The sequence below is a fragment of the Rhea pennata genome, chromosome 3 (assembly GCF_028389875.1).
Source record: "Rhea pennata isolate bPtePen1 chromosome 3, bPtePen1.pri, whole genome shotgun sequence".
NCBI classification, from domain to species: domain Eukaryota; kingdom Metazoa; phylum Chordata; class Aves; order Rheiformes; family Rheidae; genus Rhea; species Rhea pennata.
In genome coordinates this window covers 67,454,953-67,592,083 of record NC_084665.1, presented here as the reverse complement: position 1 = coordinate 67,592,083, position 137,131 = coordinate 67,454,953, and the positions used below count along the sequence as shown (strand labels likewise).

Here is a 137,131-nt window from a genome sequence, read left to right as displayed (position 1 = left end):
CCCCCCCTCCCCGGACGCCTGTCGGGGCAAGGAGCCGCGCTGCAGCCCCCTCTCCCCGGCCGCCCATCAGGGCAAGGCGCCGCCAGCACCTGCCGCGGGGGCGCTGCGCGGAACGCGGCGCGGCCGCGCAGGCTGAGCCGTGGTGCTCCTGCCCACAGGGGAAGCGCGGCCGCGGCTCTCCTGTTCGGACTACCCAGCCCCGTGGCATCCCCCGTGGGGGGGGGGGGGGGATGTGGGGAGCAGCCTGAAGGCAACGAGTGCGTGCTAGTTTTAAGCCCCTCTTAGAGTGAACCATAGTGCCAGGGAGGGGACAGCACGCAAATCTCAGCACGGTCTGAGAGCAGAGTTATTTTTACCCCACAAGTAGAGGACCTCCAAAGGGATTTGCACCGAGGCAGCACCTAAAGCACAACTGGAAACTGCATCCGCATCTCCTGACATCTCCTTATCCCCAGCCTCGGCGGCACCAGCACACCTCCAACCTAGTCGTGTGCTCCTGAGCACACTAGTAACGGAAGTTGCGTCCAGTTCTCGTTCATGCATTTAAAACTCCACTGTCTTTTCGAGCAGAAAGGAAAGAGCGGAAAAATTTATTTAGAGGAATATGCTCCCACCCTCTGCAAAGCTGAATGAAAAAAAAAAAATAGCATGGCACCAAAACTGGGAAAATCATGGTCAACAAGAAATTGTATCAGCCCTTGGAATCTCCAAGTAATCTGAAATTAATTTAAAGTAAATTTACTTTGCTTGTACTGTGTTTTATGCATGCTTAGATGAAAGAGCACTCAGTAGCCAAAAGAAATGAAACACTACTTCTGTGAAAACTGAACAAACTCGACCATAAAGGAAATTAGCAATGCTTCCTTTTTGAAATTAGCAATGCCTCCTTTTTTTAGTTTGTGTATGAAAATATTTCACAAATATTACTGGGGTTTTCAGAGTATCTCCACATACTGTGTTGTGAGGAATACATCAAACTACAGAATAATTTCTAAAATAGAAAATGCTAAAAAAATCAAAAGCCTCAAAAATTACTTTCACCTAAAACATCACAGAGAATGGAGGAAAAACAATAAATAATCGGACATTGGTCAAATAAAAGTATTTTTTAAAGTGAATAAATTGGTCTAACCTTTCTTCCAATTATAGCAATAACTTCAAAGGATGGCAGACAAAATAGACAGCAGTGAGATGAGGGCAATTTAGTTTTTTTCCAAAATATTGCTGAACACCTGCAAGTGCCATTAAGTTAAACAGAAGCTGGAAGCTCAGGGAACCTCTCAAGGTCTGAGGTGTGGCCCTAGTACTCAGCTGGGGGAACACTCCCTTTGCAAATCCATCTTAAAGAAATGATCCTAAAATAGTTAGAAAAAGGTATGTTTATGTTTCTAGGGGGCAGGAACAAAGAAGGAATGGAAAATATTTCTTAAAAAATGGCTTAATTTTTCTTTAAATCTGTATATTATATTCTTATATAACAGAAACCCCGTGATAAAGTTACAATCATGTGGCCTTCATAAGCTCATATACCAACTTCACTGCCAGAAAGAATGATTGAATTACACATCTGGCAGAAGAATCATTGTCATATAACCACGACAAGTTGCCAAAGTCTAGCTAGCACTTCCTAGCTAGCTAGTGCTATATTCTGCAAGTATTTGTACAAAATAATGAAAAATACTCATTTAAGAGTATTCCACAATGTTTCAGTTTAGCAAGTATGGTCCTGACAACATCTTAAAAGTGATACAAGATATTATTATAAAAAGAAGTATAATATGTCACTTAAGTGACTGGTGAGTTGCTAAGGCTCCTGTCTCACAAACCTTTGAGAGCTCACAGTCTCTGAACTGCCAGGCATGCAAGTGTCCTGTGAGTGCCAAGCCTGTGGCCAAAGCTTCCCTGTTCCATGGCTCTGGAGCTAACACCCAATTGCTCCTGGGATTTATTTTCTTTTGTGGAGAAAATGACATTTTGGAGACTGAGAACTGGAGACAATACTAGAGTCCTTGAAATCCCCTGTGGGGCGGAATGATCTTGTTTCCACATAGCTTGAGGGTCAGTCTGCTGCTTCTCAATGCTAGAGAGCCGTCGTTAAAGCCTTTATGCACAAAGTCTTTGTGACCCCTTATCCAAAAGGGGTGATGTGAACCTGTCCTTCTGTAATGGAACAGAATTCGGTGGCACTGCTCACCCCTTCACGCTGGCTGAATTTAGAATAGTAAAAATGCCAGAAGAGGAGTCCTATTGCTTTCAAAGCTCAAGCAGGTATTTTTCCATTAAAACAAACCATTCAAACAGTTTTACAGAAATGTACACTTGATCTACATATACAGTAACAAAAACCTTGTAAATTTGCTGCTATTTTTAATCTTAAAAACAATACTAATATAATAAACTTCCCTGGTAGTTAGAAGAGGCACTTTGTGGGTGGAGTAGTATAATTCCCAAAACTTATATTAGGAGATTTTGATGACTTCACCAAAAATTCTTGCATCATTAGAAGACTAAATTCATATGAAAACACACTCTAAATCTGATTCTTGGCTTTGAAATAATCCCACAAGCAGAAGTACATGTCGCCATCAAATTAACACTTTCTCCTGGTTGAACTCAATCCCATCTATTCCTTTTTTAAGGAAGATAGTCACCTAATTAAGCACAGAATGATTCAATAAGTGTTTGTCTCTTTTAAAAGTCTCAGTGTCATTATTCAAGATGATCTTGCCAATTTTTCTCTCCCACAATTAAATACTGTGGCTCATCTACTAAAATGCATGCAAAAAAATGGCACTTTCTTCTTCATATTACAAATATTTGCAGAAAAAATACAAGTTCTGTAAAGCCTAAAAAACCCACTAAAAATGTAGACATCTTTTGATACAAACCAGAGCACTTTGTTCTAGGAGGCATCGGTTCCCAAAACTGTGAGGAGAAAAAGAATGTGTTACAGCTGAAACAGCAAGCTGTGACTATCAGGAAGAAAGTTGTGCCTCAGCCAATGAACTAATTAAACTGTGGAAGAAATGAACCTTAAGGACCACGTGGTGCTAAAACTGACATTGCGTTCTGCCCGGAACATCAGTGTCTCCTTCAAACATACTAGTTACCTACAAAACACTCCTGCGCTGGACACCTCTCATCACAAGCATCTGTGTTAGTCCTTCTCAGGAAGGACTACACTGCAAGAAATGCAGCCGACATACAAATGTGGCACCATGTACCTGGAAAGAACCTTGTGAAGAGCAGTACATACCAATTACTGGAATACTTTTTGCTGCTAGCTGTGTGTAAAAAGTATTTCAAATCTGTGTGACAGTCAGATGGATAAACAGACAGCTAGAAATGTAATTACATGTGTGCCAATTTAGTAAACACACATATGAAGCACAGATAACCATTTTTTAAAATGCTTCAAATGCTTTATAAATCTTTATACTCAAAGGTACATATTTTAAAAGTATTCCAGTTCAGGGAGTATCATTACTAGTGTCAATTCAGTCTATAAAAATGTGAAAGAACTGAGGCTGAGAAAAATTCATATGAAAGGGAATTAATTCTTTCACACCCCTGAGGAGATATGATTGTATAGATTTGTCATTTCTGAAATATTCCCTTGTGGCACTTGCTGTGAATCAACTCCCAGAATTACGCTATATGAGTGACTGAAACTAAGGGCTTCCTTTCATCTTGGTACTCTTAACAAGAAGTGAAAAGACAACAGTCACAACCAGAAGAAATTAAACTCTTTGCTTTCAAGCTTGTATGCTTTTCCAGCTGATCTAAAAAAAAATATCTCTCTCCAAATTTCACTTCCAAGAGAAGTAAGAATACTTCAAGGTATTTGTAAATTTGGCAATGTCTGCAGATACCAGCCTGGAAGTGTGGAAAAGAAAGCTAAATAATTCTGCTAATGTCCCAAGCATAGGATTGGGAAAATACTTTTTTTCTAATACAGATTTTGTTTTTCTGTCCTCAGGCAAGTAACTTAAAACATCAACCAACATGAGCCTAAACTCATCATTAGAATAGCTGAAAACATACTGGTCCTTATTTATACTTGTTTGACATTAACAGCATTTAGAATATAGGTTGAAGGTAGCACAGATGATCTCCAAAACTATCCTAACCTGGGTCAATGTCAAAGCTGCTTCTAGAACACAAAGTTAGAAAGAATCACAGAATCATAGAATCAGTAAGGTTGGAAGGGACCTCTGGAGATCATCTAGTCTGACTTCCCTGCTCAGCAGGGTCACCTACAGCATGTTAGACAGGGTTGCATCCAGGCAGGCCTTGAAGATCTCCAGGGAAGGAGACTCCACAGCCTCTCTGGGCAACCTGTGCCGGTGCTCCATCACTCTCACAGGGAAGAAATTCCCCCTCACGGTCAGGAGGAACTTCCTGTGCTTCAGTTTCTGCCCATTGCCTCTTGTCCTGTCACACAGGACAACTGAAAAGAGTTTGTCCCCGTCCCCTTGACACCCTCCCTTCAGGTACTTGTACACATTGATAAGATCCCCCCTCAGTCTTCTCTTCCCCAGGCTGAAGAGGCCCAGCTCTCGCAGCCGTTCCTCATAGGGCAGATGCTCCAGCCCTCAGATCATCTTTGTAGCCCTACGCTGGACTCTCTCCAGTAGCTCCATGTCTCTCTTGTCCTGGGGAGCCCAGAACTGGATGCAGTACTTGAGATGAGGCCTCCCCAGGGCTGAGTAGAGGGGCAGAATCACTTCCGTCGACCTGCTGGCAACATTCTTCCTAATGCACCCCAGGAGACCATTGGCCTTCTCGGCCACAAGGGCACCTTGCTGGCTCATGGTCAATTTGTCATCCACCAGCACTCCCAGGTCCTCCTCTGCATAGCTGCTCTCCACAAGGTCAGCCCCCTGCTTGTACTGCTGCCTAGGGTTATTTCTCCCTAGGTGCAGGACTCTGCACTTGTCCCTGTTGAACCTCAGGAGGTTCCTCTCCACCCAGCTCTCCAGCCTGTCCAGGTCCCTCTGTATGGCAGCACAGCCCTCAGGTGTGTCAGCCACTCCTCCCAGCTTGGTATCATCTGCAAACTTGGTGAGGAGGCACTCTGTCCCTTCATCCAGATCATTGATGAAGAAGTTGAACAGGATGGGACCCAGTACTGAGCCCTGGGGGACACTACTAGCCACAGGCCCCCAACTAGACTCCACGCCACTGATGACGACCCTCTGAGCTCTGCCTTTCAGCCAGTTCTCAGTCCACCTCACTGTCCACTCGTCTAACCCACACTTCCTGAGCTTCTCTAGGAGGATGTTATAGGAGACAGTGTCAAAAGCCTTGCTGAAGTCAAGGTACACAACGTCCACTGCTTTCCCCTCATCTACCCAGCCAGTCATTCCATCAGAGAAGGCTATCAAATTGGTGAAGCAGGATTTCCCCTTGGTGAATCCATGCTGGCTACTCCTGATCACCTTCTTCTCTTCCATATGTCTGGAGATGACATCCAGAATGAGCTGTTCCATCACCTTTCCAGGGATGGAGGTGAGGCTGACTGGCCTATAGTTGTCTGGGTCCTCCTTCTTGCCCTTCTTGAAGACTGGAGTGACACTGGCTTTCTTCCAGTCCTCAAGGTTCTACTTGTGTACCCCGTGGTGCCAAATGTTTCCTCTAGCTTCAGTGATTAGTTTATGTTGCCTCATAGGAAGAATTTGTGGTTCATTGGTGTGCCAGAAATATCAGAATATATCAGAAAGTGAAAACAACTATTTCTTCTTCTTTACTCGCTCCCAGCAAAAGAAAAAAGAAAAACACAAAACAAATACATAAAATGCCTAGTAAGTGAATTAAAAAGATGTATAAAAGCCTTCATGCAGTTATTCTGCTTATAGAGATTGAATAAATTGTAAGAATTTTCCATTTTACAATGTAAAAATAATTTTCAGTGTCTGGGAAATAGGGTGGAAAAGGGACAGGGAAAGAAATAAAACCTTGAGGACTAAAAAATGAAGTAATAAAGCAAACTCCAGACAAAATATATACTGAAGTGCTGGAGAACTTGCATCCTCATTTTGGCTGATACTTTCCTTTAAGAGGGCTTCTATTTTCAGAAGACTAATTGGGCGCTATATTTCTCCACTCAAGAGCTAGTCAATGTTTTTGATGCCTCTTCAGCTAAAACGCAGTAGTACATAGGAATGGCATACACACGACTTCTGAGGTTTTACATGGCCACGTTGCTATTCTCCTAAGTGTAGCATCAATAAAGATCAATATAATTCACCACCATGCTCTTTTCTCCCACCCTAATCCAGTAGATTAAGAGAAAACAGTTGTTCAAACTTGAAGACTCTTTCTCTCCCCCCCGCTCCCTCCCCCAGATTAACCACTTTCAAATGTCTAACAGCAGCCAAATCATTGCATGTGCCTGAGGAAATGTTTGGCACTGCTAAAGACACAGGTGGAACATTTCCACCTTCCTTCTCTTGGAACAATTTTGGCTTTGGATCAAGACAGAATAGTTTTACATCTCCTCTTGTTTGTACTGGTAGTAATATTTGTCAGGAGCCTGTCCTGTTGGCTCTGCATTACAGAGAGAATATCAAGGCCAGTTCAGAAATCTTTCTGCTCCTGGCACCCTGTCTATGTTGAACACAAATAGAATTATGCACCTTAGAGTCACAGATGTTGGTTTTACTCCAGATGATAGATATTCTCCCACTATAATAAGCTAACAGGAAACCAAACCTGCCTAGGTCTCGGCCACCCTCTTTGACTACATATCGACAGATAGAATATACTGCCGTGCTGGGATGCTGCCTAGTGAGAATGCTTCTGTGCCACAGCATACCAGCACGGGGCGCATAACACGGCTAGATCATCGTCATCAATAAACTCATTAAGAATCAACAATGAGAAATCATTTCTTTTCCTTTTCTCCCCAGCTTGTATCAACATCTACACTTAGTAAGGTTGCACCAGGAGCAAAAGTGGATCTCTTATTTCCCAAATCTTGTTCCCATCTGCTAAATGGTAAATTCCCAACCTAACCTTTCAACACAGCACTAAAGCCTGCCACATTTAGTTTATGTATAGCTGTTACAGATGTGACATACAGGGTTGAATTAATGAGATTCATTACATGTGAAGAACAGGAAAATAGTATATAGTTTGGTGAAAAATCTCTCTAATTTTAAATGCACAAAAGCCATAGGTGAAAAATTAATTTACAGTCCTAGTATCTTTACTCTAAATTTAAAGTTACATGCTTTATTTTTTTCAAAACAAGAGAATGGTCTGAGGCTTCTGGTTCTGTCTGAGCAGTTTAGGGTACTCTAAAATATCTGAAACTCTGATACTGTAACTTAGTTTCCCATAATCATATTAAAAATTCAACCCATCTTTTAGAGTAATAATTCAATGATTTTTGGGAGTATGCTTAGCATCTGGATTTGATTGACCAAAGGCCAACACAGCTGCTCTTTCAGAACAGCTTTTACTCATCCCTAACCCTCACTGTCTCATTCTCTCTGTTGATATCGTACAGCAAACAACCAGTGTGTGTTTTGAACGTGTATGATTTTGTAAGAAGCTGAAGACCTCCCTCACATGTAGCCTCCACAAAGTTCAATAGTCATCTGTTCTTCTGAATCTAAACAGACAATCTCCACTTTTCTCATAATTTAAATATGGGCAGATGGATATAGAGGACATAACTTACCTCTGGATTCAATTTCCCTCTCTTATTTATACTGTCGGAATTAACAGAACAAATACAAAACAGAAGGACAATGGGAGGTTGGGCTTGGTGCCTCTATGGAAATACATCAGTCTGCAGAAATGGAGTGTGTGTCACTGCAAACAGACTGCAAAGCCAGTCAAAAGCTATAAATATGCACAAGAAGCAAAAATGTAGCAGAAGAGGATGCCAAACGTACTGCATCTTTTGGGCAACAGTGACAGCATCTGTCCTCCCAGCAAATTATGAAGATTAGCATGCAATTTCTCCATAACATAAAAGTTTCCAGAATTTTTCAACACAGCAAAGCATTGAACCCACTCCTGTTTCCACTGAAGTCAGTGGTAAATCTCCTAATGCAAACAGCAGAAGTAACCTTCCTTTTGAAAAAGAAAACATTCCTAGGAGGAAAAAATTTACCCATCTCTAAAACCTTCAAGCACTGTGTTGAATGGATTTTTTTTTTCCTCAGAACTGATGCAATATATTTTGCCCCTAGATATAACACTCCCAGTCTGAACACACACACACACACACAGAGAGAGAGATGACTTGTATTTATGCAAACAAGTAAGTTTTGGTGAAAGGTAGAGTTCATACATAAAGTATATACCTATAAAGTATACACGGGTTGAGGAAACAGATGGTTGCCTGCTGGTTTGCAGGTATTCTTACTATATGATTTCCAAAGCATAGCGTTTCACATGGTCGTCATTAAATTGTCTTCATGTTTTGACCTTTATTTTCTGAGTTGCTTGACATGGTGTAGGTGCTTTTGTCAAGATCCTGTTTCATTCCAGACTGATCACTTACTTCTGCAAGAAAAGTCCTATGAGTAAAATTGAGGAGAAACATCAGAAGCAACATGAGATTTCAAGAAGTTTGGAGTCTAGACTGGAAGTACATGGCTACAAAGGTAGATTGAGGAGATAGAGAAGACAATGTGAGCAAATGGCTGAGAAGTTACAGCTGTTAGAGAATTCTGATCCTGACACCGTTTTGATTATTCTCTTACTCTCTCAATTTTGCAGCCTGTACAACAGACCCAATATTATTAATTTCCTGATCTACTGAAAGATATCATTTAAATGATGGTTTCAAATACAGAGTGATAAGCACTATTACTACAAAGACGAAAGAAATATGACAAAGTGGTGAAACTAAAGTGCTTAAAATTAACAAATGATGGTACCCGTTGACATTAGTGGTGTTAACAATGAAATGCTAACTTCAGGGTACACAAAGCAGGCTTCAAGAAGGAACACAGAATCACAAGATTATAACATCAAGGGTAGAAAGAAAAAAAGTCACAGTTATATGATAGGAAAAGAACCTTGTATGCAGTGACTCTGAAAGGGACCATGGGATCATGCTAAATAATCTACTGAATATGAACTCCCAGTGTGAAACAATGACAGAGAACTTGGCTGTGCTGCCTGTAGAGGTAACAAGCATTTCTATCTTATGTCCCTTATACCAGGGTCCACATAATGAAAAGACAGTTGAGAAACTGCAAACATACAGTAAATGACTAAAAGACATACAGAAAGCCTGGAAAACCTGCCCCCATTTCTTAGCTCTAAGCCAAAGTTGAGAGATGATTCAAAATAAATAGTTACATAGGAGAAAACTACACTAAAAAAAAAAAAAAGACACTCCTTTAAAGATATAACCCAACTGCATTACCAAAATCCAAAGCTATGCAGATTCAAAATAAGAAGGGCTATTGTATGGAAAAGTTGAATGATAAATAAAACAAATGCCTGAGCAGCTTCCCAAAAGATGTGGTGGGTACTCTGTTATAGACATCTTCAAGGCAGGATCTCTGGTCCTACACACAAATATGTGCCAACTTAACACAGAGCTGCGGATTTGATGTAGCAATTTATCTGCTACTAACATAATTCAGGTCATCAGATTTTAGAATCATAGTAGCCATTCCAACTTTAACATCTACAGGAAAAGGCAGACTTGGACGTTAAGTGGAAAATTCTCACACGGAAGTTAAATGCTTGATATTGACTTATCATTGTAAGAGATTTTCGTAAGCAATTCAAACAGTGTATTTGGGCTGCTGCACATGTCCTGTTCTTGCTGCAGCTGATCTAGGTAAAAAGATTACTGGCCCAGTCAAGCTTCATATACCCAGCATCACCTTCCTAGCCAGTAGTTTCTCAACTTTTCTCCCATCTTCTCCTCTTCTTCCTTATACTGCTTCAATTTCTCAATTTACTGGACTAACTACTTCCTAACTCAATGCTTTCAAAATGAACTGGGCTAAAAAAATCTCACTTTAAAATCATTTAAACTAGCCTAGCTCAAGAGATTATTTTTTTTTCTTGCTTACTATACAGCCCTGCTTCATATTTCTACAGGTTGAAACACCATTTATGCTCTCATCAGTTGTTTACCTAGAGAGAGGTTTGCACTGGATTGCTTATGACTGTATGAGATTGTTGTATCTAGTAAAATATTTTCCCATGCTCAGTTTGGTCATTTCAGTGATACTTTAATGGAAATACTAATAACTTTACATTTTAATTCTTTTCTAAAATAGCTAGATTAGGTATACTGCATCATCAGTACCTATAATTTTATGAATCACTAACATTTTTTCAAAGATACTATGTAAATGTTGGAAAAGAAAGAATGATCTAGAATGACTTCTAGATTCCTTGATAATGTTTGAGTCCAGATCACAACAAAACTCAGTGATTTCTTCAAAATATCAGGAGAAAAACAGCTGTCAAATGTTCCCATATGAGCACTAACTGTAAAGATCTTCAGCTGCCTATGTTCACAGACACAAACATTTTCAAATTATGGCTCACTTCACCAAAGCTAGACTCTTCCAAACAAAACTGAACAAATCATTGCTTGTAGCACACAATACCAATCCAAAGCATGAATACATGTTATTTCAATTTTCAGCGATGACAAGTTTGCTAATATACCCACAAGACTGAAGTCTGAAACCCATACTTAGACAAGGAACCTTTCTACATGTGACTGTACCAGCTGAACTCAAAAGTATCCACAGACTATTTGCAGAGGTTCCTGGGTGGAGCTCTATTTAACACTTTGTACTGCTGATATGAATTTTGTCTGCTTTATAAAACATCAGATGATTCTAACTATGATAAACTGTGCATGTGTGTTGGGGGGGGGGATATAAATCATCTAGAAACAATTGCCAATTTGCTAGTTTTTGTTTTAACCAAGGCTTTAATTCCTTTTATATTAGTCATCAGTCATGATATTAACAAAATACATAGACAATCCCATTTTGCCAAAACATCACTGGGCTACGGGAAAAAGACACTACCCCTTCCCGTAACTGAGCTTCCATTGAACTTCCAGGAACTGCAGTTCTTTAATATAAGAAGCTGACAAGTTTTAAAAAAATAAAATAAAACAAAACCCTTAAATATTTATTTTATTTTAGGAAAACATTTACCTTTAAATATGAGGATCAAGCCCAATGACTTGATTCCTAAATTTACTTCAGGTTAGGCTGTGTGGTTGCTTCATGGTTAAGAGTGGAGGAAAGAAGGGAAAGGAATGAATGCAAAAGAGCACAGGAGCCCTCCCTACTCCTACTTTCCTACAGAAGGGCCAGAGCAGGAAATGCCCTTAGCCTGGTCTCGAAGGCTGCAAAAAAGGCATAAAGATAGGAAAATAGCTCTGATCTGCAGGCTTTGCCATTAACACTGCCCAGTCTACAAGCTTTAGATCAATGGGAATGCCCCCAGTGCAAATGCCTCTGTGAATCCAGGGGGCACTCTGTTAGTTGTGAAGAATTGTTTTTTTCCTTAAATGTCTGCCTGCTCTATTCTGGTGCACAGATTTCAAGCATCTGTCTTCTGTGCTGCTGTGTGATGATAAAGCCTGTGAAGCATCTTGCAAGCAAAAAACTCCTAGAAAGTGTTTTCAACAGACACTATATAGGGCATATTATTGCGCAGCCCAAGATTTCTCCATGATAAGGCATTTTAAAAAAGTGATGCTCTTCATCAGAGCAGGAAAAAACAAGGGTTTTTTTCTTCCTCCAATAAAAGAAAATGGCCATATTGAGATCAACTGGATACAAGAACAATTCAGCAAGGCAAATCCACAAGTAATTACAGTCTCTGCTGGGAGTGACAATTTATTAGACAGGATCTTCCATTTTTAATTTGGAAGGGATACAGAAGAAAGTAAGATAGGCCTCAGAGACGGCAGTGTTCAGGAATCACATTGGGCACAGAGAAGCTCTTCTCCTTCAGTGACCTGTTCCAGCGGCTCTGCCTAGGAGAGCTTGCTCTTCCACAGCCATTTCTCAGACTTCTTGTCTCTGAAGTTAAGCCCTTTAAAGACACCAATACCACATCTTTATTTCCCAGCCAACACATCACTACAAGTACTTATCAGAAAAACATACCAATGGTGTTTTTTTGTTTTATTTTTTTTTCTGATGGCCCCTTGCCCTGTTGCTAGAGCAATATCAATACCACTATTGCCAGCCGCAAATTGTTTGTTCTGGAAGCATATACTCCAGGGCTCACTCTTCTGAACTAGTAATATTTCTGCTTTTGAGGCAGAGCTTCTCAAGAAAACAATGAATTCAATGCTCTGCCCCCAAAACCCTTTGTGGAAGCTGAAGATGATGGTGATAGTACACACCCATTTGTGGTCATGACCTCAAAAGACTCATGTGATATCAGCGTTGTCAGCCATTTCTTTCCAATCTAAAAGCACAATGTTTCATTTTCAGTAAGTAGTGGCACGGACTTTAAATCACGATTACTTTTTTGTTTAGCTTCATTCAACTCTCACATTGCAACAGCTGAAGTCTCAAATTTCCACTAAATAGATGGTCTACAGGTAATGAATTTTGGTTGATTGGTACTGTACTGTTATTTTACCATACTAAGTATAGATCAATGTCTGACTCCTCAGCATTTTTTCAGTAACTTCTCTATTATTTTAACACCATATTATGGTTATGTGCAATCCCAGGCTGCGGTAGGATAAAAGGTTACACTCCAAACCCAAACTTCCCTGCAAATTGCTAGTTTACATTCACTAGACTGCAGCCTCTTGTCAGAGATTTCTCTGTGAATTACATCACCACCAGTCCCCCCTCCCCCCCCCCCAAAAAAAAAAAAAAAAGTCACCTGTTCATTCTTCTAGTAAATCACCAGGAAAGAGAACTAATAATCTAAAATAAATCTGGGGGTGGGGGGGTGTTCAGCCAGTGTCTGCAGATCTAAGCCTATGCTGTATTTTGGCAGAATCTTTTCTTCCTTGGTATCCTTAATATGGGCTCTTATAGTTGGCAGTACAAGAAGCAGAAAGGCATCATAAATAGGCTGATTGTTTTGGAAATTGTCCAGGGTTTTTTAACCCTTTTTTGAGAGAAGAGGCAGTCTAGATATTAACTCCACTGGTTTTAGGTTTCAGACTCTACCCCTAGGCTATTGTCTGAATTTCAAACAGACATTTAGGGTTTTGAAGTTTCTTTAATAAATGATTTCCCCATCACCACCTTGGAAGCAGCACTGTTTTAAGGTGTAGTTGTTACTGATTTGTTCTCAGCTGAAGTAGTCTGGACCACCAGTCCAGACTAGCTTGAGTCTTGTGCCATCCAGTTAAATCTATTTCATTCCATTGCTCACAGCATCTTTAGCAAAGTAAACACTTAAGGTACTTTGGCACCCATTAAAAGCAAATCAGTACTATTAGCACTGTAATGACTAATAGTCATTAAGTACTACTCAGCTCAGTGAGAAGTATTCTGTAATGCAAATCCACAGAAAATTTTACAACTCTGGATAAGTAGAAAGAAACAAAACAACAAACAGCTCCTGAAAACAATTCTCACTAGAGGCTTGGTTAAACCTTGTTAAATTTGCATTGTTCTTTCTCATTTTAATTTAAAACCCTTGTATACCTTTTTCTTTGGCATTCAGGAGTTCCTGACCAGACAGATGGTTTCTTGAAAAAGCATTTGCTAATGTTGTACTTTTACCTTCATTGAACAGTTCTGGCCTGAATCCGTTAAGGACCTCCTCAAAAGATCCTCTACACGTCTACATTGCAGAGCCTCCAAGTAAAGATAGGAACCCTGTCTGCTGCTTCCTGCTCTATTGCTCCCTGTACCTGAAGACTTTTTTGGAGTTGAAGGGCCCCAAAACAAGACAAAAAGACTTGAGAGCAGTCACTCTCCACAGGAGCCTCCAAATGGGTAGGGCAGGCAGGCCTCTCCATAACCTCTCCCATTGGCCCCCACTCTGTAGCTGCCTCGGGACTTTGCTGAGTGGTGGCTTCAAGTCCCATCAGAACAGAGCATGAACTAGACTCAGTCCTCACATCACTGTGGTATCAAGATTCATAGTAAAAGCGGTCACCATCTCTTCTTCCTATAGTCATATACAGAAAACATCATTGTTGCATTTCTGGGAAGGTCCCAAGCTGGACTGCACCATTCCCCCTCCCCTTCCTTCTCTCTGACTGATGGTCAGCCCAAATTTAGAGTTCCAAAAAAGGATTTAGATGTGAGACTGACACGAACCAAGACTTGAATACCTCTTAGAGCAGCATGTCAGGGATTTTAATACATCCTCTGTAGCTGAAATGGCATTTTGAACATTGAAAAAACGGTGTCTTGCTCATGCTCCTTTGGGGCAGTGAGGTGCTGCATCTGCATGGAAAACACAGCTTGGGGCAGGGTTCTTGCTAGAAACATCCCATTGGAATAGCACAGGGCCTATACCGACAGCTGGGCAGGAGCAGTATTTTGGCTATGATATTGGCACAGAGGAATCACAGAGAAAGCATAAATGAACAAAACATGCACTGGGAATAGCAAATTTCCTTCAGTAGCACAGTCCTGTTAGAACAATTCTTCATTAAGAAATAAAAGATGCATTAAAATAACAGCACACTTGGAGACTTTACAACCCTAAGGATGCTGCCATGCTGAGCATATTTATAGCAAGGCCTTCCTGATATTTTGAATCTGATTTAACAAAATATCAGACTTGTTAAGTGTCTAAGTTTTGTGATTGGAATGTATTTCATCTCAAAATAATGTATGCACACCCAGAGCAAGTTATGTCCGCATATCTCAGTTCTTTGATATTATTAAGAAGCTATTATCTTGATCCTCTTAATCGTTCTATAAGCCTTCCTAACACATTCTGCCTCTGCTCCAGTCCTTAGTACATTTTCACTTAGACTACATTCCTCTTAGAAAACAGGAGCATAATTGGAAAGTCAGGAAAAGTTTCATAAAACTCAGAAAAAGTGTCATAACAGAAATGATTCCAGCAGATTACTGAAGCCTTATGATATAAATGAAACACAACATGCAGAAAAGCTAGTGTTTTTTTCCTCCCAAAATTGTAAAACAGTAACACCACAGATAATTTTTCTAGGTGCAGAAAAGTACAATCTTAGAAGGTTATTCATAAAAGAGTAATTTTATATATTTGAGTCATCTATAATGGATGATAGTTGGCCATCATTTATTGCATAGAACATTGTTGCTTAGTGTTATTCAGTACAACTGTATGCAGTTACATGCAATTTCTCAGATCTATAGTTGTCACATTTCTTTCTGCTTTTCTCTACAGAACAAGTTATAGAAAGATTAGTTGCTATCTTCCCTTCCTCATCCCCTCAAATGTTTTTCTGACTTTTGTTTAGTCTTATGGTCTTTATGGAATATTTCTGTTTTTTTCAGAGCCTTCCTAGTCTGTGCATGTTTTTTTTTTTTTTTTTTTTTTTTTTTTAAAAAAAAAGCCTTTTAGTCTTTTTATCCAGAATTGTGTTTGTAAATGGATGAATCACAAATCTCATACCTTTTTCTTAAGAAATAAGTTCTATCTACTGAAAATACAGAGGTATTGCAGTTCAGCTAGAGATTTTATGGATGTCATACAGCTGAGAGAAAAGAGAAAGTTCAGATCAAACTTCCATTCTCCTGAGTATGTTCCTAAGTAAACCAAAAGGGAACAGAAGAGCTGACAGAAGGATTGGCTCCAAAGAAATTGCTTGACTCCCTGGGCACCTGCCTGTTTTCAGGTGCAATTCCAACATAAAATCAGAACTGATGGGGATTAAAAAAAATCTCACCCCTCTGCCTGCAGAAGTACAATAAAGTTTCCTCTTCAGTACCTACACTGAGATCAAGGCTGGTTAAGAAGTGCATGAAACTTACTGAATCGATTATGTGAAATTGCTCTACTACTAAATGCCTTCCGTGCCAACTGAATAAAATGCCTGTTCCCAGTCTAGAACTACTGACTTGCACAGCAATCATGTAGTCAACCTAAATGACCTCATTTTCAGGAGGAAAATTAGAATAGGATTGCCAGAACCTGAAAGACAAGCTGATTCCACCCATATGGGCTGCCAGACAAAAGCTGGAGCAGTGGAAAAGTTACTAGTAGAAAAGACAAGGAGAAATTGTGCGAGGAGTTGCTCTTAAAAAAATTGCCTACTGTCTGGGAAGGTGAGTTGGCACCGGGAGTGCAGCGAAGATGCTGAAGCAGGGGAGACTGAGCCTTTGAAAGAGATCTCAGATTCCTGAAGGCATCATGCCAAGAGCAGCAGAGCCTCAGGGACGGACTGCACACCGCTTTCTTCCTCTGCACAGATCTGTACGTCTCCTGCACTCCATTTACGAAACAGATAAAGCCACCCCTGCAAAAAACAGCATTTGCTTTGACTGTTAAGCCCCTACATGGACAAATCATAAGCAGTGTTTCATAGAGGCAGTTTCAAAGGGACAGGGGCTGTTACATGATTAAGCAGAATGACCCAGCAGCCAACTGACAGGGTCTCAGCCCACATAGTCCTGATTTGCCCAAAACCAAAGGTTTTCAAAATCTTAGCGAAACAGCCCATCTTTTCAGACATTTGCTTGCTTAGAGTTTAGCATAATTAGCAAGAAAGAAAATACCTTATATATTTTACAAAATCATATTGATATTTTCCTTGAATAAATCTCAAATAGCATATAATCGATAGTCCCCATTTATACACAACCGAAAGTAAATATGTATATTTCAAAATACATTTTATATTCCAAATATATTTAACAAAATCCATACTGCTGAAAACAGACTAGGAGAAGGTAATTTCAACACTTACCAAAACATCCAGATATCAAAGCTGTGAGGGAAACTTCTACAAAAGGATTAACAAATAAATTCTTAACTCATCTCAATGCACCTCAGCCTTTCACAAGAGCTATTCCAATGCTAATCTGCAAAGCAAATATTAAAAGATACCCTTTAGGGCTTTCACCAATAATCCATCTATGTTTTCACACTGTAATTTTAGATTTTTCAGATGTCACACACTCTTAAACGTATCCCTATCTGCAGTCATTAGAGCTTGACTGTCACACATAATGACAGCCTGCGCTGGCTGATCAGGCTGTAGAAAAGCCGTTTCCCTGGCTCCTAAACTCAGTCACACATCAAAGGCGGAGAGGCACATATCTATTCCTCTTGCACTGGCTGATATTTAGAAGTATTTCTTTCTTTAAAGGATGAAAATTGGCTTTTGCCTTAAGATTTGAGAATTACGTCCTGCGCTTTTGTCTGACTGACAGCTAAGGTGCCAGGCTGCCCTTTTCCAGGAACACCACTGTCCTGTCTAGTATGGGTCTGCAGTGGAGAAGCTTTTCCCATTTGTAAGGATAGTTGTTTATTGCTGCAGGGACGTTCCCCTCACAAATGTTCAAGGTTCACCTTTGCCCAAGCATATACCAATCTATAAGCTAATAGAAACGTTGCAGATCAGAGAATACTCTACTCTCCTTCTCCATTTAAAATTCTCTTTTGATTATTTTAAAGAGAGAATGATTTGCTGAAAACATCAAAACTAAGGATGACACAGAATGAGAAAGCTTCAGCTTGTTTTTGTCTCCTTACAAAGACAGTTTAAATCTACTTTTTAATAAGCATTTCTAATCCTCCTAGCTTCTTCAGTCTAATTCTCCCTGCCAACATAGTGGCTAGTCTCCAAGATTATATTTATTCTTTATCTAGTTGAAAAAGAGATGTCAGGGAATGGCATATTAGACAATGAGATTTTTTGCTATTTCAGTGATACTTTGTGACACAAGTTCTTGAAGAGTAAGATGCATGAAGGTCTAATTCTTCCCTTTTGCTAGCCTCTGGAAACTCAATTTTGGATTCTCAGTTCCTTCTCGGCAGAGGGAACATTCACACTTATGTAAGGGTGAGTGGGAGCAAACACAATGCAGATGGTTGGGAATATATTTAACAATTCTCTCCACAAGTTGTTGATTTATGTTCTCCTCTGCAGCAGAAAAGGGTCTATGCTTGTCCCCACTTATCTCCTTTAATTAAAGGTTAATACAGTTGACGGGAATCAGGAGTAGTTGAAGTTGCAGCTGAGACGTTTACTGTGGGTCTTAAGCGTAGGCAAATCTTCTCTTATAAGCTGCAAACTTGGGAATTACAGTAATAGCTACAGCAGATTTCCCTTTTTGCGCAAAGGCAAAAAGATATATTAACATTTGTACGTTCTGGATTATTCAGTTTCCCACAATTCATGACTACCATGTGAGTCTACAGATTTCTATGTGTACTGCCAAGGACCAAACATTTTCTGCTTAAATGTTAAAAAAGGAAAAGCATAATCATAAATCATTCCAAGACGAATCTTGAAGAACTGAAGGCAGCGGGGAAAGGAAACAATGCTGTTGGCAATTTCACTCCCCCCCCCCTTTTTTTTTTTTTTTACTTTTTGCAATATACTCTTTAAAATAGCTAACATTAACAAAAACAAAGCTGTGTTCTGTTTCACTTTCTTGTGCTAACAAACCTGTGAATCTAGGTTATTTTTTTCTTGAATCAGAAAAAAATATTTCATCATCATCATCAGAAACACGTAAGTGCTGCATTCAGGGACAGAGACGTGATTATTAGACAGTCATATTGAATATTCCTTCTTCAAAATACTCTTGCAAACATGAACTGAAACAAGTTTGAGGCATTCCATTATCTGTAGTACCTTTTTGATATTTGGAAAAGGATCAAAAAATATCATGGCAGCTATAGTCAAGCCTGGATATTCAAAATAACCAACAGGGAAAGTAAATGATCAATTGTATAAATAGCAAACTACACCACAATTTGGTGCTCTCATGATGATGATGTTTTACTTGAGGGAATACAATCTACCTTTTGGAGATCAACGCTTTTTCTAGTTATTTCTGGAGAGTTCCTTACTGCTGTGCAAACAGTTGGCTTCCTTTATTGTTGACTGTCTTCAGGACACATAAAGAACTAAATAAATGCCTTACTATCTGCATCCTTAAGCTATGGAAACTACTGCAGCTTTAGAGGTACCACTGGAGACATACACAAGGACAAAGATGCACAAAAGCTTATCAGTTTCAGATACTTATTCTTGAAACTCTTGGCTGCAATAGCATCTGGAATGGCTCTGTAGGTGGGCACCTCATCAGAGAATAATTACTCCTCATCCCACAACAGCTTTGGGTGAGAGATATTTGGACTTAATTTCAAACCTAAAAGCAAAGCTGTATGCTATGCATGTCAGCATCACTTAGCACTGTGGGTATCATAAGAAACAAAAAGTCATCAAAAGCTGATATACAGCAGCACTACTCTTTCCTCTCTCACTAACCTTCTGCTCCTGAAGGCATCAAATACGTGCAAACAGAACTAAACAAAAGCAAAGCAAGTCCTCTGTTCCAAGCATGACAGCCTGCAACACAAGGCAAACAGTCCTTGAAACAGCCCGCAAACCAAGATTAACAAGAAGGGTATTTGAACTTTCAAACTTTCCTAACAGGCTATGTCTTTATTTCACTTCCCCACCACCTTCTGATCCCTTGCTTCCCAAGTTTAATAACTGTTTCATGGTTTCAAAATATTTTTGATAGCCAAAATCCAGCCCATACCTGACATCCAATATATCTGCTGCCTTTATGCACACAGTGAGAGGTACCACTTAAGAAGGCTCCTAGATAGGAAGTTATTTTGGAGATATTGTATACATTGCTGATTATCATGAACAATTTCCAGGGGGGAGGTGTAGCAAAAAATATAAAAAATCCCTTTAAAAAGCTGTCTGCCCTTGTGATTTTCAGCTCTTTGAAAAAGCATGGAAGGACTGAAAAGCACCCCTGGTGTGTGGTTAAAATAACTACAAAAGGACCTATTCTTACCAGGTTTCTTCAGTAAAATGAGGGTGCTTTCACTGCATTTTTTAGCCTTGTTAATCTGACAGATATTGATGGATAATTTGGAACTGCCAAAATAATCTTTGTTCTGAAAACACTAACTCCTACACGTTATATCCAGATGTTTTACTCAATTCTTAATGGATATCAAAACTTTAAATACTTGGAAATTGCATTTTATACAGTTAACAGCACATGTATGCAGGGGAGGGATGAAGACAATAAGAGTTCCGTTAAGAACAGCCTAAAAAGTAGTATTTATGCCCTTCAAGAGGGACATTCTATATATGAAGAAATCCACCCCTCTCTGTTTCTGCCTAATCATGTTTGAAAACTAATAGTACCAAGATTCTTTATTAGCAATCAAGGCCTTGCAGGCAGGTCTTTCCAAAAGGTATAGGAATTTGCAAGTAAATACTCCAGTGTTGACTGCCCCCCACCCCTGCCATCAGGCTGGACCAGCATCTGGTCCCAGACCAGCATGCCAGGATAGGTTGGCCTCAAGCAGATTGCTGAGATGGAGACAGTTCCTTCACTCTGGACAGCTAGTCCTTAACCCCCTCCATAGGTTAAGGGCTACAGAGTGTTGCTCCTCCACTGAGATTTAAGGAGGAAATCTTTTGTCTTTGTGAGGACGATGCTCCAGCCCCGGAGTGCTCTTTATGAGTAGGAGGCAATAAATGTAAGTTAGGAATAAGACACCATGGTTCACATCAGCGCTGTCTGCTCCCTGACAGCGTCCAAGCCACAAACAGAACACTTGAACGGAGAATACACACAGCTGGCTGAAAGGTAAGAGCCACTTGCACATGGCAAATAAAGACATTCAGAGAAATCAGAAATAGACATAGAAGAACAAGCAGGGGCAGCAGGTTGGAGCATGTGTTTGGGAAATGTGATGCTGTGCAACTCAACTTCTCAGTCATTAAAAATTGTTGCCTCGGTTGGACTCTGACCAGTTCCTGATGGATGAAGCTTCATATCCTGGCTATTCTGCTTTGTGGTCACTACTGGATAAACTCACAAAGGAAGGTAATTCATCTCCTTATAAGACAAGTAGGCAATCATAAAATATATCACTTCTATCCTGAACAATAATCTTCAACTTGATAAGCCTTTTAGTAGAAAACTCTCCTAGTATAAAAACAAAGGCAACTTGCAATGCATACAAAATGTGACAAGTATCAAGCAAGAACTATTCTGCCAGGAGCTGCAGCTGAAGATCTGCTGCTGAACTGTTGTGTTTCCCTCCCAAGTACATCAACAAAATCAAACAGTTGCTGATAAAAGCAGATACTGAGAGAAGAATCTCCTGGGAATGCTGGACCAGGTTACTTGTGTTTGTGGCTGTGTGCAATAGTGCAAAATCTTGGGAAGCTACCAGGACATAATGTATTACAAAACCAGTTTCAGATGATTTACTAGCACAAAAAAAGCTACTGGACCGAAGTGCTGACTGCTCTTCTAGTTTTGCCTATTGTAATCCGGAAATGAAAAGGGCATTAGCACTACAAGCTTATATTCTGGCCAGCAGAGTCCAAAAGCATATCTGATTGTTATTTGGCAACTAAGGTTAAACAGAATCTCGGCATTCCTCTCAACATAAAAGCAGCCACTTGAATACAGTAGCTGGGATCTCCATACCCTGGCACCCTATTGGAAGTCATATGAAAATTAATTTCCCCCTTCAATCTCAGGGGTGTTCTCCATGTTACACAGACCACGGTTAAGCGGTTTTAATGAAAGATTCTTCCTCTATTGCTTTTGGAATCCAAATACGGCAACATAAGCCTTCTTCCTGCACTATAGATTCTATTCCACTAAAGATCCATGCAATAACAAGGGATAAGTACAATCAGCCGACCTCAACACCCGTCTGTCAGCAGCTGTAAAGAACAACGCAATCTTTCCTTCCAAGACTGGGCTCTAAAAGGTGGGAACACAAGATCCAGGAGAGTTTTCATTAACAATGTGAAGTGTAGCACAGGAACAGAGATCTTCCTGAGCTGATTAGACTGCAGACCTGGTGGTCTCTGGAGCCATTCAGGAAAGTTTCAATCATTTACATAAAAGTATAGGAGATAGTTGTGCTTGTAAAGACAGAATCTGAAAAAAAAAAGAGCCATTAGAAAAATGTACGCTTTAAAAGACCTTTATTTTGGTTGCACAGTTACAGTTCAGAAGTTCATTTATGTTTACAGTTAAATTGTTCCCAAATAAAATTTTATAGCTCCACCATATAGACAGTGCATTCTCTACCAATCTAGTGTACAAGAATTTTATAAAATACAGATTAAGTGCCTTTTTTACCTGTACACTTTTCAGCTTAGTGCACCAACATCAAATAAAAAGGCAGATAGATTAATTGGCAAAAATGTGTTCAGTTATATCTCTAATATATTAGTAAAAAATGGCACAAAATGGAAAAAGGTCATTTTAAAGGCTAAAGCATTATTAAACTTCAGTTCAACTGATTAAGAATTTATTATCATATATCACTGTTGAACTTGGAATTTAACTTGTAATCTTCTTTTCCCCAGATGTATAAAATACCTCACATACAACTTCAGGTCTGTTCACAAAAACCGAATCACAGCAGTTTCGGAACAGTGACATTCAAGTGTAGTTAGGAAGTTGGGAATTTCTATTCTTCCCAAAGATCTAACCTAATAATTCACAGACTGGAACTTATTTTCATCTAGCCAAGCTCATTGATGCACACATCAGATGTGAAGGTATCAGGTGCGCACACATTAAACACACTATTTCTTAATACAAGAACTGAAACAAGATATCCACGCTCACAAGTTACACCATCCACCCTACCTACCTTTGCAAGAGGCTTCCAGGCATAATGGCACTTAATGCCACATAAAGAAGCATCTGAAAGATGCAAACTGAAGGCTTAATTTAAGATCTTCAGTTTTTAAAGAGAGAAATCACACCAACTTCAGCAACCTACATTTTATTTTTGAATCACCCATAACAAATGGGCAGATGGGTGGGGTAGAAGGGAAGGGAAAGAGATAGAAAGGCATTACTAGCTTAAAAATAAAGTCCAAGATATTAATTTGTTGCCTCAAGCAACAATTTGGGAGTTTGTTTTGGCAGCAATATTTAGCAATACCCCAAAGATAACTACCCCTCCTTCAAAAGAAGTTACCAGGATTTTTGATTAGCCCCCTAAACCCTAAGAGGTTTTTATGTTTAAGTTAACAGAACATTTACGAAGTTGACTGATTTTACTGGTAAGAAGCACTCACATCCAAGAGGCAGGCAGTTATACCAACTGGTGCACTGAGAATGTTACTTCTTAGGTCAAAACAAAGTCTCATTAAAAAAAAGTTAAGTGTGATCAAGTACAGAACCATTATTTTACTCAGCTTCACAATGAGAAAACCATGACTGTAGGAATTGCCTTTCATAATTTAAATAACAATTATAATGCTTTTTCCAGAGACTTATTTTGTAGATACCCATATGATGATTCCGAGGATCAATGCTCCAATAGCAAGTATAAGAATGAGGATGCACATTTTCTTCCTGGACCTTTGCTGCCAATAGAGAGAAAAAAAAAAGTTGATTGAAAATAGTACTGTAAGATCAGAAGACTAGTCAAATACTTTTACGGTCCTATTGGTTGTGTAATCCAAATAAAACCTGTCTTTACAAACAACAATAAATCATATACAGTTGTTGGAGAGAAGAGTAATTCATTCATGAATTGGATTTAGCGCTACATTATTCAATGAAACAACTTCAGTAGTACTTTCAAGTATACATAATAAACTAAGGAAAGAGTGCAGGAGCTTGGACAATGAATGAAAATAATTAGAATATTGGGGGAAAGAAAATGTGTGAGAGCACATAGCCATGTACAGAGGAAAATGGACATGCAGTCTGCATTGCAGAGGAAGTAGGAATGGACTGGAAAAATTATTTCAAGACTATTAATATATAGACAGCACAGGACAAAGAACTGCCATTCTAGACTTCTGAAAGACTGACTTTGCATTCATTAATAGTGTTATTTAAAAGTTGTTTTTGTGCAGTTTGTTAGGGTTCAACTTAAAGAAAAATCTTAAAGAAAAAAAAAGGACCTGAATAGATACCCAGTTATATTGATGTCACTACAATATTGTGCAAGTCATGAGAATATCCAGAATTTCTAGATTGTCCACACAGGTCTATCCCTTGAGATACCAGAGCAACCAAGATGAGGAGATGCCATTTCTTATCTGAAGCAGCAGGAAAGGGAGTAATATGCTTTACTAGTAGGTTTTACAGGCTCTTGCTGATATCAAAAGAATGCTAACACTCAAATCTCGGGATTCTAGGCCACAGTTCCAGAAACAAAGCCACGCTTTGCTCTGTTTCGCAGAGGCTGTTCTTCTGGCTGTTTCTTCTCCAGTACAAATGGTCTGTTTGTTTTTCCTGCAGAACTTCATCTGTCTCTATTCTTCACTGGAACAGACTGTTCTCCATCCTGCTACCACCCAAGCTACTAAGCTTCTTGTTTTAGCACTTTTGTTCTAGTTTTGCTACGTCTCCATGTCAATTCTCTCTTACTACTGTCAGCCTAAACCTGTTTCATCATTTTACTTGCTAGAACTCAACCCTTTTGACAGAGCCTCTTCCATCTCTTATCTGTTGCCAGATTCTCTCCTTTCATCTCTTACACTCCCAGTCTCTCCCTTTCTCATCCTGCAGACCACCTCCTACCAACCCTGCACTGAAGTCAAATATTATCCCTGTAAAACTACCCAGGCAAGGTGCTGGACTAAGATGTGGAGCCGTTATTTCCTCCTACACTTGACTGTCATTCCTATGAGCACTAAAGCAACAGCAATAAAGTGGAAAGGAAAGAGAGGAGAAAAGCATGGCTTTGCACCTAGAGCTCTGTGAACACACTCCATGTGGCAAACTGGTGGCATAGGCCCCATCCAAGCACACTGCAGCTGTGAGGGTACCAAGCATGTGCAGCCTTGTCCCCACTAATATGCCCAGGTCTCTCCCTGTTCCTCAAGGGGTTCAGGGCATAAATAGATATTAGTTGCTGAAATTAAAATAAGTCTCATGAAAGTGCAGATGATTTTTCAGAGGCTTGGAACAAGGCTGAGTTTTCAGGCAAGGGAAAACTCAAATTCAAAGCCAATGGCACAATCCTGTCAAACAGAGGCCATCTCTGCTGAGTATCTAGTGTCTGTTGTATGTCTCGTGGTACAGAAGCTTGTCAAAAGCATGGAAAACATTTCTTTGAGGTCAGAAAATATTCATCCTTTCCTCCTCAAGATGAAAGGCTTTTTGTGTTACTTTGTTTTAAATTTTACGCCCCAAAATAATATCTTGGGGTAATTAATCTTCCATATAATCCAATATGAAAAAATTTGGCTATTATTTATGCTTTTATGAAACTTGTCAGTATCAAAATAAGAGCTATCATTCCTGCTTTGTAGTATGTTGTGCCAGTTGATACCATCTGGAAAACAGTTCAAGGATGACACCACCCTTTCTCCTTTCCGACTTCTTCTGAGATGAGCAGGCAATCCTTCAAACATTCTGTCATCGATTTACCGGCCTGGCTATTACTAGAACACATAAGAAGATTTAAAAATCTAAAACTAACTTTGACTAAAGAAGGAGGATTTATTACTAATAAGATTATTTCTAACCAGTGCCAAAAATTTTACAAAGAAGAGGTATTAAAAGGTCTTTTAAAATCTTTTGAAAAAAGTTTGAGAGCTTAAAATACATTTTTAGGATCAGTGTAGTAACCAACAGAAGCAGAACTTACATAACTTTAAGAAGATTTTTTTTATATATGCAGCAAAAATTGATGCTACTTGGCAATACCTTCAGAAGACTTCCTTGCCTGCATTCTCTACTCCTCCAATAATCTTTAAAGGCTCTTCCTTCAAACACATTCAACTCTCCCTCTTGGACTGTAAAGAAGGTTTTGTTTTGTTTTTTAAACTAAGGGCAATTCCTAGTGCTCTGAAACAACCTAGTTAATCTTATAGGAGATCCAGAGCTTACAGAAGTCATTGACTTTTGTTTCATAGTGATCTAGAAATACTGTCCTCATCTAGACATAAACCTTTAAGTAAGTCTCCAAAGCCTTGAGGATGATGCTAAGCAACATTAGAATTGCAAAAATAAGTTGGAGTCAGGACTACCGAAAGAAGACAGTTACACATAACTGGCAGTTGGCATTGACATTACCTGGTAGTTCGCTGCTCTTGCCAGCTGCTGGTTTGCCTGTTGGACATGTACATCTGCATTTTCCACATTGGCTTCTATGCTGTCTTTATTTTAAAAAGAAAGATTTCAAATTTTGATTAGGTATAACCCAATCAAAGGGTTGAAATGCTGAAATATACTTGAGACCATTTGTAATAACTGTCCCCAACAAATGTCAATATCTTTATCAACACTCCAAGTTTTATACTGTGCATTGCGGCAGTCTAATCTTTCTTATAATAAACATCTTGCACAGCCTTAAACTAATTTCTGAACCAACCAACGATTAAGTGTCTGACTTCGTCCAATCAGGAGCTCCCCTGTTCTAGAAGCAGGACTGATCCTCAGAAACAGCCTGGGGTGGAAACTCTGTCTCAGTACTTTCTTGTCTTCTGACTTGCTGCTGACATCCTCTGCTTAGAGAAAATGCCTAAGGCCAAGAACTTGGGGAAAAACAGACAAATGAAACACTCCAGGAGCCATGAATATAATTTGGTATTCAATCCTACTGGTACAGATGTTTTTTTCCTGGAAAAATCTTACGGGATCTTGAACATATTATGGTGGAAGATGATAAAAAATAAAATAAAATAAAATAAAATAAAATAAAATAAAATAAAATAAAATAAAATAAAATAAAATAAAATAAAATAAAATAAAATAAAATAAAATAAAATAAAATGTAGCTCTGCAAATGTAAGCTGGTTAACAGTATGGCTTAGCAGTAGACTCAGAAAACATATTTTGTGATCATATTTAATGAAAAAAATAAGCTTGTCTATTTGGAGAGTAGAAAAGGAATCTTAGCTTGCTCTGCATACTTATAACATTAGTCAGAACAGTCAAATTCCCTAAATGAATTTTTTTTGTTTTCTTTATTTTTTGGGGTTCAGGAAAATGATATTTCTCAGTTTAGCTTTCTTCTTTTTAATGTTTCCTATCATATGTAGGTATGGGAACAAAACAAAATCATCACCCCCGGCCCCAGTCCCATCAATTTTTTTAGAAATCCTTTATAAACAAAAGAGGAGCTTTAGATTGTATCATTCTTTTGCTCTACCCCTTCACTCAATATGCTTTTTATTTAAGATCAATGAAAATACTATTTAATAAGTACTCAAAAATACTTTTAAGTATATTTATATTATTAAAAATGGCATATTATTTTAAGCTACATTTTTAGCTCACTCTTCCTATTGTCACTTACTCTATCCCCAGCCACCACAGCCAGTCTGCCCATTAATAGGTTGCATCTGATTTGCTGGAAAATTTTCTATGATGAGAATGTCAATGCAAAAGCAAAAGGTCCACATTATTACTTTTCACAGAGATAGGATTTTTTTTATTTGGAAACAACTTAGAACAAATAAATACCAAGTAAAACACAGCTCATGGGATGAAAGGAAAGAGACATTTTTCCCTCCCTGCATTACAGCATTTTTATGTGCTTTAACAACTCTTCAGAGAATATCTGAATTGGACTTACCTATCACATCACCTTGTTCATGAATCATCATTCCTAAATCTTTGAAAATTTCATTTATGTCCATAATATCTGCCTGCAAGGAAAAAATCATCACATTAACTGGCATAACTTTTTAAATCATCACTGTATATTTAGATACAAAATACTGCTTCTCCTCCAGAATACACCCATGATTCTATATCATAAGGGGGAAAAAAAAGCTCTTCATAATATCTATTTGGAAGATTTTTGAACTAAAAGCTAAGTTTATTATAATCAAACAGACTGAAGATGAATATGTGCACAAAAAGACTTCACATCATATCACAAAAGGGGATTTCTCATATTGCTGATGGTTTGTCTACATATAAACCTGTAGACTTAGTTTAATGAATAGATTTTTAAATTTAACTTGTGCAACACTATCTGAAATACTCTTATTTCAGCTTAAGTGCAGGCTCGTGCCAAATTAGCTTAAAAGCTATCAGAAGATGATTAGTGAATAAAAGCATATGTAGAAAGTGTTTTGCATTAGTTTTAACAGATCTCTTAAACACACACACTTTACAATAAGCATAGTTTACAGAACTGATCACAGTAATATGGAGCCAGGCTATTGCACCTGTATTATATTACAGCATTACCATCTGGTTATGATGAAATGATAGGTGTCACATCACCACTGTGCATATGACCTGTTTCTTAACCAAGGATTGATATGTTTAGTTTACTGTATTGCAGTACATGGGTAGCAGGGAGAGGTTATCACAGAACTCATATACAGAGTGGAACAGATCCTGCATCAGCAGGATTTCCTGCTGATCTTTTCCCGAATCTTTCTTGTTGATGGTAGAAATGAGAATTCTAGATTGGCTGAAAAAAATCATTTAATTTTCCACAGAAGTTTCTTGGTGACAGTATTTCATCACACTGAAGATAATTATTTGCGTACTTTAAATCTTGATGTTAAACAATTTTTGACAAGACTTAATTACAAAAGTTTAAATGAAACAAGGCATCTCCATTTCCAGATGAAGTGTTATAAAAAACCTGCTTACAAAACAAACATGTCAAACTATATATTTGGGAACATCTGGGAGGGAGGATATGACTTTGTTTCATTTATAATTATCCTTAAAAAAAGTTATATAGCATAAGTGTCTGTTTGAAAAACCAAGAGATGTATTTTTACTTGTAATCACGTAAGCACTTTTGAATTCCTTAACCAAATCAGTGGAATTAAATGCAGTAGCAAAACATAGCTTTCATACAGGAGATTTCTAGTGCCATATTCTGTGTACCAGGTAATGCCAATATTTGTAGGCTAAACAGTAACAAAATAAATGAAAATCAGAACACTGCAAACACACTAACCCCTCAGGATTAATTTCTGCAACAATGCTCATGCCAGTAAGAATGATTCTTCCGTGGGAATAGTAGAAGCATATTCTTAGATCTGTTTTAAAGCCACATACAACACTCATGCATACCTCAAGCTGCCTAATGGAAGACTCTCTCTCCTCAATGAGACGGAGATCATCTTCTGTAATTTCCTCATCTTGCACTTGTGCTTGAGGTTGACTGTTGAATAAAATCCCATCATAATCAAGCAATCACAACGAGAAACAAGTCAGAATACGAAGCATAAGTTGACAGTCAAATACATAAAGCAAACTTCCTGTATCAGTAAGTAAAATGCATGTTTTTACTCTTGCATGTCTCGCTAACAAAGGTCTGAACAACCATATTTTTGACAAAGCAAGCTGCTATCGTAGGCCTAATTCAGAGTAAAGTTACACACAGTATTGAAGTAGCTGCTTGGAAATCTCAGGCATCAAGGCACAGACAAAGTTTCTTCTGAATTATAAACTCCATCTAAGGCAAAATTAAGTTGGTTGATGCCAAAGGAATCTGCGGCTGAGATGTAGCTTTCGGACAGTATGAAGTAACAGGACAATCAAGCAAACATTAGATCTATTTATCAGGCCTTAACAGTTTTACTCTATCTTCAGTTAGACTGTGCTTACCTAAGTTTGGCCGTCACAAAGCCCAGATATGGATTTGGGGCAGCCTAAGGAGATGAGTCCCAGTGGTGTATGGAACGGAGGAGAACATGTGAACAGCTCCTCTTTCTTCCCACTGATGCCACCAAGAAGCCTCCTCCCCACACTTGCCCCATGGAAGGAAACTCAACTGAACAGCCTGTCTCTACTCCCTTCAGGAAAAGGTAATTGGTCAGAACAATCAGCAGCTGATTTCCCCTCAGGCCATTTACTATTCTGAGTTAAGTTCAGACTTATTAACAGATGTAGCTTACCTGTCCCAAGAGACAAGTGTTCCTTCTTTGTAACTGTCTTCAGGAGCACCACCCTACATGATTGATGTTGGGGGGGGGGAAGAAAAGGGGGGGGGGATTTTATGGCCCTGAAAGGAGCACTTTTAGCATTCCTACAATAATTCAATATTACAAAGTTTATATTAAGTCAACTTCAAACTGAAACGTGATTTAACATGCTCTCAGCCTGATTTTCTTTTATGCATGCATAAAGCTGAAGTACAAGCAAAACCATTCAGCTTAGTAACTGCCTGCTAGAACTTACAAGTATAGCAACATGTTGCAGGCAGTTGCATTATATTTTAATTCAGCCTTCACCACAGAATGATTCAGCTATGCATAGAAGTGAGTAAAGAAAACTACTACAATTATAATCACATTGTACATGTTCTGCAGTACTTGGAGTCAGATACAAGCTCCCGTTAGTAGCATCAAGTAAGCAAGTTTGAGACCAAATACCACCAATGGCATTGTAAACAGAATACAATAGCACATTTTCTGATACTTACAGATACCCTTGAGCTGGCTCTTACTCTGGCTACAAAGTCTTTTTCTTTCTCAGCAGCTTGCCTTTGGAGTCTTTGGAAATTTGTTAGTGCTGTAGTGAACTCCCCCACAAGACGATCTTTCTGTATTTTTCTTTGACGCTATAGAATAAAAAGTTTTACCAAGTCAAATGAGCTCAGGCTTTTCAAGGATTTGCCATTTCCAAGCTGTGCAATGCTGTCTAAGGCATATACTCTTTTTTTTTTTTAATAGGAATAAGGGAAAGCTGTCTACAAAATCATTTGAAACTGCATGGACAAACCTTTCTTCCCTCCAGGATGAGGTAACTCCATCACAACTTAAGAGATTTAAAAAAAGAAATTGATGAATTTGGTTTCATTAAACAGCTAGAAATGAGTAACGGGCAGGAACAAGTCAAAATGTTCTATAAGTTGATATATGGGAAGCTTCTACTTTCCTTACTACCCGTTTCTTATAAAACTAATTCATCATTTAAGTACAAAATATTTTGATACTGTGAATTCTGACGTATGCAAAACAGACTGATGGAGGGGTGGAGAAACATACTGCACATGTATTTTTAAATACATATTGGAAACATACATTGCTGCTTATATAAGCTGCACTTAGAAGTGGGCTCACGCTCCCTCTTAAGTGCTTAAAAACTGTTACAGAAAGACCTGTTATAACCTATTAGCTTTATGTTTTGAGGAGGTTGTGGGGAAGGTGAGAGGAATATTGGACACTCAGGAGAGTCTTAATTAGATTTCTCTACATGTATAAATTACAACAAATCTTCCTTCCACATATGTGAAAGCTTATATTTTGCAACTTGTCAATTTGTTATTTATGCTTTTCACTGAGAGGTATCCTTGATGAAGATGCTCATGATAAAGGAAGTAAAAATCAAACAGTAAAACATCTCAGCATCAACTTTTCAGCTCCAGGATCAAGCAATAGGGAAATTATAAAACATATCTTGACAGCTGGGGTTATATGCTAAGACTAAGTTTAAATAACAATGGAAGTTTACTACTTGACAGGCTGAGCACGCATGGAACATGGACTGCCATTGGAATTCAGTATATCAGGACAATTCATTTTCCTAAAGAGTCTTTGGTAATAAGCCACAGACCAGACAAGTTGTTTCAGTTGCAATGACTTGCATCCACACCTTCTGGTATCCTGTTACACTTCTCTTATTTAAGCTATAGATTGCAATAGGATGAGAAACCACAGAATGGCAGCCAGGAGTGTGCTAATGACAACAGCCACTTTGCATGTTACTTCCTGTCCAGATTTCACAGCAGACCTGGGAAAGAAGCAGCTTAAAGACTGTACAAGTTATTTTGGTAACAACTTCTCTCTTTCCTCCAAGAAAGGAAAAGCCTGTGGACAAGACCTAGTGTATACACTGATCTGAGTTATGCAGAACAGACTTGCTGGACAAATTATTTGGACAGTGTGTGAGCAGGTGTGGCTACTAGCCAGGCAAGCAGATACAACACACAACTCCCCGCCACTGGAGGTAATCAGAGTGCCTGCTGAGTCAGACAGACTTGGCACCACTGTTACAGTTTACAAAGTGCCCAGATACCTGCAATCATAGGCACACAGTACTGCCTTAATTTCTACCATTTTAGTCAGCCTACTTCATCCCTCATACAAGAAAATAACTTTGCAAAAGTCTCTATGCAACAAAATATACTTGTGCTGTAACAGTCTGTCATGTGAGTGTGTTGATTAACAAAATACAGCTTTGAAAGCCTGGCAAGGAGTAAAAAGATAACCACACAGAATTGAAGTCACTCAAGTACTCTACATGAGCCAACACTACAGTCAAACAAGCTGTGGTCTTTGGTGGTTTTATACCTGTTCAGATGTTGCAGGCAAAGATCCAAACTCTTTAATGTACTTGTCAGTTTCTTTGGCAAGCTGGTTTGTGTACTGCTGCTTCTGTTGCCTAAAACCAAATGCAAAGTTTCATTAGAGACTGGTGGGTTATCTTATTCAAATTTCACTGATGCATATAAAAGTAGCAGCACTAAATGCTTCACTGAAGAGCATGAACTCAACTTCATTCCATTTGTCACTGTAAAGGCATCATGACAACCAATCACTTTGGATGCCAGACAAGACAGACACCAAAGAATGTATGTTCCTAATAGAACAGCACAAGTAATCACTTGCCTCTCCCTGCCCCCTCGCCCCCTCTCATGTTAAGAGATTTTTGTATTATTATCGTAATGTTCAACGTTAAGTTCCTAGTTATTCTGAATATCTAAACATACTTTTCCATTGCTTTTTTGGGGCTATCGATCTTAATTTGAGAAATGCCTGCTTATTTTTGATAAAACAGAGTTCAGCATAACCATAGAAAAGCCTACATTTTTCTGGGAGGAAGAATATTCTCTGGCCTGGATATAACTCCAGGACCACAGCCCATAAAAGACAAATTTCTGATAATTACTGGAAAGCTTATACAAAGAGATCTATATTCTCCAATTATGCAGTAGCTGAAAACTTCATTGTTTATTAATAAAGTTAACACTGCTTTAAAGACATCCTTTCCTTTAGGAGCACTGGTATTCCTGGTTTTGTTTCTTTTTGCTTCTTCTGCTATCACACATTACTTAAAAAGTGTTTATACTTTTTTTTCCTGGAGCAACTCAAACTCTTCCCCTGCTTTCTACCCTCCTCTCCAAAGTATATAAAAAGGTTTTATCTGGACAATTATTAGCAGAGTCAATATCAGCATTGAAAACAATCAAATAACTCTTCCAGATACATCCTAGCATGAAAGGAAGGGCCAAATGTTCAGACAAATGAAAAAGTGACAGATGAAAACTCAAGGAAATTTACCAGGTATATTACTTTCCTAAAGGGACTGGAATGTGTTGCAATAGTTTCTTTTTCTTTCTTTTGTGTGTGTGCGTGTGTGTGCGTGTGTGTGCGTGAGAGAGAGAGAGAGAGAGAGAGAGAGAGAGAGAGAGAGAGAGAGAGAGAGAGAGAGAGAGAGAGAACTGAAGCCTAAATCCTGCCTAAATCCTGGAAGTGTGGGTTAGATGAGTGGACAGTGAGGTGGATTGAGCAGTGGCTGAAAGGCAGAGCTCAGAGGGTCGTCATCAGTGGCGTGGAGTCTAGTTGGGGTCCTGTGGCTAGTGGTGTCCCCCAGGGCTCAGGACTGGGTCCCATCCTGTTCAACTTCTTCATCAATGACCTGGATGAAGGGACAGAGTGCCTCCTCACCAAGTTTGCTGATGATACCAAGCTGGGAGGAGTGCCTGAGACACCTGAGGGCTGTGCTGCCATTCAGAGAGACCAGGACAGGCTGGAGAGTTGGGTGGAGAGGAACATCAAGCCGGGGCCTGACCTGCTGGAGAGCAGCTCTGCAGAGAAGGACCTGGGAGTGGTGGTGTATGACAAATTGACCATGAGCCAGCAAGGTGCCCTTGTGGCCGAGAAGGCCAATGGTCTCCTGGGGTGCATTGGGAAGAATGTTGCCAGCAGGTCAACGGAGGTGATCCTGCCCCTCTACTCAGCCCTGGGGAGGCCTCATCTCAAGTCCTGTGTCCAGTTCTGGGCTCACCAGGACAAGAGAGACATGGAGCTACTGGAGAGAGTCCGGCGTAGGGCTACAGAGATGATCTGAGGGCTGGAGCATCTGCCCTATGAGGAACGGCTGCGAGAGCTGGGCCTCTTCAGCCTGGGGAAGAGAAGACTGAGGGGGGATCTTATCAGTGTGTATAAGTACCTGAAGGGAGTGTGTCAAGGGGACAGGGACAAACTCTTTTCAGTTGTCCCATGTGACAGGACAAGAGGCAATGGGCAGAAACTGAAGCACAGGAAGTTCCTCCTGAACGTGAGGGGGAACTTCTTCCTTGTGAGAGTGACGGAGCCCTGGACCAGGTTGCCCAGAGAGGTTGTGGAGTCTCCTTCCCTGGAGATCTTCAAGGCCCACCTGCATGCAACCCTGTCTAACATGCTGTAGGTGACCCTGCTGAGCGGGGAGGTCAGACTAGATGATCTCCAGAGGTCCCTTCCAACCTTACTGATTCTATGATTCTAGTCAGTCCACAAACTGTGTATGTCAATTTTCACCTATTTACAGCCACCACTAGGACATCTACTGTGCATTGTATCCGAATAACGTTATGGACTCTGAGCTTAGACTATTGGAAAGCAATTTGTTTGTTTACAGAATATGAATTGGATGCCTTTGGTCTAATACACACTTCCTCTTGCCTTTTGGTGGCTACACTGCAGCATCAGCCACACTAAAGACTGTCAGCTTTCTCACTCACAGGGTCAGCATGACACATACGGCTGATATGCACGTATAGTGTCAAGATTAAAGTGGTAAAGGAATTTGGTTAAAAATAAATAAATTACACAGATCCACTAGACTGTGCTGCAAAGTGGAGAGCAGCTGAGTGCCTCAGCCAGTGACACGCTCATGAAAGCCCACTTTCTGCAGCCTGAGCTACAGCACTGCCATTGAGCCCTATTTTACTTCTGCTTTAGTAATTCTGGCACATGTTCACGCTATAATGTTATCTTTTACCGCAACTTTCATAATTACATAGACATTCCCCTTTCTCCCTCAGTATCACATCTTACCACCCCCCAAAACATTACCCTTGAGAAATTCTATACATACATATTTGAAGACCTAACTGGGTGGATATGCGGGGGGTTGTTTTGCTTTGTTTCTTTTCTTCATTCGTTTTTAACTGTGGAATTGCTTTCTGATCCTGTCACCTTCCCCTTGCTGACGTACAGCACACGTTCTGTAGAAGTACTGATACCACAGGCAAAATAGCTGGGCACATCAGCTGACTCTACTCCACAAAGACTACCCAAGATTATTTTTCAAAAGGATATCTCAACATTCAATTTTCAAATATTTCTTTATGCTTGCCTTTCTCAACAAGATCAAGCACTTCACCTAGCAAAAAAAAATACCCTATCACCTACCAGGAGATTGTTTACAATGCAAAGAAATTAAAGGTTTTCATGTGAAGTACTCACAGCTGTTGCCTCAACTCAGGCGTGTCTTGTGCTGTTCCAAGCTGATGTAGTATTCTTTGTATTTCTGCAGCTGTTTGTAAAGAGGAAGAGAAAATTTAATGGGGTACAGACATTTTTCTCTTAGTTTTATGCACTTTTGCTAGACAATTCTAAAGCCAAACAAGTTGCCAGAAAATGATATGCATGACTTGTCTGACCAACTGCAAAGACTACACTAAAAAAAAGGTCCCAAAACAACCAATGATTTAATCAGTATTTAAGTTTCTAGGCAGAAATAGGCAATTTAAAGACAAAGTGGTAGTATAACTCTAATAAGTATAAAGCACTCCTTTTAATATATTTTTTAAATAGGCAGTACAATTCTTTATCTGGTTTAATCATTCTTACATTCGCCATTTTGTAAAGGCATATGCAAGATAACTACGATATCATACAGAAATATTTCAGAATCAGTGCACTAAAGAAGAAAGATCAACAAAATACTCATGGGCTTAAACTACATGAAAGAACAGAAATCCTAGTATCTAAGTTTAAATTTAAAGTTTGAGACACTTGTTCTAAATACGTATATGTATTTTCAACTGCTGGACACAAAACATTGGTGATTTTTGAAGTGTATTTTATAAAATAAATTAGTTTTGAACTGCAAAAAGTGACACCTCACCTGAGCCTTAATTCAGCCTAGTGTATTTACTGTCACATGGGAAAGCAAGGACAACAACAGAGAGACATTTTAGGACATGCAGTCCTAAATAACTGGAATTCCTTAGAATATTTTTATTTATAAATTTGTAATGTTTGTTTCATAAGAGGTATTCAGCAAATTATATTTTACTGGATTTTCTAGACTGCTTTCTGTAACATTACGATGCTGTCTATTGCTACAGCCAGTTCCCTCCATCAGCCAGGATAATGAACATACTAATAAAAAAAAATGGGGAAAGTTAGTGCTCAAGTTTTTCATGAAGTCAAAATCAAATATATCAAGCTGAAAGTCTTTGGAGAATTAAGTGGACCTAAGTTAGTAAAAAATTACATAAGGGAACACCAGTACAAGGTGAATTTCAAACATCTTGTGTTTTAACTAAGCTGAAAAACACATAAAGACACAAGTGAAAATTCTTGAATGCTTTCTGCAGTTGCCACCTGCCGGCAAGCTTCGGGTTTCTGTAGCTCAAGGGCACCTAGTACCTGCTGGGCCCCAAGAGACAGGCACTGACCTTCGGAAACCTGAATATTTGTTAACTGACACTTGAGCTCTGAAGCTTACACTAGTGATCACACTTACTGGTAAATAACTATTTTGGCTAACTATATCTTCTGTCCAGGGTAATGCATTGTTTTAAAGCAAAGAAAAAAAATAACAAAGTAACTTGCATATGTTGCCTTTTGAATTCAACAAAGTGTTGATTTATTAACTTCAATTTCTACAAAACTCAAAGCAAACCATTCTGAAGTTTTATTTGTTCAAAGACATCCTCCCAATTGATTTAAAGAGCCAAGGAGCTCAGTTATTCCTCTCCAAAGTCAAAATACCTCTATGTATGTATTTTAAAGAAAAAAAAAAGCTTCAAGCACTCTGTTAATACCTATTTCACAGACAGAAAAATTAACCAGTGTCTTACTGCCATCTAGAGATATTTAACTGCACATGAAAAAGTGAAATGGCAACATCTGGGTTTTAAATAAAAGTTTTTTTCTGAAAAATTCCCTGAAATAGAGCTTATATTTAACATATTTTCATTCCACGTTAATTAAATATGTACCCTACTTCTAAAACAGAATAAAAGTAGGTAATTGAAAGGAAATTAAAAGCCAGCACAGCATAACTGGTCAGCTATACAATTCTAAGAATCAGAGGGAAGTTCATCTCAGTACAAGTCTTGTGACTCAAGAACTCAACAGGAAGTAAAACACATTTAACCAAGAAGCCTGTAAGTAAGTATCAAAATAGGAAAGTGCTAAAAGGCTTAGAAACCTCAGGGAAAAAAAAAAAAAAAAAAAAAAAAAAAAAAAAAAAAAAAACAAGGACTGAATAGACTGCAATTTTTTCAGCTCCTTTTAATTTAGCATTTCTCACCTTAGCTTTTCATATAAAACTACAAAAAAAGAGCATTTCTCCTTTCATCTGTTAATTTCATATGAAATACACTGCACTGAAAGGTCAACCATAACCTATTCAAGTAAATAAACAGAAAAAAAGGCAGAGCAGTAAAACTTGATCTTGGGCTACAGGCTTTGGTAGCACTCCTGATGCTGCTGTTAGAGAAAAGCCAATAGCCTGGTATTTTGTACAGGAAGCAAACAAATCAGTAGGACCAGTATAATACAGGAACTAAAGAAGCTGCACTTCTTGAATTGATTTATAGTAAATATAGCAAGTTAAAGAAGTCCGTCCTTTGCACTGTTTTACAGCACAGGGAGCCTCCAGACTCCTTCCATAATCCACTGCACCGTTTGGGAAGCAAGGGGTTTTGGATCTTGGAGCTGCAGAATGCAGAAATGCTGGACAGCTTATCTGTTGATCACAGTATTTACAATTCTTCTGCTTCCCTAGTGTAAACAGACTTTCGCTACTGTGCCGTGAGTGCAGGCTGGCACATGGAGACATCTGGCTACAGTCTAGGTGCCTTTCAGTTTATCATGAAGTCTCAAGGGTCCCAGGGAGCTGGTGGCACGAGCATAAATCCCCAAGTCGTAGCTCAACATCATAAATACACTGGTAACAGTCAGAGAGCAAAGGTCAGTGCACAGTTTTGCCTGGTTCCTAAGTTACCTCACCCTTTATGGTTTTCTTTTCCCCACTTCCTGATTCTTCTCGCTTCCCATGTCTTGGGGCAGATACAAGGAGCTCTGGGATGCATAAGTAATACTACTTCCCAAAGGACTTTCTTGTTCTTCTGGACATTTCCAGCTCCACAACAGAGCTGATGGGAAACTTGTGAATGATTTTAATCCATTTCATTGCAAAGCCTGGCACTTTAACAGGACCTCAAGTTGCCTGGGTAAGTAGACTTCGCTGCTGGGCCTTGCCCAGAAACTGCGGAAGTACGCACACCGCATGAACACAGGTGTTCTCCACAAAAGTTGTCTGAAGCTGTCTTCAGTCTGCACTGAAGACCAAGGTAGCTGTTTGCATGTAAGACAGGTGAATGAGAAGCCCTGAGGAAGTAGACCCTGGAGCTGTCAGCATGCTACCTCAGAAGGAAAGCCCCTCTGCTGAACTCTGGCAGTAAAAGATGCAGGGTGCAAGGTGCCATGCTGTCAAATCGCCTTCTCTCCAAGCAACTGCTGTATCACACACGAAAGAAAAGGATCTCGCTCTTTCCACCTGAAAGCAAGTCTTGTATTAGGAAGAAGCAATACCATATTAGTAACAAAATTCTTCATTTCTCTTCACAGTATTCCTGATCTAGATCTCATAATACATAATTATTAGCTGAGGAAAACTACACAACTACTCTCTGGGGCCAGTCACACACTCAGGGAACAGGTCAGACATGGTTAATGATGAGCCAGAGAAACAATTAAGATGTAACCTGAATTCCTACTGAGAAAATTATTTAAGAGTCAGCTAATATTTACTTTTACTAGGCTAAACAGTGATTCTGTTTATCAGCATTGGAAGCTCAGTGGAAGCTCTCCTTCTAGTTAAAGCGAACACAACAGCACCCAGAAAAAATACTATCACAGCCTCATATAAAAGGTCTCATTTTCTCTAGAGAAGTTGCAAGGGCAGTGAGACTTAACAATGAAAATATTACGTTTTTCAAAAAAAGTAGGAGTATTTGGGAAACATGTTCCTGCCAGATCTGTAACACATACTATTTATTCCATAGACAAAAACAAATTTCACGTATTGTATAACACACTATCCTTGTTTAACACCTGCCTTTCAGCTGCTGGGGAAGAGGAAAGTTGTATCTCCTTTCTCCTTGTCTTCCCTTGTTTTTTGGCTGTCTCTGCAAAAGGTGTTTCATTACCACAACTAAACATGCATGGACATAACTGACTGTAGAGCTTCTTGAACACCAAAATACTTAAGACTGCATAAGAGGTTTCACACTTAAAAAAAAAAATGTAACCCAAAACATAAACAACTCCTCACCTCTAAGAATAGAGTAGCAAACAAAGCTCTCCCTAATGAAGTACTTGCTGGGCAGGATGTAACGCCCTGGGAGTGGCTTAAGAAAAGAAAAATATCCAAACATTTGAGTCAGATCCTTGTTTCTGAAAAGCAAAGAACCAAGAGGAGGGAAACAAGTAGAGGACTTGAAGCCACTCACCTTCTCTGACAGGACTGAGGGATAACCAAGCACTATATTCACCCCTAGCATGAGACAAGGGAAACTGAGGCTGTTCTTAATTTGGGCCACTTGTCAATACGTCCAGCTATAAAACAGGCTTTCCTAAGTTACCTACAATCTTATAGGTAGCTTATCTTCCTGTCTCAATCTCCTTTCTGCTTTAAGTCTGAAAAAGAAAACTTTAAATCCTCAATTAGCCATGATCATCTTAAATTCACTGCAGCTTTATAGCTGGAAGTGAGGTGAAAAGGCCACAAAGTACAAGCATGAAATGAAAGGGTTTTTCATGGGTGCTGCCTATTACTTTGCTGTAGCCTAAAACCTCACTTCTTATTCACACGATTGCATTATAGCCGCACAGCAGCAATTTCCTTCAGTGCTACAGTTCAAGCCAGAATGACCACATTGCCCAATTTCATGAAACTACTGTCTAGTGCTTCCACAGGAAATGCAGTGCCCACTGGGTGTGCACAGAAAAAAACACCAGCAGCAGGAGAAGCACCAAACAGTGGAGTGTCGTACTGCAAAGAGGACAAAACCAGATGAGCAGGCAGGACAAGTAGAGGAAAGGCACTATGACAGTAGAGCAGCATTTGGGACCTGTCATAGGAAGTAGGAGCACCAGAGGCTGCTAGTAGAGGCAACATACAATTAGCTGCGATAGCCCCGCCTGAATATTAACTGTAATGGTGAGGGTTCCCCTGCCAGTGCCACTAACCAGTCTTTCAGTTAAAAAAAAGCAGGTAAGATTTTGGTCACCACACAAGGTCCTCCAATCTAAACTCAGTAGGACTGAAACTAACAATGGAAATATAAAGCTGTTGATATTCAGTCATTTTCCTGGCTCTTGAGCCTAAGCAGATTAAACAGCTAAGTCTTCTCTTGTACACACCAGAAGGGAACTGCCTTTTCCACGCAAGGCTCAGGCTCAGCTATGGCTTCCTATAGCAAATAAGTAGCATGCACAACACCTGCTCCCTTAACTTTCAGAAACATTTTGCCAAAGGCCTTACACATAGAGCCTCTGGTTGGGTAACTAAGAAGAAATCACATGCTTGTTTCCAGTCGAACAAGTAAGTCAACAAATAGCACGTCCAGTTACAGATTAAGTTACGTGGAATCTAATAAAACTTCAAAACAGGTTATTGGAACAGACAAAATGATTTATAAAAATTGTACCAGTTCAAATTGTTTAGCTTTTGTTTGTAGGTGACAGACTTCCTTGATTTATTTGGATCCAATTCAGTGTGTTTTCATTCCACAATTTGATTGAAAGTACTTAACTAAAAAAAAAGATGCTGTAAAAGACTTTCCTGGATCAACCTTTTTTCAAAGCTGTTATCTACAGCAAATTAATTTCAATAAATTCAGTAGACTAGAGTTTTCCATAGGAGCATAATAACCCATTCAAAGCTATCAGTGCAGTTCATACTCATTGAAGATTTTAAATCAATCTCAACTCCACTGTGTTGTATACCTCTTTATCCCTGCTCTAAGCAAGAGTGACAATTTAGCAGAGGAGGAGGAAAGAAAATCAAAGATGGGGGGATAAAATTTGTCCTCAGAGCTCTAACGACAAAAGACTGGAGAAGACTGGAAAGAGTGGGAAAGCATCTTTAAGTCTTGTACGCTCTTCTACTAAGATTTTATTACAGCTTCTAGCATTTCTAAACAGAATTATGCTCCCAAGTGACCAAAAACATAAGTAAGAATGTCTGGAATTCAGGATTTGCCTTCAGTTTTTCAATTCAACTGTAGTAATTTTATGGTGGTATACTACCATTTACAATGGTCTCACAATGAAACTATAAAGAGGGTTTGAGGTAATGCCTTTTCTTCTAATGCATAGGGCATACTAAATGCACATTGTTTAAGCACACAATAACTGATCATGTGATCAATTAGTTCCCCTCAGCTGAGCTGTAATAAGTCACTAAATCAAGCCATAATCACTTTTGAGTCTATGTCCATACCCTAAATTGTCCTTGGAGACTCCCCAAAAGCTCAGAGATTGAATACTTCTCTAAAGACTAGCAAATAATAGATTGTTAAATTATGTATATGATGCAAGAATCTGTAGTAAAGCCATAGGTGCACAAGCAACATAAAAACAACCGACCTAAAGGAAGAAAGTTTGTTTTCAAGGGGTCAGATCATTAATACAGGAAGCCTATTCAGAGGCTGACCTGGAAGTAAAGATATGTAAGACATCACAGATTGGTGTTCACCAGCAAGGAGCTGGTGGTGGTGGTGAGGTGTCGCTTGCCACTGACCTGGGTTTATTCTGAGCCCTTATAGAGGGGCAACCAACTGCACATCAGCTTTATAGGAAATTTGACAGAGGATTCTCTGGATAATCAAACCACCATGCATTCTTTTCCCTTCTCCCTGCAGGGAGGAATATGCAACAGAATCGAATGGGGAGATATTTTAAGTCTCTCAGAGAGGCTCTGGGATTGAATTCTCTAGAAATAGGAAGGAACAGAAAGAGCCAGGAAGAACACTAACAACATTGTTTCCCCTCTCTGCTACAAATGCAGGCTCTTTTGCAAAAGTTCCTTTGTTTAGATAAGTCCATCCATTGCTCAATCAACAAAAGTAATAGTTGCTCAAACAAAATTCTGGGTGTCTTCACTGTTCACCATGCTATCTGTAGATTGCATAGTAGTTCTACAGTTATTATTTAAATGGTTTCTTAAGAAAATGGCTCAATTACAGAGATCTTTCTTCTCTACCTCTTCTAGACCAGTTAATTAAGGTAGAGCAAAACAGTATAGCACACGGAAAGTTCTGCCTTTTCTGCACTTATTATCACAAATAGATCTCTGGTGTCTATGGAAGACACAGTTTTTACTATTCTACCACTAGCATAAATAAATCCCTGACACTCACTCTAATGCAACCTCATTCACATAAGGCAATTTCATAGATCATTTTCCTAAAGAACCAAAATATTTTTAATGAACAAGATAAAACACAGAAAAACATGAAAAATACTCTGCAAAGTCATAAACACATCTGATATGTATGCTACTTCAAATCTGTGTGCTACTTTATCTAGAACAAAGCCTTTAAGAATGGCATGCAAATAATTCATGCTTAAAAGTTTTCAGAAATAGTTTCTTTTTTAAAGAACTGTGAGGTTTCACATCATCATCTCATTGCAGAAGACAGATATCTAAAATGACCTGAAACACCTATGAACTCATTCTCCTCCTATCCTCTGCATCCAGGTCACGGGATGAATATAGTAGATTCAAGTTCACTTTCTCAACTCGGGGTTAACATCTACAACTTGAAATGCAGAGGACCACAGTAAGTGCTTAAACTACCTAAGTAATCAGCTTATTATAGGATTGACTGAAATCACTAAAGCATGAAATTCCATCTTAGATGCAAGAAGCCTTCTTGACAATAATGGCAACAACAACAAAAGATTTGTTGAAAATAGTATGTTCCCACAAAATCAACTGGAGCTATAGGTAACTGGAAATTTTTGACAAAATCATTGTAAAAGTCTCAAAACAAGTTCTATTTTTAAAGTCTACTTGCTTTAAAATTGCACCTGTACAAAACCACACTTTACATATAGACAAAACAGAATTTTATTTTCATGCATGCTCTGATTTTAACACCTCAGTGATTTCATTTACCTCTCAATAGCCCATCTATATATATCCTTTTTAGCTAAAGGAGAATTAAGTGAATCTGTTAGTGACAAACATGGCAGAAACTGTTACTCATAAATGTTTCAGTTGGTAAAAGCTATGTATCAGAACTCTGATATTTTTCAGGGCTTAATTTGTTCATGATTTTCCACAGTTATGTAAAGTGAAAGGAAGTTATATGGGTGTAATTCAATTCCCATTTTAACAACATTCATTGAAAATACTGGCTTACAGAACACTTAGAATACAACAGAAATCAGACAAGCAAAATCACAGGAGAAGTATCACATGATAGAAAAATTACAGAAGCCATCTCTGCTGGCTAAAGTTGACCTTCTGGGAATGTGCAATGCAAACTGATGCCTGTGCTACCTTAAACAGAAAATAAAGAGCCATCAGAAAGCACAAGAGTTCTCAGGAGAAAGCATCTCTCAAAGCCAGATAGTCTCTCTCTTTAGCTGTGTGAATATTGTGGCTATCTGAATATCTGAATACATTGCAGTATGTATGCCTCTCCAGTTAAGCTAATTCTCAGTGTGCATGGAAAAGTTAAATATCATAACACTGACCTTGTCAGTCTTGAGCAAGGATATATTACGACGTTCTTACTGACTTTGCAATTGTCACCAGACAAAATTCTGCCATAGTCAAGGGGCAGGAAGAAAGGCGAGAAGAACATAGTATGAATGCCTCACTTGAATTAGCACAGGTTGTATAACTATTTGATTACAGTTTGTAAATCAGAAATTCTCTAAAACACATCAAACACTGGGTGTACATCTTCAACAGCAGGCTTTGTTCTGTGTTCCCAAGTAAAATGTAGCATATTACTTCTCCTAAATCAACAGTCCTCAAACCCATTCTTGAGATGCCAGTGGAGTGACAATAGTTATCTCTGTAGTCTGTGTTACTCGTGCTCTTCTTTGAGGGTTGTAAAAGTTATCTGTTTAGCAGCCACCAAAAGAAAAAAAAAAAAAAAAAAAAAAAAAGGAACAGAGCAAAACAAAAAAAAAGGCATAAAGGTCTGCTTCCTCGATGACCTACTCATGAAACACAGACTGGAAGGAGGGAGACTTGAGAAGAAGAATGTGTTGGGAGGTGGAGGGGGAATCAAACCTGCTGGTTACCTCCTTGCACAATTCCCATCACAACTACACTAGTTAAATCTTCTCAGTTCAATAGATGAGGCCCTAATTCCTCTAACCATATCATTCCTACTCTTATGACTGTGGGATTGTTCATTGTTCCTGTGAATGAATGCAACTGTCATTATGCTCCTACTGGTAGCATATTTTTAACCAAAAATGCTTTCCCTCTTTTTGCTGGAGAATTTTTTTTTTTAATGCAGAAAACAATTAGACTTCAAAGAGAACTGCTTCTTCTCATTTTCACATTTTTAAGAAGTCTGAAGGGAATGTATTTTTAAATGAAGGTTTTTGTTTGTTTTATTTATTTTATTTACATCTTCTCATTTGCTGAAAAGTCAAGATTTCTTCTTGTAGAATTCACTAAATGCTCTTCAACAACAGAAAAATTGCAATATGGACTCAATGTCCTCGTATTATTAGGCATATCTCTAGCATAGTAAATGAACAAGCTTGGTAAAAATATAGATCTGTAAGCAATCAGGAGTTTTGTCATAAACAAACACCTTTCTGTAGCTCATCTTGTTTCTGTGCATTGTAATTTGGTTACTCTCTTTCTCTGTCTATCTAGTTGCAACAAACAAGTTACCACAGAAAATATTTTAAAGTATTACATCCTGAAGGAAGAAGGAAGAGACTGAGATTTTTCTTAAGTTATATCAGTTATCATTATACTACCACATAAGTGAGAGTTTCACCTATGAAACCAATGGAGTTTTGATAACACTGCTCCTTTGGTAAACACTGATTAAAACACTTTGATAACAGTTTCTCTACCTGTGAAGTCCAAACTGGTAGGAGGTTTACACCCTACATTACTCCTTATATTTAATTCTTCCCATTCTTTATATTCAGAAAATTAGGAACAAATCTCAACCAGCTTTAAGTTTATATTTCAAATGTCAAAGTAAGTAACCTAGATTTTGAAATCTGATATAAGTTAGACTTGGGATTAGAATTATAGTCATTTAGGACCTGATTCTAGACAAGGACTTTCAAACCTTCATCATAATTCGCATTCCAGGACATAGAAATTTAGCAACTGCTTAAGACCTAAGAGGTGCCAAAGTTTATTATATTCTTCTTTATTTTGATTATTTAAATTTGAAATTTCCCTATCTGTTTACAGATTTGCTTCTCATCAAATTTAACATTGACCCAAAAACCAAACCAAAGAGACATTGCTAGCAGGCAGGCTTGCAGAATATCTAATGCATGCTGACATCACTGAGGTTTAAGTACAGAACACTACATCTCATTCAAGAACATGTGATTCAGGCTCCCCAGATTTTATATGCTTTTATTCAATAAGAGTCACATGAACCTTTTCAAATATTTAGGAGCAGACCTCAGACTAACTTTCTCTCTCCTGCCTGAGGACTTTGGCTATCCTACTGCATAGGGTGTCAAAAAGAGCATTGATTTCTGCAATCCCACTTGTGAAGTGGTATGAGTTTAGCAAAGGCATGGAGAAATGCTCCACCTAGATTAGTTCCCAAAACTATTTTCTCTTATATATGTATGGTATATTAAAAACAGTTAATAAAGAACTGGACCAAATGTTTTCCTTTTTGGGGGGCTAATAATTCAATCTTGGAGAAATGTTACAGACAAAATTTCAGCTCTAACACAAGTTTTAATTTTCCAGGTTTTTTTGGAGTGCTTACTGTAAAACTCCACTGTAGTATGAAATCTCTGCAGCACAGTGTTGTCTAATCAAGGAAGTTGTGCTGTATTTCTCCCACAAGTTAAAGAGTAAGTGGAAGAGCCAGCTTCCTTTCAAGTAATCTGTATCTCATCTGTATCTTCATAGTAGCATTCACAGTTTCCTTATACATTAGCAGAAGCATGAATTAGTTTTAAGAAACCTCTTGAAGTGTGTCAGTAATCTGACACTAAATTATCAGTCTTTCTCTCTTCCACTCTATTCATCTTATTCTGAAAACTACAACATCTCCACAATTTCAGGTGCAGGAATCACCAAGAAGAGTTCAAATGGATGGACATGTCTCACAAATGCTAAGCATTTCTGAATAAAAGTGAAAAATCAAGTCAATTACTTTGAATGAAAAACATGAATTTTAGCTCAAGATTCCTTATTTCTTTCTACTTGACCTGGAAGTTCCCAAGGCTCACAACTTTCCAAAAGAAAGCTTGTCAAGTTCTGTGCAGGGCAATACAATAGCTCAAAACATATTTAAACTCTTAGAGAGCCCTATCCAGGAAACTTGCTCAGTATACCCATAGGATCTAGCTCTTCCTAAAATCTACCTGAGGAGAACAAGGTGGAGACTACAGGAGTAGCTGATTGCTTACAATTCAGTGAGATCTAGTGAGGGATGGAATCCAGTTGCATATCTACCATTCCTAGGAACCAACTCAGTCATGGGGTTTTAAAGCAAAAACTCCTGATTTCGAAGCCAGGTGCTACTAGGAAAGACTTGGACTTGGGCCTCAGAAAGGCAGAAACTCCTGCCTGGCACTCAAATCCATCCATCTAAGTTTCAAAAAGGAAAGGAGGACAGGATTGAAGGTAAACCCTGTGGCATGCCTCCTTTTATCTAAGCCTGGGCAGCTCCAGGCTTAGGCACTCCTAAGCCTGTGTGCTCCTTTTTGTGTGCCTTATGGGCATAAGCAGGAGGAGGAGAACCAAGAGAAGAGATGGAATAAAAAGGATGGAGGAGACTACAAACTCGCTGAATCCAGCACAAAGCATTTGTGCTCACTGAGAGTAATCACAAAGCTCCAGTTTCAACTACTATTTTCACTTGGAACACCAAGTCAGAAGGCATAAAACTGTAAGTTGACCAGAGAATTCACTGAGCAGATTTTAGGAAATGAAATGAAGTGCATTTATGTAGCCATTTTGTTAATTTTAGGTTGAGGAAATACAACCCTGATGCAAAGAAGCTTTTGATAAAGCAAAACTGAAATCATCCCTCCTGTCTGTTAACATTTAGAGAAATTCTTTCAGAAAGAAAATAAAAAATGTAGCTGGAAAAAATAGAAAAAAAAAAACCACCAAAAAGAGCTAAGCACATCTGTGCCATGAATCTGTTTCAAGTTTCAAATCCTAAAGCTTGTCTACAGAAATGAAGATCACAGTTCTTAGAAAAACTGACACATTTAACTGATCAGAGTTCATCTGAAGTAGTAATAATAAAAAAAACAATTTCTGCATATGCACAGAGTCCTGCACCACATTAAAAATACATATGCCAAATCCTAATGATATACTGCTGGTGGCTATCCCTGCCTTTGGATGAACAGTATTCTTTGCATAATTTGTGAAATCAAGTCACTTTTGCCTTTTTTTTTTTTTTTTTTGAAATAGACAAAAAATGCATACCAGTTAAGATGAAAAAATAGCCATGACACTTCCCAAGGCTTTTTGGTGTATCTTGTCCAAATGCAAAAATATCATTGTACTCAGAACTAGAATAAGGTTTGGATCCATTCCACTAAAATGTAAACATTCAAATGGGGCACCTTTAAACTCAGGAACATAGTCACTGTAGTTTTTTCATACTCAATGAAGAGAGATGGGCTGACTTGCTCTCTACAGTTCCCTTCCTGAATGGGAGAAAAGGATCAAGCTCCCTATCTGCCCCAACTTACCTCTAATGTAAACATCATACCTGAGTGGCTAAAGAATTAGGTGGGATGAATCTAAGCACAGGTATATTAAGCCTTGCACAATCTTATTTACATATCTAATATACACTTCCAAGGACATGCTGCAAGGCTGTGCCTTCTGTCCCTGCTATGCAATGCTAAGTGCCAGCAAGTATCTGATGCAATCCTTGCTGAGAACCCTAACCTACCATCTTAAGGAGCCACATAACTGGCCAAGACAAAATTGGTTTATGCCCAGCAGCTGTCTTACCAATTGTTTATTCACAAAGCCAAGAGAGTGATAGTACCCTTCTCCTAGATAAATGGCACTTAATCATGCGTGTGAAGGACTGGATCATTTGTGTGAAGTGCCACAAACCCATCACATGAACACATGAAGTCAAAGAGTGAATTCTCATTAATGAATCTGAGAAACTAATCCAGAGCATGGGGTATCACCACTAGAGTTTTATATAAACATGGAAAATGCAACTTACAGCACTGGGTGATCTTCTGGATGTTAGAAGTTATGCGCTGGGCCAGCTGATTAGGATCCCCCAAACCTGCACTGTACGACATGGCTGAGTAGATGAGGCGTCGAGATCATCCAAGATGGGAACAGGTCAGGCAATCTCCACCGATTAAGGACACCTAAAACCTCCCAATAAAAGACAGTTATGTTCTGATCACTGATTTATGAAGACCTTCAATATCATACAGAGGAATACACAGGAGAAGATTAAACAGAACTAAGAATTATCCTCTGCTAAAACAGTTTACTTCAAAGAGAACGCTTTCCTAAAAGAATTAAATAAGAATATGAAGTCCTTTTTGAATTTGGCATGGGCATTTTTGAAACGGGCAGCAATAACCTCAGAGATTTATAACAGGATCATTCTTGTACCACTGCCAGAGAGAGCAACTGCATATGAAAGAAAAATCAGTTCTTTCAGTGTTCATCATCTCTAGTACAGAAGCCAAGGTATTGCATTGGTAAATCCAGGAAACATCCCACCAGCACTACATCAAGTAAGTAACTACAGATATCAAGCTGATTATGCTGCCCTGCAGGTTACATCTCTGCTGGACTAATGAGCTGTTTCTGCAATGAAGAAAAAGCCTAAGCAATTTTGAAAGGGCTGATGCACCAGGGTCCCAAATCCTGTTTGGAGCCCTTGGGCTCTGAGGTATCTCCTAGTAATAAACACTCTGGATTACAGATGAGGAGACTGGGAGTGTACTTGCTACCTTCTACTGACTTGCTGCACAATCATCCAAAGCATTTTTTTTTCTTTTCCCATCTTTGTCTGTACAACATGCAGATTCAAGTTATTCTGTGTCAAAGACTAGAGTCTAAAAAAATCCTGCTTACCTGGATAGAGGCTAGTGTAACAACCCTTGATCGTTCTGAAAACTCTAGGCAATACTGCATTGATTTCGCATTGTAAGACCAAATACATGCAAATTTTCTACTGAGTAAATACCTCTGTGCCTTAATATATGGAATAATTAAGAAAATTCTATGAATTTAGTGGGAAATAGAATCATAGGCATAAAATCTACATAAGCTTCCTAAAAGAAGCGAGTTTAATAACAAAGAATTCTAAGAACTGTTGACATAATCTTTTCTTTTAAAAATTATGACCATTTCTAAATATGTTGGTAGCATGATAACTAGAATGCTAGTAGTGGCCAAAAATATTTTTAGTTAAGTATGATATTTAGTGTTAAAAGTTAAATATCAGAATAGAAAGACAGACAGCAAGAGATCAATTATCTCGTGTAAAAAGACCACCGAACTAAATAAGTCCTTCACAGTTTTTTCTCCCCTTAAATTAGTATTCACCATACAGCTGCCTGTAACACTGCTTTCAGTAGGAGCATTACAATCGAGAGCTGCACTCAGAATATTTCATCCAAGTGTTGACACAGCAAATTTACTGCTTTCATTCCTTCCTGAGAATGTCTACAGCTAATGATTTTAAATATCTTTAAACTGGTTACATTGCACTTTACTGACAGCATTCTTTGAAACATACAGATCATACAATATACAAAAGATTTTCAACTTTCCAGCTACACAGTTGGGCAGCCAAACATGACAAGTAATAAGAGGATGTTCAAAATTAAAAATCGCAAAGTCCACATGACACAGTTCAGCTCTTTGCGCACATCCATTTTTCTAAAGAGTAAATGGTACTCTATCAAGAATAGCTGAGAGGAGTTTCATATAGTGCAGTAAGAATTTGTTCCTAAACAGTCAGTTCAGACACTTATTGATAACAACTCTGAAGTGTCTGCTGAGCTGAGGTCCATGTACACTCTGCAAGTCAGGATACCATCAGCCCTCCTAGCACCTTACATTTTGCAGTGTCAAAATACTGAGTATAGCTTAAAGTTATCTGATAACTTCTGCTGTGGCACTAATAATGATCAGCGAGCTCTTAAGAGTTAGTACTTACATCTATCGCCTTAAAAAAATTACAAGAGGAATGCTTCATAATGTGTACTAAACAAAGCCTGTCTTTCATAGCCATAGTTATGCTACTCTGCATGGTACTGACTGAGGACCTACTTGTAACAGTCAACCGTTTCAGTCAGTAATATCTGTACTGTGATTTCGACAGTCTTCATTTTAAAAATCTAGAAAAGGATGAAAGTTGACCCAATTCTTTAGCCTTTTCTAATTTGAACTTGTGATTTTAAAAGCAGTTTTCTACTTCTACGTATCATGAAACAATCCCAGTTTTTAGTATATAACACTAAATAAGGTATTATGAAAATATTTCAAACAAAAATATTTATATCTAGTTAAAGTGCTAACATTCTTTCAGTTTCTCAAGTTACTCTTTGGGGAAGTCCCCTTGATTATTCTGAAGAGTTACATTAAAAAGAAAAAGGAAAGAGGGTAGGAAAGAAATGCAAAGAAAAACATATGTTTTAATCCAGATTTATATCAAGTCGGAGATTAGCAATGTGAATGCATAGGTGTGATAACCCATAGGAGTTCTTCTGCCAACAGTGGTATTCCAGAGCACATTAATAATACAACTGGGTGGTAAGATAAGCTTATGGTCTCTGATATGTCTGGGGCCAGAGAGGAAAGAGGGGTAAGTGGACAGCCATCAGCTTTTATCACACCCCAATCATCACCACAAACTCCCAAAGGCAAGAAAAAAGAGACCAAACAGCCCAAAGAAGAAATATTTTGTTTTAAAAACAGGAAGTATTAACTTCTTCTTCATACAAGTACTTAAAGCAGCATAGGCTTCTGAACTGAAAGAACATCCCACTTTCACTCAGATATAATTACTTGTTAGCTTAGAGTTGCCCAAATTCCTCTGAAAACACAGAGAAATAGTTGAGCCCTTGGGAAGCCAATGCGATCACCTCTGATGACTTTGACAAGGTCAAGATTTCATCCACCAGAACACAAAATGCACGTATGCACCAAGCATTTCTTTCCATATAACGTCAACAGAATTATCCCTCAAGACCCAGAATTTCCACAAAGATTACCCCCTTTTCTACTTTAACTACTCCATCATGAAGCTATTTTGGTATTACTGTCTGCAGAGCTTTTCAAATGGGAAAAATCAGTAATAAGCTGCAGTTTGGGGAAGAACACTTGGCATTCAAACAGGAACAGAGCTACATTTGTGGTAGTTTTTAGTTCCTCTGAAAGTTGCAGTCTGGTGTGTGCTTTTGATTATAGCTTTTATCTTCTGCTTAACAGCTTTGTCTTGAATTGATATACTTAGCTGCAACTAAGTTTGTCTAACCACTGGAAAAAAAAGTCCAAAGAACTGAATCTACTGCCACAAATGAAATAAAGAACTAGACAGCTTAATCAATGCTGAATGAAGCAAGACCTCATTGCATACGCAAAACTGTTTAAAAAATTAAAAGAATCATTACATATTTTTTCTCAATTTCTGCACTAAATTGTTCCCACATACACAGCCACTTCTGTAACTAAAGCAAATAACAAACCTGAGTATGTCTTCTAGAAAGATGTTCAACTCATCAAGGCATGGAAAATATCCATTTTTCCCTTCGCTATTTTCTGTAGAATTACTACAGAACAGAGGCCTCTTTCCATCACCGAGGCAATAAAGTTGGTGCTTCACAGTCAAGTAACTCTCCACTGCCATTCTTGAAAGTGTTGTAAGGACAAAATGAGGCGATGTGTCAAGCACAGCATGTTTTAGATTGCAGCAACAGTTGCCTATCATGCAGGCTCCCATCAACTTCAGTTAATGCGCACCTAATCTATTGTGTGTTTTCCCATTTAAACATTCCAAGAGCTTTCCTCCTCCTCCTCCTCCTACTAAACCTACTCCATAGCCACATTAGCATAAGAGCACTTAAAAAAATACTGGCACTGGCAAAAAAATACAGCCAGTTGCAATGTTAGCTATAGAATATTCATATCACAGTAATAACAATGATTAATAAGACTTCTGCAATATGGAATTGGTCAATCTATTTCAGCTCAGTAGATTTTACCACCCGCAGTACTGAGATGACACTAAGTGCGTCTACAGACTGACACTGGCAGCTTTTTAAAGCAACCCAAAAAACATACCATCTTTGAACAGCAGCTCTTGCTGACCTTAGCAATCCCTTTAGAGTAGGTAAAGTTAAAATTAAAAAATTAAAGCTTTTGAAATAAAGGACAGACTAAAAGATAAGTACTCCCTGCTATGGCATCAGAGGGATTTTCATAACTGACTCATAACATACAGTAATATACAGGTGAGAATTAATATTATTTTCTCCAGTGGGGACGAGGAAGGTAAATTTTGTCTGGATGCATCTACTTTTTTTCCTCCCCTTATACTAGACTGAAGTACTTTGAAAAAAAAAAAAAAAGAGAGATCATACTTCCCACCTTGTGCTTTTACAGTTCCTAATGTGCTGGAATCCTGGGCCACAAACTTCCAGATACTTCCACAGCACCATAAAACCTATGGAGCATAATACACATGCAAACAAAATAGAGTAAGGAAAATTCTACTTAAAAGGAATGAAAAAGCCTCTGGATTTTAGCTTTTATCAGCTATTTTCAGGTCAAAGTCAAACTTACATCCTGTTTGGTACTGAAAAACAGGCCAAGTTTGTTCAAAACTTTTGTTGTTCTTATGCAGTAAGTGACACAGAAGACATCAAAAAGTATTTTCCTATTCCACTCCACTAAATTATTGTGTAAATTGTATCCTGAAAATCAGCCACACACAACATACAGCAAAACACTGTTTTCAAAACCTTGTCTACAATCCATATGGGGACAGTTTGATTTCCCTGACAGTCTAAAGCTCAGTGTCACTGTCACTGTCAGTTCACTGTCAGGGTAAAATTGAAAAGGTGTAATTTCTGTAGATTTTGATTTTTAAATTAGACTGCTAAGAATTTCTGATTAATATATAGTCACAGAGTCATACAGGCTGTGGGGAGACTTTAGGAGGTCTCTAGCGTGACATCCTGCTCAAATTAGAGTCAGAAGTGAGTTTAGACAGCCTGCGGAGGGCTTTGTCCTGTTGAGCCTTGAAAACCTCCAAAAACTGAGATTCCATTTCTCAGAGAAACCTGTTCCAATGCTTAATTATCCTCATGGGGATATTTTTTCTTCCGAAATCCATGTTTTCCATGGATTCCATGTTTTAATTTATAACCATAGTCTCATCCTCCCACTATGCACTTCAACGTAGAGCCTAGATCCATTTTCTCTAAAACCTCCCCACAGGTACTAGAAGACTGCTATTAAGTCCCCTGTAAAGCTTCTCTTTTTCAGGCTAATAAAGCCCAGTTTCCTCAACCTCACCTCAAAAAATAGACTGAAACACACCAAAGCCAAGTTTTACTTTGTGTAATAACTTGAAATACTTTTTAACACGAAAAATAAGAATTATTAGACTGTGCAACAACTGTGCAACAGAACACACTAGTTCTCAAGGAAATACCATAACAAAAGGAATTATATGTTCCCCAGAGAACACAAAGTGTTTAGAGGCCTCACAATGAAGCTGGAATAGTAAACCACACACTGGATACTGGAACTATTTGTGAGTGGAGGGAAGGCAGCACTTAGGCTGAAAATGAAACAGAGATGATTGTTCCAAAGTGCCACATTCCTTATGATCCAGGGTTAACAACATCTTCCAGGAAAATGATAAAGACCAATGACATCCAACACCTAGTGCAATACACCTTTTCTCATCCAAACCTCCCTAAAGGCAGCTTGTGCGCCTATAACTCAGATCAAGTATACTGATGTAGAAATTATCTTTGCGTAAGGTTTGATTGCACTAAATACTGATTCTCTCCAAGGCCCACCAGAATGATGCCGTGCTGACACATCACCGTAAACTCTCTTTCTATATCCTGCATGTAAATATGTTACTAAATATTGTCGCACGAGGTTACAAAAGATACTTTCGTGCAAGATATACAAAGACAGCTTATGGCAATGCCTCAACATAGCATTTAGCATCCCTTTCTGGAATTTCAACCTATTTTAGACATGTTTTGTCTTTTGTTTTCTTCTTTTTCTCTCTCCTTCTGTTAACAGCCCTAAGCTGAGAACGGCAGGATGGCAGCGCCTCCGGAACACATGACCGTGCTGATCCGTCAGGAATCCTGCGCGCAGCTGCACGGCACGCGTGCTTCGTTAGCTGTGCGGAAAGGGCGAGAAGACTCGGGCACCCCCGTCCTGGCAACAGGGGCACCAAGATTTACCACGAGGTTACGTTAAGAAGCCGAGCTCTGCGCTTCTCGCGAGGCAGAGCCAAGCCTTTCGCTTGAGGTTGCGAGAGGCGTCCACGTCTTATGTGGCGGCAAGTCGCTCCCTAAGAAAAGTGGGGACAAGGTTGTGCCAGAGGCCCGAAACACCAGGCCCGAGCTAATTTTTTTAACATTCACGCTATTTTTACAATCTCCCTTCCCTCCTCTGCTACGTTTTGCTCATTTTACATGTGAGATGACAGGAAGGACATTCGGACACCGCGACGCCGCCCATCACCGCGGGGAAAGAGCCCGCGGAGCCGCCGCTCACCGCTCTCCCGCCGGGCCCAGCAGCGCCGCGCCCGCCCGCCCGCCGCGCCGCGCCGCGCCGCGCCGCCAGGCCCGGCCCGGCACGGCTCGGCCCGGCCCAGCCCCGCCGCCGTGCAGCCCCTTCCCCGCCCGCTCCCCCCTCGTCTCCCGGCCGCGGCTCTCACCGGCCCCGGCCCCGGCCCCGGCGCGCCTGCTGCCCCGGGCGCGGCAGGGCGAGTCGCCGCGGCGGGCGGCAGCGAAGGGGGCGGGCCGGGGCCTGGCCGCCCGGCGCGGCGCGGCGCGGCGCAGCGCGGCACCGCCCCGTCCCGCCCCGTCCCGCCGCAGGAGCCGCCCCCGGAGGCGCCGGGCTGGGCCAGGCCGAGCCGAGCCGAGCCGGGCCGGGGCAGGGCGGCCTGGTTGATCTTGGAGACGCTGTGATGTACGTGAAACAGCGCGGAACGAGCAGCGCCCGGGCTGGGACCGGCCCGGAAAGGGATCTCAGCCGGACCCGGCCTCGCCTCCAGGAGAGCTGCGGCGAGCGGGGAGCTGCCGCGGCTTCGGGCCGCTTCCTCGGCGCGGCGGGTCGTTGCTGCCGAGGCGTAGTTCCCAGTCACTGCTAGGATTTAGAAGTAGGACGGTGAACACAGTAATGGCACCGTGACCTAGTAACGCTAATAAAGAAGTCCAATAAAATACAAATACAGCCTGGCAGAGTTTAAAATCTGAGGTATCTACTCCTTTCAGAAAGGGTACTCCTTACGGAGGTGATTTCTAATCTTCTGTGAGGCATGCTCAAATGAGAGACAACAGGCTCCAGGATTGGTAGGCCCACATGTATTTCTTTCAATTGATGCTGAGAAATAACCTCTTTTTTATTTGTATAAGTTAAAGTTACTAAGACAAGCACTCTGATACATCTGTCCTGGCATTTGCTGCAGGAATGGTGTGCGTCCCTTCATTCCCGTTTTCAGATGCCATTTCGATAAGCAACTGCCCTACTGCTGCTACGTTGCTGGGGCTTTTTTCCCTCAAATTGTTGGAACACTCAGGATAATCCGAGATGATCCCACTAGGTGGTGCGCTAGTGACAGCATGATTCGCTTCCCTTCCGAGGGAAGGCCCAGCCTCGATCTTGATCTTCACGTTTCTGTCATACCGATTGATCGATTTCTCTCCGTTGACTGCGCTTAGTCAGTGTTGATTTACAAAGCTTCAGCTGAGATCGTTGTCAGCTGTCCCCCAGAAAACACTACATCTCTTGCTATCCGATTTCAAATGCGTGCTTCTGATTAAAAAAAAAGAGAAGTGACCCTTTGTCAGTGAGAATACTTTGTCTGCAAATCATCAGTTGGATACTTTTTTTATATAGCTTGGATGCAATGTACAGTCACCATAAACACTGGTCAGTACTCATGCTCTAGAAAAGAGGTATCCAGATGCTTTGCTAGAGACACTTGGGGCTTTATGGACAAAACACTGCTGCTGACATGCTGCTCGTAGCTCACGTGGCATCCGTCTTTCATTGTTCAGCAACTCAGAATTTTTGTGATACCATTCTTTAATGCAGCCAATTGCTACAAAGATATTACAGCTTGGGAGGAAAGTTGGAAAACAAACAAATCATTAAAATGTTGTCCATGCTATGAAAATATTTAAATGGACTCTTTAATATAATTGTATAAAATAATTATGAAGATACAGCTAAGAAACCAGATAGAAAGTCCTATTTATTGGTCAGATATTGCTAAGAGCATTATCTCCTATAGAAAAAAAAAATTTACTAGAGAAATGCTACTCTAGATAAAAAGAGAATATTCATGCAGTTTTGGTTTGATTTCCTTTACTAACAAATACACATGTTTTCCATGGTGCTTAATCCATGAACAGGAGTTGTGAAGAAGTGTGTCTTGTATTCGAAAGATGCAGAAAAGAAGTACTGCCACACATTTCATGTATGAAATAAGTCATTTCACTGACTTATTTCTTAAGCTCCCATGTCAGTATTACTGGTATATTGAGTTCAGAATCAAATATGCACCTCCTTCAGGACTACCTTTCCTGCTGTTTTGGGAGCATGATTAAATTTCAGTTGATTGAGTGAAATGAGGAAAAGCTCTGGGAGGAAAAGAAAAAATGTGGAGACCCTGCTATAGATAGATACAGGGTACCATGAAGGATGCTTTGGATATTCTGTGATTCTGAAAATCAGGGTATATACTATTTTATAATTCCTGTTATTATATTCCTGCTGCTGCTTAAACTGAACTGAAAGAAGAGTCACCTCAAAAGCAATGTCATTTCCTGTTTACTGTCAAGACTCGTGAGGGTTCATATACAGTACAGTACCTGATACTTGGAAGATTTGAAAGTAAACTGGCAACAACACAGTGTGATTTTGAAGTGACACAACTTCCTCCCAAACCAGTGTCTGAATCCATGAGCTCTTCCTGACTCTGTATTTCTGCCTCCCACCTCCTGCTCCTGCTCTCAACCTGAGCCCATCGGCACGCAGAGCCCAGCAAGGTGGTGGCCCTGGGCAGGTGGCTATGGGGCACGCAATGCCACTGGCACCAGAGCTGCCTCTGGCAGAGGATTTGGGTAGTCGTGCCTGCATGATGCACAAAGAAATGGTAGGGAGGTGGCCCAACCCTGTCCTCATATTCTTAATGAGTGTCCTCTTTCCAAAGCATGAGTGGTGCTTAAGTGATGCATAATTTACTCTATGGGCAAATTTCATTCTCTGCTATCACATTTCATTTATATGCTTCTAACTATAGATTTGAAGAGCAACATTGCTAATATTTGCTACAAATGGCAAACAGTATAGCTGGATTTTCCAGGTGGTTGTTATTAATGCACTCCATTAGAGTGAAGAATTCCTGTTATTGCTGTTGTCTCTGTTTGCTAATTTAATTAAACTATCACCTCAAGAACCTGAAATAAGATTATGTTCATTTTACACCAGATGCTGTACAAAATTGTGACGTAAGATGGTTTCCAGCCTGAACAAGGTTATGGTCTAATTATATGGCCAAATTTTTTTTATGGCCTGTTGGTTTAAATGACTCTGCTGACCATTTATATGTTATTTAGGCTGATACTTATTCTCCAGTAGAGGTACTTAATGTGATAATATGTGTTTTAAATGCATGGAGAAAAATTCTATTCCCAACATTGATAATGTTTCCTAAAAAAAGGGTGAAAATGGAATTCACTAGCAGCTGATTTTCCAAACTCTCTTTGCCTTTCTGTTTAGTTCTGTAAGACCGCATTATGTTTTCATCCACAGTAGTAAAACAAGCTGATATTGATAGCACATTATGTTAAAGCCTAGTCTTTAATTAAGAAGTGCCTGCAAATACAAAATCTTTCAAACGTCAGCCAAACCAAGGTTTAAAATGATAACGTGTTTAATTTTATGCCATAACTATAGATACCAATCTGTATACATTAAGAGTCTTAATCTTGAATTTCAACCCACAATCTAGGTCTTCAAAGATATTGTACTGGAGAATTCACACGCATTCCTCTGGTAATTTGGCATCTAAATCTCTGTACGAATCCCATTCTGCATTTCTTTTGTAGCTTGGTCACTGAGTTTCGGAACTTTACTACAGAAAGTTCATAAGTCTGTGCTGTGGGGATCAGATTTTTGCCTTCTGCTACAGCCTGGAGCAGAAGAGGAACAGGAGAAGAGTCTTTGGTTTCTGTCTTAAGAATCAATGAAGATTAGTATTGCAAAGCGAGGGAATAACAGGCACTGAGAGCATGGAATGAGATTGAATGTCACTCAACTACAGGCATTAGGTTTCATAAATATCTATATTTAAAAACACTGAACCACGTTTTGTAGTCAATCCGTATTCAGGACACCCCTGAAAAAAACTCGTAAGCCCTGTTTCTCCTTTCCTTCCTCCAAAAATGTGCTTTAAGCTTTAACTATCCTAGAAAGAAATGATATTTTTTTCTGACTGAGTCTTAAGATTATGGACAAAACCCAAAGGATTTGAGATAGTCATTGTCAGAACAGATTACAACATCCCAAAGCTCTAGCTCATTTTTACTACTAGGGGCAAACTGTTCTTGCCATGCCAAAAGCTTACCAATATGATGAAAATGAGATAAAAATGTTTTACCCTTTGGTTTATTACATTTACAGCATGCAGCTGCTACACTAGTTGTTTTATTGCACTAATTTCCTACACAATATCTGCTGTACAAATCCTTTCTTTTGTTCTTATAGGGTGTGATTCAGTTGCTGTCTATATTGAATGCAAAATTGACCACTAGTTTCAGTAAGCTCTGGAAAACTGGGCCTATACTGATTGCTTACTATTAGTTGCATGATATAATTTCAATAGCTGCTTGCTCTTTTTGTGTTTGTGACTCAGAAAATGCAGCTCAGCTGTAAGATGGAATGACTTTTTATTAGGAGGCCATTGTTCTAAAGACTTGAATAACATTCAAGCCTAATAATTGTTTTACATAACAATAACAGAAAAAGAAAATAAAGTTCTTCTTCTTATTATTATTAAGCTGCTTGTTAATTTTTTGTAAAAGAGAGTTTGTTCTGCTTACCACTATTTAAAGTTTTTCTGAAAAAATATGCATCTAGTGAGATAGAAAAAAACTCCATTGTGTATAATGCAAAATTTTATTATACAGCTTGCTGCTAAATAGAGATCTCAACTTATCAGATATCCCCAGAATTAAAAATGGCCTCAGTAAAATACATAGACATAGCTGGAGAGAATGAAGAATCTATACTGACATTTTATGTTCAGCCCAAGTATGTAAGCATATGCTAGTTTGAATACCTGGTGCAGTTCATGTCCTCCCTCTTCCCCCTTCTTCTACATCTTATGTATAAGAGAGGCAGAAAAGGTGCAGAGAAGGGGAACAAGGCTGTTCAAAAGTAAGGAGAAGTCTTCTTACAAGGAATGATTCACCAGGCAAAGATCCTACAGGTCTGAATAGGTACAACTGAGAATTTTAGGATTATACCTCCCAGAGGTAGCTTTTGGCTCAGGGGCAAATCACTGGATGCTAGGACAATAATGCAATATGTATCAGCATAACCTTGCTCGGTCATCTGCTACTGGCCGCTGACTTAGTAGATCTCTTGATCTCACACCTGCATTTACACATGTATGCTTTTCTGAACTTGAAAAACAGACACACACAAACACGCATACACAGACACAAGTAACTTGCTAAATCAGGACCTCCTTCTTCGCTTAAAAATAAGCTAATTGCCTGTGAAAAAATATGTTCATAAACAGGTTGCTATTAATTCAAGACATCTCAGGAACAGTATGGGCAGGCTCTTTTTGGAATTGATTACAGTGTTTTAAACACTTGTCAGCATTATTAAAACAAACATAAGAGTTCAGTAAGATGTTTTCTGGAAGGTAAGTCACAGGGAGGTATGTTTAGTTAAACCTGGGATCTACCCAAGCCAACTGGTTTGGGAAAAACAGAAAGTAAGAAGAAAAACACGGACTAACTGAATGGTAAATGATATTTCATGAGAAATGCATTGCTGTGTACACAGCCTACATTATTTTCTACAGTGCATATGAAGGCTATGGTCATTCCTGGTACAAGTCTACTGTAGATGTCCTGGAACAAGAGATCCCATGAGTTAGGACTAGTTTCACAGCTTTCCTAAACCAACGGTAGGAAAATACATAGATCAAGGGATTGCAGGCAGAATTAAAGTATGCAAACCAGATTAAGATGTCAAAGAGAACTGGGGGAGTAATGAAATCTAGAAGACTGTCTACCATGGTATCAATAGTAAAGGGCAACCAACACAGGAGGTAGATTCCTACAGCTACCCCGAGCGTCTTTGCTGCTTTCCTTTCTCTCTTGGATGCTCCTATGTGTAACTGAGACCCAACACTCTTACTCATGTTGTTTATGAGTCTGGCTTGTTTGTTAGCTACAGTAAATATTTTTATATACAAAACTATCATGATGAGGCAAGGAAAGAAGAAAACCGGGAAATTCAACCAACCCCACAGCTTGTTGAATAGCAGCTGACAACTACCAACACAGGGCATGTCTTGTGAGAAATGGCCCAGTCCTTCTGTGATCGCTTTAGCATAGAGGAAGACAGAGGTATAAACCATAGGGACTGCCCACCCCACCCCAATGTAAATGCAGGCCACCCTTACAGTGAACTTAGTCGAGTAGAGCAAAGGGTCACAGATAGCGCAATGCCGGTCAATGGAAATGAAACACAGATGAAATATGGAAGTCAAGCAAAAGACTGTGTCCAGAAAGGTGTGCAGCCTGCAGAAGTCATCTCCAAAATACCAACAGCTCTCTACGGATCGGATAGTGCTAAAGGGCAGCACGATTAGCCCCAGGAGAAGGTCAGCCAGGGCCAGGGAGAGGAGCAAGAAGTTAGTTGGGGTGTGCAGGGCTTTGAAATGGGAAACTACAACAACAACGAGCAGATTCCCCAGCACCGTGAGCAGCACACCCAAGGCACAGGCTAGATAAATGGCCAGCTGGATCCCAAAAGGGTGCATGGTTCGAAGGCAGGAGCCATTTGCCTCATAGCACAATATGGGGACCATCCCCTCTTCTGGGCCAGGCCCTGGGGCTGAGCTCGCATTAGCCTTCCCAGGTCCCCAGGACCCTTTCCACGATATCCACAAACCTGGAAAAGGATTCAGCTTCCAACAGAGATGCCAGATGACTACCTTGAAAGTAAAAAAAGGCAGGTTAGAGGGAGAGATGCGTCTTTTAATTACACATTTTAAAAAGATGTTGGATAGTTTCCATTTTTCAAGGAAAAAAAACCCTATTTTGCCTGTGTTACAGTTCTATCAAAGTAAAGTAGTTTCAAAACAGATTAACATGTTCAATTTTTGCGGCACCATTTTTATATTTTTGATTTGGGTTTCTTCAGCCAGTTGTGAGAGTAATGCTTAGAAAAATACAGCAGATCTGGATCTGGAAGTGTATGAACGAGCAGTAAATAAAGACAAATTTTGCCTTAGCAGAAATAAACGGTGCTGACTAGCAGGCATTGCAAACCAAAGCTCATTAAGGGATTTTAAAGCTGACTCTAGCATAATAGTACACTGACCGGTGTGAATTTCTCTCGAAGTGAAATTCCCATTTAGTAATGATTCTTTTTATTCAGCAGAAGGTCTGAAGTGATTGCTATAAAAAATGAATATCCATTGTATCGATGGCATATAAATACACAGGAAAGCAGATAGAAATATTACTCTATGTCCTAAACATTGCTATCACTTTTCACTTAAGACATTGCTATTTAAGTTTTAAACATAACTGTAAGAAATACAAGATATTAAAGGATTATAATGGATTATTCTAGTAGTCTGTTTACTAAATCAGATAACTGAATGTTACGATTTTTAACAGTAAGATGACTACAGTTAAATATATGATGTTTTCTTGTATGTGTTCTATTTGTCTTGAAATGACTGGAATAATAGCTGGAAATTATTCCCACTTTCCCAGCTTTCCCAACAACAACAAACATAACAGTAAATCTTTCTTAATTATATTTCCATAAGCTTTCAAATCAGGAATACTTACAGTGAAATACTTTTTGTTGTATAATGGGAGCTGTACTGAAGTGTATTGAAACCCTCTTCTAAGCATGTCTATCACTTACGTGCAAAGCATGAGATCAGTCAACACCTTATATAACCTTGATGTACAAAGAGTCCCTATAGATGGCTAATATACCTTAGGGGCATAAACACTGTTGTTTATTTGACAAAAATGCCATTTTCAAATAAGAAGCTTAAAAACACGTGCTCAGTTGCTGTCAAAGCTCTAAAGACTTTTTTTTTTTCCAGAATCTGTCTGTGAATTTTATTTCTTAGGATATTGCTAAAACATAAACAGCTAATTCCAGCTCATCCTGGGGTGTTGCTGACCCTCACCTCATAGAGGTTTCCCTCACCAGTCTACTGCTGAGCATCAGTCTCCCAGAAATTGTGTCTTTCCTTCTAAAATGAATCACATCGGTTACCCCTGGATTTTTCTTGCTTCCCTGTAGCAGTCTCCATTTCCATCCTGCAGTAAGTTAGCAGAGGGGGCAGGCACAGTAACCCTACTGCCTTGACAATTTTGTGATGTTTCCTTGATGCAGAAAATGTCTGTTTTCAATATGACCTTGGACATCAGCTCAAGCTCAAGCAAGACCAATATCACTCAGGAAATCTCCAGATTTCTCATCCTAGACAGGACATGGAGTTTTAAAACAAGCTTCTCACTTTTCAGAGGAGGTTGTCTAGAGGCACAGGTCCTCTAGTCTCATGCTCTGCTCAGTCAGGGCAGCCTGGCCACATGCCAGCTTCTGAAGGACTCCTGTCGTACATCCTTCAGAGCTTGGCTGCTTTTTCCCTAAGCTGCAATTAATCTGCTTTGCCAGCATCTCTAACATGACCTCTGTCCTGTTCTTCCCACTTTGGACCTCTTCAGTTAATAATTGGCCTGCTGCCTGACTCTCCTGCCTCTCAATGTTTCTGAGATATTAAGTCGCAAAGACTGCTGAGGCCCAGCAAAGAGACTATCACAAATACGCTAAGAGGCATTTTTTTGATCTGATTTTTTAATAGGAGAAGAAGTTGAAGTTGGCATCAATTTTCCTTCATTTCTATTTCTTCAGTTCTACAATAGGACACAAGAAATAGCTTTTATAATAGGGATTTTAAAATACCTGCAAGAGGAGGATGTTTTGATTTTTTTCAGTTGTAATTCAACATTTCAAGATAGCATTTCTTTACTATTAAAAATCTCAGAGCAAGAAAATACAGACTGGGCATGGTTATATAAAGCACTGCGCTGAGTGGGAGGCTTGCCATAAAAATGGAAAGACATTTGTTTTTCATTTTTCTGTTTCTACGTTTTAGTAAATGATCACTTATACTAAGATTGTCAGACACTTTTGGATAATTCTAGGTATTAATAATAGATTTTATGTCTTTGCTGCTCTGCCATTTCCATCAATTTTCATTCTTTCTGTATTTTATATGCAATAAAATCTTATTCTTGCTCAAGTGTTTTGTCTTTTATTTTTCAGATAAAAACAAGCCTTTTGTCAAAACACTAACCCTGTCTAGCTAGCTGGCTACCATGATGCTTCTGAACTGGTTGTCACCACTTTTGAAGAGACTGATGTTTAACAAAACAATCTTCATTTGTCCTTCCCGCACCCATTATTTGTTTGAACCTCTTTGTGTTCTTTCCCCTCCATGGTCATCTAGCCATGTGAAAAAAGACCTATTTACAATTAAGGGAATGCACAAGTAATAATAATATAAGTCATTATATTGTGGAACAAGAAGAACTTTTTCACTTGTATAAATTTTGAAAGAATGCTATCATAAAATAAAAGCAAAAATCATTTTCAAGATATTCCTTCTCTTGCTCATCTTTTTCAGACCAAATTGCTGAATATCTTCCCAAAATGAATTTATCTTGAATGTGTTGTGCAACTTGAATTCCTTAGCGTAAAAAAAGACTATTTCAAAGGATGATAGAGTTTCTGGGAAGACCATCATCAATGTCTTTTTGCCAAGACACTTTTGCTCACAGCTTACAAAAGAGTCGGTCTGGGTTCCTTAAATAAAATAAAAGTCTCAGGAGGCTATGGGCTTACTAAGATGACCTGCACTAAGGCAGTGAACTTAAAACTGAAACCTTTATCATGTGCATTGTAATCTTTTGCTTTCCTCTGCACTAATGAGTAGAGGTCATCTCTGAAAAAGTAGGCTTATCATATATGAGTCTTTTATCATTACTGCAGAGTCATAGAAATGTATTTAAATTAAATACTCACTCAGTATAGCTTAAAATTCTTCTAGGTGTAGTGTGCAATCGGCTCACTGCAGTTTCAAGAGGACAGGGATTTGAATACTTTCTGAATTGTTTTCTTCTTTTATTTTTCCTTAAGAACAGCAGCATTTGGCCTTCAGTTTTCTAATGATGGAAAAGTCTTGGAAAAATTTTCTTGGCCACAGCATTCAAAAGCAGTTCTTCTACCTGCTGCATACCATTTTTACATAACTTTTGCTTTTATAATTTTCTGCCCCGTTAAACTATCCCATGCTCTGTGCATTCAAATACCCATTTAATACACATCAGCTTTTTACAGGCATAAGTAGTACCTTTGTAAGTTAGCTGTAATAGTTTAAACTATGTTAAAAAATAGAACTGAACATGGAGAGATTAGAACTCACTGTCATTGTCCCCATCTTTAGCATCTTTGTCGAAATTAGTCACCTAAAGTATTAAGATCCAGGAGGCTGTGGGTTAGAGAAGGAGTAAAAAAATTTGATATTTAAGTTCAGAAAGTTAATAGAAAAATTGGAGGAATTAATTTAAATTTTTTATCTACTTTCTTCATAATGAAGAACTCATTTTTTTAGTTCTAGAATGTCTTACTCAGACCAAAATAAAATATTTTTCTTCCACCTTATTGAACTTGTTATTCTTGTTATTATATCTTTTTCTCTTTATATCTACCTTGAAATGAAAAATATCACCGTAAAGTGAAAAATTTCAATATTTCATCATCTTAAAAACATTCCCACTCAGCATTTTTTTTCTGTCCAAACGTTCTGCTGAACGTGTCCACAAATTGCATTTTTTGGTGAATTTAGTGTTTGGTGATGAGGCAGAGGAACTGCAAAAGATATGACAGAAAAAATCAAAATTCACATTTGACCACATGAAAAAAAAAGTTGTATATGACATTTTCAAGAGTTCTCTGAAGAAGTATTCATTAATAAGAGGTGCTAAAGAGAAACTCAAGACTGCAAAAGAGTGCCACAGGTACAAGCCCTTCCCCAGAGTTTCCAATTCCCTTTGCTGTTGTTTGCTGCTAACAAAACACGTCTGGTGGGAATAAGCTAACCAAAACAACCAATATGTTAATAGAGCCTGTTAATTCTCATTTCAGAAGAACAAATTAGTGGCTGAAGCCATTTAAGCTTGCAGAAAGGGAGGGGAGAAGTAAGGTATCGTGCTGCCCAGCACTGACAGAAGGAAATGAATGAACGGCCAACCCTGAAACGCAAGGCACTGTGCTGTCCAGGCCGGTAGCGTCACTTGAATGAGATACTGATTCCTGATACACCATATCGTACAATGAGGAGCAAAAAAAAAAATAACTTTTCTGCCCTTAATAATATTAGAAAGGCTAAACATACTGGAGTATTAGCGTCTTACTGCCTCAAAAACTAACACCTTCCCTGTATCCTCACATACCAGAGCCTTTCAACCAGCTGACTGTCACCTTGGTGTCCGAGCTGGGGGCAAGGTGCACAGCGCAGTTAGTATTGGGAAGACAGAAGTGGAGTTTTGTCTATGACACCTTTGACAGGTGTGACCTCATCCTAAGGAGCTATTAGTAGAAATATAGTAAATTTTATTTATTTTTGGTTTATTCCCCTTTTTTTTTAAATCTAACCTTTAGTTCCTCTTGGTGAATGTACCCACTTTCATAGATGCATATTTTCATGAAAATTATTCATGTATGCAATGCAGGGCACTGCAGGAAGAGAGAGGTAATTGTTCAGAGGTATCAGCTAAAGCTCATGTCATAACCTAAATCCATTTATATTTAAAATATTTTTTGGTTACAGACTGAAAAGTTACATTTATAGAGACAGACTGAGGGTAGTTCATAAATGTCTATAAGACTATCTCAGGGATCCAGTAGCTAATAAAGAAGACAGAGTGTTTTCCATTGGAAAAAGCATTTTGGCTCTATTCTGCTACCCTTGTTCATTTGGAAAGTTTGACTTTCAGAGTGACTAAGGTACTGATTTTCAGACAACGGTATCTAAATAGTTACCTCATGTTTAAACTCTGCAGCTTAAACTGGAGAATTCACACTGGCCTTCAAAACAACTGATTCATTAATGTGGTTGCCAAAATGATGTAACATAGCTTGTATCTCTGTGCACACAGCAGAGAATCTGGTCAATGTATCCTGCACATTTTGCCAGTATGATGTGTCATTTCCTAGCATCCAGACACAAAATCTCCTAAGGTATTTTACTGTCTTCCTGAATATAAATCCAGCCATATGCTACATATTATCTTATTTGACAGAGTATGCCACTGTATTGGCCTGTTACATAAATTTTGTAAAGATATTGCATTTATTCCACATAAATATTTTCAAAGTTTTCTGGAAGTAATCCCAGCACCTGCTAGTTCATTTGTAAGAGTAGGACAGGTTAACTGAGTTTTTATAGGGAAATACTAGAAAGCATATTGAGGGGAGGAGACTCTGAAGATTACACTTGCCATGATTATTTTCAAAGATTTTTGAAATAAAGGATAAATTATACTATGAACAATTGTATTGCAGATAGAAATAATCTAGGCATAAGAAGATATTGTACAAGTCCTTAGGTGCTGAAAAGTTAATAAAATGTTTGGCTATTGTAGGAATAGAGGCAGCTAACAAAAAACAAATATGCAAGGATTAGACATAATGTTTTTGTTGCTTTGTTCTGCTTCTAGGAGGACTTTTTTTTCTTGCATCTTCTTGTGACATACGGAGAATTGTAGTAGTTTTTTTGGAATGTTTTCCTGCTGCAGAAAATATAGGGACCATCTTTACCATGACTGCCTGGAAAAGAGAAAGCAATGAGAGAAGCCAGCACTCCTCAGTTTGGTAAATATGAGAGCACAGAAACTAGTATAAGCAATGGATATTCTCCAACAATATCAGTATTTAGCTCTGAGAAAACTATGTTAAAGGCAAATAGGAGTAAATGGAGTCAGTAGGTTGGAAGGGACCTCTGAAGATCATCTAGTCCAACCTCCCCGCTCAGCAGGGTCACCTACAGCATGATAGACAGGGTTGCATCCAGGCGGGCCTTGAAGATCTCCAGAGAAGGAGACTCCACAACCTCTCTGGGCAACCTGGTCCAGTGCTCCATCACTCTCACAGGGAAGAAATTCCCCCTCACGGTCAGGTGGAACTTCCTGGGCTTCAGTTTCTGCCCATTGCCTCTTGTCCTGTCACATGGGACAACTGAAAAGAGTTTGTCCCTGTCCCCTTGACACCCTCCCTTCAGGTACTTGTACACATTGATAAGATCCCCCCTCAGTCTTCTCTTCCCCAGGCTGAAGAGGCCCAGCTCTCGCAGCCGTTCCTCAGAGGGCAGGTGCTCCAGCCCTCTGATCATCTTTGTAGCCCTACGCTGGACTCTCTCCAGTAGCTCCATGTCTCTCTTGTCCTGGTGAGCCTCAGAACTGGACACAGTACTTGAGATGAGGCCTCCCCAGGGCTGAGTAGAGGGGCAGGATCACCTCCGTCGACCTGCTGGCAACATTCTTCCTAATGCACCCCAGGAGACCATTGTCTTTCTTGGCCACAAGGGCACATTGCTGGCTCATGGTCAAAATATTTACCCAAGAAAAATACATCTATTGTAGGGATGGTCATTTTGGTGAATAGGCAGTGGGTCAAAAGAGGGAAAACAGACTGGAGAGTTGATGCATAGTAATATATCACAACATGTATGGGATCAGCAGAAGAAATCTCCAAAACAGCAACACGATAGAGCTGGTTGTATTGTGGGGCATAACATGACATTAACAAAAAGTCAGTTATGACCGTGAAGCAGACAAGAAATTTGGTGGGAGAATGAATTGCTTGAAATGACAGATGGAAGCAAAACAGGTATGTTTACCCCCCTTGCTAACAAGGTAGTGCCACCCATCCATGTGTTCATAGCACAGAGGCGAAACCTTCGTCTTGCATTCCTAGTCCCTGAATTGTTGATTACATTTTGTCCATCTAGCCCCTAAAATGTTAACAAAGTCAAAGCAATACTGTGCAAGCTGGGAGTTCCAGAGGTTGGGTGAAGTCATGATTTGGAGCATGAGGAGAAATATTCTCAGAAGTATTGCAACACAGCCATGCCTGGGAAGAAAAACAGATAAAACCAAAATTGCTTAAACATTTAAGAGTAAGGCCTGTAAGGAAAATTACTGACTTTTATTAGACCCTTGATAAAATTGGAAAAGCTGATATGTGTCTGAGCACACAGTTCCTTCTTTGGATGAAATCTTGCCTCTCTTGATTTAATTAAAATGTATGTCTATATCTTCAGAAATACCCTTAAAGCATCATGGTTGCAAAGTTACATTAGCCCTTGAGAGAAACGTGCGCACTCACTTCTATCACTTGTCACCTGAATTGAAGGATGATGAGACAAAATCTGGCTCTTAGGAGCGCTGCTGCCAGGTAGTTGCAATGTCAGCGTGCTCAGGCTGCACCTGTGCTGGGGAGCCGGGGAGCCTCCAGTCGGGGCTGCTGCCCGCTTCTGGGCTGGCCTCGACCGCCGCGATGCTCTACCTGCAACCACAGAGCAAGAGAAAGCATTTTCTGATCCTCAGTTAACTAAAACATTTTCCACTCCCTTTTTGCCTCAGAAGACTCCTTTCCTTGGCTTTGCCTTCCCTCTTCCTAACCCCTAGCACAAAGGCAGTCTACGCCCCAGAGCACTGCTAGATTTTGATCACACACACACACACACGCAGAGCAGCTTAATGGTCTATAAAGCCCTTTATTATAGAATAAAACTAATTTTACAGTAGCCAGTAGCCAGACTCCTGGCTATTGTTTTGGGGGGGAAGGGAACAGAGGAAAAAAAAGATAAACCTGCAATTATTATGAAAATGGAAAATATTTAAAGAGAAGAAGAGCATGCTTCTGACCCTGCTGTTTTTGCTGTCTTCGTTTCAGCCAGGTAATGCACAGAACTGGGTCTGTGCATGGGTTGTGAAGGTGGCTTGTAAAGGTGAAAATCTATCTGCTCTTTCATAGTAAATGGCCGAGATTATCTAGTCAGACAATTTGCAATGATTTTTATTTTATGTGCTGTTCAAGTATTCAAGTATTTTTATGTATGATAATATCCTTTAATAAGAAAACTACGCTTTCATAATACCCTCTAATATCCTTTGGCAGGCTCATTAGAACATTTTTATTACTTTCAATTCAGTATTCTTCTATTTGCTTTATGCTTTTTCTCACATTGGTTTACAAGATGCTGTTGCTTCCATACAACATAGAGACAAAGTATTTCATCCACTCTGTGCTTTATATCCTTAGTAACATTTGAGCTCTTCCCTTCCCTTCCTTTCCTTTTCTCTTTCCCTTCCCTTTCTCTTTCCCTTCCCTTTCTCTTTCTCTTTCCCTTCCCTTTCTCTTTCCTTTCCTTTCCTTTCCTTTCCTTTCCTTTCCTTTCCTTTCCTTTCCTTTCCTTTCCTTTCTCTTTCTCTTTCTCTTTCTCTTTCCTTTCTCTTTCCTTTGCAGTATCCTGATTCTTCAAAGCTAACCAGAAAAATCTTCTTTCTCTTATTAAAATATAAAGCTTCTTTGAGTGGTCTTTTTTTCACATTGCTTTTTGGTAAAAATGTACATTTAAAAATTGCTTAGTTTTCTCTTCAGCTTCCCTATTATCCTTCCTTTCATTGATGCTTTGTTGTTGCTGCACTGACACACAACCAGTCCAGTGGAAAGATATTTTGATTGGGTTACTGTTTATCCAAATGATAAATAAATTATGTTACTATATTATGTATACATTTGCATATGCCTCTTTGTATTGAGTTTCATGAAATAGTCACTATCATTTACTTTATTTTCATTAAAGCTGATTGATTAATTATTTTTGTCAAAACAGAGTATTGCTGAAAATTGAACACTAACTATTGAGCGATCTACCTGAAAGTCTCTCTTACATATTTTCAGTCTGAATAAAAAAATGCCTGAAATCCCAAGCTTTTAATTTAAATCTTAATATATTTTAATTCTACTCTTGCTCATTTTCTTCATCTCCCCTACAAGCTTAACTTCAGAACCGTAGCTACATTAGTGAGATAAAGCTAAATACCTGGTAAGTGCTGTGCAATATCATGGAATACATTAAAAGCAGCACAGAACTTGCAAAAGTAGATCAATCCCTTTCTCATATAATTTTCAGCTGGTGTGTATGTAACCCAAGGATGTAAGAGGGTTTTTTTCTTGGTTTTTCTTTTTACCTTGCATAAATAACAGCAAAGATTAGATGCCACCAACCATTTTCTTTAAAGCTGTTCTTGCTTGTGGATTCCACAAGGGGGTAGGAAAACCTTTCAGACAGTTTAGGCAGTGACATAAATGTTCAAAAGGAAATAAAAGTGAATTTACAGTATTACCACCACCAGCAGGCACTGCATGAAACTTCAGGTTGTTGAGTTGTAAACCACTCTAAGAAAAAAATTTAGCACTTTTTGGAATAAAAATCATTGAATCTGAAGACAACTCTGAGTGTTACTATTAGAGGTAGAACAAGAGTCAGGCTACATCTGAATTAGCTGGCCAAGATGCTCCTTAGTGTGTCTTATGACCCTATGGGTCCAAACTGGGGAGTCCTGGAGCAGAAGAGGGCACTGAGTGTGCTTGTTGGCTGATGTGACCAACTGGAGATGAGAGCTTGAACTCCTGAATCAAGAATTGCAAAGATATCCTCAAGGGTCAACATTAGCATGACTGATGGAGTCAGTCATGGTGAAAAGATAAAAGAAGTCAAAACACTTTCAGTTGCTGCTGATATTCATCCTGAGGAGATGAATATAGTCTGCATTTGACATAGATTAGAATTCATGCTAAAATGGTTCACAGCATGTATTCAAAAAACAGGTTAATGTATTAACATGTATTTAGGAAAAAATCTTGCCATAATATTTGAAGAGAGGAAACACTGAAGAGGTCTACAGTGCTTACATCTGAATATAAATAATGTATCCCTGGTGAATTGAATGTGGTGAACACATTATAGCAAAAATTGAAGGCATTCCAGTTCTCCTGAGCACCAGAATTTATGGGCTGCAAAACTACATATTATTCCGCTGCCATAGATTTTGTGCAAAGCCGAGGATCCCAAGTCTACCGTGAGGTGGAGTAGCACAACATCTTACAAAGTCATTGAGGCTCCAAATCCCACAGTCCCAAATCACACAATAAATGTCCTCTAGCTATCCCTATATGATCAAGATGTGGCAAAAAAAAGGGGGGGCTGCCAGCATAATTCTACCAGTTTGCATTGATTCCCTCTGTTTTTCTGACAAATTTGCAGGAAGGCTTGGCTGGAAGACTTGCTCCAGTAGAACCAATCCAGCTGCAGGCTGCAGGTTGGGTATCTTGTCTGACAAGAACATAAATACTCCTTTAACATCCAAGGATGCAAATTGGACATCACACACTGAAGCCTCAGAGATAGCTACAAGTTGTTCTGTAGAGAATTGCAGATCAAGATACACAGTATATTGGACTGACTGTAAATGATTTATGTCATATGTTTGTCATGGAAGGATTGTCAAGACATGTCGACAAGTCGGACTATTACCCTCTGCTGCTCTTTCCATATGGGCACTAATGATACCAAGGGCAAATTGGAAACCATTAAACAAGATTTCAGAGCTCTGGAAAGGGTGGTCAAGGGTGTTGGAGTCCAGGTGATTCCTCCTCAATCTTACCAGTGAGGGGGAATGATGGGAGGAGGAGTAGATGGATTTTCCAAGTTAACAACTGGCTGCACTGTTGGTGTCAGCAAAGGGATTTTGTTTTTTATGACTATGGGATCTGATCTGAAGAGACAACTGATGGGGACAGATCAGTTCCACCTCACTAACCGAGGCATGAGTGTCTGTGCTCACAGAGTGGTCAGCCTGGTAAGGAGGGATTTAAACTAGGAAAGATGGGGGAAGGTGAGAGTTACAGAGACAGGCTTATCAGCAAAATGCAGCTTAAGTCAGGATGCCTCCAGCAGGTGCATGCAGCCGGGGAAGTGTGTACAGGATATGACTATGGAGATACTCTTGCACCCCTCCTGCAAAACCTGCAGGCATGATTACCTCCCTGAAATGCCACCAGTGCACACAGCATGGGGAATAAACAGGAAGAATTAGAGATCACTGGGTGCGGTCACAGGGCCATGAGCTCATTGCAATTACAGAGACATGGTGGGATAGATTAGATGACTAGAATGCTGTCATGGATGGCTATATACGTTTTAGGAAAAACAGGCCAGGAAGGCGAGGGTGTGGAGTTGCTCCTTATGTGAGAGAGCAACTGGAGTGTATGGAGCTGTGCCTAGGGGTGGATGAAGAGTGACTTAAGAGCTCATAAGTAAGGATTAAAGGACAGGTTAACATGGGTGACACTGTTGTGAGTGTTTACTACAGGCCACCTGATCAGGAAGAGGAAGTCAATGAGGCCTTCTACAGACAGCTAGAAGCAGCCTCATGAACATAGGCCTTGGTTTCCATGGGGGACTTCAGTCACCCTGATATCTGCTGGAAAGACAATACAGCTAGGCATAAACAGTCCAGGAGGCTCCTGCAGTGCATCGATGATAACTTCTTGACACAGGTGGTGGAGAGGTGTGCTGCTGGACCTTGTCCTAACAAACAAAGAGGACAAGCTGGAGATGTGAAGGTTGAAGGCAGCCTTGAATGCAGTGAGCATGAGACAGTGTAGTTCAGGATCCTGCATGGAGGAAGCAGGGCAATAAGCAGGGTCACAGCCTTGGACCTCAGGAGAGAAGACTTAGGCTTCTTCAAGGAAATACTTCAAGGAGACCTGGTTAATCTTCACATGTCACTTCCACCAAGCTCAGGATCCATGCATCCCTGTGAGAAAGAGGTCCAGCAAATGTGGCAGGAGACCTGCATGGATGAGCAAGGAGCTTCTGACAAAACTCAAACAGAAGAAGGAAGTACACAGAACATGGAAAAAAAGGAACAGGCCACTTGTGAGGAATGGAAGAATACCAGAGTATGCAGGAATGTGATGAGGGAGGCTAAGACCCATCTGGAATTAAATCCAGCAAGAGATGTCAAGGACAACAAGAAAGGCTTCTTCAAATACATCAGTAGCAAGTGGGAGAGTAGGGAAAATGTTGGCCTGCTGCTGAACGGGGTAGGTGCCCTACTGACAAAGGATGCAGAGAAGGCAGAGTTACTGCACGCCTTCTTTGGTTCAGTCTTTACCGCTAAGGGCAGCCCTCAGGAATCCCAGAGCCTGGAGGCAAGGGAGAAAGTCTGGAGCAAGGAAGACTTTCCCTTATTGAGGAGGGCTGTGTTAGAAATCATTTAGGGAAACCTGACACCCACAAATCCACTGGAGAACTGGAGAGGTGCCCGAGGACAGGAAGAAAGCCAGCGTCACTCCAGTCTTCTAAAAGGGCAAGAAGGAGGACCCAGGCAACTATAGGCCTGACAACCTCACCTCCATCCCTGCGAAGGTGATGGAATAGCTTCTCCTGGATGCCCTCTCTAAGGATGTGGAGGAAAAGGAGGTGATCAAGAGGAGTCGGCAGGCATTCACTAAGGGGAAATCATGCGGAACCAATCTGACAGCCTTCTAGGATGGAAGGACTGGCTGGGCAGATGAGGGGAGAGCAGTGGATGTTGAAAACCTTGACCTCAGCAAGGCTTTAGGCACTGTCTCCCATACCATCCTCATAGGTAAGCTCAGCAAGTGTGGGTTAGATGAACGGAGAGTGAGGTGCATTGGGAAGTGGCTGAAAGGCAGAGCTCAGAGCGTTGTGCTCAGCTGTACAGTCTAGTTGGAGGCCTGTAGCTAGTGGTGCCCACCAGGGGTCAGTCCTGGGTCCAGTCTTGTTCAACCTATTCATCAATGACCTGGAGGAAGGGACAGAGCAAGTTTGCTGATGATCCCGAGCTGGGAAGAGCAGCTGATAGACCTGAGAACTGTGCTGCCATTCGGAAAGACCTGGACAGGCTGGAGAGCTGGGCAGAGAGGAACCTCCTGAGGTTGCACAAAGGCAAGTGCAGGGTCCTGCACCTAGGGAAGAGTAACCCTGTGCACCTGTGCAGGTTGGGGGTTGACCTACTGGAAAGCAGCTCTATGGAGAAGGCTGGTGGACTGGTTGGTCATGAGCCAGCAATGTGCCCAAGAAAGCCAATGGTCTCCTGGGGTGCATTAGGAAGAATGTTGCCAGCAGGTCGACGGAGGTGATCCTGCCCCTCTACTCAGCCCTGGGGAGGCCTCATCTCAATTACTGTGTCCAGTTCTGGGCTCACCAAGACAAGAGAGACATGGAGCTACTGGAGAGAGTCCAGCGTAGGGCTACAAAGATGATCTGAGGGCTGGAGCATCTGCCCTCTGAGGAACGGCTGCGAGAGCTGGGCCTCTTCAGCCTGGGGAAGAGAAGACTGAGGGGGGATCTTATCAATGTGTACAAGCACCTGAAGGGAGGGTGTCAAGGGGACGGGGACAAACTCTTTTCAGTTGTCCCATGTGACAGGACAAGAGGCAATGGCAAAAACTGAACCACAGGAAGTTCCTCCTGAATATGAGGGGGAATTTCTTCACTGTGAGTGAGGGTGATGGAGCCCTGGACCAGGTTGCCCAGAGAGGTTGTGGAGTCTCCTTCTCTGGAGATCTTCAAGGCCCACCTGGATGCAACCCTGTCTATCATGCTGTAGGTGACCCTGCTTGAGCAGGGAGGTTGGACTAGGTGATACCCAGAGATCCTCTCCAACCTCAGCCATTCTGTGATTCTGTGTGATTCTATACTGACATTTCAAGAGATTCATCTTATATGGAAGAGCACTTTAAGCAGCTCAATCACTCATTACCATACAGACATTTTAAAATTTGGCTTCATTTACATGTCACAACATCAGTGGCACTTACTCCAGTCATAAATAGATACATTACCCCTTGCACTCCTGGTGACCTAGAGGTCTCAGGACAGGACCTATTTCCAAATGCAAAGCAAACAGTCAAATCCCTTGAGATATTAGGAGAAAGCATAATCAATCCTTTATCAACCTTTTCTACTGGAGATACAGTTCCATAAACTAATTTATTTTTCTTGGGTTTCCAAAAGATTCCAAATCCTAACATGAGAATACGAGATATTCAAAAGTATGAATTATGAAAAGTATGAATTAAATTAGAGTGAAATGTGACGTAACTAAATCAGAGAAAATTTTTCTATTGGCTTAAATAGGGACCATTTTAGCCCATTAGTTTTATGAAGTAGTCTATGAAATACGATAACTAGAAGCTATTAGAAAATTCATTGCAAATATTTTAGATAAAGCAATTGAAAGCGAACATAATTATCTTTTAAATTAACTAAATTACATGAAAATGCCAATTTTATTTTGTGCATTCTTCAGTGTCTCAAAGTTTTTTTAAAATATGGTGCTTTTATATGTATCTTAATGTTAGCTATTTGAAAGTATTAGAGGAAGAAGATGCAAAGAGCAAGAAAATCCTTAACTCACCTCAGTTGGTAAATTCTGTATTCTTCATACTTAGAATATTGATAAATATTACACCTGCTCACATACATCAGCTTTCCTGGAGAATTTAACTAATGAGCTATAACTCTAAGTTACGATTGTAAGAGTCACAAAATCAACCTTCAAAACTCCCATTTCCAAGTTATTTGTGATGCTAAACTCACCTTCAGTGGATTATAAAGTACAATCCATAAACATGGATGATGGAAATTGGTTGTAAACATTAGCATGATAACAAATACTGTCTATTTTCCCTACATATACTCTAGTTTTGTATCATTGTAATTCTACTGACTGAAACAGGGTGGAGATGGATTCAGTCGTCCCCCCTGTAACAGAGTGTGTTTCAGCTGCCGTATTTATAAATTAATGCACTAATGATTATTTTCAAAAGTCAAAAAAAATGCTTCATTTATCTGCCTTATTTCTTCTACCTCTTTTCCTGCTCATTTGTTTTGGAGTAAAACTAAACTGAGAAATAGAAGCAGAGATACTCTTCTCCAGTTTAAGCCATCTAAAAGGAATTTGGGAAGCAGCTCAGTCCATTGATTTGTTCCATTTTTTGTCATCCTAAAATAAAGAAAATACAGAAAGAGGGCATCAAAAGGCTAAAGAAAGAATGATAGGCAATCAATTTCATAGGCTAACCTACCTGTATCTGGTTTTGCAACATATTTTACAAGATCTTTTAGACACAATAGAATGCACAAAACATCATTTTGTTTCTTTAAGTAGATATATTCCTGTTTTGCTATTGTTTTGCAGAAGTGGAATGTGTGCAAAAAGCAGACTGCCACCTTCGAAACCTGCTCAGATTAGTGAAAAGTGGCAAATCATTTTTCTTTTATGACATTACATTTAGGTCTCAGGAGATTTTGAGTTTAAAAAGATGTATATAATTTAGGGGTTTACATCTACAGGAGATAAACAAAGCCAAGTGTCTGTATTCCCAAGACATTTTTGTTTGTTCTGTTAATTTATTTACCCTTATGTATAAGAGAGCTATTTTGGTGAATTAACCTAGATAGAAGTCATATCAAAAAAAGTCTTTGAAAGGAAAGACCAAAGGAAAAGGCAAAATATTGGGGAAGATGTTATGTTTTCTTATCTATTAAGTGAATAATACATTCTAACTTTTATATTTTGAATAATTACCTGTTCTAATGAAATACAGAAATGAAATATAATATTCTTAAAGAAGAATATAATTATAATTTAATAGGATGCAACAGTAGTTTCTTCATGCTGACTTTATCCACAGATTCCGTACCACACACTGAAAAACTTCCCATGGATCAATGACAAACAGGGACAGATAAAGAGAGGTGTTATTATAGGACAATCTGTCACCTATTATTGGACAATCAATTATTTATAAAGAAAAAAACATGAAAGATAGTATTTACTTTTTCACAAGAAAAGGCAGAATGAATTCACTATTATTGTGAATAAATTGAGTCCTCTGAGGTCAGAGTTGGGCAGTCAAACATTCTAGAGATGCATTGAAGATACATTACAAGTCCATTGTAAATGATTGCTCTCCAGCATAATGCAGATGGGAATCTTACTGAATGCAAACATTCAGTAAGGGCAGACAACAAACATTGTTTTTTAAAATTAACTAAGAGAAAAATAAAAATATGTAAAGGATTCTACCTTTATGGCAGCTGCTTTAAAGATAGAGTAGGAGACTTTCTGTTGGACGTAAAGTACAAATCACTGAGATTATCTGAAATAGAATCATTTATCAACTCTGAAAAACAGCGAAGTTTTTCCATCATGTGTAACATGTCTTTCAGATCAGTCACTATCTTTTGAGGAAGGCATGTCTAGAAACTTTATTTTCAAGTCATTAGTGGAGAGATAAACAAGCTTCACGCATATGATCTTTTATTAAAATAAGCTATTAAAACATAAGTCAATGGAAAAAATGGATATAATTATATGAGATATTAAAAAAATGTGTAAAAATGCTACATTTTGAATAGCATTACCTTCAAAAAGCAGTGGCCCATGCACCTCATGACTGGTCCTCCTTCTCTCATGATGAGACTGCCAACAGTGATGGCAGAACAGTCTAGCAGCTATCTTTAAGAAATATGATGTCTGACAATTACTAACAAATTTGTAGGAACCAAAACCTTTATAAAACAGACTGTTTAACTGTGTTTCAGTTTATAAAAGCCAGGCTGCTGAAAGGATCAGAGAAACTGCCTCTGAGAATTAGTCACATTAGGTACTGCTGTGTAAAGCCAGCATGAGGGAAAAAATATGTGATAATTATTTTCACTGCCAAAACCATTTAATTTCTTTATGGTCTAAGAGTTTCCCTTTTCTGGTACTTTTTCATTTCCATGTTATTCTTCATTATTGTTTGGAAAGAAGTATATTCATTATGAATATCAATGTGGTTCAAGCAATACATTGCGAAGCTGAATCTCTCTTTTTACTTTGAGCTGGCTTCAGTAATGCCAAAGTCACAGCGATATAGAGCAAAAAATGAGCTCAAATTTTCTCAAAGAGTTGTTCTCTTCTCTTAGATTGAGAAAGTCCAAAGGATATAGGATGCACTCTGTCCTCAGTGATCTCTTTTTAACCGACATAAATATCTTTTAGTCAGTATACTGCAACTACTCAAGTTTTAAGGAGTTTGACTTTTCCCATATCTATGGGAAATAAGAGGTTTAGATATCTAGGAGAGCATTGTGAGATTCACTCTAGACAACAACCTCCTAAAAGTTAGCACAACAGATTTATATGTTACCACTGCCTAAGTAACCTGTGGGTCTTGTTTCTTAGGAAATTATTTTGTTTTAAAAACACTATTGCACAATCATCCCATAGAAATATTTTCAATTGTTCATGCCCTAGATTAGATTTAAAATGGCAGCATGAAAGTGAAAACAGCTGTTAAAAAAGAACACAAAGAAGGAAGTTAAAATTTCTCCTTCTCTCTTCCTTGTTGAACAAGTGTTAATGTAGTGTAGAGGACAGAGCATACAGTGTTTGTAGGGTGGATGAGCTAATGACATAAGAAAAATTGTACATTTTGCAACATTTATGCATTTCTGCTCAATCATTGCACTAACACACTTTTTTAATCTAGCAGTTTAAATTATCCCGTTTTGTTGCTATGACTTGCCTTTGTGGGTACTAGAATTGTATTGCCTGACCATTCAGCAGCCACTCCTGACCCCTTACACACAGGGTGCCTTGGGAACAGGTGGGAGAGGCTGGGTTGATCAGATGGGAGATGGGAGTATTGTGCATGATGCAATAGCAGATGCCACATCACAGCTGCAGCATAGTGTTATATCCACCTAAATATGAGCTACAGACAGTAGGAGAGGAGGCAGGACGCAGTCAGCAAACCTTAGCCTTCATGCATGAAACCTGTCATTCAAGCGTGTATAAAACGTAAGAGAAAACTGACATTACAAACTGTGTTCAGTGAGAATATTACCATTCACTACTGGTGTAATGAACAAACATAGGTTTACAGACAAAAGGATTCTGTCATAATATTGGAATAATTGCTTTACAGAAGTTTCCAGGAAAGTTAAAGCATATGATATCATCCACTGGAGAGCCATTTGTTTTGAAAAAGGTAGCCATCCGGGAAGTGTTTAATAAGGTCACTAATTAAATGTGTTGATGAGGAATTAACCAATACCCTTCGCACTTCATTCACATGAAGACACTTCGGAATTGCAGTCAAGTACATCCTGCCTAACTAGGTTTAACTCGTAATCTGATTGGACAACAGTGTGAGGCATTTTGCTTGTGCTCTCCTAATTTATCAAACTGCTGAGTTCAAATAGAGACCCCTGGGCCTCATTAACACATCTTATTTGTGTGTCACCTTCACAATGAGAAATAGGTTTATGCTTCCAGTGGTTAGAACTAATGAAAGAAAGTAACCTGGGACTTCATTAATGTTTGTCCACCAGAGAAGACAATCTGTAAACAGAAGGCAAGGAGGCTCTTTGGGAAGGTGTAGGTAGTCAGACATGTGAGGAAAAAGTGTTATTTCTGAAACTTTCTGAAATGGACCAACCACAAAACCAACACGTTATAAGTTAAAAAAGAACACAGAAAGCTGACTTCTCAGTTTGGATAAAAGTTTTATTTTGGTTACCAGTAGTCTGTGTGTGGAGGCTTTTTGTTACTTCAGCAGAGAATAAATATTGGCACCTGGATTCTGTCATGTCCAGTGCCCTGTGGCTAGACTAGCTTGCAGGAATGTTGCTGGTCTATACAACGAAAACATCTTCCTCCGTAGGTTTTCATTTAGGTTAAGAAAACTACCGTGATTTTGAACTGCCACAGTGGAAATGCTCTCCAAACTTCATCACAGTGTACGTATGATGGCCAAGGCTCCCCCAGCCCAGGGTCCCTCTTATCTGCCCTTCCTGCTAAGTCACATCCTCAGTTTAAACTACAAGCTGCTTCCTTTCCAATGTGTTGCAGGACAGGATGTCAGGAAACAGCACAGGAGCCTCAAGGGACTCCACAATCCACTGTCCCATTGCCTTTTCCCAAATCCAACTACTCAGATAGATTGTGTTGATACACACAATTTTAAGACTCTTATTGCTCAACAACTGGTCCTGAGAAGTTATCTAAGTTCTAATTCCAGAAAGGTGACCTTCAAAATAAATGTTTTTGAAGTTCCAGGATCATTTCAACTTTTCCACAATGTGGGAAAATCATATTGTATCTAAAACTGTCTTAAAATCTATGCTCATGACAAGAAGATTCCTCTTGAGAGAGGGAGAAAGAGCATCTACAGACGAAATAAATCTCACTTAAAAATGAATAAACTAGTGAGATAAATCACGCTCTGGAGGTGACTATTTTTCTACAGTGGGTATAAAGAGAGTTAGTAATGACTGGGGCAGATGCAGTGCCTAAGTTTTACTTATCTAAATTTAGGTTAGATGACTATCAGCCTTCAAGAATGTGAGACTGGGTTTTAAGTCGATTAGTGTTGTACATAGAAGGTCCAGGCACAAGCTGCAGAAGAGTGCTCTTGTTTTGAACCATCCTGTAAACAAGCTTGGATCATACTTTTCCACAAACAGCCCCTGGAACCAGAAGAAAATGCCAGAAAGAATGTCAGAACAAATTATAAAAAGACACTGATCAATTATGACCTCTAACAGAGCTAGTTCTTTGGAAATATGGTTGATGTCTCCAGATTTTCAGGGAGATACTGAATTGTGTAGACACAGGAAATGATTATTCATGAAAAGCAAGACAGTCAGATAAGATCATACTTTTGACAATCACAGGTCCAGAGGATTTGCGTTTCAGTTGCCCCAGGCAGAGAAAACTGTTTATAAATCCTATTATAAAATTGTGAAAGATGACAACACTTTACATAAAAATGAAATGCAAAAAGACAGAGGTTTAGAACATAAGGATATAAAAGAAAAGTTGGGGAAAGGTGCATAACATGGTGTTTTGCATAAGTTTGCAAGAGCTGCAAACATGAAATTGAAAAGGTTAATAGCGGTATCAATATCAGAGAAGAAAGGGCTGCTTTTGAAGTTCAGACTATTCCTTGAATATTTTTGCCCTTGTTCCTCCACTGAATGCATTTTAATGAGAATTTTTTGTTTATGTTGGAGGATTTTTAACTTAAGACGCTTCCCAGGCAGTAGAAAAGCTCTCAGAAGAGTACAACATAGAGCTGAATCTGACTGCTCATTATTTATGCTCAAGAAAAGTTCTCTTCCATTCTAGTAGAGTTTAAAAATGAAACAGAATAGGCTTTTTCTTTCTTTTTTCTTTTTTTTCTCCTTTCAGAAGTAGGCAAATCAGCAGAATTGGTATACTTCTTTTTTTCTTATAAAGACCAGGAAGTATAACTCTTTATCATGTGTTGATTTTTAACAATTTAATGCACAAAATAGGAACATCTCCCATTTTCAGTAAGTGAGACATTTGGAATGATAAAGTGGATAAATCTGTAGGACTCAATAGAGTGTCCCTGGAAATACAGTGTACCTGCTGTGCACATTCAGTGCCTTTACCGGAAGACTCCAGATCTGGTTGCCCAGATTGAAATGTAGTTTGAATTTTCTCCTTCCCAAATGTTTGGAATATGCAAGAGTTTGAACAGACTCATTAAAGGAAATGCTAAAAACAGTTCAGGATCAATTTATTTGCCTAAATGACATAGGCATTTAATGCCATTTGCAATGCTCTGGAGTATTTGAGATATCTATCTGGGGCTGGCAGACCTGAAAAGACCTGCGGACACTCATTCTTCCAGGACAGCAGCTGAAGGCTAAGTGGGTGGGACACTATAAGGCACGTCAAGTGGCACTAGACACTTATGTTTGAGCAACTGAATGGTGTTTAGGATGTCTTGGTGACCTCATCTGTTGCTACTTAAAGAAAAAATAACAGTGCCAACACATTTGCTTGCAAACAGCAAGTCTTGCCTCTGATGTTGCTGCACTGTCTTTGAGGTATTTATCCCAGAGAGCAGATGAGGGGAAAGAAGTAACATTTCCTTTGACTTCCTGAAGGGACTATGCAACAAATTTAGTAAATTTCCTTGAAAAGCCTCAGATGGCCAATGTTCCTCTTAAGAAAAGATCACCAAACTTCAAACCATAACACTGCCAGAAGAAAGGAGATACTAGCTCCCAACAGCTGTGAAACTTTTATTTACTTCGCAACAGCTTTGAAAATTTTATTTCAAGAGAGATCCAGATTTTCCAAGTAACCGCACAATTCACTTCAGAAGTTATTGTTGAACATGCAAAAATGAACTGCATCAGGCTTACCTCACTGTGGATGGAGGGAAAAAAAAAGAAAGTAATTTAATTATCAGCTGCTTTATCGGAATGATAGAATTTCAGATCTTAACTTACTTTATTTCTGTGAGACAGATAAAGTACTAAAACAGTCACACTATCATTGCTGAGACTTATCTTTCACAGCACATTTGCTGATGTGTTCTAGTCATTCCAGCCATTGTTCCTTTTTATGTAATTACAGTGTGTACAAAATTATAGGATTGCAATGAAAAAAGTAAAAGAGACAATCATGAATCCTGATAGTTTGCTTAGCTGGAATTAACATCATTCAACTTTTACACCCTTTGTGCTCAGTGCTATGTAAAACACAGAAAAGAAAGACAAGATACACAAATAGTTTGTACTTCTCCCAGCAGCATGAACGGAGAGCACGATTCACCACAGAGCATACCTCTTATTTCAGCATGGAGTCATTGATTTCTCTCCATAGTCTTTTTTCAGGTAAGAGTCCATTCATAGTACCAGTCCTTAGTAGTCCAGCCAGATGTTGCAGGATTGGTAGAGAGAACTGTTGTTTCCTTCTGTATGGCGATATGTTAATTCTAGCAAAGCCAGGTCAAAGATTAAAAACTGACTTCTGTGTCTTCTTCAGTTGATTTTTGATCTACTCACCTGTACTTTGTGTCCTGATCTGGGTCTCCTAAGAAGCTGAACACTGATCTGATTTGACAACCAGCCAATCTAGATGCCCTTAACCGATAGTATTTTTATGGTGCTTCTCCTGCCAATCCTTCTGGTGCTTCTACATCCAAGATGCCCCCATTTACCCTCAATTCAGACTAATCTTTGCATTTCTAGAACAATTCTCTACTTACTTTCCTCATTGACTGTCATAGCATTGTTGTATCAGACAAAATAACAGTATGTCCTAGTCAAAAAAGTTCTGAAAGCTGCAAATGTACATATATTTTACATCAGAGACTTCATTACCCAAATGCTATGAACATAACTTTATATCGTTGTCAGGTTCAGTGTTCCTTACCAGTATCATTTTTATTCTGTATGTCATATTTTTGCTTATCTTTGATCTTATTAATTATGTTTTTGATCTCATTAAGCCTCAAAGCCTTTCTTTAAGTGCCAGACTCATTATTGACAACCATTAGTTGCATTGGAAGGAGAAGGATGAGCACGACTTCTCTTTAATCTCATCTTCCCTCTGTGGAGTGCACTGGTGTACCCAATGGAAGCGCTAGCTTGGCTGCACGGTGACCTAATTTGACCATTGAATACATACTGAAGGCAAAGGGCATAACCTAAAAGCTTTGGTTTATCATTCAAAAACATATAGAAATTCAAAAGTAAAAGCTTTTCTGCTCTTTCTAGAGGATAGTAAATAAATATAAACATTAATTTTTTGAGAAAAATGTGGTTATATCAGAATCATCCCTTTACTGACTGCTGTAAGGTTTTTAAAACTGAAATATTGCTCTTTTGTGTATTATAAATAATTGTAACTAAAGCAGCATATCCAATCTGTACTGAAACAAGATTTAAGGCATAATAATTGGTTATCTACTTGAACCAAGTTTGAAAAGTGAGTAAACAAATAGATGTTGTTTCCTTCATTTTCAGCTATTACTTCTAGTAATTTGGGCTCCAGGCAAAAATTCAGAATGATGAATCTAGACATTTGAAGCGTGTTAGTCTAGAAATAATTGAGTCCTGGAAGAGTCTTGTTTAAAAACTTTTCCGAACAGAACCATCCTTAATGCTCTGCGAAAATAAATATAAAAAAATGCATAAACAATTGGATTAAATGTAGAATTTAAATAACCAAACCAAACCAAAGCGTCAATGAGAACGGGAGGTGTAACATAATTCATAAATGGATTGGTTACTGTAAAGAAGAAGAATGGACACCAGCATATGAGAAATACTCCCATAACTATGCCTAGGGTCTTTGCAGCTTTCCTTTCTCTGCAGCCTGAAATGTGGTGCTCCATTTCAAACTGGATCGTTTTTTGGCTGATGGCATCAATGGATCTTGCTTGCCTCTTGGCTACAGAGTATATTTTCCTATATATGTACAGCATAATGAATCCAGGGATGTAAAAAGACACCATGGAGGCCACAATACCTGAAGTTTCACTAAAAAAAACAAAGCATCCCCCTGCACAATGGATGTGATTATAAATCTCTTCTGTTCCTCTCAGATTCAGCTCTAGAAAGATCATCCCAAAAGCAAATGCTGCAGGAACAGTCCAACTTATGAATATCATGACCAGGATGACATAAGTATTTATCTTTGATTTGTATCTTAGAGGATCACAAACAGCATAGTAACGATCAACAGATATGAAGGAGAGATGGAAGATGGAAGCTGTGCTCAGCATAATGTCCACGCTCGTGTGAATCTTGCAAAAGAACTTCCCAAAATACCAGCAGTGTTCAACAGAACGCACCATGCTGTAAGGCATGATGAAGAATCCCAGTAAAAAGTCAACTGTAGCCATGGAAAGTATCAGGAAATTGGTAGGCGTATGGAGCTGCTTGAAATGTGATATTGAGATGACAACTGTCAGATTTCCAATCACTGTAGCCAGAATGATGAAAGCCAAGACAATATACATGGAAATGCGGATACTATTTGACCAAGTGCTTTTTGTGCAAGAGCCGTTTATGGATTCACAACACAGCTGCATCCTTCCTGAGAGGTCAGATCCATTTAAGTATACAGGGTATGACATGGGTACTGGTTGTCCTAATGCTGAGATACATTTACAACTGCTTATTTCTTTCTTTGGTGAAAGTACTGCACAGGGAGCTGCAGGGAAAAAAAAAATCATAAACACCTATTAAGGATGAAGCTGTTTTGTAATTACACTTTTAACAGAACTACACTATTGTCATTAGAATGCCGTAAAGTGGGAATCTCATTTAACCAAATAAGCTGTATGATGGGGAGTCCTCACACCAGTATTGCAGTAGCATCCAGAGACCTACACTGAGGGATGTCTTGTCTAGCAGAGAGATGGAAAACTCATACATGGAGAACAAGAAAACTTTTAGGAAGTTTCACCTTTATCAAAACAGTCTGTGCTCTGCAACTCTCTGACTCAAGAATCACCCCTTCCTCATCCTGCTGCAACACTGATGGCCAAATTGCTGACATCACTTCTCAAAACCCTTCTCATTCCTCCCAGCTGGGATTAGGAAATGGAGCAGCAAGCAGTAAGTACATAGGTGTGTTCAATCTAGGGAAGCTCAGATAAGGTGAAAATTTGTGGCTCTTTCTTTTCCTATTTCCTGGTTCCCACAGGAGACTTCAGCTACTCTGAGATGAGCAATTCATTGAAATGAGTAAAGCTACTTTAGGGCACTGCTCTGGATGCAGAGGAAAGAAATCCACTGCCCTTGGGTTCTTTACCTTCTTCTCCGCAGTATAAACAAGAGTTCAAATATTGTCCTTGTTTGCCTCAGCAGCATATGAGGCTCATATATGCCATCTCTGTGCAGTCTCTTTATGTTTTAATCCTACACAGCAATAAGGCAATCTATCCTCTTTAATGTTTCTGAGCATGGCACCTCTCCTCTTTGAGAGTGAACAGAAAACACACAACTATGACTATGGGGTAAGTGCCTATTAGAGGAGCCTAGTATTTAGCACAAGGGACACCTGGGTTTTATTTCCATGTCAGTCAACCCAGTGACATTGAGCCAGTTGTTTAATGACAGTGGATGACCGTTTATTACTATTTCAGAGGGAAGATAAAAATCTTAATGGTAAGGTGGGTTGAGATCTGTGAGATGAGAAGTATTATAAAGAACTCCTTACAAGTGCATGGTTTTATTCTGCAAGCTGATTTATGCAGAATTTAACTGATTTTATGCAGTTCCATAAAATAGGTACCTGTTTCTGTCATCCATGAAGGGAAGAAAGAATAGTAGAGCGATATATATATTCATATATTTTAGAAGAATGTGTTTATATTTTTATGTATATATATATATAGACAGATAGATTACAGACATTTATAGTAAAAGAAACAGTAATCTATAAACACTATCCAAGTCCCAAAACCCTAATGAAACAAGGAATCCCACTTAACATTCTTCTTCTCTCAGAAGTAGATGAAAGAACAGAAAGCATATAAGCAATACTAGCTATATTCTATTTTTACTCAGTTAACTGTGAGTATTAAGACTTATATAGGGAAGGCTAATCCCAGAATGTACAAGTAGGAAAGATATCACTTCAGGGTTTTATGCTGGTCTCTATTCCATACAGAATTTACTTCCTCCTCTAGCATGTAAATTTTAATTCTATGCAGAATTCTCTGGTTTTTGTCCAGACTCAGGAGCTCTATCTGGGCAAACAATCATAGCTGGCATAAACTCCTCTCATCTCTGTTGGCACATATCACTTCATATAGTGAAAATAACCCAGATGGAGCAGGCCTAGTACAGAGTAACTAGGAAAAATAAGCCTATCACAGTGTATAACTAATGTTGAAAATCCATTGCTATTCTGTAAAACTGATTTTTAAAACATTGAGCTTCAGTTCTTTAGAAGTAGCTGGATATCTATGGAACAACTGAGTTTAGTGGAGGATATGCAGCCAACGGAAACACCCTTACACACACAAGACTCAGCAGTCGTCTTAGTGCTAGGACTGCTACGGACTTGCCAGGTACATCGCTTTCATTGTCCCTTCAGAAGTGGTATTTATATGACACCTCTCATGTTGCATTTTCTGTTACTGAAGGCAAAGTCTGGTCCATGAAAAGGGTGATTAATACACACCCATTCACTACTGAAGAAAATTGAATAGTTTCAGAGCTCTGTTGCAAAGCTTCTTTATAAGTTTTTCTGTTGTATTTTATCACAGTGTTGGAGTTTTTGATAGAGTCACAGTTAAGCCTCATTTCAGCTGTGCAACCAAAGGAGCATGTTTCCATGGATGAAACTTACAGGTTTTTCTGATTTTGTTTTTCATTATAATGAAGAGGCATTTCTCTAACTTTAATAAGGAGATAGTGAAATCCTAATTAATAAACTATAACTTGGATTCAATCCTGGAAATAGTTACAACTGCAGTAGTCTTTCTTCATGCTAACAGTTCTCTTGAACTTGTCTGGATAAGAAACCTTTTAAGGATATCAGATGAAAATATATATTTGCATAAAATCAAAGAGACATCTTTCTTTTGGACAGGCCTGACACAACCTAATTTTAGAGACATTAGACCACATCCATATTTAAAAACATTCCACACCAGATAACAGTTTTCTGCAAAGGCTTTGGCAAAGAGGTGAAAAGTTAATCCTCAGCTCTGGATGTGAAGCTTGGGGATGGGACAAAGTTAGCCTCAGGACCCCCTCTCTGCTGTACATGAGGGGGCCCAGCTAGAGCATGTCCTCTGAAGTGCTCTATGCTCACCCTTACAGTCCGTTCTGGGCTTTCTGTCCTTGTGCAGTGTAGAATAGCTGCACAATATACTTAAAATCCATGTTGGAGCTGGGGCTGAAACCATATGGCAACTTGGCTAGAGTAATTCACTTTTCTCAGTCCCACAGATAACACCTTGCCCTGAAACACCTTGCCATGACTGTCCTACATGGACAAGCTTTCTTTGAAGCCTTTGTGGGCTCCAAAGAGCAGGCTGCCAAAGGAAGGCTGATGTTTGAAGATGAGGCTTTCTCAATTCCTGCAAGAGGAGGAAACGCAAGCTCCAGCGAAGAGGCTACCCCGCATGTCAGCTGCCTAGGGGAGGTAAGGGCACTTGGTGATCCCTCCACTGCTATGGGGCCCCACTGAGCCTCTCAGCCAGCCTAATCAAGCCTGTGGTGACAGACCCCTCTTGGGAGCTTAGCAACACCAAATAGTTTCCACTAGCCCTTGGTTTGTAGGCACTATCTGACCAAAACAATCTATATCAACTCTGTAAGGTTCTCATAAGCTGTAGCTATCGGTAGAGATATGAAGAAAAAATTCTAGGAATAAGAAGAAACTTCTCTGACCCTTTACTGCCAAAATATACTGGAAGAGTGTGACTGCTCTGAAGATTTAGCTGTTTTTGAAGCAATGACCTTTTCTATTTGTTTTTTTTTTGTTTGTTTATTTCAACGCTATTAGTTTATCATTGTTATACGTAATTATTATGTTAATACTGTTTTTAGCTAAGGCACAGATTTGGTTCCTTTATCTTCACAGTAAACACTGACTTGAGCCCTGGAATGTTAGATGTAAATTGCCTTTATGCTACAAAGACACCTTTCAAAGCGCATTTGGTCTTTTTTGGTTACTCTTGCTGAGTAACCAAAAGCATGAGGATATATTATCTCAAGTATTAAAGGATAAAGTATCCTCAAGACCTTAAAAGTCCTCTTTTTTTATTAAAAAAAAAGAAGAATGGGAAGAACAAATAGCAGTCTTGAAAGACAAAAAAGAAACGTAAAATGCAAGCAGTGCACTAGTGTCTTCTCTCTCCTTAATATCTGTAAGAACTGAGAGTAATCCTCATCCAGTCCATAGAAGATACAATAGTGGAACATAACAGTAAAAGGTGTTTTTAACATTTTATACCAAAGACAGAAATCTGAACCTGAAATGCATCCCAGTTATAGAAAGAAGAATGGAGAAAACTTTTACTGAGTGAACCAAATTTTAAGAGGTATATGCAATATACTGTCATTTCAGAATGCTACTTCTTTTCTCTTGTGTCATTGAAATAACAGTTTTATAATAGAAGGATATTTTTTATTCTCTAATGATTGTCCTAGCATGATATTGTGCCCTATTTATTCCCACCTAGACAATGGTTCAGACCATAATACCCAGAAAATTCCCTGTAATGGGTTGATTATGTTGCTGTTTGTCAAACAACTGAATTCTCCTGGAATTTTCAGGTTTCAAATTCTTTGTGGATGTGGTACTATTATTGTTGCTACCTATCTTTTATTTCCATCACAGCAGTAACCTACACCAACCACAGTAGCAGCTATCCCTTGGGAGTTCAGAAGAGGGCATTGCACAGTTACTCACATGATATGAACAGCTGAGTTTTGTTGCAGCTGGTGTGCGATTTTGGCATTATCCTGCTCACTCTTCAGTTGTAGAAACTGGTCAAAGGAGCACGAGTGGAAAGTTTGCACTCCAATGGGCAGCACTGAGCATTAACAGCCACAGAGTCTGGCTCCAACAGCTGGTGTCTGATCCCACCAGATGCAGAATTCATAGCACTGGGGGACACTCAGCACCTCATAACACCCTCCTTAGAGGAAATCTGTGCTTTGGGTAACATTCATGTCCTGCAAACTTAGCAGCGTAAAAGTGTTGTAGCTATTGTAATCTAGTCCTGGGAACAAATAGATGTCCTGAAACACAGTACCTTACTCGGGCACCTTCAGGATGCCTCGCAGAGGGGACTGGAAAACCACTTCAGCTGGACACCTAACTTTCAAATGATAGACCCCACTCTTTGCTTATTTCCCTTTTAAACTACATCTGAATTACTAAGAAGTTAATTTTAAGGAGTCTTTCAAACAATTATTTGCTTTTAAAAACCCATAGGGTCTAGCTGAGTGGAGGCATGAAGAGCTTGGGTTCAATATCTGAAGGAGCTTCTCTGTACTTCTCAGCCCACAGAACTGTCTTTAGTGCACTTATACTATATTATTGGTTTTGCTTCTACTTATCAACGTTTTTGTCTGTTTTGAGGATTCATTTTAAATATTTGTGTCTCTTGCCAACTATATATCACTGAAGGGTAAATTGGCTTTATTTTTCAAAAATGGCATAAACTGATACTATATAACTAAAATACTAAGCACCAAGCCCAGCAACTATTCCACTGAAACAACACTACTTTGGTGAGAAGTAGAGCCATGACATATATATCTCATTCCAAATTTAACCCCCTCCTTCCCCCCCAAAAAAAAAATCTAGGTTTTGACTCAGGCCTACTGTATTTTCCTAATGAGTATTAGACCTGGGTAAAGCAATGATGAGAAATAGCCTTTTCATTGTCTTAACTGGAAATGTCTGTGAAAAATATATTGTTTTTCCTCACATTTATTCTTCAGGTAAACAGTCTTGTTCTGTGGGTTATTTGCAAGTAGTTGTTTTTGATGTTAGATATTGAAATTATATTAAATATTTCAACATTAAAATACCGACAATCCTTGAGCAGTCATAGGAATCACATGATATTATTTCTATTAATTGAATCATTGAAACTCATAGTCAAATCTTCTCTTGTTACTACCTAAGATTTCTTGTTCAGGTGAATGACTATGAACAGTCTGCCCCCATCACCTAGACTTCACAGTAGCATATCCTTTCTGTGAGCATCTCTTCTGCAAAAGCATTTCATAAAAGAATTCAAGTACTTAGCAAGCAATATTCATTACCATAAGATACAGTTTTCCTCTAATTAATAGGAAAAAAGTATTACTGTGAAAAACAGAACATTAGCCTATGCTATTCTGTAACTATCATTACAGCGTAACACAACTGTTTAAATTGGAAAAATGCTGACACAGCAATTAAGCTGGTGCCAATATAACTCACTTGCTTTGGGACTTTGCTGTGTCTGTTTATTCCATACAGAACATAAAAGAATCATTTATTTTTCCCACATCAAAATAACTGTAATTATAAGCAAACCATGCCACAGATGATAAACTATGACTTGCAGAACCCTAACAGCTGCCACTGTGATATGCAAGTGGACTTTCAAGTAGTGCCAGCCATGGACTGTTATGCGTCTGGCAGTGGGAGCCTGAGCACCTGGGCAAAGACGCTCCCAAGATGCACATTCAGCAATACAGGACACATGGAATCCAAATGTATCTATTAACTGTTTGGGGTGCCTTTTGCACTACCCCCCTGTTCTGCCTACTAATCTTTAACACTTCCTCCGCTCATTTCCATTTTGCTATAATTATTACATTTCATATATTTTTTTTCCTTTATCACATTTCATATATTATTTCCTTTACCTTCTGTCAAACTCTTCATGTTTATTTTCCTGCCTATTATTCTTTCTTTCAACACACATGCACCCAAGATAGAGAAAGTACAGAATAAAGCCATCTGGAATTTTATTGACTCATATTAGCAATTTTCACAGCAGAGAAACTTACACCCTCCCCATTTTTAAGTATATATATTGGACAGAAGTATGAAAATTTTAAGTTCATTCAGATTGTAAATGTGTTACCTAGTAAAGATTTTGAGCTTCACTTGTTTTTAATGTATAAAGAAATTACATAAATATCATAAAACAGAATACGAAGCCAACAGAAAAGAATTAAGGTACTACTAAGTACCTTAACAGAAAACTAGAAAAATAAAACTAGAGTTTTCTTTTCCATTTAAAAGATGAATAACCACTATAGCTCTCTGACAGTAAAACTGTTTAGGTTAAAGAAATTGCATCTCCCCTAGAAACTGTTTTTCTTGAAGGAAAAAAACCTCTTACTTTCAGGACCTCTTTTTTTTAAAAAAAAAAAAAAAAAAAAGGAAGAAGAAGAAGAAACTCAGCCCAAAACCCAGCAAGCTGAGATCAAGTATGTGGCTTTGCATGAAAATAGAAGCAAAATAAATCAAAACTCATGTGGCAGACTCTCCAGATGAACTGGAGACTGAAAGAGGTTTTCAAAAGAAAAGCCAAACTCTCCCTTTCCATAATTAATTACAAAACTGGATTTTACATTAATTAAATATTAATGAAGCATACTTTTAAAATCCTCTCTTCCTACCTTTTTCTCCTTACACTGCACAGAAGCCTGCTTTTGCTGCTCATCTGCTTTCTGCTCATTCAATGGCACTCTACTTTCAAAGAGCTCCTCAAAAGGCAACCAGGTCTCTTTGCTGTTGTGACAGTCTTGGACAACATACATTTTGAGAGGACAGGCACTTATTCCACAGCCAGGGCAGCCTCCAAAGCTCCCAGCATACTGCTTGAGGGTGCTGAATGTAATGAATAACATTCTTCACCTTTTGTCTCAGGAACAGCTGTTAGCTATGAACACTAGCTCAAGCTATTTGTTTTGTTAGCCACTTAAGAACCAAATTATGACTGTGACATTGCTATTTGTTTAACAGGTCTTTTTATAGGTAAATTTAATTCATTTGAAGTAGATTTATCTCTTTAATTAAACGTCGTGGTCATTTTGTGAGCTGCTGAAGATTATCTAGGAACAGAATAAAAACAGCCGTGCAGTCTCCCTTCTGTAAGCTTGTAAAATATAACAAAATGCATAAGTATAGGTAGCATGTAAGTGTTCCTTGAAAGGGTGCGTTGTGTACAGAGTGACATGATTACTAGCCTAATTCTGCTTGCTCTGCTGAACAAACAGGTTTAATCTAACCGTCTAATCTCTTAACAGCTATTTGTAAAACACAGCTACTAAAAAGGTATTTGAAGTAAACACCTACTATTGGCTGTATTGCAGTCACTGATGAGGCGCACTAATTTCCTGCTCTGTGAAGGACCACGCAACCATTTCAAATGGTGATGATGCTGAAAGTTGTAGACTGTTAATATGGTGAGCAGCAGCTAAAGCCCTGTTCCTCCAGGTACCTCAGGGATATATGGAATGAAGTAGGCTGAGACACCACTTCTTGCAAGCAATGCTGCGTGGCCTTGGTTAGCTGCTTCATTGTATTGTGTTCACAGAAAACTAAATGAATGCCAAAAAGCTTGGTTCTTTTAACTTTCCTGAGGCTGCGTTCATAAAGGCAGCATTTGGAGTTGCAGTGCAAAGACTCTCCTTGCTGTGGAAGGGGAGTTTGCCAACGGAAACCAGCAGGTGAAGTGAGAACTTGCTGAAGATAGTCAACAGGATATCTCAAAGAGGGGAGTCAGGTCCAGTTCAGAGCTGGAGAAATACTCAAATATTTGTCTCTGACGACACCAACTTTTACTGAATAGCTGATAAACAAGAAAACTTAATAATTTAAGTAGAGTGGGAGAATAGCACTTTTGCTAGACTTCAAATCCAACTGAACAATGTGTTCAGAGATGATTGTCCTTCTTAGGCAAGATTGTGAAAGAGATGCTGGAAAAGGGAAGGAATGAAAGAAGATGAGAGAATGAAAATTATTACCAAGAAGAAAGTAAAAGGCAGGACAGCACTGATTTCTATTATGACTCTATTAACTTTTAGTTCCTTGGGTATAGTTTGGTCACTTTGCAGAGAATATCATTTATGGTATCTATTAGACAGATGAAAGTTTTCAGTTTCTTATGGTTCATTTTAAAACTTGGTCTTTCCAAGTGATATTATAGGTTTAAAATTAGTAAAGGCTCTAGTATGGCCCATGGTTGGATGGGAGTTTAAAATACTTAACTCTGCACATCATTTATGCAGTCCTCAGAAAAAAAGGCACAGCATTCAAAAAATTATCTTTTGTATTTCCATTCAAATATGTCAGTCTCATGGAATGTAAGACCGATGTGCATTCAAAGGAAAATGCACAAATTCACATTGAAGCACTAATTCAAGATATTTTTTTCATTTCAATCTCAGAATAATTTTAAAGGAGATATGCCAACTACTACTCTACAGCTGAAAACCTGGTGTAATACGACTGAAGTTAATCTAAAATTATTCTGGAATTATATCAGAGGACTGGAGAGAAGAATGGATGAGTTCATGACCTCTACATCTTTTCCCACAGTTTATATTTTTATATTTTAGTGCAAACCACTACTTTCTCTTGCCAAGCAAATACAACTGTTTATATAGAGAAATGCTATGTTTATGCTCTTTCTGAAAGTGTAGTATTTTGGACCACGACTGTAAATCCAGAGGGAAAAAATCTAAATGCAAGCATAAGAAACATGCGGAGGAATAAGCAATCTGCGTAAGAAAAAAGTTTTCCCAGCAAAGTAAAAACATCCATTGAAACCCAAGAAATTATCTTTGCACTATTTATTTGCCATGCTGTTCATTGCCTCCACTCACTAGCCAAAGCTGCCCCTATTCCCGCCAGCGCTGAGGCTGCCAGGAGCAGCCCTTCGGTTCCTTCACCAGGAGGAGTGAGGAGCGTTGGCTGGTGGCGGCAGGGCATACTCCGGGGCAGGGGTGCTGCTGACGGCACGCCGGTGCACTCGCTGTTCCCGCAGAAGTAAGGAGGGGCTAGGGCTCCTACAATTTAGGACAGTGGCCAGTTTGTGGGTATTCAGTGGCATCCAGTCACCACCTCAAAGAGGAAGGCAAGCAAAGAGGAAGACAGTAAGCAGAAAGCACGTATGATCCAAGCTGCATCATTATATGACTCTGGAATAATCCCACAGAAAGTAACGCTTCACACTGAATTCATAGCTGCACCTGAAAAAAGAATTTTGCCTCTAGCTCTGCTTCTCTTCCTGGTACTGCGACTGAATGGCTTTTTGCATGATATTCTCAGCCACCACCAAAGCCTAATTGCTGATAGAGGTATGCTACAAAATGGACACAGCGTTCATTGCAGAATAACAACTATTATCTGAATGGTCTAACCATGGAAATATATATCTTGGAAGCAAAATACTTTCCTAAGCTAGTATATTAGCAACTAACTTTATTTCAAAATCTGTGACACAGAAACTTACTGTACCTTGTCAGGAGTTATTTCCTCTTAATAAACCAGTGGAACCTGTAGATACAAGGTAATAGGGACTTACTCCGTATGAATCCCACAGGTTAGCTCTTGTACGCTTCAGTCTGACTCTGGTTTACAGCCAATTGGAAAAAATCTCATCACTGGGATGACGCAAACATTAAATATTCAGAAAAAGATAAGCACATAATGAATCTTTTCTGACACAAGGTAGCAACATATGCAAAGATAAATGCATTTGTAAAGCCAAGCTCATGGAAAGAAGCATATAAAATACAGACAAGTGTTTATTACTGTCAAAGCATGGATGGACCTACCAGCCTTGAGTTACTATTAAGACAGCATGATGTTTTTCATTTCAGGATGCTCCTTTCAGTTGTATGCAACTTTACTAAACTTCAGAAATTTGAGTTATCTTTGGAAATTTGATGTGTCTGTTGCAGACTGGATATTTTCAAAAAAACTCCAACCCAAATGCTTAAGCAGTATCTGAGAACAAAGCAGATTAAAAGGATACTGTTTTCTTCTGATTATAAAATTCTGTTCATCCTCTGTTTACATGCTTGTAGCAGGGACTTGAAAAGTGTTGATTGCCTTTTCTAAAAATGAGCCATGGCCAAACTGTAACTTGTCAAATTTTAAATAACTATTCATTTATCAGCATCCACATTTCCAAACACTACGGATTTTAGTATTGCTGTGGAGCTGCTGGGAGAAAGTCCTTCCTGACAGAAATAATACCAGGAGAGTGCCTCGCTTCAGCTGAGTTGGCATGTGTTGGCTGCTAGATCGTGCACGTGCTGCGCTGGAAAGCAACGACTTTCAGCTCCTGCCTCTGTTCCACGGATATCTCCTTGCGCCTTCAGCAGCACCCTGAGTGGTTCAGGCCTGAACTTCTACCTGGGGACTTGGATTTGGAGTCAGCTTGAGAGATTTGAAAGCGTGAGACCAGCAAGACCAGCAAAAAAGACAAGGGGCTGGAAAGGAGGAGCAACTTATGGATAAATAAGGATCTTTAAATGTCATATTCTGTCCTAGAAGTTTGGCTATTCTTTTGGAAGCCACTGAAAGATAAAAATGCCAATAAAGTTTTGTAAAAGTTAATTAGTAATGTCCTGAAGCCTACATTCTCACTGAATACTCCCTGTTGCCTTTCACAAACTCTGAATTTGACTGCAATCATCACATTCTATTTTACTAGAAATACTAAGCAAGTTTCAGTTCAGAACTGAGGGATATTTGATCACCCATGTCCTTCTCTGCTGGACTTGCGCAAAGCCCAGTGTAGTTAGTACTACAAACTGATTTCTACTGTGCTGCAAGTGACTTTCCAGCTGGTGTTTGGCTAGTATGAAGTGGACAAGACAAAAAGTAAATCATAGAAAGGATTAGACTGAATTGATGAGTTTAGTAAGAATGTGACTAAGACTAGGAAAAAAATATAATTTAAAATTTAGGAGACAGAACTAGCTACTAATGGGGTTTGGGATGCAAGGCCGGGGGAGGCAGTGTGAGAGGCAGGATCTGGGCACAGGGTAAACAGAGACATAGGAGCTAGTGGTAAGGGGAAAGAAGGTGAATCTGACAAGAAATTAGAGGGGAGAATTAGGAAGAAATAGTTTAAAAGAGCAAGAACAAAGACCCAGTGGAGGGAAGGAGACTGAAAACTAAGTGATACCCTGAGGGAGACAGTCACTAATCAGAGTGGACAGGCTTGCTCTGATAAGTAGGAAGTGTGTAGTGAAGATGAAGAAAGCTATAGGCTGCTAAAAAAAAAAAAAAAAAAAAAAAGAATATTATAAAAAACACTAATGCTGACCTGGAAGGATAGGCTGTGGCCTAATGAATAATTATGCCTTACTAGTGCATCTACTGCAAGATTACCCGATGCAGTAGATTTCAGCTAGTTCAGGGCTCACTCAAAATCTGTGTTTTTGTGTTGGCTGAGCCCTGTGCAAGCAGTCTGGCATTTCAGATTGTGTCTAATTGACTATTTGCAAGCCCAGCAGATTGCAGGTGCTAGCACTACTGCACTGTGGCCTGTGTTTAAGGGGAATGGCCTGTTGGTGCCAACTTCTACAGTTGTTTGCTGCTACTGGAAGCAGCTGTACTAGAGCGCAGCAGTGCTGTGCATAACCATCTCTGGTACTGTAGCACTGTGGGAATAGCAGTTTGACCAGTGCAGGAATTTCTAGTGTTGGAAGTTGTGTCTTTCCCTGCCTATCCTCTGCTGCTCAGCCTCAGGAAGGCACACATGGGCAACTTGACCCTTCATGAGAAGACTTTAATTTATCTCCTCAGTAGGTGCCATGTGTCAGCTGAAGGTGCTTTTTGGACCACTGAATGGGAGGTGTCAGAGAATTCAGTTTGAATTTGATTTATTATTTGTTATCAAGTTCCTGCTTGCTAGCTGTCTCCTGCACCGTACCTTAGGGACTAAGAGGGAACAGATGGCAGCAACAGGAGATCTAGATACTCAAAACTACCTGTATAATGCTGTGTAGCTTTTTTTCTTGCAGGTGGTGGCTAGCAAAGAGAAAGTAAATCTCTCTCTTTTTTTTTTTTTTCCTCCTGTACTCCCTGTTGTTCTCATCTGCACTTTTTTCTGCTTTTTTCCTTTTTTTCTATGCCCTTAAGGCCTTGTTGTCCTGACTGTCAAGTATGGAGTAATACCCTAAGCAGTTCCTGGAGAGGTCCCTTTCCTCCTTACCTTCACTTTGATGCTTTTTACATCTGTCACCAATAAGTATTATGGGGGTTATTTTGTACCACAGGTTTTCACTCATAATGTGTTCCTCGTTTTTCTGAGTGCATGTTGTAAGACTCAAGAGCTGCCAGTCCCTGCCCATTCTGTGAGCTATGTGGAAAAATAATGTCCAGTTATGAATTAGCAATGGTCAAAAGCAAGGCAACCCTTCTCCTGACATCTTTTTATTTTTAAGTTTTTATCTATGTATATATATAACCCAAATATAATTTTTTGTTTTTATAATATAACTAATGTATAATTTGTGTATGTATTAATTGCTACACGTATGTAAACTGTGATTATTTCCATTGCTCTTTTGCGTGGCATATGAGTTTGTATTTTTATAATATATCCTTATTTTAAAATAAGGGGGTTTTTTTATATGTATTTTAATTCCTACCTATAAGATTAGCAATGTTGACAGCTTCAGACATTAACAGATCACAACCCAGGCCCTTGAGACTGGTAAGACAGGTTTTAAAATCCTCCTCCTTTTTTGTTACCGTTTGTTTTCCGTGATGTTTATTTCCTTCTCTAGTTTTGAATCGTTAGAGTGCACTAAGGTTGCAGTTTTAAGGCTTTTCCTTTAGCCAAGAGGGCTAGAAGAATGCATTTGGAAGCAGGAGGGGAAATTTAACACATTCCCTTAACCACCTAAGGAATGAGAAATAAATTGTAATAGCCTTTAACAAGGTTTGGTTTTTATTTCCTTCCTTCCCCAACGTCGTGGATGTGATAAGGTTGGGAGGAGAAAGCAAAGTTTGTACTGTCTTTGCAAGGTAAGCATTTGAAGAAAAGCTCCATGCTCCAAAACCCACCAAAGCAATGGACTCTGTCCTTGTTTTAAATGCGGTTCTTACTTCTTTCAGAAGCCATAATGCCACAGATACCATCTAATACTCTTAAGAACTGATAATGATGAATGTGATCTCATAAAATACAGTGGTTCTACATTAGTTTCCAAGAAATCAATTCAGACAGACATTTCCTTACATTCCAGTGAGACCGAGCTATTCAAGAGGATTTGAATTATAATTATTGAGAGATTGGATTCATGAAGGCCAAGATTCAGTTGCCTAAACATACATGTCTTTTTAAATATCTGAAGGCATCCCACCCTTCCTCCAGCTGTGATTCTGGGAGATGCAGGGTTTCTCTAGGACCTTGCTTTATCCACTAGCCACATATAGAATGTCTCACATAATATAGGAAGTCTCAGTTAACACTAGATTCTTATGCTAAACCAACTGAATACAACAACAAGGAAGGGTGCTATTTCAAATAACATTTTACACATGAAATGTAAAAGTTGTGGAAAAGCCATTCTGGTTAGAACCAGGATGGTAGCTTTCCCTTACAGAAAACTGCAACAAAACAACTGCTGAGAAACTTACTTATTTATATTTTCCTTGGAAAGTTCAACTTTCATTAAAACTTTCCTCCATATTTTGGCTCAAACCTGAAATATCTCACTCCTCAATTTAAATATTTATTTATGTATTAATATATTATTAATACTTAGCATACACTAGCACATAGTACAAGCTAGTCTATTTGGATATTCAGTGTTTCCCAAAAGGAACATTTTGGCTCTGGCAGGATGATGTTGCTGACTGTGTAAGAGATGTACGTTTAACTAGTTGCAGAATATAGAATCCTTATGATTTATTTATGTGCTATTGTCTGAATCACAGAATCGGTAAGGTTGGAAGAGACCTCTGAAGATCATCAAGTCCAACCTCCCCGCTCAGCAGGGTCACCTACAGCATGTTCGACAGGGTTGCATGCAGGTGGGCCTTGAAGATCTCCAGGGAAGGAGACTCCACAACCTCTCTGGGCAACCTGGTCCAGGGCTCCGTCACTCTCACAGGGAAGAAATTCCCCCTCACGTTCAGGAGGAACTTCCTGTGCTTCAATTTCTGCCCATTGCCTCTTGTCCTGTCACACGGGACAACAGAAAAGAGTTTGTCCCCGTCCCCTTGACACCCTCCCTTCAGGTACTTGTACACATTGATAAGATCCCCCCTCAGTCTTCTTTTCCCCAAGCTGAAGAGGCCCAGCTCTCGCAGCCGTTCCTCATAGGGCAGGTGCTCCAGCCCTCAGATCATCTTTGTAGCCCTATGCTGGACTCTCTCCAGTAGCTCCATGTCTCTCTTGTAGTGGTGAGCCCAGAACTGGACACAGTACTTGAGATGAGGCCTCCCCAGGGCTGAGTAGAGGGGCAGGATCACCTCCCTCAACCTGCTGGCAACACTCTGCCTAATGCACCCCAGGAGACCATTGGCCTTATTGGCCACAAGGGCACCTTGCTGGCTCATGGTCAACTTGTCATCCACCAGCAGTCCCAGGTCCTCCTCTGCACAGCTGCTCTCCAGCAGATCAGCCCCCAGCTTATACTGGTGCCTTGGGTTATTTTTCCCTAGGTGCAGGACTCTGCACTTGCCCTTGTTGAACCTCATGAGGTTCCTCTCTGCCCAGCTCTCCAGCCTGTCCAGGTCCCTCTGTATGGCAGCACAGCCCTCAGGTGTGTCAGCCACTCCTCGCAGCTTGGTATCATCTGCAAACTTGGTGAGGAGGCACTCTGTCCCCTCACGCAGGTCATTGATGAAAAAGTTGAACAAGCTGAATGAATAAGATGAGTACATATGGGACCAGATTTTCAAAATGTCAGCACTAAGTAGCTCTCATTTGGGCCCCTAAATGTGTGACCAGATTTTAAGAAAAACTGAATTTCCATTTGGATTGGAAACAAATTGTCATATTGCTAAATTATAAGCTCATCAACGTTGGAGGGGAGAAGCTAAAATGGAGAAGAAAGAGTCAGAAGAGTTGTGTTAGAGTATTGGATGGAATAGAAAGACACGAAATGTTCCTGTGGTGAAATCTCTTGTGCTCAGAAAATAACATCTATATACACTAAGCAAGTAAACAGTAATGCTCAGTTAGGATTGAAAAGGTGAATGGAGCAAAATCAGAATAAAATGATATGGTTTAATAAAGTAAGTCTTCATTGGTTTAGAAAGGAAGAAGGTAACCTAAAAGATCAAACAAAGCATGGAGATGCGATTCAAAGCTCTCTGTAGAACACAGACCCTCAAACTGTGACTAAGGTACATTTGCTGATGTTCTGAAAAGTGATGATTTGTTAATGGTACCAGTTCATCCACCTTCCTTCACTATTAGTTAGTGAAATCCTTCCAACTGCATCACAAGGGTTTTTCTTTTTTCCCTAAAATGTCACCAATACAAAGACTTACTCTCTTTGGGAATTGTCTATGTGATCAGGAAGGGGTATGGGTATAGAGAGCAGTGGTTTGTAAGAAAACACTTAGCCAAAAAAATTAATAATAAAAAGCATTGTAAGGCTCCCTTGGTAAAATGCAAAGGTGGTTACTTTAGACATGAACCTAAAGTGCCCACCTTTCACTAAATCTAATGCTGACTCTCAGCAAATAGAGGTTAATGTTAACATATAAACAATCTAAAATGTCTATTGTAACATTAAAGATTGGCTCAGAAAGTCTTCAACAAAATGAATGTTTAAGCCTGTTGCTAGGTAATGATGATTGATTTGAGCTTAAGCTTTGTATTTTATAATTTTGATCCTCATACATAAAGCCATCTGATACTCTTGAAGTACAGCTAAATGACATCTGTTACGAAAAGCCTCGCACATGTATTTTTACCCACATCTGCCAAAGCTTTTTATCTTTCAGTTTAGCTACCAGGAAGTTCATCACTTTCCATTAATGGCCATGTTAAAAGCTTGCTCTTCCCCCTTATATCTCATTGCCAGATATATTTGATTTCTACTTGGGCAAGCATAATTCTTCTTTCAAACAATAATTTTCCATGGATAAATTATTATAACTGATTATTACTGATATATTACACCCGAGGTAGCAACAGACATTTTTCTTACCACAGGGTCTAGAAAATTGAGAGAATTAGGATTTCAGCTCCAGATATGAGCCTCATATCCCAATAGAGGGTTCCAAAATAACATGTACTGCTGAATTTTTTAGCAAATAATAGCCCTCATACAAACAATTAATAATCAAATTCTTGTCAAGTTTTAGCTCTTTACTAATGCTTATAATTTCTCAAAATGACAATGTATTTTTCATGGAAAGACACTGTATCTTTTTACAATAATTTTCCATGCTGAAATCTAAATCTAAAGTGAGGTACTTGGAAGCTAAGATGTTCCATACAATGGAATATCTTTCTTTATTTCTCTACTTTCTCCTGGTATGTTTTAGACAAAAATTACAATTATAACCAAATCATTAATTGTCAGTTCTATGCGATAGTTTCCCTTTTAACAGATCATGTTATAAACTTCAGCATGCACAATAACAGATTGTTCTGATTTTAATACTGTCTCATAAAAAATTGGTAGCACACTGTAAAGGATTAGGAGTGTTCAGTCTCTGACAGCTATTCTCTACCTTTTTATCACTTTTAAGGAATTCCCAAACTGTAACTGAGTAGTCCTTTTTGGGTCTACAGAAAGCAAACTCAAATGGCTGGAAAACTCTGCAAAGTGAGTTGGAGGGTAGAGATAAAAACATTGTATAAAAACGGACATCAGTGTTTCCATGTATTTGAGTTGGATAAACCCAAATATCTCCTGTAATCCTAGCACTTATTTAGCAGATGAGGTAAATGATCAAAAACTTCTGTTACATAAGTCTTCATTAGACCTTGAAGGGTATCTCATAATACTCTTATATTTTGCAGTACATGAGCTGAGCAACCACCCATATGCAAATATTCTGTCACTTTTTTTTTCCTCCAGAAGGCTGTATTTCCAAAAGATTACCTATTTTTTCCAACATTAAAATATATTACATTTTGCGGGGCTGATACTACATATCCTGACACCATCACAGCTACCAGACTATGAGATCATAGAAATTAGCATTAATGTTAGGAGCAGCAAATGATAATGGATAGGTAAAGTTAAAATCATGTAATTATAATGATTTCTAAAAACTGTGTAAATTTCTAGTGTCAGTTCACTAGGCCATGAGGTTAACTGAACAGCCAAGAGAATACTTTGCTTATAACCATATAGCAATGAGTAGCTGCCAGAAACATTTTAATACTTTCACAGAAGGAGGCTCCAAGTGCTTCTGCTAATTCTTCAATTGTTTCCTAAACTGAAAGAGAAATTAATATATCGTTGTCAATACGCTGAGCTTCTGTCTGACCAAGATTAATTGTTTCTAGCTATGGCTGATCCATAGCTAGTTGACACTGGGTAATGCTATTATGCTCATTTGTGTTTGTAACAATTTTCAAGAGGTTCATTTTTAGAAGGTGCACTGGAATTATTTCCCTGTTTAGCTCCATGATGTCTGAGAGTCCATCACAAGCCACTGAGAAGCATTCCTTTATCAGCTATAGTTAGCGTCATAATAATTACTACCGTCTTTATTGATCTATCCAAATCATTTCTCAATTCATTCAGAAAAAGCCAAGCCTACTCTTTTTCAGATTTCCTTCCCTGATGATGGACAGTAACTTTGCAAACTATTTGGACTAGGTGGAGTTACAATTCCTTTCTCAGTTAATTTAAAATGTATGAATCCTTCGACTCAAACTCAGGTCATGGTCTCTCTGCCTATTTGTCACCCGCCAGATCTGTACCAATTCTGCCTATGTAGGAACAGTGTCCCATACTGCCAGCAATTCATCTATGATAACATGAATTGTTCAGAAACATTTAGCATTGTATTACTGTGGCTAAGAATTGCACAATCTCTGACTCTACCTAGCTGTTGAATCTTATTTAATGGAAACTTGAAATTATGAGGGCTAAAATGTTCATACAAAGACAAGGCTGTAGTGTTCTGTTCTCTTAAAAAGAATCAGCTTATTATGATTCTCTGCTACTCTATTTTTTGCTCAAGGTCTAAGACTTGCTTGCTTTAATTCAATATAGACAACAAAAATGCATTACATTTTATCCAGAGCTGAAGTTTCCTCAAAGTTATGACCAGTCTTAGTTAAGTTAGTCACAAGATTTGGATTACGTTTGTTTTAATGCGGTATTTTTCTACTCTCATCTGAACCTTTAGCCTTTTGTCAATAAAATCTCTTAAGGACTTGTTTTAATGCACTGCTTTCTTTCTGTGTGATCAGAGACACCATGGAAAGGTGGATCTTGTTTGCTTTGCACAGCATTCAAGGTATAAGAAAGAAATATTGACAAATGAAGAACAAATTTTTCCAGTTCAGAAAAGGATGGAGTTTGTTAGGACACTATCTGGAGCAGCTTTGGGGGTGGAGATATTTAGATGAATTGTGTGTATTTTAATCTGATTCTTCTCCTCTGGCATATCCATTCAGTAAATGTCCCCTAGGTCATTCAGAAACTCAGATTCTTTCCCCTGAGAAAAACATAGGAGGGATGTTTGAGTTCTGTTTGAGTTCTACAGTTCTTCCACAGACTCCTCACATAGAACCAGGATCCAGGGTTTTTGCTTATTAATACAATGGTGCTGTTGTGAGACCACTGAAAAAGAAATACATGGTCCACGTAACAGTGGCCTTTACTTATTTTATCATCAGAAACATGAAAGTGATTAAAAATACTCCTCAGTGGTCCATTCTATGATACCTTCATTATCCTCTCAAAGACAGGAAACCAGTACAGCAGATCTTGGAAACTACAGGTCAGCTGTTCTTCAAATTTGACTTCAGTGTCATCTTCAAAGATGTCTTCTACATCCCTAATGGATGAGGTTCAAGAGTCCTTTCTTGATGCCTTTCATAAGGCTTGTAAAAATCCACCCATATGTGGCAAGACTCAACTCTACAGACTCTTTACTCCAGTACTGATATTATCAGCAGTTCTTGCACCCATTTGAAATTCTCAGGTGTTAAATCACTTTTTCCGTCTTAATACAGTTCTGTTTCCAATGAGCCCAGTTATAACATTCATTTTTTACATAACCTGACCTATGTTGCCCCTTTTACTATATCCTACAAGTTACTTCACTAGTAACAAGTTCACAGTTGTATTCTACCTATTTGCAACTCTGACTGCCAAAGGGAGTCAATGTTTCTAGGAAGCATACCATACTTCAAAAATCCCAGCAGGAAATGTGTGAGAGACTTCATGTTCAGTTATCACAGCCTAAACAGTAATAAGGGAGCAGAATATAGTATAAAATGTATCCTTGAATAAAAAGAAAATATTTATTAAAAACTAATTATTTCTCCAGGGATCCTATTTTCATTATCACTAGCTCAGGAGCTTGAATAAACTCACTGACTCCATCTTTATAGATATTTTATGTATGATTAATCTGATATGAGAAAGATAAACCTAGTAATAATAGACTGAATGTCTAGAATTCTGTTCTGACCAGGTCTGCTTACTATATTCCTCTTCAGATTCAGAAAGATATTTATAAATTGCATGTGCACTTGGGGTTGCATGAAATTCTGACCACTGGTGCATCTGTAAGGTATGTCTTTCTAAAATATCCCCAGAGTCTTTTTTCTTTTTTCTTTTTTTTTTTTTTTTTTTTTTGTGGATTAGCACGTAAAGCTATAGACACCAATCAGTGAAAAAAGATTTTAATGCCTACAATTAATTTGACTGTAACAACAAAAACAAAAGTCAAATTATACTCAGATGCAGCAGCTGTTTCTATTTTTCCTTATGAACAGTGCTAGGCAAGGCACATTCTACTTAAATCGCAACCAGGTGGGAGATGGAGATGAGGGGCAATATGCAACAAGGAGGTACTTTTCTGGTTACACACAGTTATTCCTTCATTCTCTTGAGTTTTCAGCTTCTGGAGCATCTCTCTTGTGAGAAGGCCCAGGGAGGAGCACCTGTGCCTCCACAAGTGGAGCTGCTTTCTAGACTCCAGTCCTACTCCACCGGAGCTAAGGTCTAAACTTCCTCAGACAGGGAGTGATTGTGACCAAGACAGAAAGGCATAGGGACCTTCTCTAGTGCAGAGAGGAAAAAATATCAGGGCTCAGGGACAACTAGGAGAATTGTGGTTTTAAGTTATTATTATTTTTTAAAAGATTTTAAGATCTTTCTCAGTACTTTTTCAGATCAAATGTCAGGGTAGCTCCTGCCTTTTTCAGAGCTGCTGTGAGGCCATGGCTGTTCCTTTACCACTCTTGGGCTGTATGGCTAATAGAGCAGCATGCAGAGGAAGGATGGAAAGGTAGTGCAGGCTGCCTGACTATTCCCAGACCAAAGCTTTCATATATTTGCCTTTAGAGATGCGTTTCACCATACACTCATGCCTCTGTGCTGATCCCATGGCAAACCAATGGGCCTACATGGTCAACAGGATGACGTTGCAGAGACCTTAATAACCAGCATGCTCATTCCTGTTTGCCCTTCCCAGACTGTTGCCCCTTATGCGTGGGACAAAGGGCTGCTGGAGTGTACCAAACTGGCCCTGAAAAGCAAGGATCAGCTCTCAGCCTTCAGTGAGGCTCTCTGCTTCTCGAAATTCTGGCCCCTATACTCATTAAACACCTTACAGTCAGGTGGGATTGGTAAATCCACCAGTGGGCCACAATCAGTCTTGCCCAGAACTTCCTCTCTTTGCTGAAAGGCTATTCTGGGTCACAACCACAAGTCAAGTAACAAAAGGATGAGATGCTGGACAAGCCAGAAGAAACCATGACCTCTAAGCCCTGTATGTCTTGAATAATTGCTCCTAGGTGGTATGATCTCTTCTCTGAATATAAGATCAACTGTTCTATTATCTAGGATAAAGTAAGTCCTAGAAAGAGTCTCCTAAATTGTGTGTTGAGAAGGAACAGCAAAAGGAAAATAGAAATTACGCTATTCCAACAAATTCTGGATGACTCATGTTGGTGTGCTTGGGTGGGAAGACGCAGAGTGTTTCTAATGTGCCACACGGAGAGGCAGCTCAGTGTTAAGCAGACACAAGACTATGGGATAAGCATTGAGCCAAGGACTGCTTCAAGGTGCAAATGAGGTGGTGCAAACGAGGCTTGTATGCTGCAGAGCAGGTCAGATACAAACCACGCTCAGGACTCCCAAGTTTCGCATGTCATTGCTGGAATGCGCAATTCTCACACTATGTAATGTGCAATTCTCACGCTATTTGATCAAATCTCCTTCATGTACAAAAAACTTGTTACTTGCCTTTTTCATATGTTCTCACATATTGAGGAAATTTTCCAAACATCCAGCAGCACATGCAAGTTTATACATTTAATAGTGTTTACATAGCAACTTTATAATATTTATAAAATAAGTTGGACCTGAAATGCACTGAACCAAGCATGTATACACCATATCAACGCATGCTCAGAGTGACTCCAGAACTGACACTGCTTTCTGCAGAGCTCGGCTGGACTCAAATCCTCTGTGGGGCTCTTCTTCCCTCTAAGGTTTCACCTAAAAGCATTTCATACCTGCTTTTCTTTTCAGGGTACAGTCCCCCTTGGTCAGAACGGGGCCAAGGCCCATTGAGTTTTAGGAAGGCCTTACTGATTGCTGCGTAATGCTGAGTAATACAGACCTTAAGTGCTTATACAGCCTGAAAGCCAGTCAAGCAGAAGCACCAGGGATAGAAATACTCCTTCAGGGAAGATTTTCATTGCAGCAAATTGGAAAACTCCACATTTCACTGTCTGCTTTCTGACTAGCATTACCCTGGTGACCTACAGTGCATCTTTCTTTTGGGAAAAAAAAAGATTGGAAATTTTTGGAAAAAGATTTCATATGACAAAGCATCCCTACACTATTGAAAAATAACTACACTGGCTCAAGCACTGCTAAAAAATGTGTATCATTGCTACATGTACACAAAAGACAGCAATCATTGCTTTCTCCTAACTAAACTCAACTACTGTGACTGCTGAGTACAAGTGTAAGGTTGCAGAACAGGAATGACATAGAGTAAATGCCACAGCCCATGGCAAAATGCCTTACAGTAGGAAAACCTTATTCTGTGTATGGTGACTGTTTAAAAATTAAGGAGTCACATTATGGGGAGTTTCGCAGTGGATGCGGTGGGTCCTTTTCATAATACCTTCCAAAAAGGGTCACTGTTAAGAGTGGTTTTGATGAGCTATGCTTGCTTTTCAATCGTCCATCATGTAGCACCTGGTTGAAAAAGAAAGAATGATGTTAATATTCCACTAACAAAGTAGGAATATCATATAGTATAGAAAGAATAGTCCTTACAGGACAAAAATACAGCACTTCAGTGTCAAAGAGAATCATGAGAATAAAACAAAAAAGAATTCTCTCTGACTCATGCATGGAAATGCTCTTGCAGTTAAGTCGCTAAAGCAGAGCTCAGAGAATCTAAGTATCGTTTTCAACTCTGCCATGGCTTTCCCACATTTTCTTGGACCTGAAGTTCTTTAAAGCTTCCTCCAGCTCCATCTTTGTAAGGAAAATCATTTTCTCTGCCTCATAAAAAGGTATAAGTGATAACAACAGATTTGTTAAATCTTCATCAGTTACAATCAGTTACATGGCTATGCAGGTTATCTATTTATCTATCTATGTATCTATCTAGAGATATACATAAAGAACAACAATTTTAAATCTTCTTTGATTTTTAGGTTCCTAAAAAATTTCCATGTGGAAGAACAGAGAATTTCAGTCTACTGTCCATATGTTGCTTTTCTAAGTTACCTTTTACTGATCAATTTGAAATCGCTAATGTAGACAGACTACGTACATCTACTACTTTTAAGAGCCTTTGTGACAACCAGTATGTATTTGATAAGAAAATATAAAATTTTTTTAATTAAATCATGATCATATTATAGCGTGCCAGATAATGCTTTGATGTATATGTTTTTACAAAAGTCCCATTCAAAACATACAGTATGAGCAAGTGTTTTTCCATCACTACCTTTGAAAAAAAATCACCCCTGCTTCTTTTAAAACCCTTCAAGCCTCATTTCACTGTCTTCATTATCTCTTCTGAGCTTTTAAGTAGTTTTTTCAAATCAATTAACATTACTTCTAGCCTCTTACTTAAACATAATCTAAGGCTTATGTTTGAAAACATTTTTTGGCAGAAATATTTAATGAAGTTTCAAATAAAAAAATTTATAAACCCTACAAATACCTCAAAACCCCCTTTCAGTATATATATATATATATATATGTATACACTTTTTTTTGTATAGGATATCTACCCTTATGCATGATACTCAATAGCAGTTTTTCTTGCTTGGACAACTATATTACCCAGAATATTTTATTTCTTTCTCTCCTAAAATGCTTATCAGCAAAGACCTTTAGAAAATAGTTCCCTGAAAGCTACTATTTATGCCTTTGGGATCTGAAGTGAAGAAAACACTCAAGAGATTCTCAGTCTTAGCATTTATATCTCTCCTCAATAAGGACGAACACAATCCATGCATTTAAATGTCTTCTTAAATTATATTCCCAGAATCAAAGAAAGTAGTTCTTGGATTTGTTTGACCTTGTTGTTCTATCCGTTACCATTTCTTTACTAAGGCCCAGAGAACCTAAAGTGAAACAGCTCAAGGGCATCCGATTACCTCAAATTCCCCGGGAGCCAGCTGAACCCCGCTGTACAGGACTTCTGGGAAGACATAGCTAGTGCCAAATGTGCCACTCAGGGAGAACATGTCAAACTTGGTCTGTGCAGTCTCCACGGGCTGCCCACAGCTTTTCAGGTCTGTGCTCTTACACTTCAGCAGAGTGCATACCTGTGGGGGAGAGGATACAAAAAAAGCAACTTACCTCTCAGCTTTAAGCAATCAGTAGCTGGATTCAACAGTACGAAAAGCTCTTATGATGAAGGAATGAACGAGTGTTTTGGAATGATTCATTCATTTAGGCCACAAGGACCTTTGTGTGCTTTGGGTGCACACTGGACTCAAAATCCTTATCATTGTTTTCTTCAAAAATAAAATTAAAATTCAATGCATTTACTAATTGAACTTTGGTGTCTTAATAGTCATCAGGAAAATATATATCTCACATTCACTCCCACTGAACAAATTACCTGCCAATGATATTTTATGAGAGAACCATGAAGACCATCAAATGCACCCAGTACATAAACTTCATCTTTACTCTTGTCTGACATCCTATAGATCAAATGACAGCAGAGGTCTCTCTGGCAAACAGTATAATTTCCAGCTCTGTGTGTGAGTTCACTGAAAGTGAATATATCACGTCGAACAGCTCCTGTAAAAGTGTTTTTTTCTTCTGGAAATTTTTTGATGCTTGTGGCATACAAGCTCCAGTTGACAGCAAGAGGGTAGGTAGGAGAAAGACGGGGGCGTGAGCTCAGCTGTCCTATCAGGAGACGACCCTTCTCAGTTTCTGTGTCATAATGATAAGCTACGGGACCATCTGGTGTAAATATCCCACTCCCTGCAAATGACACACACAAAACATTATGACACAGCTATGTGGAAACATCGAGTACCCATTGGGAGCTATGTAAGCTTTTTTAACACATAAATTTGAAAATATTTTAAATCAATACATTAAAATGTACCTCAAACTTTACCTTAGAAGAATTTTTAAATGGCAGAACTACCAAGATCAGGTTATGTGCTTCGCAGGATTTTGAAACTGAAAGCCTTTGAAAGGTTGTATGAGAAAAAAATCTTGTAAAATTTTTTATAACTTAGATTGTTCTAAATTAGCACTCCATAACTGTCATGCTTGCCAAAGAAAGAAATCATGAGGATAATTACATTTCATAGAAAGAAATCTAGAGTTTTGGCCTAAGCTCAATTCAACGTGCTTAAAAATAGAACAGACAAAAATATTCCTTTGAGGCTTTCACTTCTGCTTCAGGTAAGAGTTACAGATTACAGATACAGCTACAACAACGATTCCTCAGTTTCTAGAAAAAAAAATGGGAGAAAATACCTATTTAGATTAACCCAAAACACAGATATCTCTAACTTCTCAACAGTAACAAAAAAAAAAAAAAAAAAAAAAAACAGGAAATGTCTTGTTCACTACAAAATAGGAGCCTTCCTTTTGTTTCCAGGTTACCAAATTCTGTTTAGGACACTTGTTTTCTTCCCTTAATTATTAATTGATTTTTAAACAAAAAAAAAAATCTGCTTCAAAGTGAGAGGCTGAGAATTTAAGTGAAACTTCTGCCATTTTGAAAAGAAATCAGTTTTAAAATGCTTTAGAATGCAATATCATGATCTTTGTAACTACCTCTCTCCTAGAACATTCATCATTTTCTTACCTGAAGTTGTTTCCTAAATTCAATACAATATCAAGAATATTTTATTCTTCTTAATTTTTCAGACTTCACTATTTGTAAAACATTTTTGCCTGTTTCTGAATTCAGTACCATTAAGATAATTTCTCTTTTCCTAAATGCAACTCACCTGTCATTGCCAAGTCGATGTTGTGTGTGTTTGCTGAAAGTAAATTGACACCCATGCCCATAGCCCAGGCAGAGTGAAACTCAACAGCAGTCAAAAAAGGCAAGACATTCATCCAAGCAGTTGGGAACAGCACGGTGTCCACCTGTAAATCCCTCACCAGCACCACTGCAGGGTCGTGGAAAAGTATGTCAAAGCAAGTGAAGATGCCAAACTTCCCAAAGGGTGTCTCAAAAGTGACAGTCTCCATCTCTTTAGGGAAATTAAACTGAGTTTCTCCTCTAAAGAGGTTATACTGTAGGCCAAGAAAATGACTTATTAGAATTAAAAATAAGACAAGATTTCAAATAGCTACTTTTGTGTCTAAAACTGCCTTAAAGTAGAATTCAGGGTCTATATCTCAAACAGTCACTCAAATCTCCCTTTGTAGCTACTGAAGATCTGAAATGGCTCAGCAGAGACAGCAAATCAAAGTTAGTAAACTCCACATCCCAGAAGCCCCCTAAAATTAGGTAACAAACACAGAAGTGGCAAGTGCACTTTGGTGTATGGGATATGGCACCTGCTTACACCACACTTAGCGCTACAAGCCAAATGAACATCACTTACATTTGGCAAAAGTACCCTGAGGGGCGGAGCTAGTGATGCCTGCTGGGAGGGCAGCCTGGATACACACCTGCATCTAGCATCCCGCAGGTGCAAGTCCCACAATTGCTTCATGGAGGAATGCAAGTGCAAGGAGTATCGTTTGGTTGAACCCCCTTTGATGCTCCTCAGGGCACGGCCTCCCACAGCACTCAGCAGTCAGACAGCAAACGCCAGCACTGTGCAGCCAAACAGTCCCAACCACTGGGCAGAGAGACTCTGAAGTGTCAGCACCTGTATCTTGCATAGTTCCTACAGCAAAATCCTGCAACACTATGTGCCTTCATTCCTGCTGCCTTCTGGAAATGTCCAGACAGTTTTAGCTCCCGAACTCTGCCCAGACATTATCTTGGAAGGTGTCTGGCTAAAACCACGACAAGGACTCTGCTAACTATTTATGTGCATGGAGATCTGTGTGTCTTTTTGCTTAGCTGCAACAAATGTAGACTTCAGTGTTTCATACATATGTATCAGACATGCATTCTGCAGCTGAGGCGTTCCTGGGAATCATGATTGATTGACCATGTTTTGTCTATTTTTCCTTCTGGCCATAAGATCCTTGCACTGGATCATCCTGGATTTGTTGTCATTCTACAGTTATACAAAACTATTGTATCAAACTACTGAAACAGAGACAAAAAGTATACAGATAAATAGTAACAGACTGATGCCAAAGCCCATCCTTACCTTGTGGTAACGAGCCACCAGCTTCCCTTCTGAGTCAAAGACAACATCAGTATTGTACTGATAGCGACCATCACTGGGGCAACTAGGATCACTAGAATTACATGACTTCTTGTCCCCAATGTTTGCAACCACATAGATAGAGTTATTCCTGGCCATACAGCTGAGTCGTTCCTGCACTGGAGCTGGAGCAAATCTAATGCGTTTTTAATGAAAGAAAAACCCCAAAAAATTGAAATTTAATCATGTGGATGTGGAAGAAAAGCATTCAAAATTATTACTTCAATAACTGTATGTCATATGTTTTAAACACATTACATGTTCTTACATATTTTTAAAATAATGATTTTGCCTAAAGTTTCCTCCTTTTTCTCCTTTTCCAATTTTTAGAAGCGAGGCTGCCTCAATACTTTTTACCTTGCATATGCCCTTTTAATTAAGAGTTCATTGTGATGAGTTTCATTTATAAAATACTTGTAATTTTTAAAAGAATAAAAAATCAGCAGTTCATACACAGTTATTGAGAGTAGCTCACTTCTCTGTGAGACACTAGTTTGAAACCACACACAGCACTGCAGAAGGACTCACTCACCTTTTGGGATCAGTGCAAGGAATCCAGTTCACCTCTGGGTCAGGAATATCCTCCAGGTAGGGGTAGATGGATTCTCTGGTGAAACGCCAGCCATAAATGCCGTCTTCAGGAGTCACAATGATGTGGGCACCCTGGCAGGACAGGCTCCATTAAGAATTCACCAGTACTCAGGTAATCAGGAGAATCAGCAGAAGGGAAAACACAAACTGACAGTGCTAATAGTGCATCTACTACCTGCTGGGCGGCTGCTTTGATGGCCCCTTCCAAGATGTCCATATTTTTGTTCATCAATGCCAAAGCATCGTCGGGAGAGGGAGGCTTGCTGGTGAGCGCTGGCAGGATCACCGAGTGCTCGTACACAGCCGCGGTGAAGCTGTCCCAAGCAACGGCCTGGAGCACTGAGAGGGTGAAAACCATGCCCTGTACCAGAGGCTGGAAAGCGATCATGGCTGGTGCCTTGCAGTTCCTGGGAATGGGCATGGAGTGTATAAAGTGAACAGAAAGAGGAGTAAAGCTTTTAATACTGTGCTTTGGAAATAATAATCTATTATGCAATCTGGGAAAGTACAATATTGTACTGTCGACATCTAAGATCATCCATTTATGGTAAGAGGTCTAAGAATCACTTCTAGGAATTGCATCTCATTTTAAATTTGAAATGCTGATGGTAAATAAAAGGCTAATAGGGCATTCCAGAATAATACCAAATTATTCCTGGAAAAAGTGCTTGCAAAATCTGTTTTACTTTCCTCTTCAGTCTTCCAGATCTGATCTCTGGGGTCACATGTCCATACTCACATGGTTAGGGCTGGCTATTTCACATAGCCAAACTGTGAGTATCCCCTATCACTTTGAAATTCAGCTGGAAGTGAATGGCAGACAACTGGCATGAAGTACAGCCCTCATACTTCTGAGTGGAGATTATACTTTTTCTAGTTATGAGACATAAGGACCTGCCTTGCCCTTTTCCTTTGGCTAATAACTTACTATACTTGCAGCAATTTCCCTAAGAGTGTCTTCCCTCACATGTCTACAATGTGATTTACACTGACCCCTGCACTGTGTTAATCTTTATGTCTAGATCTGGAATATTTATCCATTTTGTGAAAATGAATTAAGCTTAATTTTTTATTACTTTTTGATATGAAAAGCAAATTTTGCACAGTGACTGTTTTGCAAATAGCACACTATTACTATAGTCTCAATTTTTTCATAAAAGATTCATTGTTAAAACTGTATCTCTGATCTTGCTTTATCTCTGTGAGGGTAAATTAACATAACCTGGCTAATGATATTTACTGTTCAATAAGAAATAAAGGAAAATATTTCTCATCTTGACAATATATTCCTCTTCACTGTGTAATTTCACTCTGAAATCTTATTTCATTTTGAGGGCATCCTCAGAAGAAACAAGCATTTCAGTGTTCTGTGACAAGATGACATTGTGCTCATGGACGGCCACAATGTAGCTGTCTGGGGCACAGGCCTCAACAACAGACAGGATAAAAACTGCAGCAGAGGCATCAGCTTTAGAAAGCTCCATAGCTGAAGTCTGCAAATCATTCAAGAGGAGGACAGGGGCAAGCAAAGATGGATGATTTTAACAGGGAAACTCTTGCATAAAACTGGTAATTTCCCCACAGTGCCAGAAAGCCAACACTGAGTGACACAACTGCCTTGCCCGGAAAGCCTCAGGGCATCAAGGGCAGGAGATCTGCAAACATTGAGCAATTCTGCATTACAACACAGGCAGAACAGTGATCACCAGGCATAACTGAACAAACATGTCACCTGCCAGATTTAAGAATGATACAGGCGTGGATACAGGAGCAAAGCAATACAGGAATTGCTACAGTGAAGGGAACTGATGGCAAGGCCAGTTCACAGCATGAAAATGAGCCAGAAGAACTTGGAGATATCTCATCAAAAAAAACAGCACAAACACGGGCCAAACCCGTGCAGGCAGGGCAGCAAGAGGCAGGCGGGCAGTCAGCCTGGGCTCTTGAGCTCTGTGCCACTGCTGGCTGTGTCCAAGCCAGCTCAGCACAGAGCCAGCTCAGGGCCGCAGGACCTCAGGGCCAGCTCCACACTGCAGTGGGGGTCCAGGCAGGCTATTACTCTGAGCAAACCATCAGCAAACCACCTATTAACTGAGCTCTGAAGAGATCCCCAAAGATTATTACTAGAACAGTGTGATGAATAGAAGCCACCATTTCTAAATTCTGACTATTGCAATCTGCATTGGCTACAGCTGCAGATCCTGCTGCCAGAAATCTTAAAGATGCATGTGCACAATAATGACTTGTGTCTGGTTACCCAAATCTCTTACCTTCTTTAGTTCCTCTTTTGCTTCACTACGCCTGAGAGAAGTGTTTATTCTTATCAGTGGTTACGGGCAGACTTGTCTTTATATACAATGCTTTGGTATGTGGATGGATGGGTAGATTTCTGTATGATTGCTTTCTGCATGTTTGACTCACTTCATACAATAATACATTTCACAATGATAAATGTTATGCAGTCTTTGTAGTAGGAGGAATTCAGCTCAATATTGGTTTGTGCAGGTCTTCTAAAGAAAAATATTCAACATGCAAATATAGCTAAACGAGACAGTAATGGCTTAGAATCAAATCCTGAAGTCAAAATACTCATTAGATTCAGGGTTTGAGATCATATATTGCTTATACACACAATCTCTTAGGTAGAGTTGTATCTACACTGAGCAGGCCTGAAGGAGCTGCTTTTCAGCTCCCAGCCTAGCAACACATTCTCGCTGTATCCCTTCTGCACTGCAAGGTGAAACCTCAGTGCTCATCTTCACCTTGCACCCTGATCTCCCTTAAAATCCAGATCCTTCCTCCAGAAGTCACTTGCAGGGTGAACCATTAGGTTCCTGGCCCCAAAACATGGGGGACAAGCACAGTGTTGGCTGTGGGTTTGGGCTGATGGGAAGAGCATTTGACTGAACACTCCCTTGCTGGGATGAGACAGTGAACAAGGTTTCAAGAGAGCATGAGTCTGGCAGTACAGATACTGATATTTTGCAAGTCATGGGGGCACTGTCTGAGGCTAGAAGACGGCTTTTGACAAACACATATATGGTACAGGGATGTTATTTCCTATGTGACTGTCTATTTACATTTAAGAAAAGAAAGAGCTCTATGGGGCACTATAGTGATACTCAACACTGGAGTTTGAACAACATTTGCATTCCCAAATAATCTCACACTCCCTGTATGAAGTGCATGGGCCTGAAGACTGGTAGACAACTGTGCAGGCAACAGCAATGGTGCCAGCATGGCCACAAAGAAAAGGGAAAGGTGCCTGACCACTTTTAGAAAGAGCTGCACAGCTTCATACACTGAGATACACCAGCGGCATTGCTGGAGGAAGCTTCCAGCCACAGCAAAGCGTAAGTCTCCATGGTGGGAGAAAAGGAAACAAAAGTAAGTACAGCGCCCTCTCCCAGGGAGTAGCTGACCTCAAGCTGGAATCTAAAATCCTTCAAGTTAGTGGATTTGCAGGGCAACATTATTGTGCAGGAACAAAGGAAAACATGGATTTCACAGACATTGGTGTTATATGGCCCTGAAGAAATAGAGGAGCTTGGAGGGAGAAAAGTTGCTATGTGACATCATGTCACTACTCTGTGACCTCTTTACTGGGGCCAATAGTCCTGGTGCTGAAGAACGTCCCACACAGCCAGTGCTTCATGGCCAAGTAGTTCTTCAGCAAGGGCAAGTTTTGTATTTGGAAGGTTCAGTTCCAAGTTTTAGTCCAACAGAGATTTCAGAAAAATGGTGATTCATGATCAGTTCTGGTCAGGAAGAGGTAATAGGTTTTGGATCAGGGTTGGTTCTATGACAGGAGCTCCTCATCTACCTCCACAATGCAATATTCTGTACTACAAGGTACCACAGACTGTGCACTAATGGCATGTGGCAACCAGGCCAAAACAATGTGAATAGGAGAGAACTTTAAAAATGGGGTGAGGGAACAGGCTGGTATGGGTCAGTAGCAGTAGCTGTACAGCAGAGACAAAACAAAGCTAAACTTGTCTGCATAGAAGGATCATGAACCATATATTTCACTACTTTGCTTACTGGTCTCATAAGAATATGAAAATGTAAAATATTCAGCGATAACAAAATATGGATTAATCTTCTGGCCCACAATACAGGCTGTCCAAGGGAGAGAAAGATCAAACCCCAGAAAGCAGAGCTAAACAACTGCTATTTAAAATGGATGAAAGACGAGTAACCCAGTAATATAAAAGAGTTACTTCTCCGTAAGTGGCAGCAACGAAGTAAGAATGCTGCATTATCACTAAGCAAAGCACACTGAGGAGAAGCTTGTGCATCTGGAATTAAGAAACATAATTATGATTGTTTTAGCCTAAGATGGCATGTCTCATTGGGACACAATGTCAGCAGTGTGCAGCTTCAGTTATGGTAACAGCATGGGGAGGCTGGTGGTTGTGGGTCTTGTTTCAGATGATCCTTTTCATACCAGCGTCCGAAAAGCGTCACAGTGATGATTGGCTTTGTTGGTCCTATCTTACTTATCAAACGTCCATCACTCAATACCTAATTGGAAAAGATAAGAGAAGGATACAGAGGAGTACTCACAGGAACAAGTTAAAAGCTGACAAGGATGTGACCAAACGAGAAGATACGTCAAACCACCTTGCTCACTGAAACCAGTGACTTCATGAAGCGGATGTTGAATATATCCAATTACTTGCTATGAGCAAGTTTCCTCTGGCTTTTCTGAGTCACCTTCTTCCATTACTAAGACCCAGAGAAATCTAATGTGAAACAGCTCGAGAGCATCCCATTACCTCAAATTCCCCAGGAGCCAGCTGAACCCCGCTGTACAGGACTTCTGGGAAGACATAGCTAGTGCCAAACGTGCCACTCAGGGAGAACATGTCAAACTTGGTCTGTGCAGTCTCCACGGGCTGCCCACAGCTTTTTGGGTCTCTGCTTTTACACTTCAGCAGCAAACATATCTGTGGGGGAAAGAAGACAACAATGTATTTAGCAAGATGGAAACACTCTGGTAGGAAACTTTTGTGTCATCAGATCTAGTGTGTGACAGAGCGGGTGACTCACACAGGACATCTTTCACAACCTTAAAGCAACTTCTTTTTAGCTGTAGTGCATTTTTTCACCCCTGGATCTGACTGGAGCATGTTCCAGAACTGCACGGATTTAGTAGACAGAAACAAACTTTCTGGAGAAAGCTCTGCCAGAGTAATTTATTTCATGCCTGAAGGCCAGTCCTGTCACTTGCACTAATTCTTCCAGTTCCCAGTTCTTTCATATCAAGATTCCCCCTTCACTGTCTTAAGACGAGACAGTGGATGGAAGCTTGGAACAAAGTGAAACAAATGAAACAGGTCTCCTCATAAGTACATTGTACAACTGTAAGCTCAGGACCTTTGCCTGGCATTTGTACATGTTGCTAGGGAGAACCCCGTAGATGGCCTGGTAGTCTATGGGAAAACTGAATTTGATTGTCTCCGTTTGATTATCTCCATTTGATTATCCCCATTGAATTTGATTATTTCCTGGTGAAGAGCTGTCCAGGTAATGAAGCAAGCACCCCCTGCTCCCCAGCTTTGTGTTAGCAGTTGCAGCACATAGAGGAGAACAGTGATGGTAATGCAGACTGACTTTTCTTTTGTCCTGAGGGTTAATTCTCCAGCTTTAATCCAATAGGTGTTTATGAGCAACGTGCCGGAACAAAAATATGGGGCCAGCACTCCTGTGAAGATTCAAAGGATGCCGGCTGGCTTTGTTGGCGGGTGAAGGAGGAGTCTGCCTAGTATTGTGTTAGATATTAGGGAGTCAGGAAAAGCATCTCCGCCAACAACAGGAGTACTATTCATCAGCAAACTGCTGAAGTGCAAATCAGCAGGCACAGAGAATCTGGTTCTCTCAGTCTGCTCTAAGGAAATGACAAAATTAATGAGGGGGAAGAGTTGACATTCCTGCCTTCTCTAGAACATTCAGTACCGGTAGAGACCATCTGTGCACTTTCATAAGGACTGAAATAAATTTTCCAGGCAAGCTCACCAAGAACACCGCTTCTATTCAAGCTACCTTCTTAAATGTATTAGATGAGCTAAGACCTCCCCTACACTGTGGTTTCTACAGCTGGTAATGCAAAGGCCCCGTTGGCAGACAGAAGCAAGTAAATAAAAGAATGATTAATCTCCTGGCACAATCACTTAACCATAAAAGCAAATAAGGGTTTGCAATATGGCTTTAAGCAAATTCAACCAAGGTGTAACTCACTGTCTTCCCAAACATTTGATTGAGAGATTGGAAAAGTGGGCATTTCCTTAGCACTCATATGTCATTTCTGTAAGAATCATTGCTATGATCTGAGTAATAACAAAATGTTAACATTTTTGAGAATCCAAATTATCAGAGTATCTCATAAAGATAAATGTGTTTTAAAGTCAATATTTGATTAAGATTTTTTGGAAAGAGATACAGAACCCTTACTCACAGATATTCACAGGGTACCAGTCCTTGGCTGCCTAAAAGGAAAAAAGAAATAGCCAAGGTACTCTGGGATTTTAAAGGAGATTGAGAGACCTCTCTGCTACAACAGAGCTTAAGGAGAACAAGATGCCAAATTTCCTGTCAGGTGATTTCTGTGTAAATGAAGATGTCTACATAAATTTCAATGCCAAAGAAAGACATGCTGGGTGTTATAACTACTCTGAGGATGATGTGAAAGGTCTGCAGTATACTGCCTTGGGTGAGATCGGCAGTCTCATTCTTGTGATAGAGAGGAGAACAGTGGGAGAAGAGAACTCTAAAAGATTCAGAGTTCAGTGTGATGAACAGAGAAGTGGGGTGCGAGCATGCATGAAGAGGCCATTGCTATACAGCCAGGTTCCTCTGACTCAAGCATCAAGGATGGTATAGCTGAGGAAGAAGAGGCTCCTCAGGTATGTAACGAGGTGCCGTCTTTGAAAGAAGATACAGAAGTCTTAGCAGCTGAGCCACAGTCTTAGGCTGTGGGTTTGAAATCGGCTTTGCAATGTGTTGGTTTTGGACTGCCACTGCAGAAGGAAGAGGCCAGAGGATCGGGAGCAGTAAAAGCTTCCTGCACAAGAAGGAAATTGTGGGGCATGGGAGGCAGTGGGCATCTGGGGAGACTGCCCTGGGCATCTGGGGCAGAGCACCGGCCCGCGCCCCCCGAGCTGCGCCACGGCCCGGCCGCCGCATCACAATGTGCCGCGGTGGGTCCCACAGTGACCTCGGCCGCGGCCAGCAGCGCCCGGGCCCCAGTGCGACTCTGTGCCGGCGCAGGGCAGCGTGGGGAGACGCAGGCTCCCAGCTCAGCGGCACTACCTGGCACAGGGACGCGGCTTCAGGTGCCCGCTCGTGGCACCATGGGCCAGGCGAACTGCTGCGGCGGGACGGGTGCTGCCAGCCCCGCTGGCGGCAGGCAGGCACGGCCCCGGGGCCTTGGCCTTGCCCGGGGGGCTCCTCGCGCCCGCCTCGGGCTCCCGGGCAGGGAAGCTTCCCAGCCCCAGCAGCCGCCGAGCCTCTTTGTGGCGAGCAGGAGCCCCCGGCTCCTCCTCTGCGACCGCGTGCAGGTGACGCGGCACCACCGCACCAAGGACAGGCACCTGCTGCTCTTTCCTGGGGCCATCGCTGTCGCCAGCTTCAGGTCAGCAAGCAAGGCGGAAAGGGCCTCCTTGGGGCTGCCTGCGCCGCGGCTGGCCCACAGTGGACAGGCGCTGCTTCCCTTTAGCTCTGGCAGGGCTGCAAAAGCAAAGCGGCCCCCGCTGCCTCCTAGACCGGAATGGCAGTGGAGGTGGCCGCAGCTGGGCAGCAGAGTGGGATTTTAGGCAAGGCCTTTGCCCCCACAAGGGCACCCTGCCAGTCAGCGCCTGCTCTTCTTGCCTGCAGGTGTGGCTCCACCTTCTGGCTGAAGCACCGGGTGCCTCTCAGTGAGCTGTGGGTGGTGTGCAGCGAGGGTGAGGACGAGGCTGCCTGTGGGCACGAAGAGAAGGAGCAGTTCGGCCTCAAGTGCAGCAACACCCTCATCCTCGTCTGGCCCACCAAGATGTGTGCGGTCACTTTTGGGTGAGCCGTGGGGCCACGTTGTTTGGGCGCGGGGGATGCAGGGCAGCGCTCGCCTCCGGTGCTCCGTGGGCTTGCTGGGGCTCGGGTCAGGCTGTGGGGGATGAAGGTAGAGGCCCCGCTCTGGTTTCCCACCGGGACGCCATGAGTTTTTGAAGGCAAGAACAGGGCCGCCGGGGCTGTTGCTTCCCCTCCCGGGAAGACAAAGCCGTGCGCCTTCCGGGGAAGGGAGGGAAGCCACGTCACGTGCAGGAGGGGCAGAGCTCACCCAGAAGGGCAGGCTCTTGCCACAAGGCGCTGGTAGACCCATGGCCTCTCCCAGGTCCCCCAGGCTCCACTGCAGGAGCTGCTCCTGTCAGAGATGCCCTTGTGAACACTACCTGGTGCAGGGACCCTGCACCTCCCGCCATGCATCCCCATCCCTCTGCCAGGGCACTCACTGTCTCCCCTTTTGCGTGCCACACCCTGAGCAGGTCTTTTGCTTCCCTGTGGTGAGGGAGGGGGAGAAGGGAAGAGGGGAGACAGAGACGTAGGTCCTCTAGAAGGGGAGAGGACGTCAGAAGTTTTGGCGATGCCCTGTGCTGCCCCATGCGGCTGGGCCCCATCCCCGGGACTCTGCCCAGGTCACGGGCAGATGTGTTTGTGGCCCGCGCTGGGTCAGAGGATGAGTAGCAGCCCGGTGTAAGGCTGTTTCTCCTTTTCTCTGCAGTTCGCAGGAGGGGAAGGAGCTCTGGCTGGACACCATGCTCAGGTGAGCCCTGCCGGGGAAGTCAAGCTGTGGAGACAAGGCTGAAGGCAGCGGAGAGCTCCAGGTGGAGCTGCAGCCGGCAGTGCAGCAGCGGTGGTGGGGGGGAAAGGGACACCCGCCGCACAGTGCAGCTCCTGGGCTGAACGGTGCAAGTGGCTTAGCTTTGAGATTGCAAATGAATCGCAGCGCCATGGGGCTGTCAGCACAGCTCCTCGCTTGCATGGATGGAGACCCCGAGCTGCCGCTTTCCACTTCCGAAGGGAAGGGGCGCATAGCGAGCAGGCCCGTGGCCGTTTGAGAGCGGCGCTGCCAGCGATGCCCGTGGGAAGGTGTGCTGTGTGAGGGGCACGTGGAAGCGCGGGCTGGTGTCAGGGGAGGCAGCAGAGCGGGCTGGGAGTGACAGAGCTCTTCCTTTGTCCCTGCCCTGTGCCCAGGCAAAGCCGAGGAGGCCAGGAGCCCAGGGTCACGCGGCTGCCCTCCATTCGGCTCCTGGTGAAGGTGGTCGGGTTCTACAACCCGGTAAGTGTCCCGGGGGTTTCCGCTCCAGCCGGAGAGCCACCGGCCTTTGGGGAAGAGCCCCCGCGACGAGCTGCTCACGCTGGTGCTTTGTTCTCTTGCCTAGTCGGTGACGCTGACGGCCAAGACCATCGAGGCGTTGCTTGTGGCGGACGTAAGCAGTGGCTGGGTGTTGGTGGGAGGTATCGTAGCACAGCAGAGGTGGTTTGGCGGGAGGTGCCCAGGGCCCCACAGGGAGCAGTGCGGGAGAGCTGTCGGGCGGGCGGCAGCGTGGGAGCTGCAGGGGGCTGCCCACTGCCTGCCCTTTTCGCGGGCAAGGGTCGAGCCCTTTGCAGGCGACTCCAGGCAGCCCGTGGCAGAAAGGGCCGGGCATGGCTGGAGCAGCCAGGCTGTCCCCAGGACAAGCAGGAAGTCTCTTTTAGCCCTTGAGAGAATCAGTGGCATTTGCATAGCAAGGCTCTTGTGAATGTTCTTCCCTTCCCGCTGAGCAGCCTGAGTGGCTGAAGATTCAACGGCAGAGAGAGGCAGTGGGGCGAGCACTGGCCAGAGCGCGAGCACAGAGGCGGATGCAGCCACAGATGCCTGAGCGTGGGGAAGGCAGAGAGCACGCCAAATGGCAGAAAGGTAGACAGCGGCATGGACTTGAATTTCACCCCAGACCCCAAACTCGCTCCTCCACAGGCACCTCCACAATGTAGTTTGCGTTGTGCTTGCTAGCAGCACCCCGAGTTCAGGGTCTCTGAGCCTTTCCTTGGTGCCCCTCTCCAGGCACTCAAGGCATGTTATTTGACCCTTTGCTTTTTGCGGGATCATCTGAGTTGGTGTCTCTCTCAGGCCGCGATTCCAAGAATCATGTGAGAAAGCCCACCTGGTTGTCACCAGGAAACCAGAGACCATGTCTTTGTAGGAAGAGTGTGAAAGTGGGCATTGGCATCACCATGGGCACCCGGCCAAAGGTTTTGCCCTTGGAAATCGTTTCTGGGTGTCTGTCCTACAAATCAGGAAGACAGACCCTGCAGCACGGGCTAGGCAGAGGTGGCCTTGGGTTTCGGAGCGTTCCCTCAGTGGCAGCCCTGCTGAGCCAGCTGCAGTACTTGCAATGCGCACAGCGGCTTTTCACCATGGAGTACCGTTGGGCGAGGAAGGAGCTTGTCTGGTGTGGCGCTGTTGCTCTCTTCCCCTCCCCACTGCAAAGGCTGATGAGCAGGAGTATGCGGCAGGCCTGATTTCCTGAGCATGGTCAGTTATCTGTGCAGCGGGAGACAGGGAGGCAGACTTCCGTCACAGGTAGACTTCCATAGACTAGAGCCTCCAAGGACCAACAGCGAAAGCAGGTGGATGTTTGGAGTTGGGGTGAGGGGATGTTGCTTTTCTGCACACAAGTCATTTTGCTGCCCATGCCCTGCAGGCAGCTGGCCCTGCTGAATCGTGGCTGTAGAAAGCATGGCTTTCACTCAAAAGGCAAAGAGAATGCAACCTGCAGCACTGCTCCTGCTTTTGCTTTGCAGAGCTGCACACAGAAGAGCCTCTGGAGCGTATGGTGCTGGTGCACGTGCCCAGTCAGGAAGCTGCGCTTGCGGACACCCCACGCTCTCCCCTCTCTGCCGAGAAAGAATCAAGAAGGGACGTGGGCACCCAAATAGGACCAGGAGAGGTAGGAGGCAGAGTCTGGGCCATAAGCACTGTCACAAGGTGGCCCATGGGCAAAGGAGCAGAAATGCTGGGGACCTTCTCCTCAGAGAGAGCAGGAAGGAACCCCTGGTTTCCTGGGTCTGCCCGAGCTGAGCAGCAGCACTGTGGCAGGTGCTTCTGCAGATGCAGTGGCCATGCTGCTTCCAGCTCTCCCCCATAGTGATAGCAGCCAGGACGAGAGGGATTGGGAAGAGAGAGGTGAGCAGGCAGGGGGTCAAGGGGAGCGCTTTGCCTCCCCCTGGCAGCTGCCAAGCTGACTGTGAGGAGGTCTGTGGTGTTGTCATGTCCGTGCGACAGGCTCAGACTCCTGCCACCCTGCTCATTATTTAGCCTCTGGCTGGGGTTGTGCTTCCTGTCGTTGCTGAAAAGGGGCCCCCACTGTGCTTCCCAGCACTGCCTTCAGCACAAGTGCTTTGCTCGTCCTCCCCTCTCCCTGAGAAGAAGCTGCTAAGGATGATGATGTTCTCAAGTGGTTTCTCTCTGTTTCACTGCCTCCCAGCTGCAGCAGTTTGACTTTGATGCTGCAGTCCAGCCCATCGTGGAAGATTTGATCGAGAGCGCGATGGAGAAAGCTCTCCTGGCCATGATGCAGCAAGAAGAAGAGCTGGCCAAGGTGCAGCCACTTGAGGCTGTGGATGGGGAAGTGCCTGGTGCAGAGGGTGCTGAGCCTCAGCACCTGGAGGAGCATGAGAAACAGCCCCATCAGGAGGAGAAGGTAGGAGTCTCAAGGAGCAACAGAGGCCTGCCTGAATGCTCCTTGGCAGTTTTGGAATGATACCCAGCCCAGAGAGCCAAGATGGTAAAGAGGCATGGCTGTCCTCCAGGGGTAACTGTCCAAATGCCCGAGAGTGTCCTGCAGGGGCTCCGCGGAGGCGTGTGCGTGCAGAGGGAGGTGGCTGCAGTTCCTGCAGAGAAGGGGTCGGGAGGTGGTGTGCTTGAATGCAGAGGTGCAGGCCCAGTGGCCGTTCAGCCTCTTTCACAGAGCAATGGGACAGAGGATGTGATGTGATATTGTGGGTTCCGTGTCTGACCGTAGCCTCAGGGGCAGGCAGAGATGCAGTTGTGGCTGAGGTACCTGTGCAAAGGGAGGTCAGAAGTGGCCCCACTCCCTCAGCTTCAAATGTGCAGGAGCCATGGTGGCAGCTGTGCTCGTAGCCTCTTCCCGGCCTTCCCACCACCATCTCTTCCTGCCTTTGTCCTTGGTTCAGGGGCTGCTGCCTGTCCCTTCTTTGGGGTGGCCCTTTGTTTCCAAGCTGCCTGCGCTTTCTTGACATCTCTGCTCCCCTCCTGCTCAGGTGCCAAATGTGGACGAAGGAGGAGCCTCTGCCTTGGCGCCTGTGGGCACTGCAGTGGCTGCAGCTGAAGTGCCTGAGCAGCTGGAAGGCGACGGTGACAGCCTCCCCACGGGACCAGAGCTCATGGAAGCCGCTGTCGCTGCAGTCCCTTGCGCACCTGAGGGAGAAGAGGAACCTCCTGCCTTGGACTCAGCACACCAAGCTGGGGCTAAAGCAGTTCCTGGGGAGGCATCGCTCCAGGCAGAGGAAGGCGCCTCCGGGCTCCCTGCATTCAAAAGCACAGAAGTGCCCACTGCCGAGCTGTGCGTGCAGGAAGAGGAAGAAGCCTCTGCCCTCCCTCCAGCAACACCTGGCTCAGAAGCAGCTGCAGCAGCCAGGCCCCAAGACCTCCTAGAACCCTCCAGCTGTGAAGGTGTTCAGAGGCAAGACAGGGAAGCGGAGCAATGGCTGGAAACAGCCCAAGAAGGAGAAGACTCTGGCGTGCTGGATGCTGTGCAAGGTGATGAGTGTTACTCTGCTGCTGTCCAGCAAGAGGCTGTAGCTGTGCCAGGGAAAGGCCCTGGCTCAGCCTGCCCTGGAGCTGAAGGCTCGGAGGCAGCTCTTGAAGAGCCTGTCACCCCCAGAACAGTGACACCTACAGACAGGGCAGCCGAGACACTAGAGCACCCGTTGGCAGCCAGGCGGGAGCAAACGGCTCCTGAAGAAATCCCAATGACCACAGTTTGTTGGGTTCTGTGACAACAGGCTCTCACCTCCAGCAGCCCAGAGGAGCAGGGCAGGAGGGGGAATGGAATCACTCACTGGAGAAAGGAGCCCCCTGGCCCTGCTCCCGTCTCCGCATTAAACTCCGCTTCTCATTGATTTCCCGGGTGAGGAGACTCTGTTCTGTGTGGCTGGGTGTGGATGGAGGTGCACGTGCCAGTGACGGGAGTCGCACCAGGGCTCAAGGGGCCCATGCGTGTGTGCCGCAGCACTAGAGGGGCGTCCGGGATTCTGTCAGGCTCCGGGGTGAGTCGCCCTGAACTCGAGAGGGCATCACTGGTCAAGTGTAAGGGTTTATTAGGGCTAGGCAGTTCTACACATCTGACGGGCACTGGACATCACTAAGCAGCTCACATCAGACAATCTGCAAGGTTTGCAAAGCTAAGAAGTAAAGAACTACAAAGGTAGCAGAACTACAAAGAGAATACGCAGGTCAGAGCTCTGTGGTTAAGGCAGGGATGCAGGGCACAGTGACCGCTCCGGCCTTTTCCTTCTCGCTATGGGCCCCCGCTCCGGGATCGTTCTCCCCACATTGTTGTCACCATACTCAAACTGAAGCTGCGCCACGATGACCGTGGGGCTGCAGCAGCCTTGCCTCATTGGCTGACTGCCTTCAGCACCTCCAAACGCTGCTGCCCATTCAGGCCCTGAGAGTGCAGAGCCCAGAGCTGTGCAGAACCACCTCAACCTCGCCCGCCTCCTGCTTACCTGAAGGCAATGCCAGAGCAGAAGCAAGAGCCGCCCCAGGGTGTCGGACGGCCTGAACAGTGTTTCTTCTGCAGCAGAAAGCCCTTCTCTCGCCCACCTTCAGTTGGAGAAGGACGCCGTTCATCCTGTGACTCTGGAGTCCAAAAAGCGTGCTGAGCATCATCCCAGCCGCTCTCAACAAAGTCAGGGACAGGAGTCACACCAGGCCTCAAGAGGCCCCTGTGTCTGTGCCGCAGCACTAGAGGGGCATCCGGGAATCTGTCTGGCTCCGGGGTTAGTCGCAGTGAACTCAAGAGAGCGTCATTGGTCAAGTATAAGAAGTTATTAGAGCTAGGCAGTTTTGACACAGGTGGTGGAGGTGCCAACGAGGAGAGGGTGCTGCTGGACCTTGTCCTAACAAACAACGAAGGACAGGTTGGAGATGTGAAGGCTAAAGGCAGCCTTGAATGCAGTGAGCATGAGGCAGTGTAGTTCAGAATCCTGCGTGGAGGAAGCAGGGCAATAAGCAGGGTCACAGCCTTGGACCTCGGGAGACAGGCTGCAGGAAATGCTTGGGGAATCCCACGGGTTAAAGCCCTAGAAGGAAGGGGGGAGTCTAAGAGACTTGGTTAATCTTCACACATCACTTCTGCCAAGCTCAAGATCTCTACTTAGGAAGAGTGCTGCCAGTAGGTCGAGGGAGCTGGTCCTCCCCCCTGCCCTCAGCCCTGGTAAGGACACATCTGGAGTACTGTGCCCAGTTCTGGGCTCCCCAGTACGAGAGAGACATGGAACTACTGGGGAGAGTCCACCACAGGGCTATGAAGATGATTAGGGGACTGGGGCATCTCTCTAACAAGGAAAGGCTGCAAGAGCTGGGCCTGTTTAGCCTGGAGAAGAGAAGCCTGAGGGGGGCCCTTATCAGTGGCTACAAATACCTTAAACTCTGGTGTCAAGAGGACGGGGCTGGACTCTGATTTTCAGAGGCCAGCTTGCTTGAGACCCTTAGTGTGTGTGGCAGCTCTGTAACCTTGCTATGTGTATGGTAGCCTGATGCCAGGAAATGCCCCCTCTTGGTCCCACCAGCTACTGGAGAGAGACTTTGCCACTCATCTGGTAACTTCTAAAAAGAAACCAAGGAACTGCCTTGCTACATAATGCTTGGAAACTGGCGCTTCTGCAAGACTGCCTGCTGCCCTTCACTCGGGGCAACTCGTAGCCCTCAGTGCTGCCCAGGGGACAGTGGCACTCATTTGCACATTTTGCATTGCAAACTAGGTATCAACACCACCCCCAAACTGCATCCCAGAGCCCGCTCTGCTGCCTGGCTGCCAGGGGCAGGGGGAAAAGCCCGAGCCCTAACAGCAGCGCTACAGTTACAGCACTGCTACCTCTACGCTGGCACAGCCTGAACGATAGTGTTCAGTGTAGCCTGGGACACAGAGGGAAAGCAGGAGCCCCTACTGCTCAGCCCTAAGCTGGGGGCATGCTCTGATTGCACAGTGCAAATTACTGTCACTGCAAGCTGCCCAGGTAACAGATCTGCCTCTCAGAGTCATCACAGCACGCTCCGCGTAAATATCCTCTGTAAATGTCAAATACCCTACCACCAGTTCTTTGCCCTGTTTCCTCCTTCTGACAAGGAGCAGCGACCAAACTGTAAGAACAACGACGACAAAACACGGCAAGTAATGCCCTTAGGAGGACGGTCACAGTTTTACAGTTGAGGTGACTGCTTCCTTGGAAACCCCTTAGCTGTCTTTCAGTCCGTCCGTCCGTCCAACACACCCCCTCCGTCCGGTCGGAGTCACTCTTTGACACGCAGCTCTGCTCTTCATTTGGCATCACACAGCACTGCACACGGACAACAGGCAGCATGGCGCTCTCCTCCTGCTTTTTAAACCCAACTGACTGCTGCTTTCACTTTGCTTGCAGTGGATAGCACTAAGAAAACAGAGACGGGGGTATCCTGGCCACTTGCTCCAAGACAAACCTCTGCCACTGGGAACTGCCCAAGGCAGCTGAACTTTGGCCTCAAGAGCCCTCTCTTTGGCCAGTCTCTGGCAACTCTTTGTGGCAAAGATGGGACACCGCCTCAGGCAGCCCAGGTGGGCAAGCCCAGCAAAGCAGTTCTCCTGCCTTCTCATGCGAGGCAGCATCCCCCACACTTGAGTTGTGGCTCTCAGGAACACAGGGGATTTTGGGCTGTCCCCTTGATGCTCGCTTCTGACCAGCAAGACCTGAGGTTCAGGTCGCACCCCAGAAGTATTTCTGCATTTCCCTGAAAAGTGGTCAGTCAGCAACGCTGAGGAATACCTAAACGCTGTCTTCTGGTTAACAAGGATCTTGTGACAGTTCCCCCACACAGCTGACTTTCCCAGCACAGGGCCTGTTTCTCTCCCAAGCAACCTTTGCTGGACATCTGTCCACCTGCCTCGGGAACGAGGGCCTTTGGACCAGAAGGCTGGTTTCCTTCTGGAAGAAGGCGGGCAGGATGCCATTCAGGTCAGTGGAGGTCACCAATACAAAAACAGGTTGCGTTGGGGGGAAAATCGGAGTTCTACCAAGGTAGCCTACCTGCAGTGAGAACTAGATCCAAGCCCAAGTAAAGCAGAGCCTCCCCCCACCCCAATCAAAAACTTGCTTCTCTCTCCAAACAAATGCTCTCCTGCTAAGTGGCCTTTCTTCACCCAAGTAACTTTTCCTTTCCTGGCTGCTTTTCCCCCACAGGATCTCCAGGCTATACTGCTATATATTGCATAGAGAAGGACCCGCCATGGAAGGGATATTGAGAAAAGGTGCCAGTGAGAAAGCACACGAGGAGCTGAAGGAGGGAACGTTGGTTTGGAGAGCAAACCTGTGCACCCCTTGGCAGTGGTCTTGAAGCTGAATTCTTCTGACTTGCAGCTGTGAGGGTACAGCGCTAACCTGCATGGGCCCACCTGAGTGACTGCACTGACCTAGGTGGCAGTCAAAGCTAAAACCAGAGTGAAGCCCAACTAAATCTTTCAGGCTTAGCAAACTCTGTCATTTGTCTTTGCCATCTCGTTTTCAGTTCCCCATGTTCTGCCACCCATTTCCTGCTTGGCCACAGGAAACTCGCCTCATCCTCCTCCTCAGCATTCCCCTCAAGGAGGAATGCTGAGGTTTCTGGGTGCACTGATGGCTGACAGGAGCTCAGTCCTCTTATTAAACTACTGTAAGCGTATTTGGCCTTCAGCACTTCCTCTGAAATATCCCCTCCAAACCAAAGCTTTCGGACACCAAGGGCAGGGGAATTTCACACGCTCACTCTCACAAAAGTGATTAGGTAATCAACTTATCGATCACTGACTATGTCAGTGTCCCTTAATTGAGTTTACGCTCCCCTGGTTTTTCCGAGTGACAGTTCTTCATAGCATCTGAAGACAGGTTTGCATTCTTTGCCATGGCAAGGGAATACAGCTCGCTACGAACAGGGAACTAAGCTCCCGCCGCACTCCGCTGCCTCCTATCATATCACATCTTCACGGTACCTAAACTCTTGGCTTGTACAGAAAAGCAAAACCAGGAGCGCTTCTCACTATTTCAGGCTGCCTTCCGAGACACCGGCACGTTAGCCAGCAACGCACGACCCAGCACATCTGTACGATCCCCCGGCAAAACTCTGCAGCCCAGGGATCCCACAGAGCACGGCAAGAAACCGCTGCCAGCTTAGCTGGGCACCTTTTTCCTTCTCCTGAAAAGCTTCTCCTCCAAGAAGGGAGAGCAGGACAGTAACACCTGGCGGTTACATTGCCTCGTTCCTTGCCCTCGCACGCTGCACCAGCCGGGGCTGCCGCGGCAGCGCAGCGCGGGCTAGAAGGCAGCCAGCGGGGCGGGTGCCGCCCGCCCACCAGCACCGTGCGCCCGGCCTCGGTGCCGGCAGCCCGCTCTCCCGGAGCTCCCGCGAAAGCCGCGCTGCGGCTCCTGCTTTCCAGCTCAGCCCCACCGCCGAGACGGACGCCGGCTGCGCGCAGCAAACCGCCGCCCTGCGCCAGAACCACGCGAGCAGCGCTGGGGCCGCTTCGCTGCCACCCGACGGGCGCAGCCAGGCCGAGCTGCGCCGACCTCGCCCCCCGGCTCCCAGCGCTCGGGGAGAGACCGCAACGAGCCCAGGGCCCGTCCGCCGCCCCCCGCCGCATCGCCCGCCGCCCACGGCCACGGCCCGCCCCGGCCGCCGCCCCCCTCCTCCCCCCGGCACTGGCTGACGAGAGCCACGGCCGCCGCCCCGCCCCGGCGACGGTTATGACGCTCCCGGCACCGCCCCGCCCCCTCCGCTCTGCCCCGCCCCGCAGCCTTCCTTAGCCACGCCCCACCCCACGCTGCCCCGCCCCACCCCGGCAACTGCCAGGACTCTCCCGGGCCCCGCCCCCTACCCTGCCCTTCCCTCGGCCCCGCCCCCTCCGCTCAGCCCCGCCCCACGGCCTCTGCTCAGCCCCGCCCCGCCCCCTCCGCTCAGCTCCGCCCCCTCGCCCCCACCTCCCCGCAGCCCCGCCCCGCCCCGCGGCCCCCGGCTGCCCTCGTCCCCCAGGCCCCGGCGCGGCCCCGCTGCGAGGGGGCGGCGGCAGGTGCCCGGCGGGTCGGGCCTGCGGGGCCTCTGCGGTGGAGGCGGCGCCCGCGCTCGCCGGCGGGCCGGGCCGGGCCGGGCAGGCCGGGCCCAAGGGCGGCGGTGCCTGTGGACGCCGGCATTTTAGGTGAAATATTCCAGCCCGTCACAGGCTCTGCGGCTGGGTTACGAACTACTCCGATTTCTTCTCTTCGGGGAGCTACTTGCCCCCTTCCCTCCCGGCCCCGGTGCTCTCGTGCCGTCATACAGAGCAGCAGTTAGCGCTGCGTCGCTGCCACCACAGTTATTCCCAGGTGGCGGTGGTGGCGGTGGCCGCTCTTGGGGGGTTCGCTCTTCTGCAGAAAGTGCGGCTTGCCCAGCTCTAGAAGCAGAGCGGTGCAGGTCGCAGGGCCTGCTCTAGGCAAAAGCTGCTTCTGTGGTGGCAGGCTGCTTGGGTGACAGGATTTTCTCCTGTCCCAAAAGGGAATGCGTCAGCGGTGCCTTCTTTTCGGAGACTCTTTCTTGACAAATAATCATCCAACAGCTACTGCGTGGTAGCTGTTTCTTCAGAGAATCTCATCTTGGCTCTGTTTAGAAGGGTCTCCAGCGATTTTTCCTTTGAATCCACACGCACAGCGTGGAATTGAAAAGTGAGTCAGGGTTTCTTCTGCTTCCTCCTTCATCCACAAGAAGGATCTAGCCAGCCACGCTCTTGACAGTGGGAGAACTGAGCTTGCGTCCATCGGACCTTTAAAAGCTTTGCCCGCCAACTCTCGGCTCATTTGTGAGCAAGAACGTGCCCTTTTTCTTACCTTCTTTCTCTTACAGAGTAAAGTTCTGTCTGTAATACCCTTCTCCAAAGAGCTCTTGGTGTGGGATCCCCCATGCAAAGGATGCAGGCAGCATCCTTTGCGAGTTTCATGCCCTACAGTCTTTAAGGTGACTGATAGTTTAGGGTCAGGAACAGGAAAGGCAAATCTGAAACAGTAGCTTTGTGGAATTGAAAAAGAATAAATAGCCCTTCCTTTACCCGTGGAGAGCAAAGAGTAGTGTTTGTACATACCAAGTGCCCTATCTTTTTTTTTCCCTGACCGCTGCCCCGATTCCCTAATGCAACGCTCTTGAGACTCCCAAGCAGAGAGAAGCGTGGAGGAGAGCCTGACCAGAAGGTGAGCAGAAGAACAGCTGGAGCCACAAACAGCTGAGCGCGGGCAAGGCGGAGAGCATGCAGATGTGCAGGCAGGTGGAAGGCTGGAAAGGCTTGGGTGTCATCTAGAAGCAAAAACTTGCCTCGCTACTAAATTGCTGATGCAGTTGGTAGCACCGCTTGGAGGGAGGGTTCTCTGATCCTTCAGGCAACCCTGACAATTGCCTCTCGTGAGCTCCATTTAATATTACTAAGCTTGGCTACTTAGAGTGATGTTTTCCAGAGGTTCTTGTTTCAGTTTTCAGTGTACGTTTGGAGTGAAGACCTCTTCATTTGCTCTTTCCTTTGCCACGCTCCTCAGAGATGTTTGATATACGCCGCAAATTTAGCTTGTATCTTTGTCAATTTTGCATAAGAATGCAGTCATATGGAAGAATAAGACTACTACAAAACACCTAAGCTCCTCAAACACCAAGCCCACTGCTTCCCTGGTGCCAGGCAGTACTTCCCACCCCTTAGCTACCACCACAGCACAGAAAGGCAGCTCCTAGTCGCTGAGCACATCTTTTAGAGCCTCTAACTGGCAGGCACTGGTGCAGGGCATGTGGGGCCTAGACCTAGAGAGCACAGTGTGCGTAGCCTGAGCCAGCAGTGGTGCTACCGCCCTACCAGCTGTGAGCACAGGCAGCAAACAAGAATATGCTGCAGGGTCGGAGGCCCTGGGCATCTGGGGCAGAGCACCGGCCCGCGCCCCCCGAGCTGCGCCACGGCCCGGCCGCCGCATCACAATGTGCCGCGGTGGGTCCCACAGTGACCTCGGCCGCGGCCAGCAGCGCCCGGGCCCCAGTGCGACTCTGTGCCGGCGCAGGGCAGCGTGGGGAGACGCAGGCTCCCAGCTCAGCAGCACTACCTGGCACAGGGACGCGGCTTCAGGTGCCCGCTCGTGGCACCATGGGCCAGGCGAACTGCTGCGGCGGGACGGGTGCTGCCAGCCCCGCTGGCGGCAGGCAGGCACGGCCCCGGGGCCTTGGCCTTGCCCGGGGGGCTCCTCGCGCCCGCCTCGGGCTCCCGGGCAGGGAAGCTTCCCAGCCCCAGCAGCCGCCGAGCCTCTTTGTGGCGAGCAGGAGCCCCCGGCTCCTCCTCTGCGACCGCGTGCAGGTGACGCGGCACCACCGCACCAAGGACAGGCACCTGCTGCTCTTTCCTGGGGCCATCGCTGTCGCCAGCTTCAGGTCAGCAAGCAAGGCGGAAAGGGCCTCCTTGGGGCTGCCTGCGCCGCGGCTGGCCCACAGTGGACAGGCGCTGCTTCCCTTTAGCTCTGGCAGGGCTGCAAAAGCAAAGCGGCCCCCGCTGCCTCCTAGACCGGAATGGCAGTGGAGGTGGCCGCAGCTGGGCAGCAGAGTGGGATTTTAGGCAAGGCCTTTGCCCCCACAAGGGCACCCTGCCAGTCAGCGCCTGCTCTTCTTGCCTGCAGGTGTGGCTCCACCTTCTGGCTGAAGCACCGGGTGCCTCTCAGTGAGCTGTGGGTGGTGTGCAGCGAGGGTGAGGACGAGGCTGCCTGTGGGCACGAAGAGAAGGAGCAGTTCGGCCTCAAGTGCAGCAACACCCTCATCCTCATCTGGCCCACCAAGATGTGTGCGGTCACTTTTGGGTGAGCCGTGGGGCCACGTTGTTTGGGCGCGGGGGATGCAGGGCAGCGCTCGCCTCCGGTGCTCCGTGGGCTTGCTGGGGCTCAGGTCAGGCTGTGGGGGATGAAGGTAGAGGCCCCGCTCTGGTTTCCCACCGGGACGCCATGAGTTTTTGAAGGCAAGAACAGGGCCGCCGGGGCTGTTGCTTCCCCTCCCGGGAAGACAAAGCCGTGCGCCTTCCGGGGAAGGGAGGGAAGCCACGTCACGTGCAGGAGGGGCAGAGCTCACCCAGAAGGGCAGGCTCTTGCCACAAGGTGCTGGTAGACCCATGGCCTCTCCCAGGTCCCCCAGGCTCCACTGCAGGAGCTGGTCCTGTCAGAGATGCCCTTGTGAACATTGCCTGGTGCAGGGACCCTGCACCTCCCGCCACGCATCCCCATCCCTCTGCCAGGGCACTCACTGTCTCCCCTTTTGCGTGCCACACCCTGAGCAGGTCTTTTGCTTCCCTGTGGTGAGGGAGGGGGAGAAGGGAAGAGGGGAGACAGAGACGTAGGTCCTCTAGAAGGGGAGAGGACGTCAGAAGTTTTGGCGATGCCCTGTGCTGCCCCATGCGGCTGGGCCCCATCCCCGGGACTCTGCCCAGGTCACGGGCAGATGCGTTTGGGGCCTGCGCTGGGTCAGAGGATGAGTAGCAGCCCGGTGTAAGGCTGTTTCTCCTTTTCTCTGCAGTTCGCAGGAGGGGAAGGAGCTCTGGCTGGACACCATGCTCAGGTGAGCCCTGCCGGGGAAGTCAAGCTGTGGAGACAAGGCTGAAGGCAGCGGAGAGCTCCAGGTGGAGCTGCAGCCGGCAGTGCAGCAGCAGTGGTGGGGGGGAAAGGGACACCCGCTGCACAGTGCAGCTCCTGGGCTGAACGGTGCAAGTGGCTTAGCTTTGAGATTGCAAATGAATCGCAGCGCCATGGGGCTGTCAGCACAGCTCCTCGCTTGCATGGATGGAGACCCCGAGCTGCCGCTTTCCACTTCCGAAGGGAAGGGGCGCATAGCAAGCAGGCCCGTGGCCGTTTGAGAGCGGCGCTGCCAGCGATGCCCGTGGGAAGGTGTGCTGTGTGAGGGGCACGTGGAAGCGCGGGCTGGTGTCAGGGGAGGCAGCAGAGCGGGCTGGGAGTGACAGAGCTCTTCCTTTGTCCCTGCCCTGTGCCCAGGCAAAGCCGAGGAGGCCAGGAGCCCAGGGTCACGCGGCTGCCCTCCATTCGGCTCCTGGTGAAGGTGGTCGGGTTCTACAACCCGGTAAGTGTCCCGGGGGTTTCCGCTCCAGCCGGAGAGCCACCGGCCTTTGGGGAAGAGCCCCCGCGACGAGCTGCTCACGTTGGTGCTTTGTTCTCTTGCCTAGTCGGTGACGCTGACGGCCAAGACCATCGAGGCGTTGCTTGTGGCGGACGTAAGCTGTGGCTGGGTGTTGGTGGGAGGTATCGTAGCACAGCAGAGGTGGTTTGGCGGGAGGTGCCCAGGGCCCCACAGGGAGCAGTGCGGGAGAGCTGTCGGGCGGGCGGCAGCGTGGGAGCTGCAGGGGGCTGCCCACTGCCTGCCCTTTTCGCGGGCAAGGGTCGAGCCCTTTGCAGGCGACTCCAGGCAGCCCGTGGCAGAAAGGGCCGGGCATGGCTGGAGCAGCCAGGCTGTCCCCAGGACAAGCAGGAAGTCTCTTTTAGCCCTTGAGAGAATCAGTGGCATTTGCATAGCAAGGCTCTTGTGAATGTTCTTCCCTTCCCGCTGAGCAGCCTGAGTGGCTGAAGATTCAACGGCAGAGAGAGGCAGTGGGGCGAGCACTGGCCAGAGCGCGAGCACAGAGGCGGATGCAGCCACAGATGCCTGAGCGTGGGGAAGGCAGAGAGCACGCCAAACGGCAGAAAGGTAGACA

The 137,131-nt window shown here is 41.8% G+C and overlaps 4 protein-coding genes across 6 annotated transcripts; all 4 read right to left on the bottom strand.

Moving 5' to 3' along the window:
• Nucleotides 1–22,073: 22,073 nt before the first annotated feature.
• Nucleotides 22,074–55,548, bottom strand: STX7 (syntaxin 7). Of its 3 annotated transcripts, none has more exons than XM_062572528.1 (11): nt 55,468–55,548; nt 53,145–53,220; nt 48,748–48,908; nt 35,516–35,585; nt 32,357–32,447; nt 30,487–30,624; nt 29,960–30,012; nt 29,133–29,223; nt 27,664–27,736; nt 26,160–26,242; nt 22,074–23,491 (listed from the first exon to the last, which is right to left on the bottom strand). In XM_062572528.1, exons 3-11 carry the CDS (start codon nt 48,827–48,829, stop codon nt 23,399–23,401), a joined length of 774 nt encoding a protein of 257 aa, XP_062428512.1. In that variant the 5' UTR covers nt 48,830–48,908; nt 53,145–53,220; nt 55,468–55,548; the 3' UTR covers nt 22,074–23,398. The 3 variants fall into 3 exon arrangements, with proteins under 3 accessions (XP_062428512.1, XP_062428511.1, XP_062428513.1); XM_062572527.1 differs by having other exon boundaries at nt 48,748–48,901; XM_062572529.1 differs by lacking the exon at nt 53,145–53,220 and having other exon boundaries at nt 48,748–48,901; nt 55,468–55,531.
• A 5,325-nt stretch (nt 55,549–60,873) lies between these two features.
• LOC134138862 (trace amine-associated receptor 5-like) lies at nt 60,874–61,869 on the bottom strand. The gene has a single exon (XM_062573061.1). The coding sequence runs from the start codon at nt 61,867–61,869 to the stop codon at nt 60,874–60,876; it is 996 nt and encodes a 331-aa protein (XP_062429045.1).
• A 23,237-nt stretch (nt 61,870–85,106) lies between these two features.
• Nucleotides 85,107–86,108, bottom strand: LOC134137812 (trace amine-associated receptor 1-like). The gene has a single exon (XM_062570904.1). It carries the CDS (start codon nt 86,106–86,108, stop codon nt 85,107–85,109), a length of 1,002 nt encoding a protein of 333 aa, XP_062426888.1.
• Nucleotides 86,109–107,982: 21,874 nt separating this feature from the next.
• Nucleotides 107,983–114,508, bottom strand: LOC134137811 (pantetheine hydrolase VNN2-like). The gene is made up of 7 exons (XM_062570903.1): nt 114,298–114,508; nt 114,064–114,194; nt 113,475–113,667; nt 112,146–112,437; nt 110,786–111,159; nt 110,316–110,486; nt 107,983–108,894 (listed from the first exon to the last, which is right to left on the bottom strand). Exons 1-7 carry the CDS (start codon nt 114,478–114,480, stop codon nt 108,775–108,777), a joined length of 1,464 nt encoding a protein of 487 aa, XP_062426887.1. The 5' UTR covers nt 114,481–114,508; the 3' UTR covers nt 107,983–108,774.
• Between the last annotated feature and the right edge of the window lie 22,623 nt (nt 114,509–137,131).

What these genes read in the sequence shown, in the direction of transcription:
- STX7 (XM_062572528.1), bottom strand. Translation starts at nt 48,829, where the DNA reads ATGTCGTACAGTGCAGGTTTGGGGGATCCTAATCAGCTGGCCCAGCGC. An exon ending in TGCCTGCAACATCTGAACAG is followed by an intron (nt 30,625 to 32,356) that starts GTATAAAACCAC and finishes TTTATTCTATAG; the next exon opens with CGTCAAAGAAAAATACAGAA. An exon ending in CAAGAGCAGCGAACTACCAG is followed by an intron (nt 23,492 to 26,159) that starts GTAATGTCAATG and finishes CTCTATTGGCAG; the next exon opens with CAAAGGTCCAGGAAGAAAAT.
- LOC134137811 (XM_062570903.1), bottom strand. Translation starts at nt 114,480, where the DNA reads ATGGTTTTCACCCTCTCAGTGCTCCAGGCCGTTGCTTGGGACAGCTTC. An exon ending in CCTTGCACTGATCCCAAAAG is followed by an intron (nt 113,668 to 114,063) that starts GTGAGTGAGTCC and finishes AAAACGCATTAG; the next exon opens with ATTTGCTCCAGCTCCAGTGC. An exon ending in TGGTGGCTCGTTACCACAAG is followed by an intron (nt 112,438 to 113,474) that starts GTAAGGATGGGC and finishes CTTGGCCTACAG; the next exon opens with TATAACCTCTTTAGAGGAGA.
- LOC134138862 (XM_062573061.1), bottom strand. Translation starts at nt 61,869, where the DNA reads ATGGTCCCCATATTGTGCTATGAGGCAAATGGCTCCTGCCTTCGAACC.
- LOC134137812 (XM_062570904.1), bottom strand. Translation starts at nt 86,108, where the DNA reads ATGCAGCTGTGTTGTGAATCCATAAACGGCTCTTGCACAAAAAGCACT.